Source organism: Furipterus horrens, unplaced genomic scaffold, assembly GCF_987537825.1.
Source record: "Furipterus horrens unplaced genomic scaffold, mFurHor1.1.pri manual_scaffold_4, whole genome shotgun sequence".
Taxonomy (NCBI): domain Eukaryota; kingdom Metazoa; phylum Chordata; class Mammalia; order Chiroptera; family Furipteridae; genus Furipterus; species Furipterus horrens.
Window position 1 is genome coordinate 66,094,170 of NW_028327174.1, and position 144,179 is coordinate 66,238,348.

General features: G+C 37.9%; 4 protein-coding genes and 1 pseudogene across 11 annotated transcripts in view; 3 read left to right on the forward strand and 2 right to left on the reverse strand.

Annotated features, from left to right (window-relative positions):
* Positions 1-20,078: 20,078 nt before the first annotated feature.
* On the forward strand, positions 20,079-59,775 carry NUP107 (nucleoporin 107). 2 transcript variants are annotated; one of them, XM_090275645.1, is made up of 28 exons: positions 20,079-20,168; positions 21,772-21,887; positions 22,370-22,456; positions 23,072-23,187; positions 25,319-25,463; positions 27,174-27,277; positions 29,276-29,403; positions 30,100-30,148; positions 37,424-37,495; positions 37,896-37,984; positions 39,900-39,978; positions 41,539-41,652; positions 44,163-44,253; positions 44,397-44,473; positions 46,261-46,320; positions 46,948-47,093; positions 47,890-47,938; positions 52,966-53,035; positions 53,344-53,462; positions 54,175-54,213; positions 54,496-54,646; positions 54,936-55,048; positions 55,512-55,614; positions 56,082-56,242; positions 57,027-57,152; positions 58,180-58,293; positions 58,955-59,122; positions 59,448-59,775. In XM_090275645.1, the coding sequence occupies exons 2-28, from the start codon at positions 21,812-21,814 to the stop codon at positions 59,553-59,555; spliced, it is 2,754 nt and encodes a 917-aa protein (XP_090131771.1). In that variant the 5' UTR covers positions 20,079-20,168; positions 21,772-21,811; the 3' UTR covers positions 59,556-59,775. The 2 variants fall into 2 exon arrangements, with proteins under 2 accessions (XP_090131771.1, XP_090131770.1); XM_090275644.1 differs by having other exon boundaries at positions 21,796-21,887.
* Positions 59,776-64,730: 4,955 nt separating this feature from the next.
* SLC35E3 (solute carrier family 35 member E3) lies at positions 64,731-93,163 on the forward strand. Of its 4 annotated transcripts, XM_090273580.1 has the most exons (5): positions 64,731-65,317; positions 66,147-66,257; positions 70,010-70,168; positions 74,643-74,725; positions 78,327-79,339. In XM_090273580.1, exons 1-5 carry the CDS (start codon positions 64,916-64,918, stop codon positions 78,511-78,513), a joined length of 942 nt encoding a protein of 313 aa, XP_090129706.1. In that variant the 5' UTR covers positions 64,731-64,915; the 3' UTR covers positions 78,514-79,339. The 4 variants fall into 4 exon arrangements, with proteins under 4 accessions (XP_090129706.1, XP_090129708.1, XP_090129709.1 ...); XM_090273582.1 differs by lacking the exons at positions 74,643-74,725; positions 78,327-79,339 and adding an exon at positions 92,750-93,163; XM_090273583.1 differs by lacking the exons at positions 74,643-74,725; positions 78,327-79,339 and adding an exon at positions 83,612-83,804.
* Positions 93,164-104,747: 11,584 nt separating this feature from the next.
* Positions 104,748-107,384, reverse strand: LOC150012124 (mutS protein homolog 5-like). The gene is given in 2 exon segments (XM_090275646.1): positions 104,748-106,171; positions 106,173-107,384. Coding segments are annotated over 2 exon segments (2,460 nt in total). The 5' UTR covers positions 107,343-107,384; the 3' UTR covers positions 104,748-104,881.
* A 19,111-nt stretch (positions 107,385-126,495) lies between these two features.
* MDM2 (MDM2 proto-oncogene) overlaps positions 126,496-144,179 on the forward strand; it is a 23,496-nt gene continuing 5,812 nt past the window's right edge. Inside the window, exons 1-8 of one of the 4 annotated variants that reach the window (XM_090273587.1) lie at positions 126,496-126,856; positions 127,645-127,729; positions 129,966-130,040; positions 130,362-130,495; positions 133,301-133,350; positions 135,931-135,998; positions 136,122-136,218; positions 137,221-137,381. In XM_090273587.1, the coding sequence (XP_090129713.1) occupies positions 127,649-127,729; positions 129,966-130,040; positions 130,362-130,495; positions 133,301-133,350; positions 135,931-135,998; positions 136,122-136,218; positions 137,221-137,381 (666 nt within the window). In that variant the 5' untranslated portion in view covers positions 126,496-126,856; positions 127,645-127,648. Of the gene's footprint in view, positions 126,857-127,326; positions 127,542-127,644; positions 127,730-129,965; positions 130,041-130,361; positions 130,496-131,883; positions 131,969-133,300; positions 133,351-135,930; positions 135,999-136,121; positions 136,219-137,220; positions 137,382-144,179 lie in introns of those variants that run through there. The other 3 variants (XM_090273585.1, XM_090273586.1, XM_090273588.1) reach the window with 3 other exon arrangements.
* Positions 143,142-143,608, reverse strand: LOC150012126 (large ribosomal subunit protein eL27 pseudogene; annotated as a pseudogene).

The following is a 144,179-nucleotide window of genomic DNA, read 5'->3' on the forward strand; positions in this document are numbered from 1 at the left end:
AGAGTTGAAAATACTTTTACACCTATGGATTTTTTTAAAATATAGAATGAAGTTATACTTAGAATATTATGATCATAAAATTTTTTTAATGAAGTGGACTCAAGTACTATTTTCTTTTTAGGTAACATCTGTTTTTATCTTATGTGTGCTATAACTCAGTTTTGGTGGTGGGGTGGGTTGATACTTGCAAACAAATCTTAACTCAAACTTTCTCGAAGTATTTGTCAGCCACTGATGCATATATCATCAATTAATTAGTGATACCATCTAATTTAGGGGTGTCTGGTAATCCCTCAATACATGCTGTCCTATCTGAATGGGATATTTAAAGGCTTTCATATAAGAAGGAAAAGTTCTTATTCCTTATATTTAACTCACAGAGTTCCATGTATTTAAAGGCTGCATGTATCTATTAAAAAATATTCTCTCAGTAGCCCCGCTTAACTAAGAGACTTATTTTGGCAGAACTGAACCCAAAAGATGTGGGATTGTGGAGCACTGAAGTTACTTTGGTTTACAATGTCCTGTTGCATTCATTTGACCCTCTGAGAGTGCCCTCATTAATTCAGATGTTTGTTGCCCACTAACTATGCACCAGTCTGAGTTCTAGGCTCTTAACTAGTAAATAATCAACAGATAAAATTTAAGTTTCTGTAGCAAGCATTGCTCTAGGTCTGAGGATACAGCAACAACTGAGATCAACTTAGGACCCTCCCTTCCTAGAATTTATACTCTTTTGTAGGGTTTCTCAGCCTAAACACTATATGGATGTTTTGTGCTGCCCTGTGCATTATAGGATTTTTGCAGCATCTGGTCTACATCCACTAGATGCCATTAATGCCACCCCCAGCCTCAAGCCATAATTATGTCCAGACATTGCCAAAAGACCTCCAGTTCTATTTAGGGTGGGTTGTGGGGGAGAACAAGTGTTGAAGGGCAAAACCACCCTGTCTAAGAACCACTGATCTGGTGGGAAATATATTAATTTACAGGTGAGTGTTAGGGGTACAAAATGGACAGTTCAGTATAGCAAATGGAAATGTAGGCTGTGGAACCCTGCGGTTTCTAATTCAGCTTTGCCACTTGCTAGTATGTGACTCTGGTTAGGTGCCGCCATTTCCTTATCTGTGGAATGGGAATGATAATGGCACCTACTTCATAGGAGTCTAAGAGAGTGAAATAAATGGAAGAACCATACTCTGGGTCAATATATTCCTGTTTTTAATTTTGTATTTTGCTGATAGAAATAGGGCTGCAGGTACACAGAAAGCACCATTGCCATACAAAATAGTAACTGCACCTTAGGAATGCAAATCATATGTAGAGGAATTAAGTGCTTAAATGGGAAAATGCTGAAGTAATTTAATCAGAAAAGCTCCTTTTCATGTCCCCAAGGATACTTGGAGAAACTTGAATTTTAGGAGAAAACCAGAAGGGTATTTCACTTAAGTTTTCTAAAAGTAAAAATCCTATTTTGACTTTCATGTTGACCCATCTTTTTTTCTTAAGTATGTAATGTTTACCACGTGGGTATAATGCATAGAAAGTTTTAAAACCTCCATTTGTGAAAGTAAGTTTTGCTTTGCCTTTTAATCATCTTGACTTCAGATGTGGGGCAACAAAAGAATCAAAACTCATCACTGCAGTCTGTTTTTAGTTTACCTCAATCTGTCTTCGGTGAGCTTAATCCCCTCTGTTCTGTCTCCTCTCTTATTTAATCTCGAAAATATAGGGAGGAGTTACAGTATTTTATAATTACTATTACTATGACCTTATCTTAGAAATCTTAAGTGTTTGCAGGTTTCTCTCTCTCAACCTATCATTGAGCCTTAGCAAGTTGTGATTTATAGGACTCATATTTAAAAAAAAAAAACCTAATTTGTTGGCAGTGCATCAGTACAGCTGGTATTTTACAAATGCATGAGGGAAGTGTATTAGGTTGAGAGTAGAACTAAACTTTGAGCCTTTGTTGGGATATTGATACTTGTCAAAATCAGAAACTAAACCTATTAATGAAACAACTAAGTTTGTAGGTTTGATACTTATCTTTGAAAGGTAGAAATAAAATACTGCTAAATAGCTCTGTTTTCTAAATGCTGGAGGTTTTTTTCAGATATTAAAAATACATATTTCATGTTGTACATATTTTGAACTTACTCTTATTTTTTTTAATCCTCACCTGAGGATATATTGATTGCTTTTAGAGAGAAACATAAATAGGTTGTTTCCTGTACCCGCCTCCCCCACCCCCACACTCACACACACCAGGGATCAAAACCACAATCTTTTTGGTGTATGGGATTGCAGTTCAACCAACTGAGCAACCAGGCCCGGCCTGAACTTGCTTCTTTAAAACATCCTTGTTAGTCGCCTCTGTATTACTGACCTTAAAAATTAAATGATTTTGCCCAAAATTAAGGATAGCTACCTGATTTTTGTATCTGAGAATCAACAGATGCACTCAATATTGCACATCTACCTTGTTTTATCATTTACAGCAATCATTAATTCTGATTTGGCCCTGACTGGTGTGGCTCTGTGAGTTGGGCATTATCCCACAAACACAGAAGGGTTGCTGGTTGGATTACCATCAGGACACGTTCCTGGCTTACCAGCCAGATCCTCGGTTTGGGGAGTGTGAGAGGCAACTGATATTTCTCTCACAAATCAATGTTTCTCTCCCTTTTTCTCCCTACATTCCCCTCTAAAAAATAAAATCTTTAAAATTAATAATTTCCGATTTGTCTGAAAGGATGTGGAGACAGTTTTTATTATTTTATGAATCTTGCTTAACCTGATTTTCTTTATGTAGTGATGTAAGTGAAATATTTACACAGATTCAACATTTGGGTCAAAATGCAGGGGTTTTTCTGAAAACTAACATCTTACAGGATATTCTTGTGAATAATATATTTACCTAAGTCAGAAGGTTTACAGCAGTTTTTAAACAGGCAGAGATCAAAGCCTTGAATGTTTTTGTCATCTGCCATTATTACCCATTCAGATTTCTGTTTGTAGTGTGATAGTGTATGTGCCCTGTGAGCACTAAGTTCAGAACAGGAAACTTACAGTCGTGTGCCGCATGATGTTGCCATAAACGATGGATGACACACATGGTCTGGGTGTGCAGTAGGCTATGCCATCTAGGTTTGTGTAAGTGCAGTCTATGGTGTTCACATAACAAACCGTGTAACAACACGTTTCCCAGAACAGAACCCCGATGTTAAGCTGCTGCTGACTTTATTGCCAAACTTGAATGCAACCTGCTCTGTTTGGGGGTAGAGGGAAGTAGCAGAGAGTAAATGATAAACCCAGTCCATCTTGGCAAGGTGCTCAACGTTATCAATGGTGGAAAAAACAAGTCAAAAAGTATCAAGTGAAAATCAAATGGCATATTCTGATAACATCATACTGTTATCCATAGCATGCAAGTGACTAAGTAAAAATTGTATTTTGCTTTAAAGTGTATGGATTATTTGATTTATATTTCTATTAGTTTTACTCAGATCAGTGTTAGATTCTCTGAGCAAATCAACCAGTGATGGAGAACTACGTGGAGGGCAGAAAAAAAAATTAGTATTTTTCCATACTGGAAATGAAGTGAGTAGTATGATTAAAGTAACATTTTGACAGCAGTATGAAAGATATTGCAAGGAAGAGTAATGGTAGAACTAGAGTTAACCCAGCCAGCTTGTAGGCTGCTTAGGTCTGGAAGCATGCATACGGTTGGAGCTGCAATGAGAAGGGAAGCCCACGAAATTTTTAAAAGGAATACCTGGTCAATTAGTTAATGGCTTAGATGCAGGGGCTGAAGGGGAGAGTAAAATATCTGATTTGATTAGCAAAACCAGAGGGCTGAGCCCCAATGATGATAAATTAAAGAAGTCAGCAAGAAATCTTTTTAGTGCATGATTGAAAGAATGTTTCGATTAAGACAGTTTAAGTGAACTATTTTCATGAGTATCTTCTGGGGAGAAGTTATTTTAACAGTTGGACCTTGAGGTCACTGACATACAGGAGACAACTGCAACCCTGAATGGGAGTGAAACTTTTTATAAGGATTAAGTATGGAGAAAGAAAAATAGGACAGCTTGGCCTAAGTGAGTTGGGGGTGGGTAGGTGAGGGCCATAGTACAGGGACTGCTAATACAAAGCCAAGAGCACACGAGGCAGCAGGTAGCCTATGGCCTGAGAAAACAGCATCTTGGATGGCAAGGAGCAAAATAATGTTCCCCTCTTCTGTGCTATCGGCCAGCCATAATTCATTCTCTAGACACATCATAATTTATATGTCTTTGTATATACTTCCTAGTGGAGAATTTGCTAATAATCTAAGGAGATAAAGATAGTCTTGGAAATACTGACCACTAATTAGTACCAGGTCTGTGGATGTCTGTGCATGGACTAGAAAGTGTTTCAGACCCAGTGTTGACAAACTTCAAATTCAGCTGCACCAAGGCCACAAGACATCTTTCAAATACATGTCATTGAAACATTTTCCCACATACCTTTCCAATAATGCAAACATTTTTGCTCCTCTCATTTTTCTTAATGGCACTTTGGTGTTTTACCCACAAAGATATGGTAGGGGGATTCTTACTAACTGGGTTCTCACGTTGATCTATTATTTTCTAAAAAGATATTTGTGTCCTAAACAGTATGTATTAGTTCCTAGGGCTACTATAACAAATAACCACAAACTTGGCAGCTTAAAACAAATATTCTCACAGTTTTGGAGGCCAAAAGTCCAAAACCAGTGTGGGCAAGGCCTCGCTCCCTCTAGCGGCTCTAGGAGAGAATCCATTCCTTGCTGCTGCTGTTACTGGCATCAGGCCACAGTCACTCCAAACTGCCTCCATCTTCATATCTTCGTATTTTCTCTCTCACGTTTAAGGACATCCGTGATGGCATTGAGGACCCCTCAGGGCAATCCAGAAATTTCTCAGGAGCCTTAACTGCATCTGCTAAGACCCTTTTTAAAACATAACATTCATGGGTTTGAGCATTAGAATGTGGGCATGTCTTTGGGAGATATAAGCCCACCACGGTGTTTCACTGATTTTGCAGTAACAAAGACTAGCATGGGTCTACTCTAGAATAACTCAAAACGTACTGAATTAAATCACACCTAGTGGGTTCCCTAAAGAGATTCCACCTAGGAAACCCCCAGAGTTAAGCTGCGCTTCAGGAATTCTTCTGGGGCAAGCTACAATCATAAAACTGAGGAGTCAACAGAGGTTCAGTCTGGGCTAGTTCCACAATCCCAGAATCAATAGTGTTCATGGAATGCTGTGTTAACCATTATCCCACTGAATTACCTGCCACTTGTGTTAGCATACATCTTGTCTACTGTAAATATTTTCTGTTTTGCAGTGCTGACAGATATTTCTCCCACTGAGTGATACAAATAGCAAACTATTTTCTTTGTTTTTCATTTTCAGACAGAGAAGGGTTTTTCCTCCACCTTTAAACAGTCATATGTGATTCATGTTAGAAGAAAATGAGTGCTGCTAAAACCAGGCAGTGTCATGATATAGATTTTATTCAACTTCATTGAATTGAATGTTTTATTTACTGTCTTTGTTATTTTAGAAATGGGAGTAATCAACAGACACAAGAATTAAATGTAAAAAATGCATTTGGTTAGAATGAAGTACATTGAACATTCAAACAAATTAAGAATTAATTCAACCCAATGAGTTTTGTTGTTTGTTTTTTTTTACATTTCTTAGCACACCCTGCATTAGGGGTGAGATTTCTGTCATTGGATCGTCTCCAAATAGGCCTTATTTATTAATTATGTGAAGCAATCATACAAGGAGATGGTAATCATCTGTGTGGTTTACATGTCTCAAACACATGTTCCCAGAAGTTGGTTCAGCCATCCGCTCCTAGGACTACTCTAGAAATAGTTTTCACCACTTCACTCATTCATTCCTTTGAATTTTCCGACTTCAATAAAATATGACTTCAATTGTACAAGATTTAACTGAAGATTATAGGGTACTTTATTAAATTAAGACAGTAATTCCTGGACTACATTTTGGATTCCTTGCAGAAACTGGACCAGCTGGTAATTAATATTTAACACCTGACTTTTAATTTTTTAGAAACAGAGTTACCACCATGATACCTACTACTTTCCACCAATGCTGTCATAGAGGATGTCCCTAAAGAAGGAAGTGGCACCCACTACCCATCTGCTCATCCTTCCACCTCAGATCTGTACAGCATATTCCTGTGATCAGGGTATTCTCCCCTCAGCAGGATGTGGCTAATACTGGATACAGAATTAATGATTTTGTTACCCTTGGCCCTCTGCCAAGTCTCTCATTCTCCGTTGGTAAATAGGACAGGTCTCAGAATGTCATCCCAACAGGATAGTTATGTAATTATTAATCTGTTATTACATAATAACAATCTGTGGTATCATTTCCATAGACTGCCTCTCTGCTCTCCTTTCTTGCTATTCTATCGAGAGAGAATCACAAAAGTCTAAGAAAGTTGTCACCCAGGTTCCCCAAAACAAATTAAAATGGGGAATGGTAAGAAAAGTAAGAAAAAACAGTAAATGGTAGCTTAATTCTTGGTTCTTCAGCATGATATATCTATGAAAAAGTCATTTCTAGATTGAAAAACTCAAAAGCTCTGATAATTATGAAATAATAATATTAGTCAACATTTCTTGGACCCTTTCTACTTTTTGCCATCCCATGCTCTAAGCACTTAGTGTTTGTCTTACTTAGCCCCCAAAACAATGCTATGAAATGGGGGCAATTAGTGTTCCCTAATAGTGCTGATAGATACATCAATCAATAAAATGAAATATTCATTATGAACACGAAAATGAAATTATTTTTGCTGATATAAGTGAATATTTCAAAACCTCAAAAAAATCTGTAAGAATCATTCAGGAACTTGGAAAGTGGCTGGTTACAAGATAAATAATTCAAATAGATTGCTTTTTCCTATATCCACAATAAGCACTTAGAAGTTGATACAGAGACTTCTGATCAAGATGGAGGAGTAGGTAGACATGCTTCACCTCCTTGCACAACCGCAGAAGGAATTACAACCATTTCTGAAGAACAAATAACCAGAACCATAAGAAAATCAAGCTATACCAAAGTTTGACAAACAAGAATTTAAAGAAGCCACATTCATCCAGATGGGTAAGAGGCATGGAGTCATGGAGATAGGGCGGAGAGGCAGTGTGGCTTGGACAAGCGGCAGCAGTAACTGAATGGACGGTCCCACATTCACATGTGGATAAAAATCAGGAGAGATACCCTGGGAGCGAACGATCCCAGCCCCAGCCCAGACCGCACAGCCCAGGGGTCCAGCACCGGGAAGACAAACCTCCATTACCTCTGACTGTAAAAAACAGTGGGGGTTGGGGTGGTGGGAGAAGCTGCCAGATTTTCACCACTTAAAGGGACTGCATGATCTTAGAACATATACAAACCCCAGGGCAGCAACAGGAAGGGCGCCAACACACATACAGGAAGTGGATGAAGGGACTGGAAATGGGGCCAGTGCGGGGCAAATCACCAGAAGCCAGGAAGCGGCATTGTCATCTCTCCAAGCCGCCTACCACAAACAGAACCAGAATGTATTGAAGCAAGTTGCCCTACCCTAGGAAATGCCTAAGGCTTTGCCCCACACAATGTAAGGTGCCTTTGCTGCATAGGCCTCCCTACTAAGACAGGGAGTAAAAGCAGCTCTACCTAATACATAGAGGCAAACGGGGGGGGGGGGGGGCTGCCATATTGAGAAAAAGAAAGATGGCCCAAATAAAAGAACAGAACAAAACCCCTGGTAAAGAACTAAATGAAACAGAGATAGACAACCTATCAGATGCAGAGTTCAAAACACTGGTGATAAAGCTGCTCAAAGAACTCATAGAGTATGGCAAAAACATGAAGAAATGAAGGCTACATTAAGTGAAATAAATAAAAATATACAGGGAACTAACAATAAAGGGGAAGAAGCCAGGGTTCAAACCAATAATTTGGAACATAACAAAGAGGTAAACATTCAACCAGAACAAAAAGAAGAAACAAGAATTTAAAAAAAAAAAAATGAGAGGTTTAGGAACCTCTGGGAAATCTCCAAATGTGCCAACATCAAAATCATAGGGATGCCAGAAGGATAAGAGGAAGAGGAAGAAATTGAAAACTTACTTGAAAAAATAATGCAGGAAAACTTCCCTAATTTGGTGAAGGAAATAGACATACAAGTCCAGGAAGCATGGAGAGTCCCAAACAAGTTGGACCCAAAGACACCCACTCCAAGACACATCATAACTAAAATGCCAAAGGTTAAAGATAAAGAGAGGATCTAAAAGCATCAAGAGAAAAGCAGAATTACCTACAAAGGAGTCCCCATAAGACTATCAGCTGATTTCTCAAAAGAAACTTTGCAGGCAAGAAGGGGCTGGCAAGAAGTATTCAAAGTGATGAAAAGTAAGGACCTAGAACTTAGATTACCCTGTCCAGCAAAGCTATTATTTAGAATGGAAGGGCAGATAAAGTTCTTCCCAGACAAGGTAAAGCTAAAGGAATTCATCATCACCAAGCCCTTATTATATGGAATGTTCAAGGGATGTATTTAAGTAAAAGAAGATAAAAATTAGAAACATTAAAATGACAACAAATTCATAACTATCAACAGCTAAATCTAAAAAAACAAAGTAAGCAAACAACCAGAATAGGAACAGAATAATAGATATGGAGGTCATTTCGAGGGTTATCAGCTGGGAGGGAGAAGGAAGAGAATGGGTATGGGGGAAGTGCAGGGATTAAGAAGCATAATTGGTAAGAACAAACTGACGGGGATGTTAAGGATAGTATAAAAAAGGGTGAGGCTAAAGAAGTTATAGTACAACCCATGGACATGAACCAAGGGTGGAGGGGGGGCATTGCTCAAAGGAAGGGGATTACTGGGAGGAGGGGGGCAAAGGGAGAAAAAGGGACAACTGTAACAGTTGTCAATAAAACATATTTAAAACAAGTTGATACAGGGAAAAATATTCGTGACAGACAAAAACTACCAGTGTCTCAAGGAATATAGCTAACAAGAAAGCTATTACAAAATCATGCATATAAGTTCTTTGGCTTCTCCATTTCCTGTACTATTCTTGACATTCCTTTGTCTATTTTGTACCAACTAATTATGCTTCTTAATCCCTGTGCTTTCCCCCCATTCTCTCCCTCCCCTCTCCCCCCCCCCCCCCCGATAACCTTCCAAGTGATCTCCATACCTATGATTCTGTTCCTGTTCTAGGTGTTTGCTTTGCTTTTTAGATTCAGTTGCTGAAAGTTGTGAGTTCGTTGCCATTTTAATGTTCATAATTTTGATTTTTTCCTTCTTCTTAAATATGTCCCTTAAACATTTCATGTAATAATGGCTTGGTGGTGATCAATTCATTTAGCTTTACCTTGTCTGGGAAGCACTTTATCTGCTCTTTCATTATGAATGATAACTTTGCTGGACAGCGTAATCTAGGTTGTAAGTCCTTGCTTTTCATCACTTTGAATACTTCTTGCCAGCCCCTTCTTGCCTGCAAAGTTTCTTTTGAAAAATCTGCTGGTCATCTTATGGGACCCCTTTTGTGGATAACTCTCTTCTCCTGCTGCTTTTAAGATTCTCTCTTAATCTTTAACTTTTGGCATTTTATTTATAATGTGCCTTGTAGTGGGTGTCTTTGGGTCCAACTTGTTTGGGACTCTCCGTGCTTCCTGGACTTATATGTAAAATGTGAGTGTAAACATACGGGAAGGAAATGTACAATTATAAAAATTACTGTGCTAGCAGTAGTAATATGGGTGATTTTGGAATTATTTTTCCCTAGCATTGTTATCTTTACATAAAAATAAATTCAACAAAGTTTTAAGTCATTAAATTTATATAATGTCATACTTGAATCAGAAAAGAAGAAATATTCATTCAAAAAGCCAGAAGAGTTTAGCATTTATTTATTTATTCATTTATTGTCCTCACCCAAGGACATTTTTTCATTGCTTGTAGAGAGAGGTAGGGAGAGAAAGAAACATCAATGTGAGAGAGAAATATCTATTGGTTGCCTCCCTTACGTTCCCAGACCAGTGATCAAACCTGCAACCTAGATATGTGCCCTGACCAGGAATCAAACCTAAACCCTTTTGGTTACAGGGCAATGCTCCAACCAACTGAGCCACACCAGGCAGGGCTAGCTTTCTTTTATTACCTGAAATTCAACCTTTTTACATATCTATAAAACTTCAGTTGATCTTGTGAAGCAGAAGGACTCCCCTAGGAAGGTAGGCAGTTTCCTAAAGATGAAGCTTAGTCATTCAAAAATTGCAAATAGGAAGCCAGGGTGGATTTTGAAGCACAGATTTACCTAATGCCCTTTTGCAGCACAGACTCAATCTTCCAAACAAGTTTCAAGGGCAATGTTTAAGACAGACATAGCTTTTTCTTGGCATATATTGCACTGCCAATACTTACATTTTGTAATTTTATGCTGTTAAATGCATTTCTATTTCTAGAACTTGCATAGCTTGCTCTTATATGTCAATATGTTTGTAGCTCAATATAAACATACTCAAAATATTTTAAAAGTGAGTTTCTGCTCTTGATTTATGAAATAAATATACTCCATTTTTAATCACTAAAATAACACCTTAAAATTTTCATTGTTGAAAAATAGATTCATAGCATCATGCATGCTGTAACCTCTCAAGGACACATTTTTATAGATTCTCTAGTAAGATATTTACTTATAGACAAGGGAAGTTGTACATATATGGTAATTATTCATTCAAATTTTAATTATTTGTTACATTGTATCTTAAAAGGTTATCATTTAGTCAGATAATAATGTGTCCTTGTTTTGACTCTGTTCTTTCCCCCTCCTTGCCCTCTTCCACTTCTCTCAACGTGCAAGTAGCACATGCCTCCCATCTCCAGTCAAACACTGAGGTCTGGACATGACCTGCACTAGGTGAAGTGGATTGAAGAGTGAATGTCTTCATCTGTGTTCTTAGCACCACAGAAGCCACCCCTCTGGATTCTTGTGCAAACCTCAGAAAAGAGGAGAAAACCCCCATTCTGTATGAGATAAATTTCCTGCCTTCAACCCACCAAACCACGCAGGATGAGGACTCAGTCAGAACTAAGACCACATTAAAATGTTTTAAAGTGACTTTTCTTACCCAACCAAATTTATGGGGTAAGGTTCATGCTAGCTATCTTCATAATAAAATCTAAACTGTATAAATTGTGCTATTGAGAGAAAACGGAGCAAAACAAGAGACTTAATAAATCATTTTTCAGAAACACAAATGTGTGTTTGATTTACAAAATTTCTATGCCAAGCAGAGAAGTATGTGAAAACAGAAGGTAAATGCACAAGCCACAATAATATTTTGTGGTTTAGCTGGAGAACATGTTGTATCAACAAGAAATAATGATTTTAGTTTTTCAATTACCTCCAAGATCATTTCCACTATTGATGAGGCCTGAGATGTCTATAAAGAGGAGTCATTGCAATTAATTTGTCTGGCAAACTTTTTGTCAGCAGATTCCCCACTACCTTGAAAATGTCAGTTACTACTCTATGCTAAGATACTAAAAGCACAAACCACAATGAAACTTATATTGAGCTAATTCTTACTGTTAGAATTCTATGAAGCAATGATATATTTATGATATCACATTAAAAATCTCCCAGACATCAATATTTAAATCACGACCCAGCAATAAAAAAGTAACTTGGAATTACAGTTCTGCATTTCAACATTTTATTTTCCTCTTCAAATTAATCACAATGTGAAAGAATTAAGAAGAGAGAGAAACTATAACATAAGTCATTTGAGGGTTCTTCCTGTTTTTAATATCCACAAGAATAAGATAAGAATAAGAAACATATTGAGGTGGCAGAGAGTCCTGTGAATTATCTGTATATGATAGAATATAAGATAAATGAAAATAAATTCAATCTGACTATACAAATGTAGATACTCTTTCTAGAATATTTTTTGAGAAATTGAATGCAGTTGTGCTGATTGAAAATAGCCTACTCATTCAAGAAAAGTTTACGCACCCACGAAGTGTCAAAAGGTAAAGGTGAATAAAATAGATATGGCTCATGCCTTCTTGAAGCTAAACAAAAGAGCAAACACATTGAATATTTACTACAGGTGGTGCATTACAATGTCAATCAATGTTTACTGAGTGATTATTATATACCAAACACTCTTTGACATTATTTTTATATATTAATTCATTTAATCATCACAATAAATTTATGAGGTAGGTACTATTATTTCTGTTATACAGAAGTAAAGAGGTAATTTGTCCAAGGCTCCACTGAGTAAGTGAGGGAGCCAAGGAGTTTTCTTGTTCTGTACCACCTTTCAAATTGCTACATAAATATTATTTAATTGCCAGTGCAAACTTTTTGAAGACTATAATCTTATCTCTATTTTGCAGAAGAGGGAATAAATGCAGAGAGGTGAAATAACTCATCCACTATGAACTGACCAATATCCTACCCACTGTGTCACGCTGTAGTGCTTTACTGAGAGGATAAATAAACAAGTGTCAACCAGCCTCCACATTTAACTTGACCCCATTTGACCGTGGAGTAAGGCATTTTTCTTCAAACCAGACACCACCACCACTACCACCACCACACCACACCCTCTCCTCTCCCCCAACCTCACAAAAAGTCTTATCTGAAAAGACAATGTGTTTAATCAACAGCTTCCCTCTATTATCATCACAACTACTTTCTCTCCTAGAATCATAGCAGTGTCTCATTGAGGCCTTCAATTAGCCTTCTTCCTATACATGAAGTCCAAATAGGACATCCCAACCTTGGAGGGCACACACAATTTACACTCCACACTTAAATATTCTATTCTTTTTCCTCCCCTGATTTGTACACTTCTTCTTCTTGAAATTTTACTTTTTTTTCTATCATTTTCTGCCTGATCTATCTGGATCAAACTCATATCTTGCAGATTCCCCCTAAAATATAAATAAAACTCAGTTTTTCTTCATGTTACTGATGTTTAACTACTTTGAAATATCACTGCTACTTAAGCATAAGAGTGTGTTAGAATGTTATTCTGATTACCAAGACCTAATACAATTTGAGCAAAAAACCAAATTAAATAAAAAATAATTTGGGGATTATTTTCTACTACATATGCCATATATGTGACTAAAACATATATATAGTTTATATGTAAGATATATAGTTATATATGTAAAACAGGGGGAAGGGATTGCTGAAGTGAAAAGGGCTACCAGGCAGAGGGAAGCAAAGGGGAAAAAATTGAGACAACTAACAGCATAATCAATTAAATATATTTAAAATGGCTAAAACGGTAAGTTTTATGTTATGTATATGTTACCACAATTTTAAAAAATAAATAAAAGAGCTGGTTGACATCAAGAGAGGGGAAAAAAATAAAACATTGCCTAAGCACTAATATCAATTTGCAAGATGTAATAGTTTTACCTCATAATAGGTATGAAGTAAGAATATTTTAAGACTATAATGGCCAAATTTTACTTGGTAACTACAGTAGTGATTTAAAATATTCATGTATTCCATGTTATGATCAATTATGTTTGAACAGGTAAGCTTATATTATTTTTTCATTAGTGAATTTCCTTTTTCCCCCAATCTGTATTTCCCAGGTCAATGCAGTGTCTGATTCTTCATAGACACAATTACTATTTGTGAAAAAGATGAATTCAGGATATATCCACTGAACTGCTTTATATGGAGAACAAAAGGAGAATTTGCAATCATATTTTTCTTTACCAACATCAAATATTAATTATTGTGAGCTCTTCATGTAAACAGGAAAAAAATAATTTGCTTTTATTGCAGCATCACAGAAAAAAGTGATTGAAATTGGTTCAATTCAATCCATGTTCTAATGCCTCCAACAGCATGTCTCAAGTTTAATGTTGTCAAATGAATGAATAATTATTATAGGTTAGAGTAAGATCATTTTGAACACGTATAACATGCCATGCATATTATAATGTCTGGCACTATTCTAAGGCTATACACATATTAACTAATTAAATCCTCATAACAGTCCTATGATCTTGTACTATTGTTACACCCAAAAAAGAAACTGAGGCACACCTTTGCACCCAAGGTCACATAGCTAGTAAGTGGTGGAGCCGGGATGTGACCTCAGGCAATTTAGCTTTCAAGTCTGAGCTTTGACCTCTTTACTCTTGATATTTTTATATTTAGTCCTCATAACTTCCCTAAGAGAATATCTCATTTATAGAGATGAGGTTTAGAACAGTTAATAGCTGAAAAACTGCAGAACTGAGGTTCAATCCTAGAAAGCCCAATTTTCAAGACTGAGCTCTTAACCTGCAGGCAATTGTCTCCTGAGCCAAGCCATGTTTTAAAACTACACATTGTAGTTGGTCCGTGGTTCAACCTAAAACTGGTATTTGTGTCCTATTCATGTTTTATTGTTATTTGCTATACTTTGGCATGTGGTTCAATTTAGTTAAGGTCCATGACCTGAAATAAATTACTTAATCTTTCTGCAATTCTGCTTCTTTAGATAAAAAGAATATTATGAAATTATAATAGCATGTTCACAGTGTTTTGAGCTCAAAGAAGAAAACTGCTCCCCAAATATTAAAAAAAAATCTCAAATCTGAACAAGTTGTTAAAATCTAAGTACTTCCTTTTGTTTTATATAAGCTGCAATGTATCCTACAACTATATTTAATATTCTTTTTTTTTTCAGATTTAATGTGTTTTATTGATTAAAATATTACATTTGTGCCAATTTCCCTTCCCTCTGCTCCCCTCCACCCGGTGGCCCCCCCCTCCCTCCAGTTGTCCCCCCCTTTTAGATTATGTCCATTAGTTGTGCATACAGTTCCTCCCAACCTCTCTCCGTCTATTCCATTCCCTCCTACCTTGATCCCCAATTCCTATATCATCTCCCTCCTTTTCCCCATTCCCCCTCCCTGTTGACCTCCCCCCAATATGCTTCCCGTACCCACGGTTCCTTTTCCACTCTCGTTGCCTATTTAGTTTGCCTTTGTTTCATCTCCTTAGCTTCTGTTTTTTAAACCAGTCCCTTTTACATCTCATATAACAGTGGTTTGGATCTAATGAACTCTTTCAGTTTTATTTTGTCCTGGAAACACTTTCTCTGTCCTTCTATTCTGAATGACAATTTCGCTGGATAGAGTATTCGTGGTTGTAGGTTTTGGATTTTCATTACTTTGAATATTTCTTGCCAGTCCCTTCTTGCCTGTAGGGTTTCCCTTGAGAAGTCTGCTGATAGTCTAATTGGGACCCCTTTGTACATAATTCTTTCCTTCTCTCTTGCTGCTTTTAAGATTCTCTCTTTATCTTTAATTTTTGACATTTTGATTATAATGTGTCTTGGAGTGGTTCTCCCTGGGTCCAGTCTCTTGGGAACTCTCCTTGCTTCCTGGACCTGCAAGTCTATTCCCTTCCCCAAGTCTGGGAAGTTCTCCTTTATTATATTTTCACTCAATTTTTCAAGTTCTAGTTCATCTTCCTCATTCTCTGGCAAACCAATGATTCTTATGTTGGGCCTTTTATAGCTGTCCCAGAGGTTTCTGATCCTCTCATTGTTGCTTCCCATTTCCTCTCGCTGCATTGGTTGACTGCTTGTTCCTTCTCCATATTCCAGTTTGTTGAAATGAACTCTGGATTTTTTTTCCTCACCATCTGTCTCGTATGCGGTTTTGTTCCTTTCGTTATGAAAGTTTTTCGCTTCTTTCTTATCTTTTTCCTGCTCTTTTGTGAATTCTGTAAGCCACCTGATAACAATGGCCCAGAACTGAGCCTCTGACAGGTTTCTTATCTGTTCATCTGTCAGGTTCTCTATCTGCTGCCTGGTGAGCTGTGTCACCAGGATTTCTATAGTTGTCTGCCACATTTTGACAGATGCGTTTTGTTTTCTTGGGCCGGCTGTCGGGGGCAGTGCCTGTGTACTCGTAATGACCCAGCGACCGGCGCCGTTTGGCGTCACAAGTCAGCGACCGGCGCCTGTCTGCGACCTATTTCGCAGCCCTGTGGTGCTTTCTTTGGGGGCGGGGGTCCAAAATGGATTCACACAGTTATTCAGCTAGGAGACCGGGATCCGTCCTCCCGCCCCCCTGGGCCTCACTGTTCAAGGCGATGCGGTGGCCGCTCTCCCCAGCGCTGGGGTCGCGCACTGCCAGGGGCTTGACTGCCGCTGGGATTTTTCGCCCCCCGCCGCTCTGCAAACAGCTTTGCCCTCTTTAACTCTTACCTGCCCGAATGGCACCGCTGGTTTATAACTTCATATGTTGGGCTTCCGTGTAGTTTTATTTTCTGGAATTTCTAGTTATCCTTTGTTTTGAAGTAGTTGTATTCCTCTCTAGTTGTAGAGGGAGACTTAGCGTGTCCGTCTAAGCCTCCATCTTGGCCGGATCTATATTTAATATTCTAACTTTCAGATATGGCAAAAAATATTTAAGCATCTACCTTAATTCACCAGATTCATATCTGACTCATTAGAATACCTAATGAATTTATTGACATATTTGCTTGCATTTCAATTGGGCCATGCTATGAAAATAAATCGCCTGAAATAAAACAAGGCACAGTGAACTAGACAATAACAACGAAGTCATCCAGTCTCACCAAAGACAACCACTATCAATATTTGGTATGATCTTCATTCAGATATTTTTTCAGAGTAGCTTTAAGATTCACAACAAAATTGAGCAGAAGGTACAGAGATGTCCCATATCCCTCCGCCCCGAACATGCAAAGCCTCCTCCCACAGAATGCTTGGGGAATTGTTGAATATAGCTAGAATATAGAATTTGAGGTGTGATAATGGCAAGATGGTGCCAGTGTCGAAAAGGCAAATTCGATTCTGAAGACTGAATCTTTTACTTTTACAATGCAACCCCCAAAAGTCTGGCTGAAAAGGCAAGAATGGAGAAAAGACAACAGCTAGAAAGGAATGCCAGGTGAAGAGATGCTTCCTTTGGAGTGGGGAGAGAGGTCAGGCAGATTTTGGAACTGCGGCAAACTGTGCCATCTGATGTGATTAAGTGAGAAATACTCAACAATACCTATTTAGTATCTCTGCACCCTGTCCCTCCAAATATTTTTTTTAATGAAAATATATTCCAAATTAAGGGATATTCTGCAAAAATTGGTTTGAATTCTTAGAAATAGTAACAGTTTTTTTAAATGTCTTGGGACTATTCTAAACTAAAGTAGAACAAAAAGACATGACAACAAAAAGCATAATCCTCTACTTGGATCCCGTATTGAAGGAAGGCTGTCCAAAAGGTCTCTATTGAGACAATTGGGAAAATTTGAATATGTATTCAGTCAATGTTAAATGTTCTGAATGTTAATTTTACTGTATTGGGTTGGCCAAGAAGTTAGTCCTTTTTTTCCCAGAAGATAGTTCCAGTGGCGCTTACTTGTCTTTAATTTCATTTGAAACAATTTTGTTAGATTGTATTGTGACGGCTGTCATATTAGCATGCATTTAAAAACAGACTTATCAAAATTGGTGAATTTTTGTGTAGCCATTTTAATATTGAAGATGGAAGGAAATGTGCAACTTTTTTGGCGTATTATGCTTTATTATTTCAAGAAAGGTAAAAAAGCGACTGAAATGAAAAAAGAAAAGATTTGTGTAGTGTATAGAGAAGGTGCTGTGACTGATTGAACGTGTCAAAAGTGGCTCGCAAAGGCCTGGTTAGTATGTCTCTGGCCTGGAAACCAAAAGGTCACAGGTTCGATTCCCAGTCAGGGCACATGCCTGGGTTGTGGGCCAGGTCCCCCGTTGGATGCATGTGAGAGGCAACAGATTGATGTTTCTCTCCCTCTTCCTCCCTTCCCCCTCTTTCTCTAAAAAAAAAAAGAAAAAGAAAAAGAAAAATATATTTTAAGTAGTTTGTGAAGTGTCATGTTGGAGATTTCTCACTGGATGATGCTCCGAAGTCCTATAGACCAATGGAAGTTGATAGCAATCAAATCAAGACATTGAGAGCAATCAATAGTATAACATGTGGGAGATAACCAAGATACTCAAAATATCCAAATCAATAAAGTTATTGGGGAAATTGATGTGTCTTTTATTTTACAGAAAAAACCATATGGACTTTTTGGCCAACCCGATATTAGGTAGAAGAATGTGTAGTCCTCAATTTAGGATATGCATTCTGAAGTACTTAGGGGTGAAGTGTCAAGATGTCTATAGCTAACTTTCAAATGGTTCAGGGAAAAAAAAAAGTATATTGATGCCTGTTGTACTATTTTTACAGCTTTTCTCTGGTTTTGAAATTTTTCAAAATAAAAAGTTGAGGAAGGGAGGAAAACAATGATGTTTGATTTCCTCAGCTGTTGGTGAGGGAGAGAAAATGGTGTTCCCTGACCACACAGTTCAGGTTTGAGGATTCTGAGGATGGCTGCTTACTTACTGGGCAGCTGTTCTTTCTTTCTTTATTTAAAGGTTTTATTTATTTACTTTTCAGAGGAGCAGAGGGAGGGAAACATCAATGCAGTGAGAGAGAAACATCAATGGGTTGCCTTGCCCACAATCCAGGCATGTGTCCTGATTGGGAATCAAACCAGTGACCTTTTGGTTTGCGGGAGGATGTCCAACCCACTGAGCCACACTAGTCAAGGCCTGAGCAACTGTTCTTTCCCAAGCCTTTTCTCTGTGAGCTCCTGATAGGCTTCTAGTAAAATCCTTGTCACTGAACCTAAAAAACCCCTACAAATAAAGCTAGAATATATACAATATGCACCACACAAGGCATTTATTCCAAGTACTTTTAAAGAAATCCAATGAATATATTTTGAAATATTGTAGGGTAGTGTAGTGTTTATATCTACTAATTGAATGTGTCAAAAATGAACCCCACGGGACTTCTTAGCAAGTGTTCTCTCTTTGCATATGAACTGTCATTGGGCTAACCCTTTGCCCAAAACTGCTCTTTCTTTTTATTGTGTGCCTTATGGCCAATCACTTCAAGTACATAAAACACATTGTAATTCAATTGCCAGAAAACGCATGGCAAGAATGTTAATCACTGGCTTACACTTTGAATAAACTTGCCATGGCACTGACAAAAATCATTAGGATCACAATTCACTTTCCATAGAGAACAAGTGCACTTTTGTACAGGAAACTTAGGAGATGGGAAGAATGAGAGAGCACCAGGGTAGGACTGGTGAAGTAGGTTATTAAAGGAGGAGAAAAATCATCATTTTGATGATGACTATGTGCAGTGTCCACTGACACATCTCGTTTTTAATCCTCACAAGAGCTTGAAGAGAAAGGCATTATCTCCATTCCACAGATGAGAAATCTGAAACGGCAGGGGATTTGAGCCTACAAGCAGACCAAAGCCACACGTTTTTTTTTGTTTTTTGTTTTTTTTTTCAAAACGGCATGTTGTCTCAGCGGGAATAAGGTATGAAGACGCCTTCCCAGGAACGAAGTTTCCCAGGATTAGAGCAGAATGTAAATGCCTACGACAAAACTTCGACTGATTCCTTCGAAGCCAAAATATACTACTTTTTGTCTATATGGCACTTTGAAATACAAGACAATACTTTCACCCTTTATGCTTTTTAAGGCAGGTGATCCTTTTCTCCTTAATAGGGAAACATACCAAGTAAGGAACAAATAGCCGTATGTAAAACAACTTCAACAACTGAAGGCTCTTTCTCGCATGGAATACCAGGAAATGACTTCACGTTTTTTCTCAACTACCCGTGCACATAAGTTTAGCAGTAGGATAACCCGGCGCCTGTACCACGCCCACAAATGCCAGTCAGGCAAAGTGGCGGCCGTTCATTTCGCTAAACCCTGTCAGGCCCCGCACCCTCCTCGGCTAGACCCCCGCCGTCCGGCTCTGGCACACCTTCGCGCCTGCGCAGATCGGACCTGCGACTGCAGGCGTAGGTTGTCCCTGCGCTAGTGGGAAAGTGTTTCTTACCCCCACCCCACTTCCTCTTTTCTCTACGCGTATTAACGAGAACTTCCGGGTCACAGGGTTTGCTTCCGGAGAGCGGGAAGGCTGAAGCGAGGCAATTAAACTGAAACCAAATTAGCAGGGTTCTCGGTGAAGGTTGTAGCCATGGACAGGTGAGTTCTGGTCGTGACTGCTGCGCTCGGACCCTTGTCTCTGCTACTTGTTGGCGGAACGAAGCAGGTGGAACCCGACTCCTAGAGGAAGCCAAGAGGGCCCGGGTGCTGATCCTAGGACTTTTCCAGGGCAGGGAGACTGCAGCTGATGGAAGAAAGACCGCTTGGGTGGGAGAGGGATGTGGAAAGATAATCTACGTTCCCACGGCGGCTCTGATCTTTCTTTTGAGCCTTTGTGGAACATTTTTCGCTCCTGTGGTGGGCGGGGTAGGAGGTGGCCCGGCATGTGAAATACTGAATGACCGGCCAGAGATCACAAAGGCTGTCGATAACGGAACTAGGAATCTCCTCTCATTCTGATTATAAGTTATAGCATCAGATAGTTATTGAATTGAGTCCTCTTATGATCCTGACGCTAAGCCAGCCGTCTGCGAAAAAGATGGGTTATTCAAGGCTCTTAGCCTCGGGGAATTCGTTGTGTAGCCGAGGAGACAGACAGGCAGTACAGGCAGTTTTGTTACTGCTCTGTGGGGCAAGAAATGAAGCGATTAAGTCTCCCTGTCACCCGAGGTATCAGGAAGACCTCAATGGAGGCAACTTTCTAGTCAGCCTTTGAATAATACGAGTAGCCAAGATTGTGTGCCTTAAACACTTTAAATATGTTATTAGATAATTTAATATTCGCAACAGTCCTGTGGGGATAGTTGCTATGATCCTCTTTTCATAGATAACACTGGGACTGAAAGAGTTTAAGGAACTTGGTCAAAGTTAGGAAGCTTATAAATAGAAGAACCAAGTTGCCAAACTGGATCTTTGTGTCTCCAGACTCTGGGAGGCTATTTGATGAGTAAGTGTTCAACGGGGCAAATGTTCTCTATAAAATATATGCAGAGGTGTATAGATATGAAAGTGCATGCTTTGTATAAGTAAACGGCCGCATGTATATGTTTGTATGGGGGTGATGTAGGTGAATATAAGGAACTGGTAAGCTGGGGTCAGATTGTAGAAACCACGGTAGGAAATTTGGCCTTGATTCTGTAAGTGGAGGAAAAGCACATTAGGTTCTTCTATGAAAATACAGGTCTCTCAATTCACACAATTTATTTTCTAGGCCTTGAGCTGAGAAGGACAGAGATGATCTGGAGCATTGTGACTACAATAGTGCTGAGACAGGAGATACCTTTAGTGCACTAGAATTCCTCTGTACTTAGCCTCCATCACACTATGGTTTGAAGTATTTTGGAGACTACAGAAAATCCCTTTAAGAGATAGCTACTTCAATTTTAGGGGATTCCTCAGTTAAACAGATGAAAAATTTAACTTCATGAAGCAGTTACCTAATACAGATTCCAAGTGTTGAAATAATTGCAAAGGAGAAAAATATACTGAGTGCCAGAAAGTCAAAGAAGTCTTTGTGCAGGTAAAATTTAAGGAGGACTTTGAGGGATAAGCAGGATTTGGAGCTAGAAGGGCATTATCAACAAAAAGAGCAAAGGTGTGACTACTGAAATGATGTATGCCTTGACTGACTCAGGGTCCTTTGCTCAAATCATGAGTATATTTATAAAGTTCTTTGTAAATGCTACATTCTTGTTTCACTCAGGTGAACTTGATTATGCTATTTTAGGAGTGACTTTGAAGAGATGTCATCTCCTGTGATCCGGGAGGCAGAGGTGACACGGACTGCACGGAAACAGAGTGCTCAAAAAAGAGTTTTAAGTATCCTTTGCATTTTAAGCATCATTATAAAAATTTCAGAATGTTTTGAATCAGGATTATAGAATTTTCTTTTTATGAGAGGTGTTAATAAAGTGCTGCAGAAATTAATCATTTTTTGACTCCTCAGATATGTTATTTGGTAAATATGCTGATATTCAATGAGATTAAGATTTATGTCTTCCTGAAAATAAGGATATTCCATTATTGTTAACTTTTATATTGTGGTTAGCTTTTGCTGAGATTAGATATCCATTTTTAATTTGAAATATGGCTAAGAATTCTTAGTTTAATGTGTAGTAATCTAAGACTGATATCTGAGATCTTAAGTGGTAGCAACTTACTCTTCATACAGAAGAAATGATAGACATAAAATGCCTTGTCCTTGAAATATATAGTCACATATTTTGTGTAGTGTAAATATAGTTAATTCTAATTTTAATGGTGTCTTTTCGATATGGAAAACTTTTCTTAACTTCCTACAGTTCGGGCATCCCAAGATGAAATTTTTGCTAATACCACACCAAGAAACCAGGTTACCCCTCGAACTCCTGGCTCATTTCGACCACCTTGTAAGATTTTTTTTGCTTTTAAAGCATTTAATAATAAGAGTAGTAGTAGCTAACACTTATAATACACATAATATATAATAGTTGGTTGCAATATCAATAATTAAGAACAAATAGAAATGATTGCAGTTGCTATTTGTTGAACTCTATACATAAATTATGAAGTAGGTATTATCTCTCTTTAACAAAACTGGAGAAGTTAATCAATGCTGATAACATAGCCAAGCAAGTATATAAGTAATGGAACCAAAATTCAAATAATGATCTGATTACCCAAAGCCCATGTGCTTTACACTATACTGCCTCCTTACTGTGTAATTTTATAAAATTAGAATATGAACAATCCGATAACTCATTAGTGTCCTTTTTTCTGCTCAATTATGTTATAATGAGAGCATCTCTATTTGCAGTGAAATTTTTCTTGATGGGCTTGGTAGTACCAAAATAAGTTAAAATCTTCATATCATGGAAATGTTAATATGTAAAGTATTTATTTGGTTATAATCAAAGTAATTGAAAACTGAAAATTATCTGTTCTTGTTGTTTGTTTGCTTGTTTGTTCTCTTTTCATGATCAGTGCTCATGCACTCTGGATTCTTCTTACTAACTTCTTTGTAGTTACTCCACCAAACCGAAGCTTACTCAGGCAACCAGATGTTTCCTGCATTCTTGGAACAGGAGGGAGGTCTCCCCGGATTACACAGTCTTCAGGGTTCTTGGGAAATCTGTCTATGGTATGTAGAAAAATAGGGCTGAAATTTTCTTCCTCTTATAAAAGTATGATGTGATGCTCTTTAGGAATCACTAGGGGATAGTATTTAAAATAGCAGAAGAAATATATACACTGTGATGTAGAATGACTTGACATTAGGTGTTTAAAATACTACAGAAAAAGAAAGAATTACATCTCACTGAGAAGAAGACAAAAGACGAGTTTTGTTGGAAAAGTAGAGTATTAGTAGGTACATTCAATTTCAAAACAAGATAAAAACGATTCTTCTATATTTGGCTCTACATATTTAAAAGGCACAAATTTTTACATTCATTTGAAATATTCTAAACTTGGTGTTTTCTGAAGAGTGGTTTTGTATGTTAAACCTCTCTTTGTTTTAGAAGGTTAATTCAATCTTTAAAATATTTATTATAGACTTGTGACTTTATAGAGCATAACAATGTTACAGTCATTGAACAATTTTACTCTGCTTATGAAACTGGTTTATTTTGGCAAGATCTATCTTGTCGTACTTAAAAAGATGAGTGAATTAACTGCCTCTGGGTTTAAGCAAAAGCTGACTTATTTACTGCTTCAGAACTGCAAGATGAATAGTAAAGTTGTTACTCTCTTAAAGACAATGGTAGAATAAGTGTATATTGATTATTATAAAACGTTTAGGAATTACTGTGTAGTCAAACGTATTTTCTTGATTTGCTTTGACAGTTTTAATAATTGGGTGTAAGAGATTGTCTTGGATATATACGGTGCCCTGAAGAAAGTAAAACTGCTACATTAATTTTATCATATCTGCCTACCAAGATTTTATCCTTATACTAAGTACCCAGAAGGGACTAACTATTAATTAGTCTCTAATAGCTGAAGTTTAGTTCTCTTCAGCCCATAGTTACTATCTTGTGAATATATAGCGTTCCGGCCAGCATCCATCTTTAGCATTTTTCCTTGGGAAACTGATTTAAAGATACATTTTCATTATTTCTCATGCCTGGGTTTTAAATAAAGGTCAATTAAAAAAAACTTTATTATGGATATTTAAAAATATGTTCAAAAACAGAATGTGCTCATTCTTCAGTTTCAACAGTTACCAATATATGGCTGATATTGTTTCATCTATTCCCACAGCATTTTCCCTGTATTACTTTACAGCTTTCAGATTTCATAACCATTTTATCCATAAATACTTCAGTACATACCTTTGAGGTGTAGGGAAGCTATCTGTAATGTAAGCACAATACAGGCCTCGTTTGATTGCACTTTGCAGATACTCAATTTTTTTTTACAAATTGAAGGCAAGTCTCTCCACCAGTGAAAAAATAACAACTCACTGAAAGCTCAGATGATGGTGAGCATTTTTAGCAATAAAATATTTTTTATTAGGGTATGTGCATTATTTTTTTAGACATAATGCTATTGCACACTTAATAGGCTACAGTATAGTGTAAACATAACTTTTATATATACTGGGAAACCCAAAACTTCATGTGACTCACTTTATGGCTCTGTTTGCTTTATTGCAGTAGTCTGGAATCAAACCCACAATATCTCTGTTAAACTTAGCACATTTAAATCACCCCATATACACAGAGGCTATAATCCCTTTATTATTTCACATATCCACTTTATTTTTATTATCTGTTTCGTTAAATGTTCACTTTTTCTCAGCTGTGTCAAATTTTTTAAGTCAGTTGGTTCAAATCAGGAACTAAACAGGGTCAATGTATTGTACTTGCTGGATATGTCTTTTAAGTTCCTCCCTCATCCTTTTAAAATTACCATTTGTTTGTTGAAGAAACTGGTCATTAGTCCAGTACAATTTCCCAAAAGTGAAAAATTGATGTGAAATTAGAGCAGTAGGACTTCATTATTTACCTATTAATATCAACTTAGTTATTATAAAATATGATCTTAATTGGCTTTTTTTTAAGTATGGAATAAGTTTAGGCAGTACAAAGAAGAAAACGATCAAAAAAAGCATCTTTTTCTCTTTTTTTTTTTTTAAACAAAATAGACCCTGTGGTTATCTCTTGAAAATGGAAAACATACAGAGGTTAAAAAAATATAACAGTATTAATGTCTTTATTCACTCAATGGTAATAGCTCCATTCCTTTTCTGTATCTTCCTTTTTTATAAGGTAACTAATCTGGATGACAGTAATTGGACAGCTGCTTTCTCAGCACAGCGTCCAGGGCTCTTCACAAACACAGAGTCCCACGGTATAACAGAGGACGTAACTCTCAGTGCTGTGATGTTGCGTGAGGATGATCCTGGAGAGGCTGGTAAGGTGGCTTTGAGCTTTGTTTGTAACCAAATAGGTTGTCACTTTACTAAAGTCAGGGAAACTATCTTCTCCTGTTCCCGAATGTCATCATTAATTTTTTTTTTGTTGTTAAGCTAATTAGCTATGGTAATAAGATAAGCCATTTGAGGTAGTAGCTCTAAAATTTAGAACTTCATCTTAGTTCTCAGTTGGAGCAGCATCTTGCCATTTTATCTTTCAGTGTAAATAGCAGCCTATTAGGTTTGTGGTGGACAAGTCTCTAATGTTTTTATTCTTTTCATATTTGTGCTGTTGAAAGAGCTTCTCTTTTTCTTTAGGTTTAGTTTTTATTTAACACTGTTGACTTGTGTTTATTTGGCCTGGATGCTAATGCTATTTTCAAATAGTAATGAGATCTTTCCATTTTTAGATTGGTTATTACCATTCCCTTTTCGGGAAAAAAAAATGTTGCTTTTAGTGTCTCTGTATCTACACATTACCGCATAAGTTCTTCATCATTTTATCATCATCATAAGCTAACATTGTGAGTGATACATATTTAGAGATTAACCCCTTATCAAGTATATCACTTAAAAATATTTTTTCCCAGGTATGGGGGGAGTAACGGAAAAAAATGGGACAACTTTTATAGAAAAACAATAAATAAATTAAATATTTTTTTTCTCATATTTCATAGGTTGCCTTTTCATTTTGTTAATTGTTTTTTTTTTTTTGCTGTGTAGAACTTTTTAGTTTGATATAGTCACTTGTTGATTTTTGCTTTTGTTGCTTATGCTTTTGATGCCATATCCAAAAAAATTATTACCAAGGCCAATGTCAAGAAGTTTTTCCCTATACTTTTTACTAGAAGTTTTAACATTTTCAGGTCTTATATTTAAATCTTTAATCCATTTTTAATCATTTGTAAAACTGGCGTAAAATAGGAGTTCAATTTCATTTTTCTACATGTGGATTACCAGTTTTTCCAGTACCTTTTATTGAAAAGACTGTTCTTTCCCCATTGAGTATCTTGGCTCCCTTGTCAAATATTAGTTGATTATATATGTGGGAGTTTATTTCTGGAGTCTCTGTTCTGTTCCATTGGTCTATATGTCTGTTTTTATGCCAGTACCTTACTGTTTTGATTACTGTAGCCTTGTAGAATAGTATGGAATCAGGAAGTGTAATGCCTCCAGTTTTGTTCTTTCTCAGGGTTGCTTTGGCTATCCTGAGTTTTAGCTTTGCAAGATGAAAAGAATTCTGTGGATTGATGGTGATGATGGTAGCACAACAGTGCCACTAAATTGTACATTTAAAAATGGTTACAATGGGAAGTTTTGTTTTGTGTATTTTACCCACAGTTATAACTGTTTAAAAAATATAGCAGTTCCTGGCTGTGTGGCTCAGTGGATTGAGCGTCGGCCTGTGAACCAGGTGTTGCTGGTTCGATTCCCAGTCAGGGCACATGACTAGGTTGCACATCAGGTCCCCAGTTGGGGGCGTGAATGAGAGGCAACCACACAGTGATGTTTCTCTCCCTCTCTTTCTCCTTTCCCCTCTCTCTAAAAATAAAATAAATAAACAAAAAAACAAACAAATAAGTTATTTTAAAAAATAAAATAAAAATATAGCAGTAAAAAAAGACTCATAGCTATGTTTTTAAGTTTTTAATTACCTAGAGGTATATCATTTAATATTTTTTATTCCTTTTCTTTTTAATGTGTTCTAGCATCCATGAGTATGTTTTCTGATTTCCTGCAGTCTTTTTTGAAGCACTCTTCAACTACAGTTTTTGACCTTATAGAAGAGTATGAAAACATTTGTAGTGTTCAGGTAAGTTAATTCACTCCATTGTTGGTTAAACATCAGTGTTGGGTTTTTTTGAACAGCATCAACCTGTGAGAATTTCTGAATGGTATGGGAAGGAGATATCATATGTATAATGGTTGGGAGGTCAGCCAGAATAGCTCTGCTTTTTACATACTGAGGGTTCATATAAGATTTATTTTGTGGACAAAAGGACTTTGCTGCTTTAAAAAAGGAAAATTTTAAATATACAAAGAACTCTTAAAACTCTCAACAGTAAGAAAATGAACAATTAAAAATGGAAAAACATGTTAATAGATGCCTCACCAGAATAAGATATACAGATGGCAAATAAGCATATGAAAAGATATTTAACATCAGAAGTTATTCGGGCATTTCAAATTAAAACAATGAGATGCATGCCACTGTACTATTGGAATGGCAAAAATCCAAAATGCTAATACCACCAAATGCTGTTAAGGATGTAGAGCAGCAGTAACTCTCGTTCATTGCTAGTGGGAATCCAAATGGTATGGCCACTTTGTAAGACAAGAGTGAACCCTTATGAACACTATGGACTTGGGGTGATAACGATGTATTGTGTAGGTTCATTGATTATAACGAATGTACTACACTGGGGTTGGATATTGATAGGAGGTGAGATTATGCATATGTGAGGGCAGAGAGTAATGAGAATTCTGTATTTTCCACTCAATTCTGTCGTGAACCTAAAACCAGTATAAATAAGTCCTTTAAAAGGAAAGGGGCTTCTAGAAACTTACATTCAAGGATAATGGAAATAATAGCCAAAAAGTGAAAAAAAAAAAAAAAATAAAAGCCAACATTTATTTTGAGCATTTAATATTATTTCAATGATCAGTTTCTGAATTATTCAATTATAAAAAGCAGTGACTTCATTAAATAACAGGAGGAATAATAACCACTTTAGCGACTCACTAGAGTTAGAATTCCAGTGGAGAATTTAATGTATGAATGGTAGTACAGATAACACTTCTAATAAAAACTGACCTTAAAACAGAAGTAACATTACTTTGTGTATTCTTTTCAAAGGGAGGTAAAACCTGTTGTGGTGGTGGTTCTTCATGTTCTGAATGAGAATAATCATGTTTCTTTATCCTCTTTGATAAGATAAGGAGGTACTATTCATAACCTTTGAAAAAGATTTTCTTTAACCTGAGTTCTTAAACTTCCTGATAAACAATTTTATGTGTTTCTGGGGAGAACATGCATACCTTTCACTAGATTTTCATGTGTACTTCAAGTCTCAAAAAGGTTAAGAACAGTTTTAGAACAAGGAGTGACTTACTTTGAAGTTTTGGCCAGAAATGGCATTGTTTTGGTCCCTAACGTAGGAAAATATTTTTCTTGATTTATTAATAGGTATAAATTTTTCAGACATAATTTGAAGATATTTTATTTTTAGTTTTCATTTCTACTGTGTAGGTTCATGTTACGATTTTTGTCAGGTATAGGTTAGATTTAGCTCATCTTACTGATATATATACAGAGAGAAAAAATGTACCCAAAGCTATTATTGTTGAGTCTAGGTTATATAATTTTACATATCTACTCACATAAACACACCTTACTTTAAGACCATTTCTAATGGGAATGTTATATTACATTCAGTTTAAAAAGACAATATATAGGACAAATTTATTATATAAATATAATATAGGGGTAGGCAAAAGTAGGGTTATATGTATGGAGAAAGACATGCAGGTTGGTTATTGGTTAAATTACCAGCCATCATTACCTAAAAGGTAAGTCATAAATAAGGATGAAGTAATAATAATAAGAATACAGATAACACAAATAAATAATACTATAATTAATAAGTGAATAATAATATCAGAGTAAACTGTGTTTCAACTACTCACAACTGTAAACCTACCTTTGCCCACCCCTGTACGTGTAATTAGTTTTAGCACAGTGTACTTGAAGAATACAGAGTTGCTACTCAAAATTACAGAAAACCTCCTTATGTCTGTGTTTATAATTCAGGTGAATATACTGAGTAAAATAGTGAACCGAGCAACACCTGGACTTCAAAAGTTTTCAAAAACAGCCAGCATGCTCTGGCTTCTTCAACAGGAAATGGTCACATGGAGGCTGCTGGCTTCTTTGTATAGGTAAAGTTGTGCAGAAGTCGTAAATGAAATAAACACAAGGTAACAAACCAACAGCAAATCAATTTAAATGTTAAGGTAGGATGTGTTTGGAAATAGGTTCTGCTGTTTTTGATGCTTATCATTTCTGATGCCTTAGTTGTTGGGGGTGAGTTAGGGAGGAGTGAGTTAGGAGGAGATTCTAATGCAGGTATTTACCTAAAATTGGATATGTATATATATTTAAGGAAAGTGCTAAAAATACTGCAATGTTTGGGAGAGGATTGATTTAAGAGAAAAACTGAAACAAGAATTTATGTAATGTAGAAGTTTAAAAGAAGTTTACCAAATTGTCCTTTCAGATGCTTAGTGGTTTGACTCATTCTGTTGCTTTCTCATCCTTATGATAAAATCTTCAAAGAAAATCATAAAATTTTATTTTTGCCATGTGGAAACATTATATTAAAAAGTTAGGTGTATGCATTAGCAGATAGCTGTTACAGACTATGTGTGTATTTTTTAAAAATATCAGTTTTGTTCAGATGTCAGTAACAGATTTGGAAGGCATTTATGGCGTGTATCTTGTTTTTAAAGCATGATGGCTAAGTTAATTAAAACTCATATTTTAGATTGTAGATTTGTGCATGCATATAGCTTAAAGGGTGATTTTATATGTTTACGTGAAATAAGGCTTTTCAATTTTGTGTTATTTTTCCTTAGAGACAGGATACAGTCTGCCTTAGAAGATGAAAATATATTTGCAGTTACTGTAAGTTTTATATTAATTTTTTGTCATAAATGCTTAAAAATTAAAAGATTTTAGTAGTAGAATTTGATTTTTGACCCTCTATCATGAAGTTTCTTCATTTTTAAAATTGTACAAGTAAATAAAAGATACAGTAAAAGATAAAATAATCAAATATTTATTGGTATTATAGAGTAAAAGGTAAAAGTCCACTTTCTCTCTCTTACTGTTCAGTCTAACCATTTGGTGCTGTATCCTACCAGGCATTTTGCTATGCATCTTTATACATACATATACACATAGTTTGCTTTTTTGTTGTTTTGGATTTGTGTTTTGTTTTTTTTTAAGATGAGGATGAGAATTTCACTGTGAAATGCTTGGTGAGACTTTGGAAAGAGCCACTGTAATGCTCTAGAGAGCTCTTTCTTTACACAGAGGACCCTCAAAAGGTGAAGAGTGGGATGCTTCACTGTCCTCTCTATGCAACATTGAAATTCTAGAAAATTTAAGGGGGTTGTTCCTCAGGCCATTGGCTATCTTCTCATTGCTTAGTTCTCCCTCTGGAGCCTTGATCTGCTCCCTCTTTGGGGTCATACTGTCTCCTCAACTTGACAGTCTTCTGTGTCTGTGTCTTTGGTAGAGCTGTCACACCTGTTATGTTGTAAGGGGCAGAGCCTTAGATATTCGTTGGTATGAGGTGACCCATTTCACCATATGGGGGCTGTATGTGGGGGAGGGGTCTGAGAGGGAACAACATTGCTTGCTCAGCACTCGCCCCTTTTCCAGGCACTTCACCTGCTTCTCATATATAACTGGTGCCCCTCTAGCTGTTGCCCTGGTGGTGGTTCCCAGAGAGGATGAGTTTGTGAGCGTTCTAGGACCGTGGGGAACCTCTGAACAGACTCTCTCCTGAGAGACTGGCAGTTTCTCCCGCTGCCCCAACCTCCACTGGTTTCACAGCCAGAAGCTGTGAGGCTTTATTTACCTGGCACTGAAACCGTGAGCTGCTCAGTCTGGCCCAGGGCTGGGATTGCTCTCTAGGTGTCTCTCCTGGCTTTTATGATGTGTGACTGCTCTTTCCACTGGCCAGCCGCAGCCACACTCTTGCCTCTGTCATACTGAGTCCTCTCCACCCTGGCTTCCTGTCTCCACCCATCCTGCCAATCTGGATGAGTATGACATCTTTATAGCTTTGTTTGTTGGACTTCCATGCAGTTTGATTTTCTGGTAGTTCTGGTTTTTTGTTTTGAGGTAGATGTTATCCTTCATATGGTTGTGGAAGGAAACAAAATGTGTCTACCTATGCCACCATCTTGACCGGAAGTCCCTAATTTCCTTTCTGTTACTTGTCTTTCAACTTTGTTTAAGGGGTCTTTGTAAAGCCAACATCTCCATATCTAACTGATCACATTTGTCATGTTTTCCTTTGTCATTTACTATCTTTTTTGTTAAGGAAGGCCTTTCTGAACTATTTAAAAAATATTCTGCTATGTTTTCTTCTAAATCTAAAGCTTATTGTCTTTTTATTTATTTAAAAACTTTTTTTTGTTACTCTTATTACAGTTGTCTCAATTTTTCCCTTTGCCCTCATCCTCCCAACCCACACCCCACTCCCACAGTCAATCCTCACACTGTTGTCCACATGTTTTTTGACTAGTCTCTTCCCCTTCTTTCCACCATTATCCCCCTCCCCTCTGGTCACTGTCAGTCTGTTCCATGTTTTTCTGCCTCTGGTTCTCTTTTGCTCGTTAGTTTATTTTTGTTCATTAGCTTCCTCTTATAGGTGAGATCATACTGTATTTGCCTTTTACCGACTGGCTTATTCTCCAATTCTGCCCACGCTGTTGCGAAAGGTAGGAGCTCTTTCTTTCTGCTGCGTAGTAGTCCATTGTGTAAATGTACCATAGTTTTTTTTGATACACTTGTTCAATGATGGGCACTTAGGCTGTTTCCAGCACTTGGCTCTTGTAAATAGGGGTGCATAAGTTCTTTTAAATTGGTGTTTCAGGATTCTTAGGGTATATTCCTAGCAGTGGAATCGCTGGGTCAAAAGGCAATTCTGTTTTGAGTTTTTTGAGAAAATTTTATACTGGCTGCACCAGTCTGCATTCCCACCAACAGTGAACTAGGTAGGGTTCCCTTTTCTCCACATCCTCACCAGCACTTGTTGTTTGTTGATTTATTAGTGATGGCCATTCTGACAGGTGATATAGGTGTGAGGTGATAACCTCATTGTAGTTTTAATTCGCATCTGTCTGATGGCTAGTAATGTTGTGCATCTTTTCATATGTCTATGGGCCATCTGTATGTCCTTCTTGGACAGGTGTCTACTCAAGTCCTTTGCCCATTTTTAATTGGATTGTTTGTCTTCCTGGTGTTGAGTCATATGACTTCTTTATATATTTCAGATATCAAACCCTTGTCCAGTCTATCATTGGCAAATATCTTCTCCCATATGGTTGGTTCCCTTTTCATTTTGATGATGGTTTCTTTAGCCGTGCGGAAGCTTTTAGATGCAGTCCCATTTGCTTACTTTTTCCTTTATGTCCCTTGCCCTAGGAGATATATTGGCAAAAATACTGCTACATGGGGTATCTGAAATTTTCCTGCCTATGTTTTTCTCTATGACTTTTATGGTGTCACGATTTACATTTAAGTTTTTCGTCCATTTTGAGTTTATTCTGGTGTATGGTTTAAGCTAGTGGTCTAGTTTCTTTTTTGTGTGCACCAGTCCAATTCTGCCATCACCATTTGTTGAAGAGACTGTTTTTACTCCATTGTATGCTCCTGTCCCTTTTGTCAAATATTAACTGACCATAGAGACCTGGGTTTATTTCTGGTCTCTCTATTCTGTTCCATTGATCTGTTTGTCTATTCTTAGGCCAGTACCAAACTGTTTTGATTAGAGTGGCCTTGCAGTATAGTTTGATATCAGGTATTGTGATCCCTCCTACTTTGGTCTTCTTTCTCAAGATTGCTGAGGCTATTTGGAGTCTTTCTTGGTTTCATATAAATTTTTGAAATATTTGTTCTAGATCTGTGAAATATGCCATTGGTATTTTAATAGGAATTGCATTGAATCTATAGATTGCTTTGGGTAATATGGACATTTTAATGATATTAATTCTTCCAGTCCATGAACATAGTATGTTTCCATTTATTTGTATCTTCCTCAATTTCCTTCTTAAGTGTTCTATAGTTTCCCTAGTATAGGTCTTTTACTTTCTTAGTTAAGTTTATTCCCAGGTACTTTATTTTTCTTGTTACTATAGTAAATGGGATTTTTTTCCTAGTTTCTCTTTCTGATTTCATTGTTGGTGTACAAAAATGCTCTCAATACTGAATATTGACTTTGTGCCCTGCTATTTTGCCAAATTCACTTATTAGGTTGAGTAATTTTTTGGTGAAGACAATAGGGTTTTCTGTGTACACTATCATGTCATCTGCAAATAATGACAGTTTCACTTCCTCCTTTCCAGTTTGGATACCTTTTATTTTATTTTTTTCTTGTCTGATTGCTGTGGCTAAGAACTTCCAGTACTATGTTGAATAAGAGTGATGAGAGCGGACAGTCTTGTCTTGTTCCTGAACTCAAGGGGAAAGCTTTTAGTTTTTGCCTGTTGAGATGATGTTGGCTGTAGGTTTCTCATATATGGCCTTTATCATGTTTAGATATGTTTCCTCTGTTCCCACTTTGCTGAGTGCTTTTATCATAAATGGGTGCTGGATCTTATCAAATGCTTTTTCTGCATCTGTTGATATGATAATATAGTTTTTATTCTTCACTTTGTTTATGTGGTGTGTTATGTTTGTTGATTTGTGAATATTGTACTATCCCTGTGATGAATCCCACTTGATCATGGTATATGATCTTTTTAATGTATTGCTGGATCCAGTTTGTCAATATTTTAAGGATTGTAGCATTTATGTTCATCAGCCATATTGGCCTGTAGTTTTTTCTTTGTTGTGTCTTTACCTGGTTTTAGAATTAGGATAATACTGGTTTCATAAAAAGAGTTTGGGAGCCTTCCCTCTTCTTGAATTTTTGGAATAGTGTGAGAAGGATAGGAGTTATTTCTTCTTTAAATGTTTAGTAAAATTTGCCTGTGAAGCCATTGTCCTGGGCTTTTGTAGCAGGGAGTTTTTTGATTACTGTTTCAATTTCACTAGTTGTTATTGTCTATTCAGACTTTCTGTTTCCTTTTTTTTTTTTTTTTTTTTAGTTACATACATTTTATTCATTCATTCATTGTTTTTATATTACGGTTGTCCCATTTTCCCCCTTTGCTCTGCCCTGCTCCTCCCACCTCCCCTCTCTCCCACTCTGCTTCTTCTTGATTCAGTTTTAGAAGCTTGTAATTTTTTAGAAATTTGTCCGTTTCACCCAGGTAGTTCAATTTCTTGGCATATAGTTGTTCATAGTAATATTTTACAATCCTTTGTATTGGTTGTAACTTCCCTTTTGTTTCTAATTTTATTTATTTGGGTCTTCTCTTTTGATGAGTCGAGTTAAAGATTTGTCAGTTTTGCTTATCTTTTCAAAGAACCATCTTCTAGATTCATTGATCTTTTGATTTTCTTTTTTTTTTCGTTTTTATGTCATTTAATTCTGCTCTTATCTTGATTATTTGCTCTGGGCTTTGTTTGTTGTTGTTCCTCTAGTTCTTTTAGATATAGGGTTAGGTTAAATCTTATTTTCTATATAATAAACTCTTGAATTCATTTGAGTAAGTTTGTCTATGAAGGAAGCAAGAGATTTAACTTTTTTCATATGGAAAGCCATTTAGCCCAACACCACTTATCAAATAAATATATCGTATTTATACATGGATGTTTTGTGTTTTATTGGTTGATTCATATGAAAGTCAGTACTACTCAACTGAGTCACTCTAGCTCAGAAGTTTTGATATCTTATAAGGTTAGTCTTCCTCCTCATCTTAAAAAGCATATTTGGCTATTTTTACATGCTTTTGTTTTGCAGATGAACTTTATAATTTCCATTTTTAAAAAGTTAGTTGAGATATTTATAGCATTAATATTGAATTTTTTAATTAATTTGAGGAGAAATGACATTTTTATGTTGAATTTTCCTGTTTATGATCATGGCATAGCTCTCCATTTATTTAGATCTTTTATAGTTTAATATAGATTTGTACTGTTTATAAGAGTGTAAATCCTATTGTGAGTGGACTATCTTTCCTATTGTATTTTATCATTAGTTATTACTCTCATATAAGTTAATGATTTATGTGTAAAGCTCACATTTGGCTATTTTTGGAGACTTATATTAGCTCTAGTAAGTTTTTCATTGATTTTATTGGGTTTTCTATATTGGTAGTAGTTTACAAATAGTTTCCCTTTATCTTTCTTTAGCTCTTTTTTTTTTTTTTTTTTTTTTTACTTCCTTATTCCATTGGCTAGGAGCACCCATACAATTGTATCAGTTAGTAGGCATTCTTTTCGTGTTCTTGACTTTTGTTATGAACGCTTTTGTTTTACTGCAGATTAAGGATTTTTTTCCCCTTCAAACTAGCTAAGTGTTGGGATGGATATTGAATGCAGTCACATAGTTCTTCTTCTCTTTATTTTTTTTAGCTTCTGTAGATATCTGCTTTAATTTATTACTGTAATAGTTTGCATTAACAGTTTTCCTTATGTTGAATTTTCCTCAAATGGAATAAACTCTTGAGTCATGATGCATTCCTAAATATAATACTAAATTTTCTTAACTAATATTTTATTTAGAACTTTTTCTAACATATTTTGTGTGTGTGTGTGTTACCCTTACCCAGTTTTGGTGTCTAGCTCTCCAGAACAAGTTCATAAATCTTCCATCATTTTTTCTGCTTTGTTCAAAGAATATCGAAATTATTTGTTCTTTGAAGTCTTGGTAAAAATACCCCTTTAAAACTATAAAGGCCAGATGCTCTTTTGGAATTTAATTACTTTATTTTCTAGTTACTAGAAGTAATTCATGTTTGAAGCAACTATAGTGAAAAAAGATATAAATAAGTATACATTTTTATAATAAATTCTTTCAGCCACACATCTGCTAATCTGCTTTTTCACCTAAAATATTTTTTACTATCTTTTCAATCTTCTATTTAAAAAAATTTTGGCTTTTCAGAAGCACTCTTTTAATTTTTTATTTCTTAAGGTTTAAAAAAAAAAACAACAACTTTTACTTTATTTTAATTTTTAAATTAAAATTATTGGGGTGACATTGGTTAATAAGATGCAATAATAGGTCGAGCATACATTTCTATGATATGTCAGCTGTATATTTCATTGTGTGCCCACCACCCAAAATCAAATCTTCCATCACCATGTATTAGATGCCCTTTACCTTTTATTATTCCCACCCCCCTTCCCCTGGTGAACACTACACTGTTGTCTGTGTCCATGAGTTTTATTAGTTTGTTTATTGCTTTCTCAATGTGCTAATTATTTATTCTGCAGATACTTAATATCATTCCAATCAAGTGATATGCGTGTCTAGGAAGATTAGTTAGTTATCTTATATTTGGCTATCTATTGTACTTAATGGTTTTAACAGTTCTCCACTAACTGTCTTGGTTTTCTGGTAGGCAATCCTATTATCTAAAAATAGTGATAACTTTGACTTTTTCCATACTACTTAGTTGGTGTTTATTTAATTTTGTTTGTTTGTTTTAGAGTTAAGTATGATACTTACTATGGGCTTTAACTAGATAGTCTACCATATTAGCAAAATATTCTATTTGTAATTTATGAAGATATCTTTACAAATGACATTTTGGCATCTATCCAGATGTTCCTGTGGTTTTTCTTATTGACTCTGTGAATAAAATGGATTAATTAATAGGTTCCATTACCATAGTACCCTTTTAATATACTGCTTAATATTACTTGCTAATATTTTTGTCAAATTGTCCTTAAGGTTGGTATTAAGAGCCTTGGAATATTAAGTTTTATCAGCTTTGCTGTATTGATCAAATAGATTTTAAAGCTTTCAATGTTAACTTTCTAATATGTCACATGTTTCATTTTTCCCTAAAACAATATCTCTGGGGAAAACATATTTTAAATTCCAAGTGTAGCCATAAAATGAAAATATCAAGTAAAAGCAGCCACACATTGATACAGCAGTTTGAAATTTATTTATAAAAATTTTCTTAGATGAATATACCAGTTTGCTTTGTGGTAAAATGTTTATGGGCGATTAAATATACTTATTTCAGATTTGCTTTTAACATTCTGTTGAAATAATATTCTTAGAGAATCCTTTTTCTTTCCTTCTCTTTATTTATATTTTAATAGGCTCTTAATGCTAGTGAAAAAGCAGTTGTGGAGGCGTTATTTCAGAGAGATTCACTTGTCCGACAAAGTCAGGTATGACTAGAATTTTTAAATATTCTTTTATGAAACACGGAAAGAAAAGGTGGGTAAATGATATAAAAGAACTGAAGTTGTTGTAATTTAAAATGTTTTTCTTATTTTTTTTTCTTTTTATTTGTAATTAAAAGGAATTAACCTTATTTTTGGTTTTCAAATAATAGCCCTAGTATTTCAGGGATAACTTGTTAAAAACTGTATTATTCCTATAGAAAACTTTATTCTTTTGCCATAATCTTTATATATCTTTAAAAAGTAAAAATAGAGTTTGGAAAAATTGTTGCTTGGTATTTTTATACCAGAAACATTTTTGGAATTAAGTGTAGGAGTACTGCAAATAAAATACAGATTTTATAGTTAATACTCTTTTTTTTTTTTTTTTTTTTAACTTTCCTAGCTGGTGGTAGATTGGTTAGAGAGCATTGCCAAAGATGAGATTGGAGATTTTTCTGATAATATTGAGTTTTATGCAAAATCAGTATATTGGTAAGTCATTAAACTTTTATTCTAAAACTTAAAGTTGGTTTTGTTTACTCATCTTTCAGTAAATACTCACTTCTTATTTCTTATTCAGGCTGTGAGCAAAACAGATAAAAACCCTGCCTTCATGAAATATATAATTGTTTAAGAGAGGATAAACAAATATGTATCCTGTTTGATATTAAAAGCTTTGAAAAAAAAACAGTTGCTAGATAGAGGATGATAATGAGTACAATTTTAAGTAGGAGAGGTGATCAGAGATGGTCTCTCTAAGGAAGTAACAGGTATTTAAGAATAAGAGGCTTTTAAGAAATAAAGGAGGCAAGCTATGCAGAAATATAAGGGACAGGTCTTTTGGTTAAGAACAGAGACTGCAAAGACCCTGAGAAGGTGAAGTATTTGTTCACAAGGAGGCTGTTGTGAACACAGCAAGGAAAAGTATGGTAGAAAATATGATTGAAGAGAGCCAGCTCCCACTGGACTTTTATAGGCAGGCAAAGATAAGGGTTTGGAACTTTATTCTAAATGTGATGGGAAACCTTGAGAACAAAAGAATGTGACATGGTTTGATTCAGGTTTTCAAATAATCACCTGCTATATTTTCTCAGTTATAATTTGATCAAGAAGACACTTGTTTAGACACTTGTGCATGTTTCTAGCTACTTTTGATTTTTTAAAAATATTTTCTTTTCCCCTTACTCTTCAATACTTTTAAATTACTGTAGGCCCTTAAAATCAGAATGCACCCCTAGGTTAAAGGGACAAATTTATTTTAAGACTTGAAGAAAAAGTTCAGATTGCCTTTGAATTCAGTAATATTATGTGTACAAAGTCTGCAAGTCAATTATATATTTTTTCTGCTTAACTAGGAAATTAGTGTCACTGAATGTTTATTAAAAATTAAGTCTTCAGCCCTGACTGGTGTGGCTTAGTGGGGTGGATATCATCCCACAGACTGAGAGGTTGCTAGTTTGCTCCAGTCAGGCATGTGCCTGGGTTACAGGTCAGGTGAGAGGCAACCAGTCAATGTATCTCTCGCACATTGATGTTTTCCTCCCTCTTTCTCCTTCCCTTATCCTCTATCTAGAAATAAATAAAATCTTTTTAAAAATTAAATCTTCAGTAGTTTTGATTTTTCTAAGTAAATGAATTTTCATTTTCAGGAAAAAAAAATTTTAGTTAAAATGCCCTGTTAAGACTTTTGCAAGTTTCTTATGAATACAAAATAGAGAACCCCAAAACAGACTCACACTTTATATGGCCATTTGGTTTTCAACAAAGCATTCAAAACAATTTAACGAGGAAAAGAATGTTATTTCAATAAACTGCAGAAAAATCTGGAAATCTATGTGGAAAAAAAGATTGATTTTGAACTCTTTTGCATCATACTCAGCAATTTTTTAAGCTGGATCCTAGTCCTAAATGTAAAAGCTAAAACCATAAAGCTTTCAGAGGAAAATATAGGAGGGCGTCTTTATGACTCTGGGATAGGCAAGTGTTTCTTTCTTAGGGCACAGAAAGCAGTAATCAGGGGAAAAAATTGATTTCACTTTATCAAAATTAACACCTTCTTGTTAAAAGACATCATTGAGAAAATGAATTGGTGGTGAGCTGCAGCATGGAAGAAGCAGAACCCACAGTTCATAAAGAGCTAGAACTCAGTAATAAAAAGATAAACCAATAAAAAGGGCAAAGATTTGAATAGATACCTCACAAAAGCATAGAAGTGGATGGCCAATAAGGACATGAAGATGTGTTCATTATTAGTCATCTGCGAAAATGTAAAATGCCCTTTTATACTTAGCATTTTTGCATGTTTTTTCTGAGTTTATACTTTTCTTTTTTACTTCGACATAATTATTTTTTTAAATAGACCTATTAAAATTACTCCTTTAAAAATAAATTGTACTTTTTCTTTCAGGGAAAATACTCTGCATACCTTGAAACAGCGGCAGCTGTCTTCTTATATCGGAAGTGTCCGTACTCTTGTCACTGAATTGGTAAGTGTTCTCTTTGAAATAAAAGTTGTCTTCAAAAGGAAGAGAGAAAAAACAAAAGAAAAACAAGGAAAGCTGTAAAGCTGTCTTCAAAGTTATGTGACTTTTTTAAAAGGCTTCTTGTTTTTGTTTCCTGAAGATTTACTTATACTGTTTAACTCCAAAACTACTAAGTTGTATTTGAATTTGATAGAATGTATTTGAACATATCTGTGACCTATGAATTATAAATTTTTAAAAAAGTTATAGAAAGTGTTCCTGATTTGCCAGCATTAAAAACAAATTAATTTTGGTCATATAGCAAGGTGTGACTTTTCAACTATTAGATGGTGACCTATGAATGCTCTTTTATAATATATAGAGAAAGCAGGGGGAAAAATAAAGCTTTGTGAATTAGATTGATGTTAAAACATTCTAGTATATGAGTAACAATGGATTTGAAAAGAACAGTAGTCTAATTATAGAAATAAAGGTGTAGAGTTTTGTAACAGGTGGTAGCATGTGAATTAAATATTCATGGTGAACAGTGATGGAAATAAGTAACAACTGAAAAAATTGCTAAAATTATATTCGGTAACAAAGGTGGTTTTTAATGAAAATTATTTGGAAACTACTGGAAGAGCTTGAAATAAATTGTAGCTAAACTACTCAGTAGCAGGCAACTGAAAGTCATTTCCTCTTATCTGGAAAGTGGTGGTTTCCTTCTTTTAGAGAGATCATGTTCCAAAATTGAATGGTTGTATCTGTCTGCAAAATATTTGTGAAAATACCCAAACCTGTTGTACATTCCATTTTATGGATTGATACTCACATTGCCATACACACTGACATTGGAATAAAAATTACTTCCTTTCTTAAGTCACATTAAAATAGCTTTTCATTTGAAATTCAACATGCAAATCATGTGTGCTCTTTGCTGAAAAGTAAGAACAGTATATTATCCCAGACATTTAAAAGCATATTTCTATCTGTGAAAGGTAGTACATAGAAATAACTGGGTTTTGTTTGTTTTGGAAAGGGTGTATTTGTTTATTAGAAATCTTTTTTAAAATAAAGAATTTTATTGGGAGTTGGTATGTTTTATCTAGCATCAATCCCATAATGGCCTCTCTTCTCACAGGTTCTCAGAAACTACCAACTAGCCTTTTCTAGTCACAGAATAGGTTGAGACTCCTTCATTTTCTTCTCTGCTCATTTTTCATCTAGGCCTAATTCTGTTTAGTATTAACTTGGCCACGTAGTTGCTATTATATCAGGGTAAAGATCAAGTCATCTTGAATTATGAGTAGCATTCTAGAGTTATCTGGCTGGGCTGGCTACTGGAGTTTCCACCTTCCCTGACCTAAGCATGCCCCTTTGTGGGCTAAAGGAGTTTGTTTTGAATGGGCAGCAGGCAGTTGTGTGGCTTTTGGGAGCACTTGTGACACTCCTTCCCATTCTTAATTAACTGAATTGTAAATGTATTTATTTCAGCAATATACTCAGAGATTTATCACTTTTTAATGATGTTTAAATATATGTGGGTACAAAGGACTTATAGTTGATGATTTTTTTTTTTTATAGGACCCTGATGCTCCCATAAGACAGAGAATGCCCCTTGATGATCTGGATAGAGAAGATGAAGTTAGATTACTCAAATACCTTTTCACTCTAATTCGTGCTGGAATGACAGAAGAGGTAAATATGTGCACCCTGCTTGTCCAGTTTTAAAAAGTTATCGACTCTTTAAGTTGAAAAAGATCTTTGTGACCCACCTAGTATGCCTTCTCAATGCAGTAATCTCTTTCATAGTGCACCAGGGTCTAACTGCTGTTTGAACATTTCCAGTGATAAGAAACACATTGCCTTAGAAGGCAGTGCACTCTAGTTTGCACAACTCTAATAGAAAAATTTTTTTAAGAAGTCAGACTTTGCCTCCCTGTATTGTACTGTGTACCCTAGGCATATTTCCATTACTTCTTGTTCCGATTTTTAAGAGTTGAGACTAAGGCGGACCCAAATTACTCTTGCGGGTGACACTATGCATTTGAAGACCACCATGGCCCTCAGACTTCTTCCTTTTAATCTCACCTCTTTAAAATGTAATCTCCTTTGTGGTAGTTAAGGTCTTGTATATACAGGCATACTTCAGAGAGATTGCGGGTTCCCTTCCAGAACACTGCAATTCAGCAAACGGTAATGTTTTTGCTGGTAGAGGGTCTTGCCTTCAATTGTAAAAAATACATCTGGGAAGCAGAATAAAGTGAAGCATAGTAAAATGAGGTATGCCTGCAGAATGTTTGGTATCTAATCAGGCAGCTGACTGGATGGTTTTGTTGACTTGAGATGAGGCAGTCTGATGCATAGGAGCTTCAAGCTGTGGATGTTATGCTGTACCTCTTCTGCAATACTCTTAGTGATGTTCTTTTAGAATTAATTCAAAGTGTTGTCTGTTCAGTGTTTTAAAAACCATTAGCATGTAGTAAGTAATTTCTTATAGTAGTAAGTTTTAGGTTATTAAGTATCATTCCTATTTTTTAATTAAGAAAAGAAGTTGATAACATATATTAATTTACTCAGAAAATATTTCAGTCCCAGCCACTCTGCTAGATGATGTGCAAGATACTAGGAATTGCAGTGGCAAAGAAGGATGTACCTTTTTAAAACAGAAAACAAAAAATGATCTCATACCTGAAGGCATGAAAAACAAGAACTTTCCAGGTCCCATTACCTTTACATTACCACAGAGAATGGGTTTTTGTATTTACTTAAAGCTCTTTTTGTTTTATAATTCTTTTTAACATAATTGTAATCATAGTATACATTCAGGGTTGGGTTTTTTTTTTTTTAACATCTTTATTGAGATATTTACATAGCATTACAATTCACTTCATTTAAAGTACAGCCATCCCTCAGTACTTGTTGGCCCAGAACTTGTCAAACCCTGTACTTATCACATTTTGATGAGAAAAAAGTGTTTCAGTGCTCGGCACTTGTTCGGGACTCTTTGCACTTGGTAGAATTGTATCAGTCACAATGCCACCCTGCAAGAGAAAGTGCTTCATTGTTAAGGCACTTGTCACAGGTTCCAGAACTAATTAATGATGAGTACTGAGGTACTACTGTATATACTTCAATGATTTTGGTCTATTATTAATTTTTTCTTATTGCAGTGAAATATATATGTCAAAATTGGTCATTTTAACTATTTTTAGGTGTGTATTTCAGTGGCATTAATTACATTCACAACAATGTGAAACCATTGTCTCTATAGCCAAAACTTCATCATCCCAAATAGAACTTCCGATTTCCCTCCTCCCCCAGCACGTGGTAACCTCTAATCCACTTTTTATCTCTATGAATTTGTCTCATTTAAATATTTCACATAAGTGGGATCATTCAATATTTGTCCTTTTTTGTTTGGCTTATTTCACTTAGAATGTTTTCAAGATTCTACATTTAGTTTTTATCCTCTTTTTATATAGCATATCAAAACATTTTTCATGTTTCTACATAGCTTTCATAATATATTTATTTCATAATTTTTTAAAGCCATCAATGCAAAATGCTCTTTGAGATAGTCTGTACCTGGTTGTATGTATTAGGTTTTCTAGGTTCAAGAAACCACTCAGGTTACTTACAAGAAGGGAATTGATTGGCTCATGGAACAGGGAAGTATACAGGGTTAAATCTGGCTTTAAGCGGGATCCAGGGACTCAGAAGACATCATTGGATACTGTCTCTCCCAAACTCTTGGTTCTGCCTTCTCTGACTTCATTCCCAAGAAGCCACTCCTTGCTTCTGTAATGGCCACCAGCAGTTTACGTCTTCCTGCCAGCTAGGAAGCCCAGCAGAAGGATTGTATCTCTTTCTCAGTATCTTCAGCAAGAGCCCTGGGGGTGATTCTTGTTAGATCACATGACTAACCCTAGAGTTCAGACATGGCATTAGGCCTGCTCAAACCATATGAACTAAGATTGGGGAAGAGATGGCTCCTGAGGAGATGATGGAACAACCTACATCTGTCTATCTTACTGGCATAGTAACCTCATTTGGCCACTTTTAACATAAAGAAATACTGTCAATATAGTGAATGAGCAATAGCACCCTGTCATTTGAGAAACTAACAATGTTTTTATAATACTTCTACATAAATATTCCAGCACTGCCCTAGTTACATGACTAATTGTTCTTTCTTGTTTCTGAAGGCACAGCGGCTCTGTAAACGTTGTGGTCAGGCATGGAGAGCTGCAACACTTGAAGGCTGGAAGCTCTATCATGACCCTAATGTTAATGGAGGTATATGAGTAGATTTTATTCTGAGAGTTGGGGACGTATTTAGCTCTAAATGCTAGTCGTTGTGAAGTATACTTTTGTGTTTAGAAATCAACCAAATATCTCATTTTAAACTATATATTTTATTTCTTTTAACTGTTTTATAGGAACAGAATTAGAGCCTGTTGAAGGAAATCCATATAGATGCATTTGGAAAATAAGTTGTTGGAGAATGGCAGAAGATGTAAGATATAATAAAATATTTACTGATATTGATTTTTAATTAATTGAAGGCCTGCTGAAGGTGCTGTGAAACATTCAGAGTAGTGTAAGACTAAAATTCCTGCTTTCAAAGACCTTGCAATCAGATTGAGGAATAGGAATTGGCAGACTTAACTACTTATCAGAATTATTCAGGCACTTAAGTAGTAAGAATTAAACACTGATATAAGGCAAAAATATAAAGGAGGTACCAATAAATTCTGAGAATAAGCATTGGGCTAAAACTGGTTCCCAGGAAAGAGAATTAAATTGAACTTTTAAAATTTAGCAGGATTTGGGCAATTGGGCGTGAAAATAAGGAATTCCCATAGGTTATGTTGCGACTTGTGCATTCCTAAAAATCGCTACAGCGAAAACCCACAGGACTTCTGGGGGAAAAGGAGTTTAGAGCACCATATTCAAAAATCATCAGTGATATGTAAAATGATAAAAACTTAATAATAGCAATAGAAGTTTCACACTGTTAAATGCTTAGGAAATATGTGAATGTGGCACTTTACCTTGAAAGGGACCTGAGCTTTGCTTGTAGAATTGGGTGCCAGAGGGTTCCAGCTTATGAGTTGTTATGAAGTGGTAAAAGGAGGTTATCTGAAATCAAATACAAAATTGTAACACTTGATGTGTATTCATTTAGTTTATGACATACCTGATGTACTGAGGTAGCTGGTAGGTGTTTGAGGTGTGTTACTTTTGTATATTTCTAAGTGGCCAATTCAGCTAGGTGTAGTTTTTCTGCATTCATTTAGTGTTTCTTGAGGGTGAAATTGTGCATAAGCAAGTGGGATATTTGCATTATGTTCATATTGTTCCTTGACATATCAATTGCATTGAAACAAATTCATATTTTCAAAATAAGCATTGTAACAGAACTGACTGTAATGCCAAAGATGATTGAAAGAAGTAAATTAAGAACAGGCAGTGGTGGTCCTCAAGTGCTGCTCTAAGGGATGAGAGTTGTTTTTTCTTTTAAATTTTTTTTATAGATAGTGGTAAACCATTTAAACCTGGAGGGCACATGACATCAGTGTTTTAAGATTAGCATGGCAGTGGAAAATAGGCTTAAAATTGAATGGACTCAAGGTCAAGAAACTAGTTAGGAGCCTGTCAGAATCATTTAGACACTAAGTAATTAAGGAGCTGTCCTAGAATAATATTGAGAGTAGAAAGGAAGGGAGCAAGAGCAGTCAGGACAAGTAATCAGAGAGAGAAGGCAGAGGAGGACTCAGATAGTGAGAGTGTCTGAAGTTACTTGTGTAGATGATAAGAAAACTGAAAGTGCCATTTATAGATTCTGAAGTAAAAGGGAATCATTGAATGGATATAATTAATTCTACTTAGGAATTTGATGCAAACTGATGCTTGACATGTTCCAAGTGCTTTGTTTTGATATTTTTAGGTCAGTATTAGTTAATATTAAGAAGCTTTCTACCTGAAAAAACTTGTATAAATTCTATCTGGAATAAAATTTGACTTTTATAAATAAAGGATCCATTACACTTCAATATGCTTTCACCTTGTATTTGAAATTCAGGTATTTGACTTTTCCTAAAGATTTCAGCATGGACTATTATCATCAAATTAAGGGATCCTTTCTTCTTATTACCCCACTAGATCTTTCGCTAAATTTAGAAACTATCAAATAAATAAGTTTAGTTTAGCAGACATTACAAAATTTCAGATTATGGAAAAATGTTGACGTAGTAAGAAAAATAATTTTCCAAATTTATTTATATATTTATTGTATTTCAGGAGCTTTTTAATAGATATGAGAGAGCAATTTATGCTGCTTTAAGTGGGAATCTCAAACAGGTATGTGATCTATTTTAATTATTCATTTTTCCCCTCCTGAACAAAATCAGATACATAACATATATTCTAATAATTGTATATAATACATTTTATAAACTTAAGCTACTTTTTAAGAATAGCAATGGTAGATAATCATAAAATAGAGTAGTGACTTGAGCTGCTTAATATGATGTATCCCATATACCAAATGATGTTTTAATACATGAAATCAGACTTTAGTTTCTAAGAATTGTGAATTTAATTACAACCTACATTTATTGATGACTAGTATGCATAGCTTTATGCAGAAGTATACCACTGAGGCACAGTAACTGTTTAGATAGTCTTAACAGCTATTTACAGCTACTTTGAGGTTTGTTATATTAATTAGTTAAAACCCCATAATAGATCAGCCTGGAAAATTGATGTTACTATGAACTCAGTATGGAAAGAAATCTTAATAGTCCAAACTTAGAAGATGCGGCTTGGCAGGGAGTGGGTCAATTATTTGATATGATATTTTACATTATCATCCACAATATTTTGTGATTCTTATGACTTTATAGTCCATATCAATGGATGTAACTGCTTTTACTTTCTTTTTTGTTGACTATGTTTACATGTTTCTGTTTTGGAATGGGGGAAAAGCTTCTTCCTGTCTGTGACACCTGGGAAGACACAATCTGGGCCTACTTTCGAGTGATGGTGGACAGTCTGGTAGAACAGGAGATCCGGACATCAGTAATAACTCTAGATGAAACTGAAGAACTTCCTAGAGAATATTTGGAAGCAAAGTGAGTTTGTTGGTTTGTTTTAGTTATGGTGATTTTTAGTATACAAGGTCTGCTGGGAAAAGTCCAGCCATTGTTAATAAATGAAAAGAGTTTTCACGACATTGATGTAACCTGGCAGCCAAGGAGAGTGGACTGGAATGCGCATGTATAAACAATGATAACTTCACTGTACTAGTCAGTGGGGGCGGTAGATGCTGTTGAGTGAGCATGTGTACTGTGTGGCTGTGGCATTCAAAATGACTGAGCAAGTAGAGCAATGAATCTGCATAAAATTTTGCGTTAAGCTTGAACATTGCTCCATGGAAACTGTTGGGATGATTCAGAAGGCCACAGCTAAGGGCAACTGGTGATTGGCAGCTTCATCACTACCATGCGCCCGCTCATGCATCACATTTCATGCAGTTTTTTGGCAAAATATAAAATCACCCAGGTGACACAGCCCCACTTCAGCCCAGATTTGGCACCCTGTGACTTCTGGCTTTTCCCAAAACTAAAATCACCTTTGAAGGGGAAGAAATTTCAGATCATCGGTGAGATTCAAAAAAACACAACAGGGCAGCTGATGGCGATTGGGAGAACTGTGTGAGGTCCCAAGATGCCTACCTTGAAAGGGACTGAGGCGTCATTGTCCTGTTGTACAGTATTTCTTGTATCTTCTTGAATTAATGTCTCTCTTTTTTTTATTACATGGCTGAATACCTTCTGGACAGACTTTTTACTCTATAAAGTTTTATTTTGTATCCCTTGTTCATGTTATTAATATTATTTTATCCGTTTCCTGTTCTTTCTTTTGAAGTTGGACCTTGGAAAAAGTTTTTGAAGAACTTCAAGCTACTGATAAAAAGGTAAATATTAATATGAATATTTTAGTATAACTGAAATAGGAAACAATAAACATTATGTTGTTGTGCTCTGGAGCTCGGAGGCAAAAAAATATGTGAAACCTTGTTATCTTCTTCCTTCTTTTCTTCACCTATATCCAAATGAGAGACATCGGTTTCTTTGGTTTACAATTGGTCTCACCTAAATATATGGTATGCATGTAAACTAAGTTATCCCTTTCCTTTTGAAAAATAAAAACACATAATGGAAAATGAGATTTTAAAAAATATTTCAAATAATCTAATATTTTTTAAAGTAATATTCTTTAAAATTTTTCAAGTGACCAAAGTAATAGCATATGTCCCTGAAACACAGTAATCCAATAATCAAACCTTTATAATTTCCTCTCAACACCTTATGGTTATTCTCATTCCCCTGAGATGGTAAAGCAAATTGAAAACTATCCTTCCATATCTTTCTCCATACTCATAAATATGTAGAAATAATGTAGATATTCCATTGTAGGATTTTGGGTTTTGTTGTTATTCTCATACTAATATACATTACTTTACAACTTTAATTTTTTTAAATTTAATGATACTCCAAGTTAGTGGATATAGAGTTAACAACCTAAGTTATTCTTTTTAATAGGCACATAATGTTCTGTAGAATGATGTATAGTTTTTAAATTATCTCAGTCTTGGGGATATTTAGGTTGTTTCTAGTGCTATAATGAACATTTTTCATTCATATGTATATTTATAGTCTTATCTACAAGTCCTTTTCCTTTAGGATAGGCTTCCTGAAAGTTGCTGGGTAAAAGGGTATATGTATATTAAATTAATTAACTGCTTATAGCAATTAATTTATACTCCCACAAGAGATGTATTTATTTTAATATATTTTATTGATTATACTATTAGAGTTGTCCCAATTTTCCCCCTTTGCCCCCCTCCATCCAGTACTCCCCATTCCATTTGGTAATCCCCCCCTTACTTCATGTCCATGGGTCATGCATATAACCTTTTTGGCTACTCTATTTCCTATACTGTTCTTAACATCTCCCTGTCTATTCTGTACCTTCCAATTTGTACTTCTTAATCCCTGTACCCTTTCCCCCATTTTCCTCCTTTCCCCACAGCTAACAACCCTCCAAAATATCTTCATATCTATGATTCTGTTTCTGTTCTGTTTGTTTGTTTAGTTTGTTTTTTAGATTCAATTGTTGATAGTTGTAAATTTATTGCCATATTAATGTTCATAGTTTTTATTTTTCTTAAATATGTCACTAACATTTCATATAATAAGGGCTTGGTGATGATAAACTCCTTTAGCATTACTTCCTCTGGGGAGCACTTTATCTGCCCTTCTATTCTAAATGATAGCTTTGCTGGATAGAGTAATCTAGGTTCTAAGTCCTTGCTTTTTAGCACTTTGAGTTCTTGCCAGTCCCTTCTTGCCTACAAAGCTTCTTTTGAGAAATCAGCTGATAGTCTTATAGGCACCCCTTTGTAGGTAAATCTGCTTTTCTCTTCTTTTAAGATTCTCTCTTTATCTTGAACCTTTGGCATTTTAATTATGATGTGTCTTAATGTGGTCCTCTTTGTGTCCATCTTGTTTGGGACTCGCTGTGTTTCCTGGACTTGTATGTCTATTTCCTTTACCAAATTAGGGAAGTTTTCTTTCATTCTTTTTTCAAGTAAGTTTTCAATTTATGCTCTTTCTCTTTTTCCAACACTCCTATAATTCGACTATTGATACATTTGAAGTTGTCCTAAAGGCTCCCTAGCCTATCCTTGTGTTTTTGGATTCTCTTTTCTTCTTGCTGTTCTGATGGAATGTTTTTTTCTTCCTTATGTTCAAAATCAAACAAAATCTTTGATTTGACTCTGAGTTTCATCTACTCCACTGTTGGTTTCCAGTAAATTTTCCTTTATTTCACTAAGTATAACCTTCATTTCTGCCTGGGTCTTTTTTATGCTATTGATGTACTCCATTAGTTCCTTGAGCATTCTAATAACCAGTGTTTGGAACTCTGCATTTGATAGATTGCTTATATCCATTTTGTTTAGTCCTTTTCCTGGAGTTTTGTTCTGTTCTTTTATTTGGGCCATGTTTCTTTTCTTTTTTTTTTTTTTTTTAAATTTATTTGTTTGTTTATTTTTAGAGAGAGGGGAAAGGAGAAAGAGAGGGAGAGAAATATCACTGTGTGGTTGCCTCTCACTCGTGCCCCCAACTGGGGACCTGACGTGCAACCTAGTCATGTGCCCTGACTGGGAATCAAACCAGCGACACTTGGCTCACAGGGCGACGCTCAATCCACTGAGCCACAGCAGCCAGGGCTGGGCCATGTTTCTTTTTCTCCTCAATATGGCAGCCACCCTGTGTTTGTTTCTACGTATTAAGTAGAGCTGCTTTGACTCTGTGTCTTAATAGCATGGCCTATTGTAGAAAAGTGTACTAGTAAGATGGATGGGGTGGAGCCATAGGTAATCACCAGGGCGGGGGACCTGTGTGAACCAGGCTGATGGAGTCTCCGATATGGTGTAGCCGTTCTGTGGCTCTGTGTTGGGGAGGGCTGAGAAAAGGGACAATGCCTCTGCCTGGCCTCGGGAGTTTTGTCTGGGAGGTAGCTGTACCCTTGCCCTGATGCCAGATACTTCATCTTCTCCCCGTATGCCACTGGTGGCCTTCCAGCAGCTGCCCTGGTGCTGGAGCCCAGAGGGAGTGAGTCTGTGTAAGTCCTAAGTCCATCAAGGACCTTTAAGAGGAGACACATGAGAATCTCACAGTTTCTTCCATAGCCCCATCGCCCACTGGTTTTTACAGCCAGAAGGTATGGGGACTTTTCTTCCTGGCACTGGAGCCCTTGGCTAGGTGGTCTGGTGTGGGGCTGGGATCCCATGCTCCCAAGGTATCCCTCCCAATTTTTATCCGCCACCTGTCACTGTGGGACCACTCCTCCCGTGCCTCACAGGTCACTGCATCTCCACCCCTCCTACCAGCCTGGATGAATGTGACTTCTATAATTCTTTGGTTGTTGGACTTCCATACAACTTGATTTTCTGATGATTCTGGGTGATAGTTATTTTTGTAGTAATTTTTGCTTTTTGCTGTGGTTGTGCAAGGAGGTGAGCTGTATTTGCCTATGCCACCATTTTACCAGAAGTCCCCACAAGTAATTTATTAATGTGGTCATTTCTTTGCATTCTCACTGATCCTGAATATCACTCTTTCTGATTTTTGCCATCCATCAGAGTAAATGGAAAATAGGAGCGCATTGTTCTAGTCACATTTGTCTATGTATTCATAAGGCTGAGCAAGTTTTCCTATATTTATTCACATAGGAATTTCCTGTTCAGATCTTTTACCCATTTTTCTGTTGAGTTTCATCTTTTCCTTATTGTTTAATGAGCTCTTTGTATAATAAGGAAATTAATGCTTTTTCTGTCAAGGGTTTATTGCCAGTTTATTATTTTGGAGTTCCAGTTAATGAAAATAAAACAACAAAGTCAAGGAATAGGTAATTAGAAAGGAGGGAACATTTTCATATGATAAAAGTGTAATCTAGAGCCTCAAACTCAGTAAGTTGCTAGAATTAATTGGATAAGAATTTTTTAACCTGAATTCAAGAAAAAAATACAGAAAATCATAGCCTTTCTGTACTTGTTATGACTAGTTAGAAAAAGTTATAGCCCTACCCAAAAGTCCCATTTAAATTATTGACTAAGAAACATAGGAATAAAAATTAACCAAACGTTTGAGAGCTTTCATAAAGAAAACATGAATAAATAGATATACCACATTCTTAGATGGGAAGACTCAATGTAAATGTTGTTCATTCCAAAATTAACAGAGAAATCTAGTGCTTCAAGGGATTATTTCTAGACAGAAAATTTCCCAATAGATGAATAAGTAAAAATGGCAAGAAAATTTGGAAAAGAACAATAGTTATGGGATTGTTGTCTTCACAATAAAACTTAATATGGAGACACAGTAAAACAGTATGGAATTGGCACAGGAATAAATAATCAGTGAAGTTCTAAAGTTCATGTGAGATCCAAGTATAGATGAGAACTTAACAGATGACAGAGGTGACCTTTCATGTTAGAGGGGAAGGGGTGTTTATTTAGAACCATGGTGTAAGCATAACTGACTTTCCATCCAGAACAAAAGCAAAGCTAGATCCCTATCTCGTGCCATGTATTAAGATAAATTCAGATGAAGGAAAGGTTCAAATTTAAAAAGAATAAATGCTGAAGGAATATTTAGAAAACCAAATAGAAATTTTAAATATTCATAGACAAAAAAATAAACTATTTGCTGCAAGAAATCCAGGTGCCGGTTACTTATGTTTTTTTCTACTTTGTGCCTAATCACTGTTTTGATGGCTTTTTATTACTCTTGGTGCCATGTGCAGAAAAGAATACTAAAAGGATGCTTTTGAGAACTGCTGTTTATGTTGATAGAAATCTTTATAATTTATTTTGCTTAGGTCACAAGTGCCCTTCCTTTCTGGGTTTCTGGTCCACTGTAGAGTGACTAGGAAAACAGTAGTAAAATATAAATAATTAAAGTTTAGACCTGGTTGGTGTGGCTCAGTGGATTGTGCACCAGCCTGCGAACCAAAGGAGGGCCGGTTTGATTCCCAGTCAGGGCACATGCCTGGGGTGTGGGCCAGGTCCCCAGTTAGGGGTGTGCGAGAGGCAACCACACATCGATGTTTTTCTCCCTCCTTTCACCTCTCTCTAAAAATAAATAAAATTTTCTAAAATTTTTAAAGTTTAATAACATTCACAGAGATTGAATTGTTTTATCCCAGTTCTCTGCTTTCAAAGATACTATTCGGTCCTGGATTTGTAAGTCTTACGTATATTCCAAAGGCAGTATCCTTCCCATATTTTATTCTGTTTTGATTTCCTAAGATCTTTTATTTTCAAATTTTTCTTTATTTGTGCTTCCTCAAAAGTTTGATATTTTTAGTTTAACAATGAGTACATACTCTACAATGGCCACTAGAAGTTTTATGGGAAATGTAAAATTTTTTCAGAGAGTTCTGGAAGAGAATCAAGAACATTATCATATAGTTCAAAAATTCCTTATCCTGGGAGACATTGATGGTAAGATTATAATTTTATTTTACTTTGTATGAGTTCCTTGTTTTCTTAAAGTAATTTTGTAAAAAGTTGTCAGTGCAATGCACCATCACATCTTTTCATCTTTATAAATATTAACCTATTTGAACACAACTGTTTACTTAATTGTTGTATGATAAAGTTTGAATTTCATTTAGCTTTTATGTGATGGTTATTAACAATGAGATAGTGACATAACATTTCAGGGATGTGGTAAACGTTCTTGGTAATGTTTATTTATCTCCTTTTGATTTTTATTCTTGTTATTAAATCTTTGCTTTGATGGCTTGTAGGTTTGATGGATGAGTTTAGCAAATGGCTTTCCAAAAGCAGACATAATCTACCTGGACACCTCCTCCGCTTCATGACTCATCTCATTTTGTTCTTTCGCACACTGGGACTACAGACCAAAGTAAATAACAATGAACCAATTACTATTCTCTGCAAGGCTGATGCTTTATACTTATCATCAGGAAAACACTGCTTTTTTTGTTGATTTCTAGAAGTCATGATAGGATATAGAAGTCTTTTATACAGTCTCATGTAGTCACTCAGTGATAACTCACTGTGAGTGACCTGTTAGGGTTCTAATCTGTGGCTGCAGAGTGCTCATGTTCATCTGGCTTCTGGTAAATTCGTAACTTTAATCCTTATTAGTACCCAACTCTGAATCAACCAGCTAAGTTAACCAGACTAAGTACAGTGTGAGATTTTAGACATTTGTTTTCTTTTTCTTTTTTCCCTAAGTGATTAATAACAGTTTGGTTAGAGTACATATAAAGAAGGCAGAATGATACAGTAGTTAAAAGCTTAGTTTTTAGAGTAAGAGTCTAGGTTCACAGCCTTACCCAACAACTTCTAGTTTTGTAATTCTGGGTAAATAAAACCTCCATAGGTCTTAGTTTCTTCCTCTGTAAAATGTGAACAATAATAGTAACTACCCACAAAGAATATGGTACCATTAAATCAGGTAATACATGAATTTTGCTGTGTACTTAGCCTATCATATAGTTATTGCTCAGTGTCATTAAATAATTTAAGAGCAGAATTTTTATTAGATACAGTGCTGGTACATACAATCAGTTGTGTTTATAATTGAATTATATCTTTTTTTTTCTATGAAGGAAGAAGTTTCCATTGAGATTTTAAAGACATACATACAGGTAAAGTTTAAGTGTTCACAGTTTGATTCTTGTTTTTTTTTACTATTTAAATGAAAAAGAATCATAATATTTTAATACCCAATTACAGAAAATTCATCAGAGATCTTTTAATTATCATAAATTTATTTTTTTAGACTTTAAAATTATTCTGTCTAGCAGCACAAATTTGTATGAATTTCTCCTAAATATGTTTGAAATTTTGATATGAACTGTTTAAAAAGTACCACTGATCCTAGAACTTGCTTTATTATTGACATACTTTGATCTTTTTCTGTTTTTTAGCTTTTAGTAAATGAGAAACATACAAATCTTGTAGCATTTTATACCTGTCATTTACCTCAAGAACTAGCGGTTGCCCAATATGCATTATTTTTGGAAGGTGTTACAGAATTTGAACAGCGTCATCATTGCCTAGAGCTGGCTAAAGAAGCAGGTGAAAATGATTGAGAACTTAATCTTTCGGGCTTTAGTAAAATTTATCCTTCTAGTTTTAAATCTTGTTTCTCTTGAGAGAATTTTAGTGAAATTCTGTTTTAGGAATAAAATATACTGTCACTCATATATAAAATATCTTTTAATTTAGACATTTTTAAAACAATGTCTTTCATATTTTATACTTTTTAAAAATTATTATTCCTAATATACCAAACTATTGTGACTTTTTAGAGAATGTTAGTGTGAACGATTAATTCTTGCTTTTGTCTCTTCAAAAAATTTTTTAGATTTGGATATTGCTACTATAACAAAAACTGTAGTTGAGAATATTCGAAAGAGAGATGATGGTGAATTCAGTCATCATGACCTGGCCCCAGCGCTAGATACTGGCACTACTGAGGTAATATGACGGAGAAGGGGAAGTGTTGGGCTTTGGTGACTTCTACCTTAAAATACTCTGGCTTCTTTTTTTTAAGAATCTTCCTTTGTTAGCCAAACCTTTTAAATTATAAAAATTGGGAACAAACTTAGGGTCTTATATAAGGGTCTTATATAATACAATAGTATTAAGTTAAAGGAAGCTTCTTTCATAGAATAAAACCTGAGCATTGTATTTTTACTCATCAAATTATTCTAGATACTTGGTCAATGACTAACTCTTATGTGGCTTACTTATTCCTATTTTCAGAAAGGAATGAAAGTTTTATCCAGGAAAGAAAAAAATTTTACAGTAGCATTTAAAGGAATCAATGATTAAATTGGCGTGACATAGAATATATAATTCTAGATTCACAGTCCAGTAAGTTTTTCTGTAATTTAATAGAAAGCTATTAATTTTTTTTCATTTTCAATTAAATGAATAGGAGGACCGTTTAAAAATTGATGTAATTGACTGGTTGGTATTTGACCCAGCACAGAGGGCGGAAGCATTAAAGCAAGGCAACGCGATAATGAGAAAATTCTTGGGTATGCTGTATTTTTATATTTTTTCTTAAAGTTTTTGTTCTAATTCATATATCCTTGAACTTTGTCTTTTTTTGTTTGTTTTTCTAACCCTTCCAAAAGGGAAGGTGCAAAACAACCACTCCAATATCAAACCTGGTGACATGAAATACAATATATTTACAGTGAATTTTCGTGTCCTACTTAATTTTGCATATAATTTCAAGGCTTTGAAAAATGTAATCCTTTTTTTAAGCCACAGAAGTGTGTAAAAATAACTGCATTTAGTGAATCTTTTTGTGACTATTTTATTGAAATAAGGAAAAAGCCCAGCCATCAGATAGAAAGATCACCCAGACCTTTAACAGAAATATGTGGGACCTGAAATGGTTACAGCTCACTGTAAAAGTTGCACACCAGTGATTAGACTCCATTAGAAACCATTACACAGAAATATACATATATTGAAGATTTTTATATCTTTTTCACAGCATCAAAAAAGCATGAAGCTGCAAAAGAAGTATTTGTGAAAATTCCTCAGGATTCTATAGCAGAAATCTATAATCAGTGGGAAGAACAAGGAATGGAAAGTCCACTTCCTCCTGAAGATGATAATGCTATCAGAGAACACTTGTGCATTAGAGCTTATTTGGTGAGTTTGTAAAGAAAACAACAAATGTTTCTGACTTCATGATGACTTTTCTGATTCACTCTCAGACTCTGAACTGTTTCCAAAAGTGGTGATTGGCTCATTATCTTATCTCACATGTGACTGTGCTACTGACTTATCCACTCCAGACACTGAAATCAGACCTGGTCTTCATTAGCTGAGCCTCTAATTAATGGTAGCCAAGAGCATCTCACATGGCTGACAGTGTATGTGATGTCTGAATCTTATGTTTTCTTAAGATTATCTTTGAATGCTTGTCTCAACTTTAATACTTCTGCTTTTGGCAATAACTGAGAAAAGCAGTATAGTCTCTATTTGCTGTGACTAAAATAACAACATACTCATTCAAAATCCATTCAACAAATAGTGAAATGATTACAGTGGGCTAGATTCTAGGGCTAAATCTGTAGATGGCTTTCTGTCCTTGCCTTCTAGGAACTAATAGACCAGTCAAAAAAAAAAAAAAAAAAAAGACAAGTAAAAATGTGTACAACACAGAGTGATAACATGACAGAGTGATAAATGTGAAGATACACATCTGCAGGGAAGTAGGTACCAGGAAACACAATAGCATGAACCTTGCTGGTGTTTGTCCCTTGACAAAACATTTATTCACAATGACTTTTTTTGCATAAAAGCTAAATATTAAAGTTATTTCTTGATGCTGCAAAATTATTTCTAAGAACTAAATTTTAAAAACCGTTGAACATATGTGAAAAGTTTTATTTATTTATTTTGTATTTTTCTAATTTATTTTATATATTAGGAAGCCCATGAAACCTTTAATGAGTGGTTTAAGCATATGAATTCAGCTCCACAAAAACCTAGTTTGATACCTCAACCAACGTTTACTGAGAAAGTGGCTCACGAACACAAAGAAAAGAAATATGAAGTAAGTTGAATATAGATGAAACATGTCTATTGCATCTTAATACATGCCATATATATAAAGAGGTCATTTTTCAGCAATTCTTTTCCTATTATAACAGATGATCTTGCTGTTAATGTTCTACTTTGGGAGAAAAAGATTTCTGTTAAGTTATTTTTCTATAGATAATTAATCAGACCTGAAACATACCTTCAGATGATAGTAGTATTCATTTACAAAGTTACTATTTTAATGTTTTATTTAACTTTAATCTGTTGATGTTTATATTTATTTTGGCTGACTGAATGTCAACACTTTAGAACAGCAATTTTCAACTGGTGTGCTCCAAGAGTTTTTAAACATGCAATACCTGACTATTTAGTCAGGGGCGCTGACCTCTTTTCCCTTAGGTTGCCAAGTAAAACAATGACAACAGCCTACATAACAGTAGCCATCAGTGTGACTGCCTTGTCTTGAACCATAAATGTATAGGTCATATAGTAGTGTTGTACCTTGTTGGTCATGTCACATAATAAGGTTGCATTTGATTGGTTAATTCTTGGTACCAGAAATCCTTATATACAAGTATAGCCACCTGATTTTTTTTTAAGTCACTTTGGATCAAAAGTGATAGGCAATTTCTTTTTGTGTGTGTGTGTGAACAGTCAAGATTATACCTATGTGTCAGATCAGTGGAAAATATTTTTTTTGGTGTGCTGCAGAATTTTAGTAATTAGTTTATGTGTGCCATGAGACGAAAAAGGGTAAAAATTGATGCCTTTTTTTTCTTTTAAGCTGGCTTGCTTTGTTTGTTTTTCCTCACCAAAGGACATGCTTATTGATTTTTAGAAAGAGGGAAAGGAACGGAGAGACAGAAACATCGATTTAAGGGAGAAACATGTATCAGTTGCTTCTCATACGCATCCCCACCAAACCCACAACCTAGATATGTGCCCCGACCAGGAACTGAAACTTCAACCTTTCTGACTGTACAAATACATTATTTAGTGGTTTTTGTCCATGATATATCTACCTTATGTTTGTTTTGCAGATGGATTATGGTATTTGGAAAGGGCATTTGGATGCCCTAACTGCTGATGTGAAGGAGAAAATGTATAATGTCTTATTGTTTGTTGATGGAGGCTGGATGGTAGATGTTAGAGAGGTAAGCTGTATGTGTTGTGTATACCTAAAAGAAAAGAAAAAAATAAGAAAAATCCATCCTTTGGTTTTGTTTTAACTCTGAATATGAGCGTCTATAGTTCTTATATAACTTTTGTACTTACAATTGAACATTCCATAGTTTAAGCATAAAGTGGAAATACTAACCAGGAATGGGAATATTCTACTTGAGTAAACTATTTCTTCAGATTTACTATGTTCACTCAGAATACTAAAATTAATTTTTTTTTAAATTATGGACCTGAATTTTTAAAAAATTATAAATGTATTCAACTCAGTTTAAAAGATACAAAAATAAGTCTTAGTATGAATAAGACATATGTAAAGCAGTGGCTCTCACCTCTGAACACTCCATTTAAATTACCTGGGAAGCTTTTAAAAAACACTGGGTTCTATCCCCAGAGTGTATAGTTTTAATTAGTCTAAGATAGGGCTGGGCTTTTTTTTTTTTTAATTGCCCAGAAAGCTTCATTGTGTAGGCTGGTTTGAGAACCAGTTACAAAAGTACTAAATGCCATAAGAAACACACAAATTAAGTATTCTGCAAGTTCAGGAAATAGAAAGGTACCTAGAAGAGATGTGGTCAGGATGCTTGAATGGTAGTCATTTTAACAATTTGATAATCACTTGATGTCTCTCTGTAGGATGCTGAAGAAGACCCTGAAAGAATACATCAAATGGATTTACTGAGAAAGCTTTGTCTGCCAATGTTGTGTTTTCTGCTTCACACCATATTGCATAGTACTAGTCAGTATCAGGAATGCCTGCAGTTAGCAGACATGGTATCCTCTGAGCGTCACAAACTGTATCTGGTAAGTTCTAGAGCATTTACACTTTTAAATTTTAGTGATTTAATAAGCCCTGTTTAGATTTCTCAAAGTAATAGGACCATTTTAATGATTGTGCTTTTGTTTTTCTAGAAAATACATATATACTTCCTAAGCAGTTAGAAGTATATAGACTGGCTCAGAGAAATAGCTTTGAAACTCGTAACCATGCTAACATACTGGCCTCTGGCTACATAAATATTAAAAAGGAATTTTTTCTTGTATTAAGCTAATCAGGTTGATTAAGTGATTATCAGTTCTTATTCTTCTTTGTTCTCTTTCTTAACTTTTTTCTCTTTTTAAAAATCAGGTATTTTCTAAGGAAGAACTAAGGAAATTGCTACAGAAGTTAAGAGAATCTTCTCTGATGCTCCTAGACCAGGGACTTGATCCGTTAGGGTATGAAATTCAGTCATAAATTATCTACTCTTTGTAAACTCACTAATTTCCATGGTAAATGGAGTTCTTTGTAAAATATACATATTTGTAATTACTGGGTTTTTCTTTTGAATCATCATGGGGGAAAATGTTTTTAAATTTTAGACATTTGGATTTTGTACTTTTCAGAATATTATTGCTGATACTGAAATTTCAGTGTATTATATCAGTATTTCCCTGTGTTTATTAATAAAATTATATAAATATTAAAATTTTCTTTTCCTACAAATTCCAGGCTTGTTTCTCTGTTGTGTTCTAAGAAATTAAAATTCTTATTATCCTACTTTTTTCCTGTGATCATAAGTACTCTGTATCTTAAAATTATGAAGACAATGGAAAGTAGATTTAAGCCAAGTATGTAATTTCTCATCATAAAATTTAGTATTTTTAAATATTAGAGCTAAGAAGATGAATATAAGCAGAATGTTTTCTAAAATAATATTAAGCTATTATTTTCTTTATTTTGAAGACATTTCTAGTTTAACTCTCATTCAGCATACCTGCTATTAAAATGGAGCACGTAAAGACATAGTGTAGTGTCTGGAACACAGTAAACTCTGAAGACAAAATGAGTAAAATCTAACGCAACCCTTCTAGTAGGGGAAATACTAGAAGGACTATGTATTGTAAATGCCATTAGAAAATACAAGCAATCTGGGAAGGAAGAAACTACTTACAGCTAAAAGGTCTCTGAGGAAGTGGCATTTGGGCTGCAGTTTGAATAATGCACTAAATTTGCAAAGGCGAAGATGAAGCACAAGAAGGGTGAGGCACTACAGATTAGGAATCAGTATGAGCAAGGCCAAGAAAGAGTACTGCATGTTTATGAATCAACAAATATACCACATTAACTAGAGTGCAGGATTTATAAATGGGAAAAAACGAAGAGAGAACGTGAATCTAATAGGAAACGTGGTCTAGGTTAGTAGCGACCCAAACTAGCTAATCATCTGAATCTCCTGAGGAGTTTGTTAAATATATATTATATTTATAGATGCCATCTCTAGAGATGTTATACTCAGAAGGCCTGGAATGGGGTCATAGAATTTGTATTTTTAAATAAAATAAGCTATGAATGATATCTAAATAGCTAAGTTTGAGCCATTCTGGCTTAAATCAGAAATGGGTATTAGTACTCCTCCTGTACCTGAGGCAGACAGCAGTAGTTGATCATAATGCGGTCTTCTTGGCATCATCTAGGAAGAGGAGTAGAGACAGTGGACTCTGCCCTGTTTTTATTCTAGCTAAAGTAATACAAAGGTGAAATATTTACTTATGAAAACATTTTTAGCCCTGGGTGATGTGGCTCAGTTGATTGAGTGCCGGCCTGTGAACCAAAGGGTTACTGGTTCTTTTCCTAGTCAGGGCACATTCCTGGGTTGCGGGCTAGGTCCCCACCTGGGGGCCCATAAGAGGCAACCACACATTGATGTTTCTGTCCCTCTCTTTCTCCCGTCCCCTCTCTCTAAAAACAAATAAATACAATCTTAAAAAAAAAAAAATCTTTTAATTTTTATCTCTTTCTATGTATCCATTTTAAAATGAGGTAGAGCCATATGAACAGATAAAAGTATATCTAACAAAACATGTACAGGATTTGTATGTTGAAAACTACAAAATACTGATGAAAGAAACCAAAGAAGAGTAAAATAAATGGAGAGACACACCACGTTCATTAACTGGAAGACTTAACATGGTAAAGATGTCCCTTCTCAAATTGATATTCATGTTTAACACTATTCCTATCACTGCTACAGCAAAAAAAATAGACCATATATTAGTTGGGATGATTGAATTAATATTAATTTCCTTAGGTGTAATAACAGTATTGTGGCTAGGTAGGAGAGTGTCCTTATCTTAGGAGATGCCTGCTGCAATATTTAGAAATGAAAGGTCATGAAGTTTATACTTTATTTCTAAATGGTTTAGCTTTAAAATAAAGGTCTACAAAGATAAAGCAAGGACGGCAAAATGTTAACTAGTCAATCTATATGGAAAGGGCACAAGAGTGTTTTATTAATACTAGTCTCTCAACTTTTCTATAGATTAAATTTTTTTCAAAATAAAATATTTGGGTGGAGTTTGATAAATTGTGGCAGAACAACAGAATATCTATATGGAAAATAACCCCCACTTTATACCATATACTGTCGATAGGAGAATGGCTAAACAAATTGTGGTATGTTCATACAAACCAATACTATTCAGCAGTATAAAAAGGAAAGAATTGATCTCAACAAAAGAATTTACACATATAAAGAGTCCATACTCAGAGATCTATTTATATAAAGTTCTAGAACTATGTGGTGAAAAATATTTGAACAGTGGCTTCCTCTTTGGAGACAGGTGAGATTTTCTAGGGAATTTTGTGTGGTGATAGAAATGTTATATATTTTAACAGGTGTGGGTTACATAGGTGCATCCATTTGCCAAAAATTGTACAGTTTTTGATTTATAAATTTACCTTTTAAAAATTGAATGGAAGGGTGGGGAGTGGGTATACATGAAACAAGAATGGCAGTTGATGAAACCAAGTGAAGTGTGCAAGAGGGTTTACCATACTGTTTTAACTTTGCATAAGCTTGCGTTTTTTCCATAATAGGAAGGAAACAGGCTAGGGAGCCAGAGAAATTTGGGTTTGAATCTTACTCTCATCCCATTTTAGCTGCAAGATAACACCCATGAACCTCTAGTTTCAACATGTGCAAATAAGACTAAGATAATAATTACATTTCAGGAAGAGTAAGGGTTAGGGCTCCTGTGCTTTGTTGAAGGAGGTAAAGAAAGCTACTTCACCAACTAAATCAGCAGGGCAGGTACAGGTGTTGGAACAGTGGGAAACTGGATTAATGTCAAAGATGGGGTCAGATTGAGGGAAGCCTTGAATGACAGGAAGGGGGCGGGTGAGGAGGGGAATGTGGAGAAACATTAATTTGTTGTTCCACTTATTTCTGCATTCTTTGGTTGCTTCTCATATGTGCCCTGACTGGGGATTGAACCCGCAACTTTGGCATATCAGGACGATGCTCTAACCAACTGAGCTACCCAGGACTTTAACTTTTCTTTTTTTTTTTTGACATCAAGTTATATATATTGTTAATAGATAACTTAGAAACATACAATAAAATTACATTAAGAACAGGACAAATAAGTGGACTTTTAAATGTATTATTATTTTTAGCCTGATGACATGGAGGACTTTGCAGGGAAACACACTGGTTCTTATAAACTAGCATTTATTTGGGGCATGAGAAGGGCATGGAACTTGTTTGAATGTGTCAGAATGGGTTAATTGGAAAGTTTTAACTTCTAACCCAAATTTGAGTTCATATTTTAACTATTTTCAAATATAAGAAAAATAGAGGAATCGTAAAAATATTAACTTATCCTTGGTAGGATTATCAGTCCAAACCTATAATCAAAAGGAGACAATGAAGATAGGCTAATTAAAGCCTGAGCTCTTAATTGGGGAGCAGGTGAGGGTAAACATGATAAAGTTTTGATCAGGTAGGATTCTGTGGATCCAAACTGGAAAGGAGGATGGCAATATAAATATACAATGGAAAAGGCACACAGTACAGAACGATGGTAGAGTTTGGTGGCATAACAGGAAGAAAAGTATCAGAAAGACCATGTTAGGAAAGCTAGACTTTAGGCTTTGCCTACTAAATTTACTCATTCTCAAATGTTAGTTTGAGTCGTTTCTTGGGAAACTTGACCACCTCTCCCTCCCCAAGTTTATATCAGGTTCTCTTATTATACATTCCTAAGACCATATTTTGTTAATTCAGAACATTTATTTGTAATGGCTTATAAATGTTTAGTCTTCTCTCACTAAGTTTCATGAGAGGGTCTGGATTGGTTTTACTCTCCATTACCTACCAAGTGCCAAATGCAGTGCCTTGCACAAAGCAGGTGCTCAGTATTTAGAGAGGAAATTAAAACTCTCAGACTACTTAGTAATTAAGGACAATGAGAATATCACACTATCCTGAGGACCGTGGGCAAAGCTATTTTCAGGGGGAAACTCACAGCTTTAAATCCTTTAAATAAACTGAACATTCTATTCAAGAAATTAGGGGGGAAAGTCAGAATAAAAAAAGTAATGACTCAAAACAAAATCGATAGACAATCTTTGAAAAGCCCCATAAAAAAAGCAAATTACTGGTAAGGCTAATTAAGGGACAAAGACAGCCAAAATGCATAATATTTAGAATGAATAAAATGGTATAACAACAGATGAAATTGTTATGGAGCATTTGTGAGCAAAGAGGACACGAGGCAATTTAGAAATAAATTTATGGCGTTTATTTACCTGGCCAGGGACGGGTCTTCCCACCTTCAGAAGCAGAAGATGGGAGAGCTGCCCCGCCTTACATACTAAAAGGTTTTTAAAGGCAAAAGAGCTATACTCATGTCCTTGGGGTAGCCAGATAACAACAAAAAAACTACACAGGCGTGAGAAACTACATATACACACACTTTCTAATTTAGAAGGGGCTTCAGCTGATAAACACTTAGCGCACCTGGGGTTGAGATAACAGCCAGGGTCAGCTAGCAAAGGGGGCTCAAGGTTGCTAGGATACGTGAGCAAAAAATAACCTGCCACTGGGGTAAAACGCAAAAATGGCAAAGAGTAAAAAATGACCCATTACAGAAATAAATTTAAAATATCATAGAATACAACTCTAACCAAGTATATTAGAATATTTAAGTAAAATGGACACTTCTAGAATAAAGGCTATTGATTAAAAAAGAAAAGCTGAATAGTTTACTAACCATGAGTATATAAAAGTTCATCATACTGTCTACTCTTGTATGTTTGGAGGACTAAAATTGCTCAGTACCCGTCTCATACGTAAAATTGACCCACAATGTTTGCACACTCCACTCCATCAGAGTATGAGAGCAGCAGTCTACTAGGTCGAGTAACACAGGAAATGTCAAACATCAAGAAAAAGGTTCCAGATGGGCCCAGCTAAGGCCGGCGTCAGGCGACTAATGGGAAAGAGAGGATCGAGGAAGCAGCTTGCCGCAGCTAGAGCCCAATGCGCCTGCGCAGGATAAAGGCTGCTCCGGACCAGCTGGGGGCGGAACCGCGGGCGCCCCGAGTCACGTGGCAGGGGCGGGGCGTACAGTACGTGGTGCCGCGTCGTCACGGGCTCAATGGGCGGTGGCAGAGCATGTGTACGCTGCTGTTGCTCCCCTGGGACCCTCTCCGGCGCCAGAAGCTGAAGCCAGCGGCTGCGCGGACACCGCAGCGGAGGAGGAGGGCAAGGGCAGCCAGAGGCAGGTCGGGCGTCCCTCTCGGGAGGTGAAGGGCCCCGGCTTCGTGGGGTCATGGCATCGCTGGCGGACCGAGTGCGGGGCAATGGGCGCATCGCCGCCGGGCTCCTGCTCAACCTGCTGGTGTCCATTTGCATCGTATTCCTCAACAAGTGGATCTATGTGCACCATGGCTTTCCCAACATGAGCCTGACCCTGGTGCACTTTGTGGTCACCTGGCTGGGCTTGTACCTCTGCCAGAAGCTGAACATCTTTGCGCCCAAAAGTCTGCCGCCTTCCAAGCTCCTCCTCCTGGCTCTCAGCTTCTGTGGCTTCGTGGTCTTCACCAACCTTTCTCTGCAGAACAACACCATAGGCACGTATCAGCTGGCCAAGGCCATGACCACGCCTGTCATTATAGTTATCCAGACCCTCTGCTACAAGAAAACCTTTTCTATCAAAATACAGCTCACGCTGGTGAGTAGCTTCAGTTTCGCAAGGCTCACCTCCTGGACTATTTCACCGGGAAATTTGAATGTTTAACCTTGCTCCATGCTCTTTCCCTTCATCTTAAACCCCACACATGTGTCATCGGGGAGCATGTGAATTTAAGACTTACTTGAGGGAGATGGAAAAAAGCCATTTTGACACTCCGTTGGGCTCTTAGCCCAAAAGTGTACTTGTGTGTTTTTAATAACTACTGTTTGTTGCATATCCTTAAATGCTGCGATCCGTAAGAAAGGAAAGCTGTGTTGGGTGGTGCAATTCAATGCATCGAATAATCTGCAAAATCTCAAACTGAAAACAGCCCACCTCCCCCAGGGGAACCAAACTGTGTGATAAATGTTAAAGGTTTAGAATAAGATATGTTTCAGACTATGTCAGCAGCAACATTCTGCAGAGGTGTCTGCATCTTTAAATATAAGGAAATGGACTAAAGTCATTTTAGCAGTTAATAACTTACAATATTAAAGATCCTAATGTTTTTGCTGTATGTATGTTTGTGTCGTTTAGCCACTAGTTTTGGGATTCTTTTACTCCTATGTCCAGGTATGTGATAGTCATTTCTTGTAAAGTGCAATGCATTATGTTACACAAAATTTTGAATAGAATTAAATGTGAACATGATGAGAACCATCATATTTAACTTTGAGGAAACAGGGTCAATAGTGTTTTCAAATAGAAAAAAAGAAAAATGTATAAAAGTTCACTGTTTCCCAGTGATTTTTTTAAATTATCCATGTAAGACACCATGAATGGCATACTCTTGAATTTAATCTGAACATTTACTTCTTTTTCTTTACAGATTCCTATAACTTTAGGTGTAATCCTAAATTCTTATTACGATGTGAAGTTTAATTTCCTTGGAATGGTGTTTGCTGCTCTTGGTGTTTTAGTTACATCTCTTTATCAAGTGGTTGGTAATTTTTTTTCCTTTATGTGCCTTTTTAGCAGATTTCATAAATTTTGAAGCTGTATCCCAAGGTTTAGAAAACACAGTATAGAGACAATAAACTCTTAGGAAGAAAACATAATTGCCTAAATTGTCTGATTCAAGGTGAAGAGAAGAAAGGAGACAGAAACTTGATGCTCACCAAGTACCTCCCTACCTGTTTGTAAGTGTATGATACCCATGCTTAACGGTCTGATTTTGGGGCCAGGCTATATGATTTTCTGGGAAATCTTTACAAAATGAGCAGTAAGACTTTTTACTTGAGGACTGAGTTCATTGGTTATATTTGTCATTTACTTTTTAATTATAACATTGTTGTGAAAGAGTACACTTTCAAAAATTTGAGTGGAAAAGGAAAATGACAGATTTATAAATCTTTGCCTTAAAAATATTCTGCTCTTACTACTTATATATTGGCTTTGAATAATTTGTCTATATCAATATTTTATAGCAATGGGTATTTCACTTTTTGTACTACCACAGTGCCTTGCCTCAGTAGCAGGTATTCATTAAAATTTGTTCATGGATCCACTTAGCTTCATTACCATAAAACCTGAACAAGTATAATTTTTGTATTTTATATAGTGGGGAAAAGTAACTTGGTAGGGTACAGTGAAACACTATTTTCTCTATACTGAAAACCTTGGACTGAAAATTCTGGGTGTGCCTGCATGGAGAAATTAGAGTCAAAATATGTAACCAATTTTACTTTATTTGCAGACATCCACTAGTTATAAACTAAGACCTTCTTGTTGAGTGTTAGAAGTTTAATAATACAGCCTTGCATCTTAAACTTCATAATACTGATCATTTTAGAAAGAGTGTTATGTGAAAATTCTGAGGTTGAATACATATTTTGGTGTCAGAGAAGCAGTCTAAAAAAGACACCAGTGGCATGAAAGGATGGAGCACCCACGCAGTTTTGTCACTTGGCTCCCAGATACTGTCTTTTGCTGCAGAAAATAGTCAGAGGAAGCTCAGATTTATGCTTCAGGAAAATTATATTTGGGTGTATTTCAGTGAGTTTAAATTTTTTTACTAGATACAGTAAATGAACATACTTTTTTTTCTAAATGAACTTTTTTATTTGCCCAGTATGGATTAAATACTTATTAAACATAGCAAGAAATTTTATTTGTTGAACATTAGACTTTTTGTATTCATCATATACAATTTAAATTCAGAGTACTCACTCTTTATGCCAGTATGGACACTTTTGTTCACACAAGTCTTAACATTGCTATAGATTAGAGTAAAAGGACTCTATATCTACAAGTAGATATTTGATATGATATTGATCAATGAATGATTGTACTCTAACAAATGGAGAGTTCTCCATGATTAGCAAAGTAATGTTACAAAATAGGTATATTCAACAAAAATTCATTTTAAAGAAAGTTGTATTTTCCCATTGTATACCGGTATAATTTCTGAGTTATTTCTGCTGGGGCATTAAAAGGAGTTAAAAGATTGATAAAGTATTAGATTTAGTTGTAGAAAGAGTGTGGATGCATTCATCCCCTCAGCAGACATTTCTTCTGATTTATGCTCAGGCTTGAGGATACAAAGATGAAAAGCATCTACCATCCAGTATTGTAGAAACACATGTAGACAGCTAATAAGTAGGATAGCTCAGGGTATAAGGAGAGTTGTGTGGTGCACCAGGGAGGAAGTGGCATTCTACCAGAGGGTGATGAGATAAGTAACTGAAAAAGTTAACCATTTAAATTGAAGGACACACATGAATTTGCCTAGCAAAGAAATATAGGAGAGGTCTTTCTTTGCATTGATGTGTGGAGCATTTTTGGAGAACTTGATTTGTTTGGTGAGACTATAGTGGCATTGTGGAAGGACAAGGCTTTGGGATGGGTGAGACCAGATGGCAGAGTCTTAAATGTCATGCTGAGGAAGTGTGCTCTTCATCCTGCAGGCACCAGGAAAAGAGTGTAGACTCTGGTGGCCATGAAGAGTGAACCAGAGAGGAAAGAAAGGGTGACAGGCAGAGCAGTCAGGAAGCTCTCTGTGGTTCCAGGGGAAAACAGGAAGGTGCTCTCCAGGGACAGGGCTAGTGAAGTAGGTACAGAAAAACACTCCGGAAGCCTTTTAGAGAAAGAATTAGTGGGATTCGACTGAATGGGAGAGTGAGAAAAGTAAGGAGTCTGATCCTTGAAGGGGATTATATCAATTATTGGAGCAACACAGGACGAATTAATTTGGGGGAGGAAGTAATGAGCTTGATTTTGAACAAGTCCCTGCAGATTCTCTCAGTGAAGATGGCTAGTAAACTATTGAAGATGTGAGCTTAAGGATGCTCAAGGAAAGAGGTCAGAGCTGTAGATGTTAGTGGATAGTAAAAGAAATCAGTTACAAAAATTAAAAGAGGAAGGCCAGATATCTACCTTAAAAATAGTAAGTGGAGGAAAAGGTGAGTGAGGAAACAGTGCAAATCAGAAGTCAAGTTATCCCAAGAGAGATTTATGGATTCTGCAGAGAGCTCTAGCAGGAGGTGGGTGGAGGGGACTCCTTCAGTTGTGGCTGTTGGAGGTGATAATGCCCTTTGGGGGAGCAGTTTCCTTAGAGGGGTGGTGGGCAGAAGCCAGGCTGCACTGCTGGCGGGGAAAGTGGTGGCCCTGACTTACCACGATTCCAGGTGGTTCTGTGTCAGAGACACGCAGCTGCCTGGTGAGGCCGCTAAAGGGACAGAAGAGCAGGCCTACTCCCTGCATTCGTTTTACTCCCCACGGTGCCCCAAGGAGCCAGCGGCAGAAGAATCAATTCTTTGTCCTTCATATTCACAGAAGACCCTTAGTTAAGGCTGGCAGAGATATGTCAGATTTCCTGCTCTTCTATTTTTGTCTTGGTGAATTTCTATAGACTTAGAGTATATGTAACAGGATAGCCAGACCTACAGGAAAGAGAATTATGTAGGAGCAGTTACTCAAAGGCCTGGCTGTTTTTGCCAGATTTTATTCAAACCCTCCTATCCAGCCTTCTTTGAACAGTCCTATTTGTGAAATATTTTCAGGGCTCATGGGATTTGAGGCTTTGAGGTGTTGGTTCTACTAAATGATGCAGTTGTTTAGGATTTGTAATCATCTAATTTTCTGAGGTGTATTGGTGGGAGATTACCCACAGGAAAGTCATCCATAAAGCAGGAAAATTCCTTTTACCATAGACTAGGGTTTTTAAAGTGAATAAAAAGACCTCACATACCTTTCTAGCCACATACATTGGCAGCCACCTGGGATAATTGAGGTTCCTGTCAGCCTGTAATTAGTGTGCCCTGCCCCTAGTCCTTTGGGGGGTGCCATTTTTAGAAAGAAATGAAGTCTGACACTGCATCTGTATTCCTCCCAATGATCAAATTTTCCACTCCTGCCATATTTTCATGAGGTCTCAGGCTTGTGGACTCCTGTATGCATGGACTTTCTCCATTTACTAAGACCAGGAAGGAAGAATGGATTTTTTTCCCTCCTTTATAATTCAGAAGACAATACATGATCAGATACTGAATTTATAAAACTCCTTTCACCCAAGGTGCTTAAAGAACATTTGTATATATTATTGATATTTGAAATCTTTTAGAATAACTAGGTATTTCCTCCTCCCCAACCCTGAGCCCCACATTCCCATCTTTGTGGCTAGAGTTGCATCTTTCCTGTAGTAAGTAGCGCTATTTTTTTCCTGCCTAACTGGTTTTATCTCCTAATTTCTAGTGGGTAGGAGCCAAACAACATGAATTGCAAGTTAACTCAATGCAGCTGCTATACTACCAGGCTCCGATGTCATCTGCCATGTTGCTGGTCGCCGTGCCTGTCTTTGAGCCCCTGTTTGGAGAAGGGGGACTGTTAGGTCCCTGGCCAGTTTCTGCTTTGGTGAGTTCTAATTGTTTCAGTGTCTAAGAAACAAGATAATATTAATCCCTCAATTATTAATGCAATTTTAATTTGCAGAGCACTATTTCACTTTTAATATTCATAATTACCCTTTAAGGGAGGCAAGGTAAAGATTTTCTTTTTTTTTTTTTAGATGAAGAAACTGAGGCACAGAAATGTTAAGGGACTTGCCTAGGGTTAGAGAGGTAGCGGCAAAACCAGGCCTAAACTTCAGGTCTGCTGATGCCTGGTTACTGTTCTGACCACTCCAAGCTATAGCCCACAGATAATTTGGATATTTATTTTTATTTTATTTTATTTTTACAGTGAAAATACAGGATTACAAATTTGTTTTGTTTTGGGGTTTGTTTTCTTCTTCCTTTTTAAAAATTATTTATTTGCTTTTTTGTTTATTTATTTTATTTTTAGAGAGAGGGGAAAGGAGAAAGAGAGAGAGAGAAACATCACTGTGTGGGTTGCCTTTCACTTGTGTCCCCAACTGGGGACCTGACGTGCAACCTAGTCATGTGCCCTGATTGGGAATCGAACCAGTGACACTGGGTTCGCAGGCCGACACTCAATCCGCTGAGCCACACCAGCCAGGGTTTTCTTCCTTCTTTTTAATGAAGTCCCATTAACATTCCTTGTAATACTGGTTTGGTGGTAATGAGTTCCTTTAGCTTTTTCTTATCTGGGAAGCTCTTTATTTCTCCTTCAATTCTAAATGATAGCCTTGAGAGAGAGAGTAGTCTTGGTTGTAAGTCCTTGTTTTTCATCACTTTGAATATTTGGTGCCAACCACTTCTGATCTAAAATGTTTCTGTTGAGAAAGCAGCAGTCTTACAGTAGCTCCCTTGTAGGTAACTAACTGTCTCTCTTGGTGCTTGATTTTTGTTTTAATAATATAAATAGTACATGGTCATTGCGTAGATTTTGAACATACATAAAAATATAAAGAAAATGAAGGCCTTCTAGAATCCTGCCAAACTAAGATAACCACCTTTACCATTTTTGTGACCATTTCATGGATCTCTTTTTCAGATATACAAGTACATGCATGCATGTGTATTTGTATGTGTGTATTATAATTTTACTTACATGGAACATTATGGTATATGCTGTTTTCATCATGGATTCCTTTTCCCTAGCTCTCCAACCCATACACATTTCCACATCTCTTTACCCCATCCTTACCTTTTAAAGTGAGTCATGTCAACATTTTAGTGTTTGTTCTTCCATATTTTCTCCATGGTATACATGACCAAATATCAGCATACACAACACACACATGTACATACACATGAATATATACATAAGGTAAATATTTGTTTCTATTACAAAAATGGGATCATATCACATGATTTTCTTTATCTGGCTTTTCTCACTTCATATCTCATGAAAGTCTCTATATTATTCTTTTCAATGCCTGTACAATAGTTCCAGTTCTTGACCACTATGACCAGTGTTACAATAAATATTCTGTACATGTGTTCTTATGAACTGGTACTTTTTTCTGTGAAGTAGAATCCTAAGAGTGGAATTGCCAGATCAAAGGGATATGTACTTTGGGGATTAAGATACAAAGTATAATCCCCAATGTAACAAAGTATAATCCCTAACATAGGGAAGGCATGTCTGCTTCCCTTAACTTTAACCTTTGGGTAGTCAATAAGAATGTCTTTTTTTGTTGCTGGTGTTAACTTATCAAAATTACATAGCTCTTAAGCTATTCTAGGCGCTATTCTAAGCACTTTGCAAATGTTAACTTACTTAATCCTGATAACATTATTGGTTGGATACATACTATTGTTCTTCCTGTATTTACTGATGAGGAAACTGAGTTAAGTAATTAACTCAGGATCCCACAGCTACCAAGCAGAGCTAGAGTTCGAATCCATGCATTCTGGCCACAAAGTCCATATTCTTGCACGCCACTGTGCAGCCTGTGAGCAGATTGATAGTTGTTTCATATTCGCATGCCTTGACATAAACCCTTTTTTCCAAATTAGAAATCATTGGGCCCAACTGTCAGGTGATAGTTCCTCTTAATTTTACAAAAATTCTATTGACCTTAGTTAACTGATCTTCAAACCATTGCAGTTTAGACACCTTAAATTAGAAAGGGAGAAGTTTTTTGTTAAAGGCCCTCTGACAGATTTGAAAAAGTGGTGAGCAGCAGAAAGGTCAATAAAAAAAAAAAGTCAAAGAAACTCTAAAGCCATTTCAATAAAGGAGTCACTTTCCTTCTTTAATATCCCTAGGGGGCATCAAGTCTCAAAGTAGAGTTTGTAATTGTATTTGTAATGCTAAATCATCAAGAAATAGGTATGTAACATTCTATGAACTTAACAATGATTTATTTGTAGAAACAGCTTTTAAAATTTTTTAAATTTTTCTTTTATTTTTTATTTGAAAGAGAGGAAGGGAGGGAGAAAGAGAGGGAAAGAAACATCAATTGGTTGCCTCCTGCATATGCCCCAAACAGGCACTGAACCCACAACCCAGACATGTGCCCTGACCAGGAATAGAACCGGTGGGTGGCCTTTCCCTTTGCAGGATGATGCTCAACTGACTGAGCCACACTGGCCAGGGCTAGAAACAGTTTTTAAAAATCTTTAAGGAGCAAGTTTCTTTTAATTGAAAATTTAATGGGCCTGACTTTTATAAAATAAATGACATATTACTCTTTTTACCTAAATAGGACACAAATCCAACTTCTCTAGTCCTCTTACGACTGCACTGATCTAAAAACTGATAAAACCCACATGAGACAGAAAGAATCTTGAAATACGACTTTTTTAATCTCTTTGGAATTTAAACTTCTTATTCAAATCATAACTAATATTTTATGTAATCTCTTATTTTAGAAATAGAAAATGACTTTATAACTTTTAAAATAATATTGTGAGGTAGGTTTGAACAGAATGTTGTATGTGTATACAGTGGTTCAGCCCCCTTTGTCCCCCTGTCCTCAGCCAAGTAGTCTTATTCACTATCCGATGTACACACTCTTAGGCATAAGACCTGGGTTCCGGGAATTTTGCTATAGTTTTAGCAAACCCCAATAAATCTTCCCTCTTCTCCCCCAAGTAGCTGCGGACACCAGTGAAGGCTTGTGTCCTTCAAAGATATTTTATCCTGCTGGCAAGAATTTAGTAACTTTTCTGTTTTAGTAACTTCTCTGTTCTCAGAGCCAGCTCCCCCAGAGCCATCTGTAGAAAGCCCTTCTACTCCCTCCTCCCTGATCCCCTTTTGAATTCCCTGCCTTACTTTTGTTCGGGGCTGACACATCTTTGGTCTCAGCCCCTCCTCTTGCAGCTGGCCAAATAAACCTTTTAAACTCATGGCCTGTTCTCTTGTTATTTCTCCTCTCACTCTCGCCAGACCTAACGCACACCTTACATTTTCATGCCTTCATGCTTTGGCCCATAGTGTTCCCTCTGCTCGGAATCCCACCCCCTCTTTTTTCTTTAATGTTTACAGTTGAAGTCCAAAGACTTTTCTTACTATCCCAGCCCAAAATGAGGTGTCCTGCCTAGAGATTCACATAGAACTTATTGTTTGTTTGCCTGTAAATGAAGGAATTCATTTTCTTTTATTGCAGGAGCCAGAACTCTTGCATTGTACTCTCCCTTCCATGTGGTGAAGAGGTAACATAACACTGAGTTAAGAGCAGGAACTCCAGAACCAGAATGCTTGGTTTTAATCTCAGCCCTGCCACTTCCTGGCTGTGTGATCTGGGGCAAATTACTTTACTTCATGTGCTCTATTTTCTCATCTATAAAAAGGGATATTTTACTACCTCATGGTGTTTGTGAGGATTAAATAAAGTAATATATGTAAAGCGTTTAAAACAATTATTGGCACATAATAAGTACTACATCAGTGTAAGCTATAACTTATCATGACTTTGATTTTGTCCATAAGTAGTATCTGAGCTCTTTGAGGACAATATCATACTGTGTTTCTCACAGGGCATGGCCTACTTTTGTAAATATCCAGTGACTACATATTGATTTAATTTAAATAAGAATAAATATGGGCAATTCAATAGAAGAAAGATCTGGAAGGATATATGCTAAAGTATTAATAGTGGTGGGTGGCTGAGATTATAAGAAGTTCTTATATTCTTTTTGCTTCTCTTTTATTTTTCTATAATGAACATGTATTACTTTTATTTAAAAAGTAATTTTTCTTCAGATAAATAAGAAAAGTGAATCTGCAAATTCACATTCAGAGGCAGGATATTATTGGGGAATTTTTCTTTGAGTCCTGTAGACAAAATTACATTTCAGAATATTATTCATTCTGCTCTTTTACTCTCAATTTTTATTGTCTTTCAAATTGATTCTTTTAAAAATCTTGTTCCTAATGGTTGATATTTGAGTTTTTAGAAATGCCTAATGAAATGTATTTTTACTTGATGATTATAATGATTGAAGCTGCATTAATGATTCTTTTGGTTTACTTGTAGCTTATGGTGCTGCTATCTGGAGTAATAGCTTTCATGGTGAACTTGTCAATTTATTGGATCATTGGGAACACTTCACCAGTTACGTATCCTTTTCCTAATGACTTACAAATACATAGTTTTTTCTATTTTCTAAAACTCCATCACATTAATTTCCTTGAGTCATGTAATTACTATTACATGCCCTAAATTACCATAAGTAGAGTGAGTTATTTTTAATCTTTAATCATCTCATTCCACTCTAGAGTCTATGGAAATTTAAAGAAATATGAACTGGGAAAATGAATTAACTTTTTATATAATGAAGATTTTTAAATTTTTTAAAGTCATAGATGGTCAATTTCCTTATGAGAATTAACATACAGAACCATTCTTTGCACTTAGTGGGGTTAAATAAATATTTGTGGAGTGAATAATGGGATGGATGCTTGGGTTGTCAATCAGTTCTCAGTTATCTATAGTAATAGAGGTGGTTTCCTCATAGCAAAAGATAATCAGACCTCTGAAATTGAACTAAGTGACCTTTGAATTTTAGGGTATATTTCTGTACCTAGGTGGATATGGATGTGCCTGTTTTTCTCAGTATTACTTCACAAAATGAAGTCATACTTTGAAGGTCTAATCAAACTCAACTGCCTCTTCTTAATATTCTGCTTGTCATTCTGCTTCTCTTCTCATTTCACTTTGCTCTATTCCTAGGCAAATGCAGAGAATGGATTTCTTCAAATCAGAGAGGTAGTTCAGCAGTGTTATGTCAGAGGGTACTGATTTATATAAATGAGTGAACACTGATGTTATCAAAGTAAAAAAGCAGCATATTTGCCAACTGTCAAGAAATAACAACAATGATAATAATAATAATTTTTTTAAAGAATAACACAGTAAATATTTATTTTGTGCCAAGTACTTTTTGAATCATGTTGTGTGTATTAGGCATTTAATTCTCACAGCAGCTCTGTGAGGTAAACTTTATTATTTTATTTTGCAGAGGAGGAAATGGAGGTGCAGAGAGTTTAAATAACTAAAGGTCCTGCAGCTGAGAGGGGTTGTATCCATATTTCAAACCATGCAGTCTGGTCCCAAAATTTCTGCATTGTGCTGCCAAGTCAGCGCATCCAAGTGTGTGCCCTTATTAACATTTACCCATTCAACAAACATTTATTGAACATCCACTATAAACTGTTCATTGACTTAATATTTACATATTGGATACCTACTATATGTCAGGCACTGGAGATATAGTGAAATAGACAAGAATCTTTGCTCTCACAGGCTTAAACAGACTATAAACAAAAACAAAAAGAAATAGAAAATATATGTATTAGTGTTAGATAGTGTTAATTGCCAAAGAGAAAAATTAAATTGGAGAAAAGAATATGAAATGTTGGGAACAGAGTTGAAATTTTAGGGAGAGAAGGCAGGAAGGCCTCTCTCTAAGAAGGGGACTTTTGAGTAAAGACCTGAAGAAAAAGAGGTTGCTCCTTGCAGATCGGGATGAGTAGCATTCCAGGCAAGGGAACAGCCAGTTAGAGACCCTAAGGAACAACAAGGCAGCCTGTGTGGTTGGAGCAGGAGCACAGAGGGTGGGGTATAGTGGCCTATGAGGGGTGACAGGGAGCCCGGTGGAGCGGAGCTGTTACAGAAGGATGATTACCCTGAGAGAGAAGTGAAACCACTGGAGTTTTGAGCAGAGAAATGGTATGATTTTACTTACGTTCTAATAGGGTCACTCCTGTCTACTGTGTTAAGAATAGACTAAAGCATGGTTTCCCAAATCAGTGCTATTGACCTTAATGGCTAGACAATTCTTTGTTGCAGGGGCCTGTCCTGGAGCTTGTAGGATGTTAAGCAGCATCCTTGGCTTCTGCCCACAAGATACCAGTAGCTCTCCTTTTCCCCAGTTATGAGAACCAAAAATGTGTCCAGACCTTGCCCAGGTGCCAAAATCAGTCCTGGTTGAGAACCACTGAACTAAATGAGGCAAGGCATGAGGGAAACCGTCAAGAGGCCATCATAATATTCTAATTTAGAAACAACGGTGATTTGGTGCCAGGATGGTAGCAGTGGACACAGTGAGAAGTGATTGGATCCCGGATACGTTTTCAGGTAGAGCCAACAGGTTTTGCTGACAAATTGAATGTGGAGAACACAAGAGAAAATGAGGTTGACTCCATGGTTTTGGCCTGAGCATGTGGTAGAATGGAGGTGCCATCGGCTGGGGTGGGACAGCGGTGAGGCTGTGGTTTGGGGATGCGGAGGAAGACCATGGGCTCGGTTTTGGGTGAACAAGTCTGAGAGCTCAGGGTCTCAGCTGGGGAGGGTCGAGAGAGAGTGAGTGCTGTGTAGATGTTTAAATTGGTGAGACTGGTTGAGTTGGCTGAGCAAACAAGTAGAAGAAAAGATGCCCCAAAATTGAGCCCTGAGCCATTCAGGGTTCAAGAGAGCTGAGAGGAGCCAGGTGGGAGAGGCAGGAAGGGAGCAATCAGGCAGAAAGGCAGGAGAGTGGTGTGGAAACCAGGTGAGGGGGATGCCACTCACAGGTCAGGTCCAGGAAGACTGCTCATCAGCAGCGGGGGGTTTCAGATGGTGGGGGCGCTGGCGGTTTTGGCAAGAGCTTTCAGAGGATTGAAGTGAAAGTTGAACTGGAACATAGTGGAAAACTAGAGAGGAATTGTACATATCAAGTTTAGACTGTTCCTTTTTTCAACTGACAAAAGGATTCACTCTAGAATTTCTTCACATTTGCCTTCCGTCTGGTATAAATATCTTTAACCCAGCATGAGCTACCTAAAAGAGGCTGAGGAGTAAAGAAATGCCGAAGTGTTAGAGCCAGTGCACTTGAAGATAGCTCATAATTGAAAATGAAACATATTTGATTTTGGTTCTAAGGAACATCCTTGGGAAGATTCTCTGTCTCCAGGAAGTCACCTCTATTGGGTCAGGCAAGCTCAGGTACCCCAGTGACACCGCCTGCGCTCTCCTGCCCGGAAGACACTTCCAGGCTGGGAGACCTCTAGGCCCTCCCTCTCATCAGTTATGAAGTGGGGGAAATAATACCTATGATGTCGGGTTGTTATGAGTGTTTGAGAGAATATATATCAAGCACCTCGCAGATATCTATTATACATAAATAGTGCTATTGATAACTATTATTAGAGCTAATACACATGGTGCTTAGTGCCTGGCATATCATTGCTGCACAATATTACTTTCTTCCCCTTCCCCTATTTCCCTCGTAAATTTAAGCATCCTGGATGTGCTTACCTTCAGTCAGCTCTCTGGTGCCCTAAACCTCTCACTTCGCTTGCCAAGGAAAGTTATTATGAGAAATGGCACTCTAAAGCAGAATCATGAATTGCTGTACAAAATATCTTCTCTGTACCTTGCTCTGAACCCCTTTCCAGACCTTATATCTCTTTTTTGGAATCGTCAATAGGGATAGTTGAAGCAGCTTCCTGTCAGTTATTAATTGCTAAAACTTACTTGTAGAAACTAGGGTTGACCCAGCACTTCACTGAAGTTTCTGCTGTTCTTTACACTTGGGGAGGAAAGAGCTGCCATTCAGTCTATGTGTCATGCAATTCTTTCCAGCCCCAGGAAGCTGTTGCTGTGTGTGTGTGTGTGTGTGTGTGTGTGTAAATATAACACCAGCTTGTTATTCCTTTTTATCCTTATCCAAAACCTCAGCTATAACATGTTTGGACACTTCAAGTTCTGCATTACTCTGTTTGGCGGCTATGTTTTATTTAAGGATCCACTGTCAGTTAATCAGGGTCTCGGCATGTTATGTACATTATTTGGCATTCTTGCCTATACCCATTTTAAACTCAGTGAACAAGAAGGAAGTAAGAGTAAACTGGTACAACGTCCTTAATTGTTTGTGTGTGTGTGTGTGTGTGTGTGTGTGTGTAAAACAGAAAGTCACCCCAAGATTACAAAATGTGAAATGTGCAAGTTGTTTCAAAGAAGGAAAAAAATTACATTGCAAAATTCATTGAATGGTGGTTTACAAGAAGTAAGACAAAGGAAATTTTATTTATAAATATGACTTTTATTTAGAGTACCTTTTTTCAAAAACAATTCATGCTTCTTTTCAAAGATGATGATTGTATGAAGTATCTAGGATGGTTCAGTTATGCCAAATGAAGTACATGAAATTAAAGTTCTGTAATAGTGACAAAGGATTTTGTATCACTGAACTACAAACGTGTCAAGGTTTTAAGAGTTCAGACTTTTCCAAAGAAGGACGCATAAGACTCCTCTGCCTACTTGTAGTTGGTCTACAATGTGAACTCTATTATAATTTCAGCCAGTGTTCCAGTCAAATTTAAATCTAGCATTTCTATTTTAGTTGGTTTGGGATAACTTCCTGCTTATTTCATTTATTAAAGTGCAATATAACTTACAGGAAACAAAGTGTAGTACAGAAGACCATAAAACAAAATCCAATTCCAAGAGTAACATTCTTCTAGTGTCAGAAGTTATACGTTATGCAGCTGTGACTGGTGTAGCTCAGTTGGTTGGGCGACATCCTGCAAACTGAAAGTCTGCAGGTTTGACTCCCAGTCAGGGTGCATGCCTGGGTTGCAGCTAGGTCCCCAGCTGGGGGTGTGCCTGAAGTAGCTGAAAGATGTTTCCCACATCAATGTTTCTGTCCCTTTCTTTCTCCCTCCTTTCTCCTCTCTCTCTGAAAAAAAATAAATAAATAAAATATTTTTTAAAAGTTAACTATGGCTGGTATGACTCAGTGGACTGAGCACTGGCTTGAGTTTCAAAAGGTTGCTGGTTTCATTCTGAGTCAGGGCACACTCCTGGGTTGCAGGCCAGGTCCACTGTTGAGGGTGTGCGAGAGGCAACCAATCAATGTTTCTCTCCCTCTCTTTCTCCCCCTCTTCCTCTCTCTCTAAAAATAAATAAAAATAAAAATTTTTTAAACTTTTCTTTAAAAAAGTGTTACACATTATCCAAAACACTAGTTTTGTTTTGTTTTGCTTTGTTTTGAGTTCTCAGTGATTTCTAGAAACTACATTTAGTTAAAGAACAAAATAACTCCACATCAAATGGCCCAAAGAAGAGACTATAGATGAAATGAGGTTTCTTATTATTTTGGTAACTGTCCTGGTGTCTTTGAACCCAGGTTGGTAATTTCTTAATTCCACCTCTCTGCTATTACTAACTACTGCCCAACCCTGGCTCCATCTGAGGCAACCATGGAGCTTTCTTTGGCACTGAGGATTTGGAGTGAACTGTGTCCAGCCTTCCTAAGGTGGCTGAGGAAAATTATTACACAACAAGTCAGGGCAAGTGCTATCCAAACACTAAGCAGAAACTTTATGAAAATGTTAGGAAAGATTTGAAAGAGAAGTAGGAAAATGGTCAGTAATTAACTAGTTCTATGAATTTTTAAAGGAGTAATTTTTTAAAATTAGTCCCACCTAAGGAAATACATAGTGCCATGTATTTAATTGTAAAATTTATTTCTCCCTTCCAACATCTTGACGTTAGAGCATCAAAAGCAGTTGTTGATAACCTCTCACAATAAATTAACTGAGACAGATAAACCCTCTTGTAATAAATAATTCTTTTTCTAAATATTATTTTTAAACATTAAATGAGAAAACAACTCTTAGGAGGATGAAGAGCCATATGGATTTTTTAGGATTTTTTTTCGTGACCTGTTTGAAATGAAAGCCTCAAGGAAAATCTATTTTGACAGAATTGTGATGTATCAGTCAATCTGTTGTGTGATTAGTATGTGTGATTTTCTGTTTGTGTTTTAAATATTCATTGGTTTGTCTCAATTTCTGAAAATATATTTTGTTGTGCTAAGAAGTACAAAACAATTTGTCTCACAGATGGGCCTCAGGCATTGTTTATCTACTAGCATTCTCTGTGTATATCTAAATTAACATATAATTATTTCCACAAAGCTGGAGAAAAGTATTTCAGTGCAGTGAGAATTATGTGACTTCTGTGCACTCACAGCTGAGTTCATTTGTGCCATGTACAGATGCTCATTAAGTACAACCTGGGAGGGGTGGTTATGATAAATGGTGGTGGAGGGTTATAATAAATAACTGATGTCAATAGGAATGCAGTGAGAAAGTTGGAGCAAGGTAGAGTGGGATACATATATATGTATATATAAGTGGATAAAATATATACTACTGGAACTGGAGGCTGGTAAACATATTTGTTTCTGAAGACAACTTGCCATTGAAAAGGAAGTTTCTGGAGAAAAACGTACCAGATGACCAGGACCAGCCATGGAGACAAACTGGAAACACAGTGCCTGGAGGAACACACATTATCAGCTGTTAGAAGTGTTAACTGCACTTGTTTTTTATCCTATGTTAAATGACTGCACTTCAGTTTTTACCTACTACAAATAAAGAGGACCTGATGTTTTTACTTGCGTATTGTGTATTAGAACCAGTGTGTCTGTGCAGTATGAACGCTGGCCTGTCCAGCTCCCAAATATGCGGAATCCAATGAAACAAAATCCTCTCCTCCCTTTTAAAATAACAGAAAGAAGAAACCTCTCTGAAATGAACCAAGCTTCCTTCTGTTTCATTTTTTAGAATACTTTTTAAACATTGTTATGTTTTAACTCATTAGTCACCTTTTTAAAACATTTAAGAGCAGCAACATTAATCAAGCACTCCACATTGACTCCATTAGTCAGTAGTTGATGGGTGAAGGAATATGCAGAATGGCTGAAGGTGAAAGTCTGATGAAAAGAATAGGGATCAGCTTTACTAGACACATTTTGTTTTGCATTTCTGTTTCCAAAGTTTAACTGGATTCTATTTGCTAACATTAGGAATACGATAACTTCATTGACTCAACAAAGGCTCATTGTATGTGTATTATGTGCCAGGCACTGTGCAAAGACAGTCCTGTGTTTCCAAGCAACATCTGTCTAGCAGAAAAGAGAGACAATTAAATAAAAACAAAGTGAGCTTATTATGCTAAAAGGAACATGGTTATCTGGAGCACATAACCAAATACTCTGGCCCAGGACTGGCTGTCAGTGAGGTGTCCATGAGGATAGGATGGTTGAGCAGGAATCTGTTGAAATCAGAAGTCAGCTAAGCAAAGGGAGGGGACTGCATTTCTGGTAAAAGGGAGTAACACATACAAAGGCCCATTGGAGGAATTATGAGTGAATAACTGCAAAAAGGGTGGAGTATGGGGGTGTACGTGGCATGAGCCTGGAAAGGCAAGCTGGCCTCAGGCCATAGACTATCTTGGAGGCTATGTTAGAAGCGGAGTAAGAGCTAGAGGGTGTGTTGTGAGCAATGTCACAGTCAACCCCATTGTTTTTTAAACAAGTGGAGAAGCAGAGAGATCCCAGATCAGCTGGGAAATGACTGCAGTAAGATGTGATAGCTTGGAAATCTGGTGGTGAGACCATAGAAGTGGGTGGGTTGAAGAGAATGTAATAGATGGACCCCACAGGACTTGAGAAAAATTGGAAATGAAGGGCGCAGGAGATGGGGTGAAGTCAGTGATCACGTGTCTGATTTGCACAGCTTGATAAAGAATGATGCCATTCTCCGGGGAAACACAAGGGCGGAGGAAGATGAGTTCATACATAGCCATCTTGATTTTGAAACATAAAATTGTTAACCAAATAAGCTCACAGCTCTAGGAGTTAGGAGATAAAACTTGGGGAGCTACTGGAATATTTCCAATGAGGATGGAAACAAACCAGGGTGAGCTTGGTCTAAAGCAAAAAGACAGTCTATTGTGCAACTGAACCTTGAGGAACTCCAGCATATACCGGTAGAGGAAGATAATTCAGCAAAGCAAACTGAAAAGGAAGAGAAGGGTAGGAGGAAAATGAGGAGGACGATACAATGGGAATGAGAGTGGACAAATGTGATAATACTGCCCAGAGACATGGACAGAAAAATAGCCATTGTATTGACAGTTTATTGTTGACCTTAGTAAGGCTTTGTCAGTGGAGTGATGGAGACAAAAAGTAGATTGGAGTGAGCTGAGTTGTCTGTGTGTGGGAGGTAGGCTATGGAATCCAAGAGTATAGACAATATTGTTGCTAATGCAATGTGCAGTGTTACAATCAATATTGAATCTTGTTTGACATGAACTGGGTGCTTTTTGTGTGTGTCTGAGACTTATAATGGTAATTTATTATTACAGAATTAAAATTGTAAAGCACCAAATATCCTGTGTACCCCTAGAAACAGTGCAGATGCTTCTGTAACAGGGATGATATTTTGCTTTAATAAGTTTTATTTTTGGCTCCTGGGCTCCCAAATATATTCTCGTTGTATAGGTTGCTATTAATAAAATCGGCAGTTACTTTCGCCAACTGCAGATACTTTGGAAAAACAAATTTTGCAAGCCCACTAAGGGCTGATCCACTCATGCACTTTCTTGTTTCTCGCATTGCTAAGGTTAAGAAGAGAAAGAAACCTGCCAAGAAAAAGGTCAGTCTCAGTCTGGGAACTAGTGTTGTGCAGCAGTACGGGCTTGTCCTGGACATCAGGACTGTGGCTTCCGGTCCAGACTCTGCTATTTACTAGGATAGCCTTGGCATTAGGCGAGTCACTTGACTTATTTCTCAGTTTCATCTATAAAATGGGAACTTGGATCCTGATGAGTTCTAAGGGGCCTTCCAGCTATAAAGTCCCCTGGTTCTGTTTTCTCAGACTAAGTTTATAATTTCTCATTTGTTTATATTGAGAGCAGATTTAATTAAATAAGTGAGACAATTTATTTGACTCATAAGAATTGTTTTCTTCTTCAGGAGTGTTTCTGAATTATGGATTCTGTTTTCATGTGTGCTTCTTTACTCATGGGTTGTTTTTAGAAAGTATCAAGTTGGCCAAAAAGTCAGTTCAGTTTTTTCCATAAAATAAAAGACACATTTTTCATTTTCACCAATAACTTTATTGATTTGGATATTTTGAGTATGTCAGCTCTCTCCTGCTATTGTCTTCTAGTGGATAGAGGCCCAGGATGCTGCTGAACATCTTCCAATGCATAAGACAGCCCCACAACAAAGAATTATTTGGTCAAAATGTCAATAGTACCAAGAAACTTCGCAAACCACTTTCAACACGTTTGAGCAGTCACAACACCTTCTCCATACCTTTTTTGTTGTGTTTTTACCTTTCTTGAAATAATAAAACATAGTATGCCAAAAATGTTGCGTATTTTCTTCCATCTTCAGTCTTAAAATGGCTACACAAAAATTCACCGATATTGATAAAGTGTTTTTTGTTAATGCACGCTGATATGACATCTGTCACAATACAATCTAACAAAATTGTTTCAAATGAAGTTAAAGACAGCTAAGCACTACTAGAGCCCGCATATGGAAAAAAAACTAAATGAACTTTTTGGCCAACCCAAAATATACAAAACATGAAATGTGACTTATTTTCATGTTCGTTGTATCGGAAGACATGATTTGATTCATTTGGCTTACAAAAGCTGCTTCACATGTCGTATGGAATTATTGGGAGGTAAATTATTGCCAATTCAACTAATTATATTTTTTGCTGTGCTGTTTTTAATTTGGAAAACAGCCCATCACCCAAACCATAGTAATTCACATTTTTCTCCTTAACTAAAATTATCTCATAAATACTATGTATGCCACAAGAACAAGCATGAATATGTATTTAACCAGCCAGAGCTATGCATATTTAAGAACTTTATTTCTTAAGAGAAGTTTTAGATTCATAGGCAGTTCTAAATTTAAAAATTTTTGTTACTCATGAGACTCGTTTTTTTTTTTTTTTAATCAAATGACCTGTATCAACCAAATGTCATCATTTTCCTTTTCCTGTTTGTTCTTACGCTCCCCAAAATGTCAGTTTCCTGTTTTCTCAATTCCCCTTTACCTAAAATTACAGCTGGCTGTTTGGTGCAGGAGAGTGATGGGGTGGACCCCTAACCCAGAAAGTGGGAGGAGCAAAACAAACTAGCCTTTTGAGGAGATCTGGAATCTCTATTACTGGGGTTGACTACAGGAATGATCAGATGCTCCATGTCTTTCTGTGCCTGGACTTTAGAAGAAGACTAACCTCTTGGGACTGGAGTTCTTAGAGAATTATGCAGTGACTCATTGGGTATATTTGTTAGACTCAGCATGTTCTACATAAGTTACCAAAAGTTACACAGAGAAAAAAGGGAAGATAATTGGTTTCCTATTCTTTGTTCACCTTCACTCTAGAGACTGGAAATACTAAATTCTTTCTACCATGTTGCTTTGTTGTTAGGGTTAATCATAAGAGATCTCACCAATAAAACATAATTGGGAGTTGCTGAGGATTTCTGAGCAAGCCTTTGCTTTCCTGATAAATAGAATGAATGTGGTTGGTACTTCCTATTCCTGCCCAGTCCCTGTAGGTGTGGGTGTGTGGACCTGTGCTAACTGGTGAAGGAGAGAAGAGAACCTGATCCCCAAGTGCTGAGCTGTTAAACAATGCCACCCAGTGCCTATTTCCAGGCTTCTTGTTCTAGATGAAAAGCAAACCCTCATTTGTTTAAGCCACTTTTAATTGCTACTTACAACTGAAAGCACATCAGTGAGCTTTTTTTTTCTTTTTTTTTTTTTTTAAATTTATTTCTAGAGAGAGGGGAAGGAAGGGAGAAAGAGAGGGACAGAAACATCAATGTGTTGCTTCCACAGACCTGGCCTGCTACCCAGGCGTGTGCCCTGACCGTGAACCAAACCAGCAACCTTTTGGTTCACAAGCCAGCGCTCAATCCACTGAGCCACGAGCCAGGGCCCAGTGAGCATTTGAGGGTACAGAGGGGCAAGAAGGGAGGACTTGCTCTGTTACATTTTAAAACCCAGGAAGCAACATGTAAATGTAACTGGATAAAACAAAAACACGATTAGTCTGACCCAGGCATCCTTGCACCAAACCCCAGAGGGTGAGAGGGATGGGAGAGAAGTGGTTTGGTGGACATGGGAACTCAAAATTAAGTCTGAACCTTGAAATAATGCTGGCTTGGGGTGAGTGAACCAATCCATCCAGAAGCAGACTTTCCAACCAAGGTGGGGATGGCCTACCTGACCCTCCATCATCCTTTTTATGGCTCCCTGATTTTGGTCATTCCCAATTACCCAATACTCCCCTTCCCCCAGCCACAACCTTATACCTATTTGGCCACTACCTACCTCATCGCCCGTACTCCAATTCTGCTTCAAGTTGAGTCTGTAGATGAAGAAAACATTATCAGAAATGGATGCAGGGTCATACCTAGCTTGGAACTTGGCATCAATATGAAGGTTCTACAGATATTCAATAAGGGGAACTAGAAAAAACTCATTCTAATAATGCTCCAGGATGTCCATAGAACTGTAGGGGAAAAGAGCTTCACTAGAGGGCCCCCCAGTGCAAGCAAACAGGACAATGGACATGGTTGAGAACCTGTGTGCTGGGAGCAAATATCTGCTTTTTAGCATGAAATGGTTGCCATGGAGAATGCAGCCAAATGCAGGACCATTCTGAAATCAAAGAACATGAGAACATCCAATACCTACACTCAAATAGCATTCTTTAGAGGGATGTTAAGCCTGTGAATCTTACTTTCAAAAAAGCTCAGCGCTGTCCTGAAACTCAGGCATTTTACCAAGGAAACGATGAACTACAAATTCTGTCCTCTCCCTGCTCCTACTGCACCGTGTGGGTTTTAATTATGACAGGGCCTGTCCTCATGGGTTCTCGAAGGTCATCATGTTTATCACCATTCTAACCTGTCTTCAGCTTCACCTTCTTTCTTGGTGTGAAGATGCACATCCAAGTGGGACAGTCTGAATTTGCCTACCCGAAGGGGCTCGAGGAATCAGAGGAAGTCAAGTGCTCCTCTGGAACTATTAGAAATGGGGTTCATTCAATGAATGACCATCACAAGTTGATGAACCACTCCTGGGTCATGTAGTTGATAACAGTCCTTTAGAGCAGTGCCACTGAAGGCAGCAGCCAGTGCCGGTCTGTGAACAGTTTGTTACCTGTTGAAACAAGGCCAAGTACATAAATTGAGAGTAAGCACTGAGGAACTTTTATAGCAGTTTGACATTGCTGTGACAGCTAAGCAAGTGACTTAGTGTTTTACAAAAGTATTACTGGAATGGGTTGAAATTTTTTTAAATGGTCTCCAAACAGTTGGTGGACTGCCTCAACCCATGTGGGGAGAATAAAAATGGAATGGCCAGAGTTTTGGCCACAAGGTAAGTTGATTAAAGCTTTGCAGTTGACTCATCCTGTCTCTCTTGGTCACCTGGGTTAAGGCAGGTCTTATGTTAAGAGCTCTGAGGTCTCAGACCTCCTCAGCCCATTAGAGTCTTGGAGTTTAGGGGAGGGATACGAGGAGTGTGAAGCAGTAAGATTGGGGCATCTCATCTACAGCCAGTTAATCTGATGGCCTACTCAACATCCGCCCTAGGAAGTCTAGTAGGTACCTCAAACTGAAATGCCCCACCCCCACCCCCACTCCTCCCATAACGTTATCTTATCATTTGCTCCAATGAAATATCTTGGATCATTATTGACATTTTTCTTCTCACCTTATCCAATCTGTCAGGCTAGCTGGCTCTACCTTCCAAACATATCCAGAGTCCAGTCCCTCCATATCGTTTCTGCTGCTGTTGCAGTGGCGGCCTAAAGGAGCTTTTCTCTTTTCTCCTTCCCCACAGTTTCCTCTCAGAATAGTCCTGCCATGTCACCCTTCTGGTCAAAACCTGGTAATGGTGCCCCCACGTTACTCAAAAAGCGAAATCATCACAGTGACCTGATGTTCATGGAGGTATATGACCTCTTCTCCCTTCACCCTTTATTTCCTCCTCTGCCCATGCCACTTGGCTTTCAAACATGCACATTCCAGTGTCAGCCTGCGAGCCAAGTGTCTCTGGTTCGATTCCCAGTCAGGGCACATGACTAGGTTGCACGTCAGGTCCCCAATTGGGGGCGCGAGTGAGAGGCAACCACACAGAAATGAATGAATGAATGAATGGATGAATGAATGAATGAATGAATAAAACATGCACATTCCAGCATGCTTCTACTTTGGGGGGCAGGGGTTCTCAAGTTCTGCCTGGAAGGTTCTTCCCCATTGTCCAGTCTTTCCTCAAAACCTCCCATTGTCAGCGAGCCCTACCCTGATCTCGCCCTTACTCCCAACACTCGGAACCTCTTCACCCTCCCCTGCTTTTCCTTTTTTCCATAGAATTTGTAAGCTTATATTGCACCGTTTTAAGGTACTCATATATTTATTGTTTACTGTCCATCTTCCCCTGCCAGGAATGTAGGGATATGTTTTATTCATCGATAGATGCAAAGCCAGGCACTTGATAAATATTGATGAATGAATCCATCTCCCTACAGCAGTTCTTATTCATTCCCTTAAAGAACCCCCTGAACCTTTACTGTTGCCATAGAAGAAGGAAAGCAGAGGGAGAAGGAGGAGTAAAAGAGCTGTTATTAAAATTCAGGATTAAGCCCTAACCAGTGTGGCTCAGTTGGCTGGGCATTGTCCTGCAAAGCAAAGGGTCGCTAGTTCAATTCCCAGTCAGGGTTGCGGGTTTGGTCCCAGGTTGGGGCATGTACAAGAGGCAACTGATTGATGTTTCTCTCCCTCTCTTTATCCTTCCCTTCCCCTCTCTCTAAAAACATAAATAAAATAAAAACACAAAATTTTAAAAAATTCAGGGTTGAATTTATCCACTAAAAACTGGAAGTCTGGCCTGGCAGCTCAGTTGGTAAGAGTATCATTGTGCTAGGCCAAGGTTGTGGGTTCCATCCTTGGTCAGGGCACATACAAGAAGCAGCCAATAATGCATAAATAAATGGAACAGCAAATCAATGTTTCTCTCTCTTTCTCTATCCCTTTCTCTCTCTCTCTTAAGTCAATAAATGAAAAATTTCAATAAAATAAAAACTGGAAGTTTTGTATTCCAGCATCAGCCTCTCACTTGCCCTGTCTTTTATTCCTCCTGTCTTTCGTCCTTCCATTCTCAGTGAGCCAGAAACACAGAGGTGGCAGTGGAAGGATCAGAACTCATCTGCTGACAGACTTCTGGACATCACATAGGCAAAGTAGGATGGGCGCATGAGCGGCTAAATCTGTTTCTCCATTTTAAAAATGTACATTTGTACTAGGAGTTACTGGTCTTTTTTTGTTTTTTGTTTTTGTTTTCCATCAGAGCAGGAGTTTGGAACAAGGAATCTTTGCAATTCTTTGACAGAAAGTTGGAAAGTAAGAAAAAAGCAAAGAAAAATTTTAGCAGACAAAAAACATAAGATGGCACAGTTATATTTAAATATATCAATTATCATAACTATATTATATTCATATTAAACTAGCATATTTAAAGACAAAAAGACTTTATAGATAAACAAAATCTAACTATGTGTTTTGTAGGAGACTTTCCTTAGGAGAGAAGAAAAAAGAAACCTAAGGTAGTAATATCAAATCAGAGAAACTAGAATTAAAGGTAAAAAGTATTAAGAGGATCAAAGAAGGTCTTTTCTTAAAGGACAATTTACCAAGAACTTAAACAATCATGAATAACATAAAAAGCTAATAAAATTAAAAGGAAAATGAGATTTTAAACACACCTCCATCAGAAATTGATAGAGCAAGCAGGCTGAAGGTTAGTGAGCTTGCCTAATAAGGTGTATCTAGGATCCTGCAACTCGACAGAGAATCCACATGCATTTCAAGTACTTGTGGAACATTGACAACAGCAAAGAAAAACAGATGATATAAATAGTTGGTAGGTCTAAGCGAAGAGTTTGTTTTCTGTACACCTATAAAAATTATAAAAGTTGTTTAAGCCGTCTTTTATTGTTTTAAGATATTTAATATGTATTGAGAATGTACTAGAATATTGAATGATTACATTTCAAGGTACAGGTATTGAACCTGGTGATCTTGTGGCTTCAAGGAGACTTTGGAAGTTACTACAGGTGAGATTAAAAGTGTAGGGTCTGGATCTTGCCTCAAGATATGTGGCTGAAACCAAAATGAGCATGATATAAGCAGGAGAACAGATGAGGAGGAGGGAAATGAAGAAGCTATATGAAAAACTCAGGAAACTTAAAAGAACAAATAAATGTGATTGATAAATACAATTGACTTGAATAACATGGGTTTGAACTGTGCAGGTCCACCTATCCATGGATTTCTTTTTCAATAAATACTGTAAATATATTTTCTCTTCCTCATGATTTTTTTAAATAATATTTTCTTTTCTCTAGCTTATGTTATTGTAAAAATATGGTATATAATACACATAACATACAAAATATGTTAATCAACTGTTTTTGTTACTGGTAAGGCTTCTAGTCAACAGTAGGCACTGAAAGGGGACCAAACTTTTGCCACCCCAGAATATGACTTTTGGAAAATTGATTCTAGCCTATTTATTAAGAACCAAATGCCATTGGCATTTTGATAGGGATTGCCCTGAGTCTATAGGTTTCTTTTTAACAATATTAATTTTTACTATCTATGACCACAGTACATGCTTCCATTTATTTGTATCTTCTTCAGTTTTTTTCCTTCAATGTCTTATGGTTTTCCAAGTGCAAGTCTTTGAACACCTTAGTTAAATTTATTCCTTGGTATTTTAGTTATTTTTATGCAATAGTAAATGGAATTATTGTCTTAATTTCTCTTTCTAACAGTTCATTATTGGTGTACAAAAATGCGACCAATTTCTGAATATTAATTTTGTATCCTGCTACTTTACTGAGTTCATTTATTAGTTCTAATAAGGTTTTTTTTTTTTTTTTGGTGTGTGTGTGTGGCATTTTTAGGGCTGTCTCTATTTAGTATTATTTCTAATGCAGGACATCTGGTTATCCTAGATCAGTTCCTCCTTTTATTTAAATTAGTCCTATAATTTTTGTTTTACAATATCAATACATAATTCCTAAAGTCACTCCTTTTATTAAAACAAAAATTTCTGTATGCTATTCTGAGAGCCTTGCTTCTTTTTTAATTTGGAGAATTTTTTCCATCAGACCTAAGATTGAAAGAGTGCAGTTTGCTGCCCTCAGCCTGTGAAAGGGAGGCTTGTCTTCTCCAGTGTCTACCTCCTAGACAGAGCGTTGATTCAGAGGAGACATATCTGGACTTGAGGCTAACCCAGAATGAATGCATATTCATAAAACAGAGGGGAGAAAGCAGGAAAGTCTTGTTTAAACTGTGCTTACAGTGAACATCTTTGGGGAAGAAAAATTCAGGTTGGGTTTAATAACAGCATTATTTTTAATAGTAAAAGATTTGTGATTACAATATAAACTTAAGTCACTTTGGGGATGAATACAACAATATATGTGACAGGGGTGAAAAATTAATTACCATTCTCAGGTCCTGGGCGGGTAGCTAAGTTGATTAGAGTGTTGTCCTGATACGCCAAGGTTGGAGGTTCAATCCCCAGTCAGGGCACATATAAGCATCAACCATTTAATGCATAAATAAGTAGAACAATAAAAGCAATCTCTCTCTCTCTCTCTCTAAAATCAATCAATACATTTTTTAAAAAGGAAAATTAATTACCATTCTCATTGTAAATTTGACAAAGTATTTGTAATCTGTGATGTTGCCACTTTCCAAACACTGCTGTTCTCATGCTGAAAATTCTCTGGATGAGCAAGGATTTTCTATTAAAGGGAAAAAGCAAGATCCTTAAAATATTAGTATAAGTAGTGAAGGGACCAAAATCCTACCACTATGAAGCTGCTTTTCCAGATATTGATTTTAAGCAGTTTATTAGGAAACAAAGACTCAGGAAGAACCTTTGAAACCCGCCCCCCTTTCTTACCCAAAAGATTCAGACAAGTCTAATACCCCTGGTAATTACGTAGCTTGATTTCTTAGCCTTAAGAGGCAATTAAAATCTAATCAGGTGTCAATGTAAGAAACGTTCACACCTGTAGATAATTTGAGTTTATTTAAGCCAAACCTATGACAATTGCTGGGAAGCAAAATCTAAACAAATTGAGAAAATATTCCCCCCACAAAAGGCCATTTTACCACTTATTATATACATCAGAATCAAAGGGGAAGCTATAAAGGCATTACATAAAATTCACTGGTGACAGATTAGGGAGGTGGGAGAAAGCAAAATAGGGGCAATCTCTGGGATTGGATAAAAAGTAAAAGGGATAGACACATACTTATTTTACATATGTAGGTATAGGATAGTTAACAGTTGACAATTAACATGATAATAATAACAGTGGGGGATTTGTGCTTTGAGTGGGGGGAATATAGCAATATAGAGAATTGCTTTGACCTTTCAAAGGCATGCTATCAGGTAGGTTATCTTAGATGCAAAAAGAAAACAGGCTCAGTTAAGGTGAAGATTGACCTTTGTTACAGAAAAATACTGCCCTAGGTCATGACTACCCTCCTTGAACTGCTTTTAGTTAGAAAGTTTTAATTCAGCCCATCCTATGTAGATAGTTTAGGTCTCTGAGTTTGTAAGCCTTTCCTGAGCTTGTCAGGTTTAGTATGTGGCCCTTTTTTTCCCACAAGCCTGGATTGTGGGCCAGGTCCCCTTTTGGGGGTGGGCAAGAGGCAACTACACATTGATGTATCTCTCCCTCCTTTCCCCTTTCTCTGAAAATAAACAAAATCTTAAAAAAATAAAAATAAAAAAGGAAACTAAACTTAATACAATAAATAACTAATCTTGATTTGACTATTTTTTATAAAAATAAAAGTGATTTTAGGAGAGTCTAGTTATTGTCTTTAAAGTTTTATTTTTCACCTGTAAACTGGACTGGATCCTGAATTTTTCTAGTTTCCTTAAATATTTGGCCACAACCTTCTGAACTAACGTTTCTTTTTTCTCCCATTCTTTGACTTGAAATTATTGAGAACCAAAACTTTTTTCCCCCAAGCGTTATAATTGCAAATTTCAGCTAAAGGGCATGACACAAAGGACAGGACATATACTTGAGAAATCTCCACAACAGCTCACACTTAAACAATCCCGATGACGGATGCTGTGTAAGCCACAGAGTTTACCTGAGCACCTGATGACCTCACCACGCATTCCAACTGCAGACCCAGAGAATTTATCATATCATCATTGTCTGCCTTCATTCCAGCAAAAGAAGCTTGGGGCCTTACTTCAGGGAATCTTCTCAACTGACAGCCCTCCAGCCTCAGAAACTGGTTCATCATTTGCTCTGATCATTAACCTTTCTTGATGTTTTTTCTTCTGTTTTCATAAACAAACCCCTTATTGCTTGCTTACAGAATATAGACTGCACTTTGGGAACCCATCTGTATCATAGCCTCCCGAAATGAGACTCAACAATTTAATGGAACTGACTTTATTCTTAGGACTGAATGATTGAATCAAGGAAATATGGAGCAATCTCCCAACTTACCTTCTGGAATGTGAAACTTTATTATTTCAAAAAGTTTCAAAGATGGAACTGAAGGGACAAAAGTTCTGTCACCCTGAATCTGCTTTTTGGAATATTGATATTAAGTGTATTAAGAAACAGGACTCAGAAAGAACCGCTTTCTTACTGAAGAGATGCATACAGTGAAACCTGCATCAGAAAGGAGATTTTAGGATGCTACCTTAGCCTAATTTGAATTAAATATGGTAAATGGACAGCTTCAGATGGGTATGTTAACCAGATAACCTCTGTCCCCTTGTTTCTGAGTCACCTAGCAAGAATTTTTCTGTCACATGTGTTCCTCTCTTACTCAACTGCCTGTAAATCTCCCATTCTCAGTTCTGAAATCTATAACCCAGTTTCCCCTTTACTCCTTTGTCCAAAATGTCTTATATATCCTGTTTTGCCTCACTGTTTTTGGAATTTTCATGGATTTATCATGTCTATGTGAATTCCCCATTTGTATGTATTAAACTTTGATTTTATCCTGTTAATCTGTTTCTGTTAATTTGGTTGGTAGCCCTGCCTAGATGAACTTGGAAGGTGGGAGGAAAAGTATTAATATTTTTTTAGCCCCCACAGTAGAATCTCATTTTGTTGAATAAATCCATTATAGTTACACTCATAAGAGGATTGTTTTCCCATTTTGGCTTATGGCTCATAACCACTCTGCTTCGCTAATAATAAAAATACTGCTTTGCAGATATAAAAAGAAAATTAATGCATTTCCTAAGTGGTTTCCTTTTGATCTTTCTCCTTCTAGCCCCTAGTTTCAAATATTCAGCAAACCTCCATTCTGACCTTTACTCTTTTTTTATTTTCTCAGAAGCTTCTTGAGAGCAGAAACTTGTCTGTCTTGCCTGCCAGCAGCAGGTAAGACAGTGTCAGGCACTTATCGATGCTTCGTTTCACTCTCAGCTCTAAGCTGGTAATTCTCAAAACCACATATTTAGTTCTGTGTTCCTGTCCATAGTTCATTATTGTTCTTACAAGTAAAAATGGTGTCCCATGAAAAACGCCACTTACTCCAGCTCACAGCACAATTAGGGGAGACTTTTTTCTTGAGATGACCACTGTACATACTTTGGTGTGCAACAGAGTGCTTTATGTGTACTTCCCATTATATTGTTACCAGACAGGGGCCTGGCCCTGAGCAGATCTGCCTAGGACCAGCTGCAGAGTGTGGGTGCTTGACATCCTATAGAAAAGATTTCACAACATCAGTCCAGCTGACTTGTAAGGGTACATTTATTAAAGCTGGGGCCAGTGAAACAAGAAAGGGCCTAGCATAGAAGAAGCAACAGGGGAGCCTACGCTAGGCTGCCTTGACTCACTGGGAAGTCAGAGAAAAGGGGGCTTTGGGGACAGGTTCAGGGGATTAGCCTGGACAAGCTGGCAGATGCCCATGGCCTTAGAATTTAGAAGATGCCTGTGAAGAAAGAAGTGGGGGAAGAAGGAAAAAAAGGGAATGTCACAGACTGAAACCCAGAGGGAGAGTGCACACGCGCTCCTGCACATGCCTGCTGCATCTTTGTCTTGAGGCTTTTATCTCTTTCTTGCATGTGGGAGCCTTAGGGGAGGTCTCACGGGAAGGTTTTAATACAATATTCTTCAATTCTCCAGGTGTGCCCTTTCAGGATCATGGCCTCCTCCTATTGGTCAGTGACAAGGCAAGGTGTTTTTAGTCATTGCAATTGGTTCTGGTGTTGCCCATCTGGGCCTGGAGCTGAAATACAACTGACGCCTAGATGCTATCTCCAAGGAGAGGGGTGAGGTTCTTTTTAACAACTTTTGACCCTTGCCAGGCACTCAGGGCCTTTGGTCCTTCCACCCTGGTGACCATCTGCACCTGGCTGTAAATTGCTCGGCCATTGTGTTCAGCTAGGTGTCTCCGTTTCCCTATTCCACTTGCCAAGGAATTTTCCTACTTCTCACTATCCTGTCTCAATATCATACAGAATACTAACAAGTTCAGAGAAGGAAAACTCTGACTCCAAAAAACCTCCGCTGCCTTGCGGCATACCTCTTCAGGGGAAAGGCTAAGGGAGTAAACCCCGACAGAAAATCCGGAGCCGGAGTCCCTAAGGCGGTTTGACGTTGTAGTCAACACCGGCAACTCCTGCGGCGCACCTGAAGCCAAGCTGTATTGACTCCGTCTTTCCCTTGGACCCTTCAGCTGCGAAGAGAGGGGGGTCTGCTGCATGGGCAACAGCAGACCCTCCATATCACCCTGCCCAGGCTCTGTAGCTTCAGTTTCACTGGAGAGGACACTCCAGCGTCATCACAAGATGTCGATTCAACACGGGAGGAGACAGATACCGTGTCACTCCCGAGTCGGACTGCACAGCCATTCTCGGCAGTGCAGATAGACTCTTAAGAAGCTACACCATCGTCTCTCGAGACGGACGGCTGCCGACGACGACTAACAAGTTGTAAAATGAATAATTTGAATAATTTTGGCTGTGTTTTCAAGGACATTCTTAAGGGAAACTTGTTTTTTTTGTCTTTTTTTTACTGTGAGCATTTGATGATGAAGAAAATACAATGATTGCTAGTACAGCCAGTGCCACAGCCTTGATTCATGCCAAGGTGCCAACCATTCTACCCACCATCAGTGCAAATATCCACAAGGTGAAAAAAGCAAATAAAGTCTTTGTATTATTATGAAAGTAATTTAGACTTTGCAAGAGACTTACAGGGGTTCATAGACCACACCTTGAGAATCTCTGCCCTAGGCTTTCAGGAGGTCATGGGAAACAAGACAACCATGACCCTGGCCCAGGTGGTGCTCCAGTCCCAGTGATGGTAGACAATCAACAAGTCGTCGTCGGCAGCCGTCCGTCTCGAGAGACGATGGTGCAGCTTCTTAAGAGTCTATCTGCACTGCCGAGAATGGCTGTGCAGTCCGACTCGGGAGTGACACGGTATCTGTCTCCTCCCGTGTTGAATCGACATCTTGCGATGACGCTGAAGCTACAGAGCCTGGGCAGGGTGATATGGAGGGTCTGCTGTTGCCCATGCAGCAGACCCCCCCTCTCTTCGCAGCTGAAGGGTCCAAGGGAAAGACGGAGTCAATACAGCTTGGCTTCAGGTGCGCCGCAGGAGTTGCCGGTGTTGACTACAACGTCAAACCGCCTTAGGGACTCCGGCTCCGGATTTTCTGTCGGGGTTTACTCCCTTAGCCTTTCCCCTGAAGAGGTATGCCACAAGGCAGCGGAGGTTTTTTGGAGTCAGAGTTTTCCTTCTCTGATGTGCCCTGACTGGAAGATCGAACCAGCGACACTTAGCTCGCAGGCCGACGCTCAATCCACTGAGCTAAACCAGCCAGGGCTCAACTGGAGAGTATACGCTACGTGAAATAAGCGATTCAATGAAAGACAAATACCATCTCACCCATCAGAGGAACCTAATTAGCAAAAACAAACGAATGAGCACAGCAGAACCAGAGACATGAAAACGTGGAACAGTCAGAGGGGAGAGGGGAGGGGGATAATGGTGGAAAGAAGGGGAGGGGACTTGTCAAAGAACACATGTGAATGACGCACAGACAGGGACAACAGGGTGGGGATTGACTGTGGAGCAGAGGTGGGCTCCGCACAGGAGGGCAAAGGGGGGAAAATTGGGACAACTGTAATAGGATAACAGAACATTTTTTGAAAGGGAAAAAAAACCCACTAAGAGGAATTCAGGTAACATGTTAAAGGAGTAACAAAATAGAGAAAACGCAAAGAAAAGTACATCTTTGTTTACTCATAAACATTAAGCCAGCTCCTAAAGTTTAACTTCTAGGTAAACAACACTCCCCCGGTTTTATGATGCACTACTACTAAACAAAATCTTCATTGGAATAACAAGTTCTTCTCTATGAAATTTCCCATGTAAGTGAAACTAAATTTCTCCCTAGAGACAGTTCCTTTCCCAGAATGGCCTAAGCTCCATAACCTACTGCCTAGAACACAAAGAGACTAATCAAACCTTATCAGCTTACAATACTCAAAATTTGACTTTCATGAGAAAAGTTCATAAATTTATATTTGCAAATGTAATTAATATCACTAAAATCAGAGGTTATGGCTTATGTTCACTAAAACTTAGATTACTTAACGGTCTTATTGAAACTATTTTCTTATAGGACATTTGCCATAAAACTATATATTCCAAGAAAGATATCATCCAAAGAAGCAACACATTCCATTGTACAATTTTATGGGTTTTAAAAATGTTGTTGGTAGCAACTTGAAATGCTTTTGTCTAAAAAAATAAACAGACAAATAGGTATTCAAAGATGATTCTGTGTGACAGAACTTCTCAGTAATTGAATAAATAAAAGATCAAACTATCTCATCAATAATTTCTAAACCGAAAGCAGGACCCAGAGATTGAACTCATGACCAAAGCATCACGACCTTCCTCTAAACAAACTTTGGACAAATCAAAAGAATTAGAAGCTACTGATTATACCACAAATTATTACTCTATTGACTTTGTCATTAAAAAAAATCAGCCACCATGGCCAGGTGGGCCCCCGTTGTACTAATGCAAAGTGGGAAGAACACGCCCTCCCATCACGGGAGGGAAGTTGTAACCTGCCATAGCATCACCTAGATTCAGCACAGGTAGGTTCCAGGTTTGAAATACAGTGCAGCTACAAGTGTGTCTAAACACAGGGATGATGCTAAGACTTGCAACAATAATGGCTGTGACGCAGCCAGAAATGGCCCCAGTGGTCTGACAGAAGGTGGAAAGAGACATGTCTCATGACATACCTGTATTCTCCATGGTGGTGGCTGTTGCAAGTGTCGGAGATCTTGTACGCCAGGTGGACTGCAGGTGCACTGGTGGCAAGCGTGAACACTCATGCCTGTGATCATGGGGAAGGTGTTATACTCTGCAATGAGGTTGTGGATGTTCCTCCTCCTGCAGCAGCCATGCTGTGGCCAGATGGATCCCCAGTTAAGAAAAGAGGTGGTGACTTTAGCCAAGGGAATGTTGCCACTGGGTGGTATGTGGTCAGAATTAGGAAGGGCAAGGACAGGGGGCAGTGGTTTTCCTATGGAGCAGGAGTGGTGTCCATAGGCTCCTCGGGGTCCATGGCAGGGATTTGGTGAACTGCCATGGATCTTACACTGCCACCTGGAGATGATACGACTGTGGTGGCATAGTACGGAGGAGTCGTGTCCATTTCGGTGTCATCATCCTGTAAAGCGGGCCGAGAGGTCAAACGTGTAGATGCTCTGGCAGTGATTTTAACAGGGGCCTGCCCCATTTGAGTGGCCAGGGGAAGGGTTCCTGCAGGCACCGAGGCAGGTGGAGGCAGAGAAGCAGCAGGCTGAGTGACCTGGGTCTTGTCCCCCGCAGTCTTTTTCCTTGGACCCTCAGATCTTTCCATGGTGTGCAGCTTTGGGTCCATGGCAAGGCAAGGAAGTTTAGCAGGCGGGGGCAGCTCACCTCGATCCCACCGCAGTGGTGGCAGTGGAAGCAAGAGCAGCCCAGACTGCTTTCTTTTGCGGGGCCTCCTGCTGGCAGAGGCCGGGGGAGAATTGCTGCTGGATTGCTTCTCCTTCCCTACACATACTGAATCTGGAGCTCTGGGCAGATGCCCACTGCTGTGGGGGCTGTCCCCATGATCCTGCCCTTTTTCCTCTACCTGGCTGGTCTTGTGTGCCGGGCCTTTTGGGGACTCTTCCCGGACCTTCCCCACCACCTCCTTTGGGAAAGGAAGTGGGACGATTATAGAGGGTCCCGGCTCCTCAGCCTTGACTGCCTGCTCAGGTGGTGAGCGCAGGCCAGAAGATCTGCGACCTGAATGACGAATAGGGCCCGGTCTCAAGCTTCCAGACCTCCCGGATGTACAAGCAGGAAGCACAGGCTTCTGCGGGGGGTCCTTCCATTTCACCAACCGGTGGACTTCCCTAGGGAAGCGCACAGTCTGTGCGAGAGGACACCGCCCTCTCGGGACAAGGCCGAAGGCCGATGGACCAGCAGCATGACAGAAATGAAATAGTGGGTGGAAACGGCTGACAGCAGGGTGGTCCCAGCCAGGTGGGCCATAATCACGGGTGCCAGGGTGATGGCCACCAGGCAAGGGATGGTGGCCGCGGCGGAGGCGGCAGAAGAACAAGCGAATCCGAGAAAGGAAATTGCCCATGTAGGGGCAGTTGTGCGCCAAACGAACTCAAATAAGAGTGGAAACAGGGAGAGTCTCTCCTTTGCTTCCTCCTCCTCTGGGGTTCTAGCACGCACTGAACTGACTTCAGCCAGGACCTTCTGATGTCTCCATGGAAACATCAATGGACCTTGAGAGGTCACAGAGGAAGGGGCGGGGCCTCCCTGAATGGCCAATCCCATCATGACCTTCTAGCACCTGGGACCTGCATCTCTGTGTAGCAAGTGTTTGGCACCTGCCTTGCCCTCCATGAGGCCTTTGTCCCATACCACTGAGGCCCCACCTGCCTGACATCACCGTGTCTGGCCACTGGCTCTGTGGGAGCTTTGGCGCCTGCCCCACTGTTGTCCCAGGGGCCAGGTCCTGCTCAAAGTCAGTACGGGAGCCACCCGGCTCCTTCCTGGACATGGCCCACCTCCTCAAGGGACCTTTTCAGCTTCTCTTGGAAGCCCGAGGCAGGTGCACTTTCTCCATGTCTGCCCTGGCCACCAGCCTCACCAGTCAGCTGTGAAACACTGTGAGGTGGAGTGGACACAAAGCCCTAACCAACAGGCTGCTGCACCTGGAGACATCCCAGAAAAGAGCTGGCAGCTAGCAAGTAGATTTATCAACAAGTAGATAAATAAATAAGGTGATTTCAGAGGTGATGAATTCTATGAAGAGAATAAACAAGCGCAGTGATAGGTAACCAGGGATGGAGGAAGGGCTGCTTTTGAGGAGGCCCTCTGAGGTGGTGACATTTGAGAGGTGAGATCAGTGATGAAAGGTTATCTACCATCAGGAGCCTGCGGGAGAGATTTCTGGAAACATGATTCAGAAAAGCCTAAAGCTCTGAGGCAGGAACTGGTATTTGGAGGAAAGGGGACAGTCGAGTCTGGATAAGGGCAGTATTGTTTATGGCCCTTAAGATTTCTTTGGGGATCCCATGTTATTACCCTGAAAAACGATAACAGTTTATGTATTAACTTGTTTAATTTGAGCAACAATCTTGTTATTATCCTTAATTTTACACATGAGGAAACTGAGACATGCAGAGAATAGGAAAGTTGGTGTCAGAGCTATAACACCAGGAAGTTTGGCCACAGAAACTATATTCATAATATTTAGAGACTCTTTTTTTTGAGATAACAATCACTCAATAGATTAAAAACTTTCTTGTTAGTGCATATAAAAGCTTTGTGTGTGTGTGTGTGTGTGTGTGTGTGTGTACTATATATAATTTATCCTTTTTTACTTTGGGTCTGAGAATCTGGGAGTGCTATCACTTGGGGAGGAGCCATACTTCAGTGGAAAGGAGTTTCTCTGAATAATTCTGCTGAAGAGTTCTCAACTTGAGCAGTCACCCGTGCATTCGATGCTCATGAAGCTTTTGTCTTACTCTAAATAAAATATAAACAAAGAGCAATGACCTGTGAAGCTAAATATTCTACTATTACAAGTTCCTCTGTATAGATTGAGTTATGTTTCTAACTTTTGTGGTGGTTTGATGAAAGGTTAAAAGATACGGGGTGGAACAAAAATAGGTTTACAGTTGTGAGTACATCAAACAGTTTATTCTTATATTATTATTTATTAATTATTATATTATTTTCCATACGAACAACTATAAATCTAGTTTTGCCTTACCCTGTATAATGCCCTACTGTAACAGGGTGGGTCTGACCAGATCAATGAGGAGCAGAGGACAGGACCCCAGAATCAGCACAAGAGCTAGTACTCCCACACACACAGAAGGGAGGGATTTGCAAGAATCACAGAAGGCAGCCCAGGATTGAAACTGGAGCTCAGGTTTGATAGGTTTCCATGCCCCAGGTCACCTATAAAGAAAGCCAGTGTGGCTGCGTGAACCAGTGTGTGTTGCCCCAGCAGCTGAGTAGCTCGTGACACAGGCTGCACAGACGCCCCACCCAGGACGGAGACATTTGTGCCTCTGTGCATGCCTGAGAAGCTCCTGCCCGCTTCTGGAAAATGGCAGCTGGAAGGGAGGCAAAGACACTGTGGGGGTGAGAAACATGGCAGACGCAGCCCACATAGCCCATGTTGGTTAAAAAGCTGGATGCTGGGTCATGCATGGGTTTCTGGGACAGGACTTTAAAAGCGAAGAGTGCACAGAAACCCGGCCCTTTTTCTCTTTCTTCCCCACATGGGCCCAGTCAGGGGTCAGACGCCAGAGCATCCCCGGGTCAGTGGGCCCTGGAAACCGTGTGGCCGGGTCCTTGCCCCGCGCTCCTCCTGCACAGAAATCAGCAGCAGCGTGCTATGCTCTGTGGCCCTGCCAGGCCAGGGGCTCACAGACTGAGAGATACCTGGAGCCAAACCGCAACCGGGAACCTACAAGCTGCCTGGATGAAAATGCCAGAGCCACCTGCATTTCCTACAGGACAGTACTTTTAAATGAAAGAGAAAGGATTCCAGGTTCATCTTTGAACTGGTCTGGCCTGGCAGAGGATGGCAGGGTTATTTGTCTTTGGGTGTTTTAAGGGAAGCGGGGCTCTGAGGCAGAAACCTGCCATTATTTCAAAACTGTATAGCCTTTAAATAAACAGCCCCTTTCCTTTCCTTTTTGCCTGTTGGCAGCTGGCTGCAGAACTCCAAGTGACCGTATGGTAACACTACTGCCAACTCTACGCAGAGAGGCAGAAGGCTGTAATTCCCTCTCTAGGGGCAAACCTCACCTGAGACCCTGAAGGTAAGAGGATCTAACTGTCAGCTTTGGTAGGAAAGTGCAACCTGCCTCCAAACAAGGACAATGAGACCACCCTTGTCATATCACTTTTTATTATTATTGACTTATGAGAGAGAGAAAGAGAGAAATATCAGTTTGCTGTTCCACCCATCCAAGCACTTGTTGGTCAACTCCTGTATGTGGTCAACCAGAGATTGAACCTACAACCCTGGTGGATTGGGTCAACACTCCAACCAACTGAGCTACCCAGCCAGGGCCTTTGTCACATTCTTGAGTGCCAATCACTGGCGCTGGGTGAAGTATCAAACCTAGATCAGAAAGTTATCACTTGAGCCCTGGTCGGGTAACTTGGTTGGAGCATCATCCTGATACTCAAAGGTTGCGGGTTTGATTCCCATCAGGGCACATGCAGGAATCAACCAATGGATGCATGAACAGGTGGACCACCAAACTAATGTTTCTCTCTCTTTTTCTCTGTATAAAATCAATTTTAAAAATTAAAAAAAAATCTTTAAAAAATGTTATCACTTGAGGTCTGTCTTACTTCCTGGCTGTAGGCGCTCTGTCATCTGGGTTGCAACAGATCTGCATTCCTTACTGAGAACTAACCTCAGTCCAGGGTTTCGCCATCTGTACCTTAGCCCTGGGAGTAAACCGTTGCTTCTGCTCACCCAGGAACTCTGCTCTTCGCTTCTGGAAAGTATGTGGGGTTACACATTTAACTCATTACAACTCAGGCAGAGAAAAACATAATAAATTAATTTTGCCTACAATTATTCCTGAGGCTGAACCTGGAGTTTAAGAGGAAAACTAATTATATGTGCAATATTATTTAAATCTGGTTGGATCTGATCATGTAAACAGTCAACTTAAACAGTGTCTGCTAGCATCGGTAGCTAGTTAGTTATAAATAAAAGAAAGAAGCTAATGGAATCAGACATTAAGCCCAATAAACTAGGGCGCTGAATCAAACAGTAAGATCAGAAATTAAGCCTCATTCACTAGGAAGTCACAGCATTTATAAGCTCCCTGAAATAGACAAAAAAATCTCCCCAGGGAACAGCCAGTACAGAACTGGTATTCTCTGTGGTGTCATTCCCTGTGGTATCATAATAATATATCTGTAACTTGCTTTTTCACCCAGCTGGACCTACTGCATTCTTTTCACTGCCTCATACAACTGCATACACAGTTTGAATGTATACTTTCTTAGCCATTCTTCTATTTATGGTCCAGTGTTTCCAATTTTTCCCTATGAGGAGCTCTGCAATGTATATACTAATACATGTTTTCTTGTGCACAAGTGATGGTGTTTTTTAAAACAGACACTGATGTCTGGAATTGCTGGATCACAGACTACATGTAATTTTCTTTTACTCAATATTGCCAAATTGCCCTTCAACGTGGCTGTATTGACTTTATATTCTATTAGCAGTATGTGCGTGTTTTCTCATTCCCATATTTTATTAATATGTTTAATGTTTGCCAACATAATGGTTGAAAATTATCTCAGTGTTCTAAATATTATCAGTTTTTCTTGATAATTGGCGAGGATCAGCTATCACATGTTCATTAAGCAGTTGTATTTATTTTCCTATAGTAACTTGTCCTATTACTTTCCCATCTTACAGATAAACACCAGACAAACTTTTTGGTCAACCTTATACCTATTAACCATGATGCTAAGCTTTGGGGAACACAATAATAACTTAAGAAATTTAAAGACCATAGTTCTTGTATTTAACCAGAGTGGAACATAGAAAGGGTTGCAATCGCAAGTATTTGGAAGTTCTAAGCAACAGATCTAAAATGGAGGGAAAACCAAGCTATCTGTGCTCAGAAATAAAGAGACCAGCCAGCAGTCATTAACTGGAGAGGTCCATGACCTCCAGGGTTTCACGTACCCAACTGAGATTCAGCTGTCGAGTACAAAGTAAAAACCCCAGGCCTTTCCAGGAGATTAGGGAATCACAAAGACCATTGAACCAAGACTACTGGACATTTAGGTGATTTCCAGTCTTTTGCTATTATCCATAGTTCTGTGATAAACTTCCCTGGACAAAACGCTTATGTTCATCTAAACTTTCTTAAGATCATCTCCTTTCTACAAGTGGATTCTCTAAATCAAAGAAAAGGTATGCCAATTTATAGTGCTACAATCAGTGTAAAAGTTACTTCTTTTTCCATGCCCTTGGCTATGTTAAATTTGGAAAGATATGAATTTATAGGTCTCCATGAAAAATAAAACAAAATGCCTGATAATTTTATAGGTTAAAAATTTCCATTTCAGGGTTATTTTAATCACTTAGAAAATTTTGTAGGTAATTTTCTAGAGAAAGGAATTCGCTTTGCATTATCGTGGTGGCTACGGGGTCCAAGTAGAAAGTGTTCTACAGTGCTTCAGCTGGTGGGCTTAGGAAGAGATGTGACAGAAGGAGAAAAGGGTGGCAGAAAAGGTTAAGGAAAAAAGGTAAAATTCTTAAGAAATGAAGACAAAAGAACAAGAGGAAGGAAAACGGAGGAGTGAGAGGGCCCAGACTCCTGCTCTCACGTGCTCTGCCCGTGCCTGTTCATTTCTTGTGCAGTTGCCCTGGCTGATGGTTTCAATTCAAATGTTTAGCAACTGCAGCTTCCTTAATCGTCAGAGGAGGAAATGGAAGAGCAAGCACAATTATAGGCTGAGAAGTAGTTATTGGGGCCAAAATGAGAAATCAGCACAGAATGTTTTGTTTTTGAGGGAAAATCATGTGTTGTAACTTGCTAATTTACCTGGATCTTGAGGCTCTGACCCAGAGAGGTTAGTCACCCTCCCTTTTTTTTTTTTTTTTTTTTTCTCTCTAAAACAAACTTTATTCCTAATATGAAACAAAATTTCCAGGGAAACTGAGAACTCTGGGTCTGAAGACGATAATGAAACAAAGAGGGCGTGGCAGCCCACTGGGGCTTGGGGAAGTGGAGGAGGGCTGAGGAAGGTCTCTTAGAGGATGGTGGTGGCTGCAGGCAGCACTTCCTGGCTCATGAATATCTCCAGGTCCTGGTTGGGATCTTCCAAATCCAGTTTTAGAAATTTATCTACTAATGCCTGGCAATTTTCCATTTGCTTCTCCTTTAGCAACTCCTTCAAAGGTTTGATGGGTTTTCCACTGCGGATCAAGTCTGAGACCTCCTTGCCACGAGCAATGAGCTTGTCAGGAAGCCTGGCCTGGGCAGCCGTGTGGGAGGCATGGCTGGCATTGGCAACACCTTCACAAACCCGATAAAAGAAGACAAGGTCATCCCCATCCTCACAGGTCTCCATGGTCAAATACTGTACAAAGGGCCCCTGTGGCAGCAGCTGTAGCTGAATGAGACTCAGAAAGTTGGTGGCCACAAAGATGTGTGGACACGTGGGTCCGAGTGACAGCCAGAGTCGGAGCACAGCAGCCAGAAGTGCAAGCCCATCTACCGTGTTGGTTCCCTTTCCAAATTCATCAATAAGGACCAGAGACTGCTCCGTGGCATTGTTCACTGCTTTTGCCACCTGGTTGAGGTCGATCATGAAAGTGGAGAGCCCAAGGGAGATGGATTCACAGCTATGAATTCGGGTGAAGATGGCGTCTACTGCCCCAATTTCGGCTTCCTCTGCTGGCACAAAACTGCCCACCAGGGCCATGAATGTGATCAGGCCTACCTGTTTGAGGTATATGCTCTTCCCTGAGGAGTTGGGTCCAGTGATGACTTTGACCCTCCCTTTGTCCCCACCACATTCTGTAGAGTTGTGCACAAAGGTTCGAGCACAGAGTTCCATCAGAGGATGTCTGCCATTCTGGATTCGTACCCCAAGGAGTTGTGGGGAGTAATGGGGCCTTGAATAGCCATAGTCCCGGGCAGCACTGGCAAGAGCCAGCAGGACGTCTAGGCGGGAGGCAAGGTCCAACACCCGGGTCAAGACAGCTGCCCGTGCCAGCACCTGACACTGCAGCTGGTACATCAGCAGGGTCTCCTGATCTCGGATATCACAGTGCAGGTCCCCCAGCAGTGCATCCAGCACCTTGGTTCGAGCACTGCGATAGTGCAACTTCTCCTCTGAGAGAAACATGAAGTCCAGTCCCTCGATCTCAAAGTCGCTGGCCTCCACCATGGAAGGCAGGCGGGGAATAGAAAGAAGGAAGCCTATCAGAGGGATATAGATGACACTGCATGAAGGAATACGGGAGTCCAGATTCTCCAGCTCTTTCCAAGCAACCTCAGTGAGGAAACTGGGAAGTCCCACCAGTCTTCGTTTTTTTCTCATCAATTTCAGGATCTATGTTGGGAAGGACTGTGAAGCGATTTGCAGCAAGACTTCCCTCAAAGTCCACCACTTTGCCAATGAGGCTGGTAATGTGGTGCAAGTCATCAGAGAACTCTTGGGCGATGTCCCGAAAGAGCTGGATGGACTGGGGCAGGGAGCGACAGGCATCCCTCAGGCCCAGGGCACTGTACACAGTCTTGTAGAGAATCTGCCAGTCGCTGACCTTCGTATGGGACAACTTCATGCGTTTCAGAATCAGAGGCACATTCTTGATGTGACCCAGCAACTGATGCAGCATCTGAGCGATGTCCAGATTCTGGGGTAGCAGGAAAAACTGAATGACATCCAGACGAGAATTTAGTTCCTCTAGGTCATGAGTTGGACGTGTGAACCACAGCCTGAGCAGCTTCTCTCCCCCCTTACAGCGGCATCTGTTCAGGATTCCAAAGAGGCTGAGCCCCTCCTTCAGTCCACTGGCCACTTTGTACACTGAAGGGTGAGACTCACTCTTAAATATCTGCAGAACACTGTAAGTATCTTGATCTATGCTCACCAAATGGGTCAACACAAATTTCTTAAAGCCCAGGATGGGGATGCTGATGTTATAATCTTCCAGTTCAACCCCGATTCTTCTTCGACCCAGGAACTTGAGCAGACCTCCAAGTGCTCGAATCGTGAGAAGACAGTCAAAGGGAATAATGGAGGAGAGGAAGATAATTTTCTCAGTGGTGGACATGGAGTCTGGAATGAAAGTGTAATTTCCAGAAAGGAGGCGCTGTTTGCTTATCTCCAAACCAAAATCCACAGTTGGCAAAAATATGATTTCAGGTTTCTTAGGCTCTCTGTGTTCCTGGGAAGCAAGCTTCCCCAGAAACTGAGTCATATTCTCATCCTGTTTCGCACTCGTAACAATAGACCGGGGATTGATTTCATCCAGAACTCTCTGGAGAAGCTGGAGGTTCTCCTGGTCTGGAGCATCTGGCATGAAGTGGATGGTGGAGTCACTAGTGTCATAGTAGGCGATGCCCAAGTGGCCTAAATTCCACAGGACACACAGATGGATCTCCGTTGGCTCCTCCACGTCGTCCTCCTCCGCCTCCCCGGGGCCTGCCCTGGGTCCTGGTCCCAGCAGTGTCCCGCCGGCGGTCGCTCCCACCGAGGCCATGGCCTGGGAGGCTCTCGACAAGCGCGAGACGCGCCACGAGCCTGCGGGAAGAGCCGTCACCCTCCCTTTTAAAAGGTTCCCTCCCTAGTTTGCTAACTGGTGGTTGTCTTATTAAATACAACAGGAACTTTAAGCCTCTCTGAAAAATCTAAAAACGAATGCAAATTCTAATAAGTCGCATTCCTGTAGGTTAAAATGTTAATTGACTACTTATTTTCCTTCTTTCTGCCTCATAGGATGGTTCCCATTTAAGGGAAGTCACTGGCTAAAATTAATTTAAATACTTCCAGAAGCTTTGGTTTTAACATAACAGAAGTTTCTCTAGAAATAAGTTTAAGATTTAGAAAGCCAATAACAGCAATGGCTCCTTCTAAAGACCAGGATACGGCACAATCTGACTATGGTTTTGTTTCCAAACTTAGAGGCTGTAGCCCATTTTAAAACTCTTGGTAAAGGCTTAATGATTTCTCCTGTCACCTCTCCCGAGAAAGTGTCCTCATCATGTGTGAGTTATTTAAAGATGTAAATCCAAATATACCACATTAAACATAGGAACAAAAATTAATAGAATAATTTTTTTTTTAAAGTACTGTCTAATTTTACAAGTAGGGCTGGGGCAATTGGCAAGTTGGTCAAAGGGTATGAACTTGCAGTTAGAAGGTGAATAAGTTCTGGAGATCTAATGCACAACATAGTGATTATAACCAACCATACTGTATGCTATACTCTCAAGTTGCTAAGAGACTTGATATTCAATGTTCTCACCACAAAAAATGAAATGATAATTATGTGAGGTGATGGCTAACTAACACTGTGGTGGTAATCATATTGCAATATATAAATGTATTAAATCCACACATTGGACACCTTAAACTTACACAATGTTATATGTCAATTATATCTGAATAAAAATGAAAAATAAAAGTAAGTAAAAAAAATAAATACAGGAAAAACCAATGGATAGTTATTTAATATATAATTATATAATTTATTTGATTTGTGACATATTTTCTAAATCAGTGAATATTTAAAAACACGTAGAGAAAGAAAAGACATGTGGAGGGATCGAGCAAAAAGGAAAAAGGACTCATGGACATGAACAGTGTGGTGACTGGGCAGGGGAGGTGAGAAAGGGGGTATAAGGGGAATAAATGATAATGGAAAAAAAATACAATTGAAAATAAATTAAAAAATAAATAAACAGAAATAGAAAAAAATGTCTTTCTAAAAATTTAGTAAAGCCAATATCACTTAAATGGTGGAAATAAATCATTTAAAATTTAAACACCAATTTTAAAAAACAAACTAAAGTCTTTATCACAATTATAAATAAGTAAGTAAATAAAAGTGTAGGTGTTATTTTCAGTACACTGGAATCTAGAACTTTGCCTACCAGAGGTGAAAACAGTCATTTAGCTCAATATGGAAGGATAAATCCTGTGCCACCAGTCACATTGGCAGTTACTTGAAATACCACTGCAGCCCTCTCAGACAGGTATCAACCAATATATTTTAAGCAGGAATATGGCTGTGATCCTTAATTCATATCTTTAACAAATATTTATGGGCACAATGCAAGACAATCGAAAGACAACCTGGTCAAAGCAAACTTCTCCTGTTTTTAGAGTTTATAATGCGGTAAAGTATTTTCAGAAGGACATACAATTTGCATTTGTTCAGAAGGTAAAGAACTGGGTTCTTAAAAGAGAGACTAATGGGGTCGTGTGGACATGGCTGTAGACAGAGACTCCATGGGCTCTGCATGAGAGGGAGTTGTCCACGCAGAGGGCGGGGTGAGCTTGGCAGGCAGATGGAGACCCTGAGAGAGATACTGTCAGTAATGATAACTCAGTTACTAAGAGAGCCTCAGCGTTTTTGGTTCAGTTAGAGGTACATTAATACTTTGTTCATGAGTGTGTCATTGCATAAAAGTTTAGTATTTTGCATAGGGCTGTGTTCTCTGAACTTTAGATTGAGGGCTCTGTGGTGAAAGGAAATGTCTTCCATTTCTTTTCACTTTTCTGGTTTTAGTGCAGTGTGCTGCATGCAGAGGACTTTAAAGGCATGCTATCAACTGAATACAGTATTCCCTCACTTATTGCGGGTATTACATTCTAGACACCCCCTCACCCCCGCGATAGGTGAAAATCCGCAAAGTAGGAACCTTACATTTATTTTAGTATTTATATATATTTTAAGGCTTTATAAACCCTTCCCATACACTTATAAATTGTTCCCAGTCACTTATTAACCTTTCCAGCTCCCTTATTAACCTTTTCCACACTTTTATAAATTTACTACTTATGTTCTTAAACATATTGTACACTCTTAAACCTACATAACTTTAACAACATACTTATACAGTACCGCAAAATCCCACGATATAGCGAAAAATCCGTGATGAATAATTAAATATAATATTTTTTTAAATCCTGCAATACAGAGAGGCCGCGATAAGTGAACCGGGATATAGAGAGGGACTACTGTATTCCTTTGACTGTACTTAGAGGGGAAAGTCCCCCTGATTAGATGATTTCACCCAGGGGTTTTGTATTTCTAACATGTAACTGAGTACCTGTAATAATTAGTGCTCAGTAAATATTTGTAGAACAGTAAATAAAATACCAAGTGAATGAATACATTTTTCACTACACTCATATGTCCATTTCCATGTGTCCAGTTAAGCCACTCATTTAAGCATTCAAACATTTAGCAAATAATCATTGAAAACATGCTGCATGCCAGGCATTGCGCCTGTGCTGGCGGTACAACAGTGAGCAGAAACAGCCAAGACCTAGCCCTTGTGGAGCTTACGGTATAGTCTCTACCAAGCATTACAAAAGTCAGAAGTAGAAAATTGATTAAGCATGTACTATATTCACTTTATTGTAAGGAAAGAAAGGACACAGGGTGGGGAACTGAATGAAGCTGAAATTATGCCACAACTCAGCACGTATCACCAATAGTCACTCCAATGCCGGGATCCAGTAGAGCTTCTGCTGCTGCTGGGGTTCTATTCCCAAAGCAGTGGCCATCTTTGGGGCTGCCAGAAAAATTCTTTGCACCCCTGCCATTTTCTTCAGGGACCATTGATTTGCAGGAGACTCTAGCAACCCTTCCACACCAAAGGAGGGTAGAGTGCTACCCAACCACACTTATCTCTTCTGCCAGTTAAGTAGCTTAGCAACTTCCCTACAAGATATGATTGTCATAGCACAGAAAGAGTGTCTACTTGGCGCTAGCAAAGCCAAACACTAAACACCAAGAATTACAAATGAGAAAGATTGGCTATTTTATTATGAATGGCACTGCCCAGGAGAAAAGGATCCAGGGTTCATGGAGGGTTTTTAACAAACTATAGATATGATTCTTGGAAGTATAGTCTTCATGGAGGGTTTTTAAGTGTACAGATGAAACATGTATGGAATGTGGAAGCACCGGTGGAGCAAGTTTTAATCGAAAGACCTTGGAGCTTGGCATTTATGTTAAGTGGTGTCAACACAGGATCTTTCTGGACAACTGGACCTCCTACTTCTGAAAGGGTTTGGTGATCAAGGTCTGGTTATATCCTGTTTCTTTGGTTCCATGTGGTGGGTGGAGGAGCAAAACTTTAGTTCCCAGCTGCCTGAGATAAAAGTTCTCTCCCCTGCACATGCTTTGGCTGCATGACTTGCAGTTTTGATCTGTTGTCTCCAAAAAGCAGCTCGGTATCTAATTAAACAAGAGAGGACCTTTCTGAGTTGGTTCTGAGGTTACATGATTACAAGTGTCAGATTCGATTAGGGGGTATGGGAGATTATAAACTCTTTATTCCTCCAAAAGGTGACCTATATTGCTCCTGGTCCTCCCTTAAAACATTCAGTGGTAAGAGCTATCAAATCAGTTGAATCCATATTAACCTTGTGGGAATAAGATCACGAATTTGGCCTTATTTGAACTTAATCTTGAAGAATGAAGAAACTCTTTTCAACAGGACAATATCCCCAAATAAATTCCTGGAATACTTGGTAACCTGATTCCCTGTCAGGACACATTCCCGGGTTGTGGGCCAGATCCTCAGCTGATGGTATGCAAGAAGCAACCTATCAATGTTTCTCTCCCTCTTTCTCCTTTCCTCTTTCCCTATAAATAAGTAAATAAAATCTTAAAAAAAAATAAAAGAATGAAAGGATGTAAAGTGACATCTGAAAAAAAAAGAAGAAATATGTCATGTTCTTGTCTGATGAAGAATCCAGATTGAAAAAATGTCAAATTAATCTATTAATCCAATGCAATTTGAGTAAAAATCCCAATAGAGTTACTTTTTATGTATTAGACAAACTAATTCTAAAAGTGACATCCAAAAAGAACAAAAACAATGCTTCACACAGTAAGGAGATCTTTTTCTTTTAGATATTGAAATTAACTATAAAGTTTAATGTCCCATGGCCCAGCCAGCGAATGTAGCCTACTGTACTGTTTATGGATTTAAAGATTTATAGTCCATGTATAAAAACATGGACTCAATGGATATACAACAAGTTGATTATTACGGTTGCCTCAAGAGAAGGAAGGGACTGAGATTAAGAATGAGAACAAGGAAATTTCAACATTTTTTACTGAAATATAATTGACATAAAAATTATATTAGTTTGTCCTGGTCAGTATGGCTCAGTTAGCTGGAGTGTAGTCCCGTAACTGAAGGGTCACTGGTTTGATTCCCAGTCAGGGCACATGCCCTGGTTTCATGTCCATCCCCTGTGCAGGCAGCCCATCCATGTTCCTCTCTCTCTCTCTCCCCCTCCCTCCCTTCCCATCTAACCTGAATGAGAATAAAATAAATATTTATAAAGACATTATATTAGAATTGGGTATACAATAATTATTCGAGAACTACTATAAATGACCCATGGACATGGACAACTGAATGGGAATTGACTGTGGGAGGAGGGGTGGACAGGGTGGGGAGAAGCAATGGGGGAAAAAGTGGGGCAACTGTAATAGAAAAACAATAAATAAATCAAAATAAAAAAGTTATTTGATATTTGTATATATTGTAAAATGATCACCACAATAAGTCTTGTTATCATCCCTCACCATTCATATCTACAGAATTTCTTTTCTTGTGAGAAATTCTAGGATTTACTTTCTTAACAACTTTCAAATATATAATACAATATTATTAACTATAGTTGCCGTGCTTTATATCCTCATGACTTATTTATTTTATAATTGGAATTTGTACCTTTTGACCATCATCATCTCCTTTCTCCACTCCACCACTACATACATGTTTGGCTAGCACCAATCAGTTCTCTATGAGCTCAGTTTCTATGAGCTTGGTTTTTTCCTCTCTTTTTTCTTTTTTCAAGAGTCTACACACAACTGAAATCATATGGTATTTGCCTTTCTCTGGCTGGCTTATTTCAATTAACATAATGCCCTCAAGGTCCATCCATGTCATAAATGGCAAGATTTCATTCTTTTTCATGGCTGAATAATTTCCACTGTGTGTGTATGTGTGTGTATATACATATATCACATTATCTTTACCATTTATCTGTTGATGGACACTTAGGCTGTTTCCATAACTTGGCTCTTGTAAATAATGCTTCAATGAACATGGAGGTGCATTTATCTATTTGAGTCAGAGTGGGATTGCTGGGTTATATAGTAGTTCTATTTTTAATTTTTTTGAGGAACCTCCATACTGTTTTCTATAGTAGCTGCACCAATTTGTATTTCTAACAGAGTATGAGGGTTCCCTTTTCTCCACATCCTCGCCAACACTTTTTTCTTGTCTTTTTAAAAACAGATTTTATTTATTTTTAGAGAAAGGGGAAGGGAGAGAGAAAGAGAGGGAGAGAAACGTCTATTTGCAAGAGAAACATTGATCGATTGCCTCTTGCATGCCCCCACCTGGGGACCCAGCCACAACCCTGGCATGTGCCTTGACCAAGAATTGAACCAGCAACCCTTCACTTCACAGACTGGTGCTCAATCCACTGAACCACACCAGCCAGGACTATTTTTTTTTTTTTTTTTTGTCTTTTTGATAATCGTCGTCGTCGTCGGCAGCCGTCCGTCTCAAGAGACGATGGCGTAGCTTCTTGAGATAATAGCCATTCTAATAATGATATATCATTATGATTTTAATTTGCATTCCCCTGTTGATTAGGAATGATGAACATCTTTCTGTATGTCTTACATGTAAACTTTAAAAAATATTTTCTATTTCAAAAATATATCTGAAAAAGAAATGATGAATGTGAATTCTATGCAGTGGTTACATTGGATATGAATTGTTCTGTTAACACTTCTTCATATTTTAAATTTGTTGAAATAAACAAAAATTGGTTAATTCTAAAAATAGAAAAAAAGTACATCTGAAACTGGTGTGGGATTGTATTGAATGTAAACTGTGGTTGAAAAAATAAAATAAAATAAAATAATTGGAAACAAAAAGCCCGTGTTTATATTCACCATTTGCTGGGATTTTGTTTTTTAAATAACATTATTCATCTCTAGATGTTTGGAATTTGAACTACCTCTGTAATTTTAGATGATGTCATAAATATTGTGAACCTTTCAGTACACCGAACATTCTAAACACTTTCTGAGATAAATCATGTTTGTTTTTACCATTCTTTAAAAATTGTCATTAATAAATATAAATATGATGTGACCTTTGGACCAACATAAAATTTTATGGTGGATATATTGGCAGAGTTTAGGTTCCATAGGATATAAAGATGCTCAAGGTATCACCATCTCTTGGAACAAAGGAGGGTGTTAACCATACTGCTAAAAATCAAGCAGAAATTTGTCCCATAAAAACCTTGAGTAAGCACAAGGGCAGAGTGACATGGGATGACTGGAATGCAGGGGAGCAACAGCAACTGGTCTGTATCTTTTTCTCGATGTTAAAGTCACAAATGATAAGAACTGTTTTTAGAGTGAACAAATCCAGTGTGTTTTTTAATTTTTTCTTTTACTTCCAGCAGTATTCAGTATCATAACTTGACTCTTCTGATTTTTGAGACACCACTATATGGCTCTGTGTTGGTTGGTCTTCTGGTCATGCCTCTCTTCTTTACTGTTCCTACCCCAGTCCAGTCTCTTCTCACCACTGAGGAACTTATTAGTTATTAAGAGTTGAGCCAATCATCATGGCGAAAGCTCTGTCTCCAGCCTGAGCATCAGAGCCACTTTTTCTAGCACTGATTTTTAAGTACTCCAGACTTTTTGTCAGCAGTATCATCATTCTGTTTGGGTGGAAATTAGAGTCAACCTGCCCTGGCCCGGTTCCTCAGTTGGTTGGATGGAGTGTCATTCAGTACACCAAAGGGTTGTGGGTTCGATCCTAAGTTGTGGGGCATATGGGAGGCAACCGATCAATGTTTCTTTCTCTTTTTCTCTCTCCCCTCCTCTCTCTCTAAAATCAATAAATGTATCTTTGGGTGAGGATTTTAAAAAATAAAAAATTGTCATCTTGTTAGGTTTTATGACCACAAAGAGTATAGTATCTTGTTCACCTATTGGGACCCAGGGTAGTGCTTGATACACATGGGAAATTTTCTTTCTTTCTTTTTTTAAATTGAATTTATTGGGGTAATATTGGTTAATAAAATTTTCAATACTGTTAAAAAATTTTTACTTTCACGAGTAGAAGTTTGTTTATTTTGTTTTTAAGAAAGAATTTATAAGGCCATTGCTAGCAAAAAAAGAAGACTGGTCTTGGAGCTTGGAGTCTAAACGATTAACAGTATGGCTGGGTAGAAAACACAACATGTCTCATCCCGGAGGAGTTTTGCAGAAATTTTTTACACATCAGGTAGCCTGGAGAAAGCCTTTCTTAAAGAATTTACATTAGTTATAAGCAAAAATATGGGGGGAAGGTGAATTGGGGCTAGTTCTGGGGTTGGGGTAGCAGAGTTTGTAAAACTCCTGTGTAAACAAGAAGCAGAGGCTTCTGGGGTTCTATGGCGCCTGGCTATTCTTGCTTTTAAGACAGTCTTAAAAATAGCCCCTGGAGGTTAATTTAATAATTCAAACATATATTAAAGAGTGTGAGGAATCTTCTGTTGGTTTTACATACAGTTGTTAACTCCTTTTGTCTCTTCCTCCCACCCTTTGGCCTGCTGTAATTTAATTAAGCACATCTCAGAATTTTCTCTTTGTCAATATGAATTCCTTCAGAGATAGAATACTCTTGCCTTATCCATCTCTTTCCCCAGCACTCTGAATATGGTTCTGTTATTGGTGGAAGAGAAATTCTTTTTTTTTTTTAATATTGTTGTTCTATTACAGTAGTCCCATGTTTCCCCTATTGCTCTCCCCCACCCTCCCACCTCCCCCCTCTCCCACAGTCAATCTCCACCCTATTGTCTGTATCCATGGGTCATTTACATTAGTACCTTGACTAGACCTTTCCCCTTCTTACCCCTCCTCTCCCTCCCCCTTCCCCTCTGATTATTGTTAGTTTGTTCTTTGTTTCCATGCCTCTGGTTCTATTTTGCTCATTTGTTTTGTTCATTAGGTTCCTGTATTAGGTGAGATTATATGGTATTTTTCATTCGCTGCCTGGCTTATTTCACTAAGCATAATACCCTCCAGTTCCATCTATGTTGTTGCAAAAGGCAGGAGTTCCTTCTTTCTTTCTGCTGCATAGTATTCCATTGTGTAAATGCACCACAGTTTTTTGATCCACTCATTTACTGATGGGCACTTAGGCTTTTTCCAGCACTTGGTTATTGTAAATAGTGCTGCTATGAACGTAGGGTTACATAGGTTCTTCTGAATTTGTGTTTCAAGATTCTTTAGGTATAATCCTAGCAGTGGAATCACAGGATCAAAAGGCAGTTCCAGTTTTAGTTTTTTGAGGAAATTCCATACTGCTTTTCACGGTGGCTTCACCAGTCTGCATTCCCACCAACAGTGTACTAGGGTTCCCGTTTCTCCCCACCCTTGCTAACACTTGTTGTTTGTCGATTTGTTAATGATGGCCATTCTGACCGGTGTGAGGTAGTATTTCATTGTGGTTTTAATTTGCATCTCTCTGATGGCTAGTGATGTTGAGCACTCTTTCATATGTCTATGGGCCCTCTATGTATCCTCCTTGGAGAAATGTCTGTTCAGATCCTCTGCCAATTTTTTAGTTGGATTGTCTGTCTTCTTGGTGTTGATCCATATAAATTCTTTATATATTTTGGAGATCAAACCCTTGTCCGAGGTATCATTGGCAAATATGTTTTCCCATACAATTGGCTCCCTTTTCATCTTGCTGTTTTCTTTAGTGGAGCAGAAACTTTTAGTTTGATGTAGTCCCACTGATTTATTCTTTCCTTTATTTCCCTTGCCCTGGGGGATATATAGGCAAAAATATTGCTGCATGCGATATCTGAGATTTTACTGCCTATATTTTCCTCTAGGGCTTCTATGGTGTCATAGCTTATATTTAAGTCTTTTATCCATCTTGAGTTTATTTTGGTATACGGTGTAAGTTGGTGGTCTAGTTTCATTTTTTTTCACCTCCCTGTCCGGTTCTCCCAACACCATTTGTTGAAGAGGCTATTTTCACTTCATTTTATGCTCCTTCCCTTTGTCAAATATTACTTGACCATAGAGACCTGAGTTTATTTCTGGGCTCTCTATTCTGTTCCACTGATCTATATGTCTGTTCTTATGCCAGTACCATACTGTTTTGATTACTGTAGCCTTGTAATATAGTTTTATACCAAGTATTGTGATTCTTCCTACTATGTTCTTCTTCCTCAAGATTGCTGAGGCTATTCAGGGTCATTTTTGATTCCATATACATTTTTTGAAGTATTTGTTCTAGGTCTGTAAAATATGTCATTGGTATTTTAATAGCGATTGCATCGAATCTATAAATTGCTTTGGGTAGTATGGACATTTTAATGATGTTGATTCTTCCCATCCATGAACATGGTATATGCTTCCATTTATTCCTTAATTTCTTTCTTCAGTGTCATGTAGTTCTCTGAGTACAGGTCTTTTATCTCCTCGGTTAAGTTTATTCCTAGGTACTTTATTTTTCTTGTTGCTATAGTAAATGCGATTTTATTCCTAGTTTCTATCTCTGATATTTCATTGTTAGTGTACAGAAATGCCTTCAGTTTCTGAATGTTGGCTTTGTACCCTGCTATTTTGCCAAATTCACTTATTAAGTCATGTAGTTTTTTTGGAGTCTGTAGGATTTTCTATGTACACTATCATGTCATCTGCAAATAATGACATTTTACTTCCTCTTTTCCAATTTGGATGCCTTTTATTTCTTTTTTCTTGTCTGAATGCTGTGGCTAGAACTTCCAAGACTATGTTGAACAGAAGTGGAGAGAGTGGACATCCTTGTCTTGTTCCTGATCTCAGGGGGAATGCTTTCAGTTTTTGTCCACCGAGTGTGATGTTGGCTTCAGGTTTCTCATATATGGCCTTTATTATGTTGAGGTATGCTCCCTCTATTCCCATTTTGCTAAGTGTTTTCATCATAAATGGGTGTTATACTTTATCAAATGCTTTTTCTGCATCTATTGATATGATCATGTGATTTTTATCTTCCATTTTGTTTATGTGGGGTATTACATTTATTGATTTGCGAATATTAAAACATCCTTGCATCCTTGGGATGAATCCCACTTGATTGTGGTGTATGATCTTCTTAATGAGTTGCTGGATCCAGTTTGCCAATATTTTGTTGAGGATTTTAACATCTGTGTTAATCAGTGATATTAGTCTGTAGTTTTCTTTCTTTGTTGTGACTTGACATGGTTTTGGAATCAGGATAATACTGGCCTCATAGAAAGAGTTTAGGAGTCTTCCCTCCTCTTGGATTTTTTGGAATAGTTTGAGAAGGGTAGGAGTTAGTTCTTCCCTAACTGTTTTGTAAGATTTGCCTGTGAAGCCAACCAGTCCAGGGCTTTTGTGTGCCAGAAGTCTTTTGATTACTGCTTCAATTTCATTAGTGGTTATCGGTCTGTTCAGGTTTTCTGCTTCTTCTTGATTCAGTTTTGGAAGATTACATGTTTCCAGAAATTTGTCCGTTTCACCCAGGTTGCCAAATTTCTTGTCATATAGTTGTTTGTAGTAATTTCTCACAATGCTTTGTATTTCTGTGGTATTGGTTGTGATTTCTCCTCTCTCATTTTTGATTTTATTTATTGGGTCTTCTCTCTTTTTTCCTTGATGAGTCTGGTTAAAGGCTTGTCAATTTTGTTTATCTTTTCAAAGAACCAGCTCCTGGTTTTATTGACCCTTTTGAATTGCTCTTTTAGTCTCTATGTCATTTAATTCTGTCTAATCTTGATTATTTCCTTCCTTGTACTTGCTCTGAGCTTTGTTTGTTGTTGTTCCTCTAGTTCTTGTAGATGTAGGGTTAAGTTTTTTATTTGAGATTCTTTTATCCTTTTATCCTGTATTGCTATGAACTTACTTCTCAGGACTGCCTTCACTGTGTCCCATAGGTTTAGGGCTGTTGTGTTTTTATTTTCATTTGTTTCCAGAAACTTTTTTATTTCTTCCTTGATGTCATTGTTCATCATTTATTATTTATTACCATGTTATTCAGTCTCCATGAATTTGAGTGTTGTTGAGTTTTTTCCTTGAGGTTGGTTTCTAGTTTCAAGCCATTGTGACCTGAGAAGGTGCTTGATATAATTTTAGTTTTCTTGAATTTGTACGGTCTTGTTTTGTGTCTTAGCATGTGGCCTGTCTCTGAAAATGTTCTGTGTGCATTTGAAAAGAATATATATTTTGCTTCTTTAGGATGAAAGGTCCTGTATATATCAATTAAGTCCATTTGAACTGGAATATTGTTCAGTGTCACAATATCCTTGGTGTTTCTTTGCTTGGAAGATCTGTCCATTGTTGACAATGGGGTGTTAAAGTCTCCTTCTATGAGTGTGTTGTTGTCAATATCCTTCTTGAAGTCCTCCAAGATTTCCTTATATATTTGTTTGCTCTTATGTTGGATGCATATATGTTTACAAGAGTTATATCTTCTTGATGGATTGTTCCCTTAAGTATTATGAAATGTCCTTGTCTCTTTTTATGGCCTTTGTTATGAAATCTGTTTTGTCTCATATAACTATTGCTATTCCAGCTTTTTTTTTTTTTTATGTCCATTTGCTTGAAATATTTTTCCAACACTTAACTTTCAGTCTGTATAGATCTTTTGTTCTGAGGTGGTTCTCTTGTAGACAGCATATATGTGGGTCACTCTTTCTAACCCATTCAGCTACCCTATGTCTTTTGATTGGTGCATTTAATCCATTTACATTTAAGGTTGTTACTGATAGGTACTTAATCATTTTCATTTTTCCCCTTTGTACTTGTGTTCCTCTCTGTCTGCCTCTGTTTCTTCATCTTCTTAAAGCGGACCCTTTAGAATCTCTTGCAATGCTGGTTTGGTGGAGACATATTCTTTTAGCCTTCTTTTGTCTAGGAAACTCCTTATTTCACTTTCCATTTTGAATGAGAGCCTTGCTGGGTAGAGTAGTCTTGGCTGCAGGCCTTTGTTTTTCACTGCTTGGAATATTTTTTTGCCATTTCCTTCTGGCTTTTAGTGTTTCTGTTGAGAAATCTGATGACTGCCTTATTGGAGCTTCCTTGTATGCTATTAGTTGTTTCTCTCTTGCTGCTTTTAGGATTCTCTCTTTGTCTTTGAGTTTTGCCATTTTAATTATGATGTGTCTTGGAGTGGGCCTGTTGAGGTTCAGCTTCATTGGGACCCTCTGTGCTTCCTGGACTTGTATGACTTTTTCTCTCATCAAGTTAAGGAAGTTTTCTGTCATCACTTTTTCAAACAGGTTTTATATCCCTTGTTCCTCTTCTTCTCCTTCTGGTATTCCTATGATACAGATATTATTGTATTTCATGTTGTTCTGCAGCTCTCTTAAAACCTCTTCATTCTTTTTCAGTCTTTTTTTGTTTTGTTACACATTGTGGGAATTTTTTTCTACATTGTCCTCCAGCTCAGTTATCTGATCTTCTGCTTCATCTAGCCTGCTTTTGATACTTTCTGCCATGTTCTTCAATTCAGAAATTGTATTCTTCATTTCCTCCTGGCTCTTATTGATAGTTTCTATGTCCTTTTTCATGCTGGTAAAGTTCTCAGTAAGTTCCTTGTAGCTTCCCTGGAGTTCTTTGTAGTTTTCTTTGAGCTCACTGAGCTCATTGAGTTTCCCTATAGTCATTATTTTGAATTCCATGTCTGATAATTTGCTTACCTCTATTTCATTTAGCACTCTTTCTGGGGATTCCTCCTTTCCTTTTGAAGGGGGTTGTCTCCCCATTTTTTGTGACTCCACTTGTTTGTTTCTGCTTCTTAGATTTATATGCTTTGGCTTCCTGCTTTCATGGTGTGACCTTCTGTGGTAGGAGACCTGTGAAATTCAGTGGTGCAGTATTCTTGATCTCCTGAACTTAATGCTCTTGGGATGCCCTTTATGCCATTTATTCTGGCTGTCTCGTTGTACTTGGGCTTTGGTTGTTTTTGTGCTGCTCTTTGGTGGGTCCTTCTCTCCAGCTAGCTGACTGAGAGTCACTCCTCCCACCAAATCTTGTATACTGTTGTAGAGGTGCACTTTCTTTACTTTCTGGATCTGCTCCTGGTGGCGTCAGATCATGTCCCACTCTGGGCCTGGGCAGCCTGTTGGAGAGTACCAGGGATCTAATGCCTTTGTCTGTCTCCTTTAGTTGTTAATCTATTTAATCTGTGATCAGCTGTCAGGTTTAGGCACCAAGGGCGGGGCACATTAATTTCTGCAGATGGGGCTATTGCTTCCACTCAGGTTGACACCACTTGGAGGGGATTGGTCTGCCTGCAGTATGGAGAATGAGTCAGCAGTGGGACCAAGTCAGCTACTTCCTTCCTTCCTTCCATTGAGCAAAGGAGAGTGTCACGTGACTTGAATGCCCATAGAACAACTTCCCCAGGCAAGCAATAAACATGAACCAGTGAGTGGGAAGTTCCGGCTGCCTCACTGTTTTCCTTCAGCCAGGCTGTCTAATCATAGCTTCAGGGGCCTGGACATCCATGCTGGCTCCAAGGCCTGGAGCTGACATCTCAGAGCCACTGGCAGGGGAAACAGGCTTCCCACCAGGCACTACCATAAGGGTCTCAGGGACTCCTGCACTCTGACCTCTTCATCCCCTGCCCACCCTCCCAATGCTGCTTTCCAGGCTTCTGTCTACTGGATCTCAGTGGCCAGGAACTGGCCTGGTTATATCCAGCCAGCCTTGGCCCACTATCCACATGGTGTTAGGTGAGGATGAAGGTGCGTCGTCAAGTGTTCACTGTTTCTGGTGCAGTGGCTTATGCGCATTTGCCTGTGGGAAGAAGAACAACCAAGATGACTTTTTCTTGCATCAAAAAAGTCTTAACTAAAAAAAAAGAAAAAAAAAAGAGGAAGAAGCCACCACCCAAAATTCTCCTTAAGCATCTCTGGTCTACTCTGTTCTTCTGATGGAGCCCAGGGTAAATAGGTGCCAATATATTTTTGTACATGATCCCTTTAAGAGCTCTTGTCCCCAGCCATTTCTCTCAGGCCAGCAAAAAAACATGCGGCTTTTCGGTTTTCACAGCTGGATGCTATTTTACTTTCCACTCTGTTGCTGTAGGCTGGGAAGACTGGCTGGGGGTTTAAACCCCACCCTTCTCAGCTGGAACCCCTGGCTGCTGAGCTGTTTCTCAGTCCCTTCAGCTGCCACCCATGAGAGCCCAGCCAGCCCTTCCGTGTCTCTGCACTTCCTACCAGTATGGTGTGATGAAGCGGCCTTTTCTGTCTGTCTGTGATTATAAGGCTCCTTTCCAGCTAGTGTTCAGTTGGTTATTCCAGATGATTTCTCCACAATCAAGTTGTAATTCCAAATTGGTTCTGGGAGGAGGTTAGTGTAGCTTCCACTTACTTCTCCACCATCTTGGATCTCGGAAGAGGAATTCTTATGGTATTGCGAGGAAAAGAATCTCCTGACACCTGCATGGGAGGGTGGAACTCCATCGTAAACTTTATTGATGATGTAAAATTAAGGGAGTTCCCCTCCTGACTTCCCAATGCTCCATCTCTGTCTATCTCTCCAAAGAAAAGGTTCAATCTTGTCCTCAGTAGGGAGTACAGGAGTGCAGGCCAGCCTAGCATCTGGCTAGATTAGGCTGTGTTTCCAGCTGCAGTCCATTGCTGTGGAGTCCACATGGCCATGGAGAAAAGAGGCAAGTGTACCGTGTGAGTGCGGATCATTGGGTGAGAAAGAGAAGAAAGAGAGCTTAGACCTTTTGGAGCCTGCAGGCCACTGCCAAGTGGTCTCAGTTGCCATTCAGGTAGCTTGTCGCTGCCTTCTCTGGTAGCAGAGTCTGTGTGGCTGCTAGCCACGCAGCTGCTAAGGCCACATGTCCATGGAGAGATAACATGTGAGCACATGGGGTGAGTGCAGGTTCATGAGAAATAGAGTATTTCTTTGTTCCCCTAGGATTGTATATTTCAGTCTTGGAAGAGACCAGAAGCTTTTTCAAAACAATCAATCAATTTTCCAAGCTCCATGGGCTTTGGATGGATTTACACCCCTCAGTTAGACTGACAGGCTTCTATGGTCCAGCACTTCCCCCTGCGCCCCCACCCCCCGACAATCTGGTACTGGAGTGGGGAAGGGAAGAGTATTAATTTCCTGGAATATGAAGCTGTAGCTTCCTAGTGGAGCAAACAGGCATATGCTCCCCAGTTTATTAAGTTCAATGTCTAAGTCCCTTTGCTCCCCTTTTTAAATTAACAATTAGTTAAATACATTTGATAGCATTTCCACTAGAAACGGACTAATCCTATCAATTCTGCTCTTTGTTTCTGCTCTCAAGAATTGTTCCTGTGAACAGAGTTATTTTTGAAACACTAGGCTCATGAGAAGAGGGAAAGTTGGTCCAGAGGAGGCTAGCCACATATTCAGAGATTGAATCTGTTCATGGTGGTCCTGTTAAAAAACACAACTTGAAGCAATGCATCTTTTTATATCTTCCTAGTCTGTCTACTGCCTCTTCTGCCCAAGCCTCAATTGCCTTGCTTCAAATTTAAAGGAGCCTCCAAGATCTTAAAAGTTTTTTCTTTCTTTTTTTTGTGAGAGAGAGAGAGAGATATATTGTTTCACTTATTTATGTATTCATTGGTTGATTCTTTTTTAAAAATGTATTATATTGATTATGTTGTTACAGTAGTCCCAATTTTTTTCTCCTTTGCTCCCCTCTGCCCAGTACCCCCCTTTCCTTCAGCAATCCTACCCCCGTTAGTTCATGTCCATGGGTTGTGCATATAAGTTCTTTGGCTTCACCCTTTCCTATGTTATTCTTAACTTCCCCCTGTCTATTATGTACCAACCAATTATGCTTCTTAGTCCCTGCACCATTTCCCCATTTCTCTCTGTTCCCCCTCCCAGATGATAACCCTCCAAATGATTCCCATACTTAGGATTCTGTTCCTATTCTGGTTTGCTTAGTTGGATTTTGTTTTTATTTATTAGATTCAGTTGTTGATAGTTATGAGTTTGTTGTCAATTTAATTTTCATAATTTTGATCTTCTTTTTCTTAAGTAAGTCCTTTTGACATTTCATATAATAATAGCTTGGTGATGATGAGCTCCTTTAGCTTTATCTTGTCTGGGAAGCACTTTATCTGCCCTTCCTTTCTAAATGGCAGCTTTGCTGGATAGAGTAATAAAGCAACGAGGCTTTATTTTCCTTGGCGCTGGGACCGTGAGCTGTGTGGTCTGGTCTGGTGCTGGGAGCGTACCCCAGCTGTCCCTCCCACCTTTTAAAATGTGCGACTGCACTTTCTGCTGTTCTGCCACTGCCTCAGCTGCTGCTGTCACCACAGTGCATCCTCTCTGCCCTGTCTCCGTCCCTCCTATCCGTCTGGATGGTTATTTCTTCTTTATATCTTTGTTTGTTGAACTTCCATGCAGCTCGGTTTTCTGGAACTTCTGCTTGTCTCTAGTTTTGAGGTAGTTGTATTCCTTCTTAGTTGTGGAGGGAGATGCAGCATGTCTGTCTATGCCTCCATCTTGGCCGGAAGTCCCATTGGTTGATTCTTGTATGTGCCCTGACCAGGGATTGAACCCACAACCTTGGCATAGCGGGGTCAGTGCTATAACCAAATGAGCTACCTGGCAAGGGTCAAAACATTTTTCTTGACTTTTGTAAGTCAGATTGATTTGTTGTTTCACAAACAACTCTTTACATTTCACTTCTGGACTTTATTATTATTTTTTTTAATTTTATTTATTTTTAGAGGGAGCAGAGGGAGGGAGAGAAACATCAATGTGTGATTGCCTCTCAAGCACCCCCAAATGGGACTTGGCCTGCAACCCAGGCATGTGCCCTGAATGGTAATTGAACTGGCAACCTTTTGGTTCATAGGCCGGCACTCAATCTACTGAGCCACACCAGCCAGGGCTGGACTTCTTATGCTGGAATATTATCCTCTAAGTCTTACCATCTTTTAGGCACAAAATACTCTGATCCTTTGAGGCTTTTGTGAATTACCTGGGTATTTGCTAAGCAATTCTATCTTTGAACTCTTACAGCACATACCTGTTCCTTTCCTTGGCATTAACAAATGCCAGCTTTTATATTTTTATGCTTAGTTTTCTTCATCTCTTGTAATTTTCTTTTATCCTGTGTCAAGCACATGCTCTCACAACCAGAAACATTATATTTGTTGTGGTAAAGGTGAGAATTTTAAAATTTTAAAAGATTTTATTTATAGCTCTGGTTGCTTTGGCTCAGTGGATTGAGTGTCGGCCTGCAAGCCAAGTGTCACTGGTTCGATTTCCAGTTAGGGCACATGACTAGGTTGCACGTCAGGTCCCCAGTTGGGGGTGCAAGTGAGAGGCAACCACACAGTGATATTTCTCTCCCTCTCTTTCTCCTTTCCCCTCTCTCTAAAAATAAAACAAACAAACAAAAAAATATATTATTTAAGAAAAGATTTTATTTATTTACAGAGAGAGAAGGGAGCAAGGGAAAAAAACTTTATGCAGGAGAAGAACATTGCTCAACTGCCTCTCACACGCCTCCAACCAGGGATCTGACCCCCAACCCAGGCATGTGCCCTGACTGGGGATTGAACCCACAACCTTTTTGTTCACTGGCCAGTACTCAATCCACTGAGCCACACCAGTCAGGACTAATTTTTTAATACAAGTTTTAAAAATAACTTTTATTTTTCAATTACAGTTGAATACAATATTATTTTAGTTTCAGGTGTATAACACAGTGATTAGGAATTTATATTATAACTTACAAAGTGATCACCTGGTAAGTTTAATACCCATCTGACACCATACAGTTATTATATCATTGACTACATTCCATATGCTGTACTTTATATCCCTGTGACTATTTTTATAATTGGTAATTTGTATTAATCCTTTTCACCCTTTTCCAGCTCTCCCCAATCTGGGGACCATCAATTTGTTCTTTGTATGTTTGTTTTATTTTTATTAGTTTTTAAAAGCCAAACCAAATCATCCTTGAATAATGTCAATTGTGACCAATATGTTTAAGAAATATTCCTTCTTAGTAGGCTAGAATATGGAAGAAAAGAAAGATATAAAACAACCCTTGTTCATGAGGACCTACTTGCTTCTGGCCAAAGAAGTCGCTGGTCTTTGCCAATGACTGAGCTTTCTAGGTTGAGCCAACTCATTTATATAAAACGAATAAATGCGTACATTATAGGAACCAAACCAAACATTCTAGAAGCATAAAGTGAAGAGTAACCGCTCTTATGCCAGAAGTCTTCTATTTCTGTAACTAGAATATTTGTATGTATCCGCGTACAAGCCTATATTGTTTTATTTTTACTCGTACTTAAAAAAAAAAGTCTCGAAATAAACTCATTTGTATAAAACTCCAGCGGCCGGCGGCGTGGCCTAAATATATCGCACAGCTGTTACTTTTGGTTTCTTTTTTTGGTAGCGGCACTTAGATACGCATTTGTCTGCTGTTTCTACAGCGGTTGGGAGGTGTAAACACAAGAAATATAAAAAAATAGCTCAACGGAAAAAGAAGTCCCTAGCGTCCCAGGCCAAACCAGGCGGCAGTGGGCAGGGCCAAGCCTCCAGGGGGAAGTTGCAGATGGAGCGAGTTGGTCTGCGCGCCAAGCACCCATCCCCTTCCCGCCGCGGTCTCGGGCCCAGAGCCCACGCACCAAGATCCCAAGCCGCCCGTTTCGCGGAGGCGGCCTGGCCCTGCGTCCTGCCGCAGTTGGCGGAGGCGGAGGCGGAGGCGATGGGTCCCTGACGTGCGCGCACACAGAGGCCCGGATAGGCCGCCACTTCCGGCGCGGTCCCCTCTGGCGGGTAGGGGTCGCTATTTGGGTGCCCCTTGTCCTGCTGGGTTTTTCTTTGGGCATGTGCGGGCCTGTGTTTCTAGAAGGAAAATGGAGCAAGAAGCCGAGCTTGAGGGGTGGTTCTAAACCCTCTGACCGAGGTCCTGCTGCTTCCTACGTCAGGAGCCTCCTTCTCCGGACATAGTAAGTTCAAAGGCTCCAGTAGCCTGGGCCCGCGAGTAGAATAGTCGCGGAAACCTTGGGTGGAGGGCTGCCACGCATCCGTGAAAGGAACTAGGCAGACTTGGGGGAACCGCCACCGCACTCCATGCGCGGAATATCGTGTTTGGTGAGAAGGTTTCGGCCGGGAAGCGTGTGGGCAGTTTTGGGTTGGCGCTGTGACGTGGGTTTCCCAGCTCTCTGTCGTTTCCAGCCTCTTGCCTGCACTCATTCTGTATCATTTCGTGCGGAGAGGTGGAGAACACAAGGGTTTGTGGAGGTTTTGTTGAAAGGAGGCGAGCTTGTCGCCAAGGTTTCAGGCCCACGCTCCCCGCGGGCGAGGGTTGTGCGGGCGTCTCAGTAAAGGTCACGTGTGCGGGGGATGCTGCGGTGCCCCCTGCCGCCTACAAGCCGGGGGCTGGAATAATGACAGGTGCCTGTTTTGTAGCCATTCTGAAGCGGGCGCCCAGTGTGGGCGAGATTGGGCTGGTTCTCTGGGCAGGTTGACTCAGCTTTTCCTCTTGGGCTGGTCAAGTTCGGACACGTTCTGAGTCTGCAGAAAAGGAGCTAAGCCCTGACTTGTCTCCAGCTGGGGTATTTAAACTATGACTTTTGCCAGCTGCATTCACTGTGGTCTCAGTAGTACAGCACTCATTCACTAGTGATCCAGGTAAGGACTCTCTTGCTAATGGCTTTAGTTTTAGTAAACGCGATATTATTTAAAGATACTGTTTTAAGTTTTTATCGTGTTTTATTTTTTTCTCTATTCTTAGACAAATGTGCAATACCAGTATGTCTGTGTCTACTGATGGTGCTGTAAGCACCTCACAGATTTCAGCTTCGGAACAAGAGACTCTGGTTGGTATTTTGTCTCAAAGCGTAACTTAAAAAATATATATTTATGAGGTAATCAACTAAATTCCGTGGAGACCTCCCCACCTGCCCTATCATAGCGTGACTCTTTAGGTGAAATTGTATGTACATAGCTTAAATTCTGCTACTCAGGTATAACCGTGTGCAGGCAAAGTTAACTGTCAGAAACAGTATTTTCTTAGCTTTACCACACTGGATTTAAAAGTGAGTTCCATTACATTCTGAAGCATGGATGCTGAAGTTTATTGTGTGTGACAGTTTTTTCTGTTTTGACTTGTTAGTATTTAACTTTTTAAATGGTTCCTAATTAATTCATGCTTGTAGAGTTTATGCATTAGAGAAATGTAGAAAGTAAAAACTGAAAAATTCTAGTCTTTTGACCATGTCCGTTAGATTTTTAAATATATATATCCATATGTATATACACATGTGAATTTTAGTGTTGTTGTCCTGTTTTAGTAAAACTAGAGGTACATCTATGCCAAATAAAATTACAGAATTTTTTTTATTAAAAAATTTATTTTAAAGGTTTTATTTATTTAGTTTTAGAGAGCGGGGAAGGAATGGAGAAAGAGGGAGAGAAACATATATCACCCGGGGGCCCATAAGAGGCAACTCAGGCATGTGCCTTGACTGGGACTCGAACCAACAACCTGTCTGTTCGCAGGCCGGTGCTCAATCCACTGAGCCATACCAGCCAGAGCTACAGAATTGTTTTTAATGGTCACATAGTATTTCATAACATGTATCTTGTAAAAAATTTATGCCTTTACTAAGTTTTAATTGCCGTTATTGTTATTACAAATAATGCTGCTTTGTACAAGTATCCTAACATGTTGTTTGAATATTTCTCTAAGAACGATTTTTATAGGAGAACTCAGGGGTCTTAAACTATATACATAATTTGATTGCTACTGATAACTTGCTAGCTCACCAAAAGATTGTAATAGTGTGGGACTAAAAAATATATTAATACTTTTCCTCCTACTTTCTAAGTTCTTCTGGCTCGCCTAATAAATTAATAGACAGATAAACAGGAGAAAATCAAAGTTTTAATGCATGGGCATTGGGAAGTCCCATAAGCATGATAATTCCAAACACTGAGGCAACATTGGATATAGGGGAAAAGAGGGGAATGGGATATTAGTTTTCAGAAGTGAGAATGGGCAGTGTACAGGTAGTGGAGGAAGAGTAGAACACACTTTACTTTGAAGGAAAATTCTTGCTAGGCAACTCAGAAACAATGAGATATGGAACATCTAGCTATCAGGTCCCTGCCTGAAACCCTCTTATTTACCATAGTTCATTCAAATTACGCTGAGGCAACATCCTATGATCTCCTTCCTGAAGCAGGTTTTTCTGTCTGAATCTCTTGGGTAGGAAAGGGGGGGAGGGTCAAAAGTTCTTTGAGTCTTTTGTTTCTTAGTAAAGAGCTTAAAATCAGTATCCCAAAAAGCAGCTTCAGGGTAGCAGATCTTTGGTCCCCTTCAGTCTAGTTGGCTGGCACTTGGAATACAGGTCATATGTTTTTCTCTTTTTAGCAATACCTGTCACTGTGTGGTGCATGGTAGAAGATCAGTACATGTTTGTCAAATAAATAATTAAAATGGAGACCAACTAAGAGGCAGCATGATATAGTAGGAAGAAAATGGTGGCTTGTAATTGAGGAACATCAATTGCAGTCTTGGATCTGCTCTTAATTATCTTGTCACCTTGGTTTGGTTATTTAAATTGTCCATCCTTCAGGAACCTAACCTGTAGAGGGAAAAGATTGCTAAAAGGCACCACACTAAAGCTTTATTTATTTTTCCTGGATTTTGTAATTTAATTTACAGTGAGCTCATTGGAGTATTCTATTTCTGTCTGAGTGTGTAAGGTAGTAAGCAAATAACAAATAACTGGAGGAAAAAATAATTTTCAGTGCATTGGCATGGACACTGTTTTTGATGGCAACTGGTGGTAATACTTGAGATGTCTGTTTGCATAATAATTAGGTCCCAGCATTTTTTTTTTTCCAAACTCCCTAGGCAGTCTATGGTATTCAGTTTATATAGTCTGTTATATTTAGTGAAAACATTATAACTTACGTTCTTGAAGTATAACCTTGTGAGATTGTTAAATCTAGTGTCTGCTACCTTTATTGAGGTTATGGACATGTTTGCAATGGGGCTTATAGTTCTGTGATAATTTTGGAAGTATAATAGCAACTCTTTTTTTATAGGTTAGACCAAAGCCTTTGCTTTTGAAGTTGTTAAAATCTGTTGGTGCACAAAAAGATACTTACACTATGAAAGAGGTAAGTTGAACTAAGAGTTAATGAGATAATTAGTGTCTTACTAGCATTTTGCTGCCTTTTCCATTCCTAAGGTGTAGTATCTAAGTATCTGGGCAGGGTTAAGTTCTGAAAAAATACATTTTAACTAAATCAGAAGCTATGTCTCTGCTTCCATCAAATTAAAAGGAAAAGATTTAAAAGCAGCTTTTAAAGGGTTGTTATTCTAGATGGTTATGAATGTTGTTGCTGGTTGTTTAAACCTCTTCAGATAAATAATATTGAATGTGTTTGAAATTAACATTTAATTTTCTTTAATGCTCAGAAATCATATTTCTATTTCAGGTTATATTTTATCTTGGCCAGTATATTATGAATAAAAGGTTATATGATGAGAAGCAACAGCATATTGTGTATTGTTCAAATGATCTTCTAGGGGATTTGTTTGGAGTGCCAAGTTTCTCTGTGAAAGAACACAGGTAAAGTCTTCACTTTAGTCCATTATAAAAAGTGAGCTGAGGAAACCTTTCAGCTCACCACCACCCTCATTCCCTTTGGTCAAAGAAAAATTGTTACATATAAAAGATGCTAAAATTTAATTTCTTAGCAATACAGCATATTGTTTGAGAATCTGAGTTCTAAAATCTTAAAAACCTGGGTTTCAGACCTAGCTCAGTCATTTGTTAGCTGTATGACTATGTAAATTGACTCAATCCACTCTAAACCTTAGTTTCCCCCTTTTGTAAAGTAGAAATAATATAAATATTTCATACAGAGGTCATGAAAAGACTATAAAAAGCATTAATGTTTGGCACATAGAAAGTATTCACATATTAGTTATAGTTACTGAATATTAAAAAATATTGCAGTCACTTCCAAAAATCTTTATTCAGTTTTGTGATGAAGGCTTAGATTTGAGCTTTAGTTACTTTGGAAATCCTTTTCTTGTATATCATTATGGTACTTAATCAGCTGAATTTAATTTATGTAACATTTTGAGAATTATTCTATTGGGAACTGAGGACTTTTCTGGAATTATTCTGTGAACTGAAGACTTTTTGGTCATTTATACCTTACATTTGAAATCCTTGTCCCATTTAGTTTATCACAGTCTGTATGGGTCCTTAGCATGCATGTGTTTCTTTCTTTCTTTTAGATTTTATTTATTTATTTATTTATTTACTTATTTAGAGGGTAAGGGAGGGAAACATCAATATGTGGTTGCCTCTCATGCGCCCCCAGCTGGGCAACCTAGGCATATGCCCTTACTGGGAATCTACCTGGCGACCCTTTGGTTCACAGGCCGGCGCTCAATCCACTGAGCCACACCAGCCAGGGCAGCATGTACTGTATTTCTTAATAAATAGGGTGAATACTTTTCACTTGAAAGAATTAACTAGATTCTACTGGTATTTAATGCTCAATAGTAATAAAGCTAAAAGGATGGTAATGAAATGAGACATCTATAACTTTAAAACAAATTCATTAATATAAGCTTAATACAAATTTATTATTAAACATTAAGAAAGCATACAAAACTAAGAACAAGGATAAATGACTATAGTTTGTCATTTAAAGTTCTTTTTACCTCTCAGTTTTATATTATGTGCAGATGGGTGTTTTGACCTAGTCGTGAACATAATATATTTAATTTTGTCCTGCTTTTTTTTATATCTTTATTTAAAAAAATTTTTTTTATTCTCACCTGAGGACATTTTTTCATTGCTTCTAGAAAGAGAGGAAGGGAGAGAGAGAAAAACATCAATGTGAGAAAGAAACATTGATTAAGCATTGATTGGTTGCCTTCCTCATTTGTCCAGACCAGGGATCAAACCTACAATCTGGGTATGTGCTCTGACACAGAATTGAACCCGCAGCCTTTTGGTTACGGACAGTGCTCCAACCAACTGAGCTACACTGGCCAGGACTCATTCTGCTTCTTAATTTAACATGTAAGCATCTTTTCCAATGACAACCACTTCTGTTTAATATTTATTTATATTATTTTATGCTTGACCTTGGGCTACAAGCTTTAATTTTATAAATTTAAGGAGTAACTAGCCCTGGCTGGGTAGCTCAGTTGGTTAGAGCATTGTCCCGATATGCCAGGGTTGTGGGTTTGATCCCCAGTCAGGGCACATACAAGAATCAACCAATGAATACTTAAATAAGTGGAACAAGTCGATGTTTTTTTCTCTTAATCTCTTTCTTCTCTTACTTTCCCTCTTCCTCTTTCCCTTTCTCTCCCACTTTTCCCTCTTTTTCCCCCTCCTTTGTCCTCTCTCTAAAATCAATAAATAAAAATAAAATAACTACCAGTGATTTTGCACCATTTTGAGTATTGAGTTTTCTGATAATGTTTTGAGATGTAATTTATGATATTAACATTGTCTTTGACTTGAATTTTTATATGTTGAGAGGTTACACACTAGGGAGAAAAGGATATGAATAGGAATAGTGATTTTTGTGAGTTTATGAAGCTGTATCATAAGTCCCAAAGGTAAAAAGAAATGATTGGGTTTGTAACTTTCCCCTTAACCTTGAGAATTAGAAATGATAACTTGTGACCAGTAAACATTCTCTGAAATCATCAGTTAAAAAACATACTATGATATCAATGAACAGTGCAAAAAGTGAATTGTCTTCCTATTAGGATATAAGTTCTCTGAGAGCAGAGATTTGGTTGTATTCTTTTTCCCGAGTTTCTAGAACAGAGATTGGTACATAGTAGGTTCTCAGTCTGTATTTATGAAATGAATAAATACTGCTTTATCTTTAATAATAATTTTAAGATCAAGATAGAAAATCCACTAGATGACTAGTCCAAGGTTAATGAAAGTCAAAATAATAATCAAGTTCTTGTAGTGGGTTTTCTATAACACTATTTTTTTAGGTAGCCTATTTCTAAGCACAGAGCTTAAAAATTTCTGTTTGAATATAAGTACATATATTAACCTGCCTTCTGCATTCATATCCATTCTCTGGGGTTTTTTGGTAAAGTCCAAACAAGGCATATTTTAGGAAAGAGATGTAAAATCTTCAGCTAGAGAGACCTTAGTGATTGTAAAAAGTAGCTATATATAATCGTTATACAACTAATTATCGTGCTCTTTAAAGATTTAGATGATTGATATAATTTGAAAGCAGTGATTTAAAATTCGGTTTAAAAAAATTTAGTTTGTGTGCACAAATTCATATGATAATGCATTTAAAACTCTGGTTAAGTCCAGTTTAATACACTTTTATTTTAAAATGTACATTTCTTCTTTTTTTCTCCCTACAAGGAAAATATATACAATGATCTACAGAAACTTGGTAGTAGTCAATCAGCAGGGTAAGTTAATTTTTGATAACCATAGACATATACCATAAAAATATTTTAAGGACATTTTATGTATGTACATTCATTTTACATTTGTGATTCTCTTTAAAAGTTGCTTTATTTATATGTTTACTTTTAATATAAATTTAACAGGAAGAAATACATATGAACTAAACATAATACTAAGGTTCTAATGCACATTTACCATATGTAAGCTTAGATGTCCTGTTTCATCAGTTTAAGCCTTGGGATATTAGGGTTAGAATTTGTTTTGAAAGGTAGGTTGTTTCAAAAGCTCCTGTTTAATAGAGATATAATCAAACCTGAAATGTATTGAAAGGTTTGGGTATTTGAAAGGTATGACCATTTGAAAGGATGGGTGTTTTTTGTTTTTGTTTTTTGACTTTTACAAAAGACAAAGCTTTGTTTACCAATTTGTTAAAGTAAGGGGCATTTTACTTTCCTGCCTTTAGACTTGTTCTATTTGGTTATTTTGGGGTCACTTATCCCTTTAACAATCTGACAAAAGCACTGGGTTCTCATTCCAGAAAGATATACGTGTATAGTGGTAAATGTTTAACAGCCCACTCTCCAGGGGAAAAGGCCTTATTTGTAGTAGTTGCTGATTTCCATGGTATAAATACTTTCACCATGGCCATTTTCAGGCTACAAACATACAGACTTGGGAAGAGATGTGCAAAGTCTGCGTTTGAGTGATACTAGGAGCTACAGATTTCTTATAGCCCATCCTGGAAAGTCAGTTAAGAACTATCCTTAGAAGCTTGTTTACTTCCCAGAATGAACTGACTACTCCTTTTTGCTTCCACTATTCTGTTTTTAAATTTTGTTATATTGCTTTGTTATAATTATTTATATTTCTCTCTCCTATATCCTCTTTACATCTGCATTTTGCATCACACACACACAGTACCGTGTTTTATTAATGTGGTGTTTAGTAAATGTGTTGAATATTTATTCTTCCAAAGTTAGGATTTAAGATCCAGAAAAGGGCATCACTGTCTATCTTATCCCGGAATAGAGGTGATTATTAGTCTGGTGACTTTAGTGTTTTACAAAGCTCTTTATGAAATCAAATGAAGGTAGATAAACAACTGTAGTATTTGTAGTAGTATTTTTAGTTTTCTGAAGTATTATCTCTGATGTGTTCATTTAAATAAACCTTGGTAGAATTTTGAAAAGAACAAAAAAAATAAACCTTGGTCAATTACTAGGAAAATTATATGAATGAGATGGTTACTTGCAGATTATTATGTTTTTTTTCCATTCTGAGTTTGTTTTGTTTCAGTTTAGTAGCATTAACTTCAGAACTCATTGTGTTCTAAACCTTGTCACGCCTAGTGTTTCCTTTTTATTACATCTGTTTTGTAGTACTATTACATTAAAACAAATACAACCTTTGTATATGTACAACTTAAAATAAATGTAATACCTTATTTGTAATAGAAGAAATAAACTATTATGATAATGTATAAAATTTCAAATAGTTAATGCTCAGGCTTGACTTCCTTGTAAGGTGGAAATGTCTTGGAGGGAGCAGTAAAGCGCATTTGATTATGATCTTTGGTAATTTCTGTATCTGAAACTTTGACTTTTTGAGTTCTATGTCTACGTATCCAATTAAAAACTAAACTCACCTACTCTCCAAATATGTAAGTCTTCTGCGGTTTCTGTTTTGGGTAGAATCTTGGAATCTGTAGCTCCTTTTTCCCTTGCCTTGTATATCAGTCTCCCTAGTTTTCACCTTTTCAATTTCTCTGAAATTGATCTTTTTCCATCCCTTAGTTAAGGTTTTAATACTTCTTATTTGTATTATTGCAGTTACTAATGTTTTTTCTGCCTCTGCTCCCTTTTTGTTCTCTTTTGTGGGAATGATTTATCACTCCCGTACTTAAAAAATCCATTTAGTAAGGAGTTCCTTATTCCTCTCTGGATAAAATAACTTGCTTGTACACTAGCAGGTCAGTTTTATCTCTTGGAGTAAATCTTTTTAATGGGGTGTGGTTGCAGCAGTGCTGTAGGGAAGATTCCAAAGGAACATCTGGAAAGAATGCATTGAAGTGGGATTGCCTGCCTGAGTTGAGTGCTCCTTGCTGTTCACATCCTCGTGCTGTCCAGTAAGACACACAGGATCCTCTGTGGTCCTGCTTATGTTCCAGTAATGTGCCCCTGTAATTCCCTGCTGCAGCACTGATAGTGGATGTTTTGTTTAACACGGTGTTCCCTCGGTCTGGAACGGCTTTTCCTAGTCCTACTTCTACATCTTCAATGAAACCTTTCCTGATTCCTTGTTCCTCAGACGCTGCCCTGTCCCTACCAAATAATCATTGCTCTTCTTCACCACTGATTTACTTTATACTTCTATTGTGTTTATTATACTTTATAATTATTTTTATGCATTTCTGTCTTAAAATTGAATTATCTTTCTTACAGCTCCAGAATCTAGCACGGGGATGGCACTTGGGACGCATGTTTAATGTTTGTTGAAAGGTTAAATTGTGTAAGCAGTTTGTCCTGGACTATATTGAGTATCCCTTTCTTAGTTTGTGCTTCTTTGTTTTTATTTTCTATCAGGAACATCAGATTCAGGCACATCTGGGAGTGAAAACAGGTGTCCCCTCGAAGGTGGGAGTGATCAAAAGGTAATCTTGAAATTAACTTATTCTAGTGTGATTCTTGAAAATTGGGAAGGTTATTAAAATTGGGAATTAACTTTCTAGTGTTAGCAGTTAAGTTTGTGGGTCTTTTTTCTCTTTAATGCTTAGGACTCTGTGCAGGAGCTGCAGGAAGAGAAACCTTCATCCTCAGATTTGGTTTCTAGACCATCTACCTCATCTAGAAGGAGAACAATCAGTGAGACAGGTATATATGAATATTTAGTTGTCATTTTCAGACAGCCCTTTAGTGTTCATTTTCTAATGAAATTAGTACAGTTAGTGCACCTGTTAATGAAATTGTTGTGCTTTTTTGGTTTAGATGAATGAATGTTTGAGTTTCATTTTTAATTTTTATGTGATTTATTTGGTTTAAGAATTGCTTTCTTAGCAACATTTTTCTGGTTGACTAACTACAGCAGGCACGGTTTACTGTGCCCCTGGATTTTGTAGTTATCCAGCTCTCTATTCAAGATAACAGGACACAGATATAAACTATTTTACTCATTAGTCACCTTAGCAGTTAAAATGTTTACTTGTTTCTAATAAGTGATAAAACATCAATGAGTTTTAAAACGGTAAATAGCGTTTTAGAAATAAAGGTGAGATAAAGAAAATAGCTGAGCATTTTTGCAGAGAAGTTAGTGGGGGAGGAATCTGTTGTCTAATCAAAAGTCATTAAAACTATATGAATCAGGTAAAAGACAATGAAATAGAATAAGAAAACCTACCCTAGAATCTTGTACATGAGAGTAATAAGGGCAGGGACTGTCTTATTAAATACTTGGGACTGCAACAAAACGTTAGTTATTTGGGGGGAACAAAATCAATTTATATTTATAACTTATGCCAAAGTGAGTTCCAGATGTACCTTCTACGTATATAAAACAATTTTGTTTTCTTTTTTCAGAGAAAAAATTTTGTATCTTAAGGGTCGATTTGTGACAGAAATCCTAGATTGTTTGTTTAATACAAGCTGTGGGTAGATTAAATTGTGACTTAATGGAGATGATGTTCTGAAAGAAGCTTAAAGGCTTTAAAATAGTATTCTGCTATTACTCTGGACAAAGCCAATGAGAAAGTGTTGACTTTTGAAACAGTTTAAGTTCTTTGGATCTAAATTTTAGTACAAGTAACTACTCATGACAGCTCAGTTTCTAACTAAATCTGTGTAGCAATTTAATTAACTTGTTTTTCCTTACATATCCAGAAGAAAACTCAGATGAATTACTTGGTGAACGTCAGAGGAAGCGCCACAAATCTGATAGTATTTCCTTCTCCTTTGATGAAAGTCTTGCTCTGTGTGTAATAAGGGAGATACGTTGTGAAAGAAGCAGTAGCAGTGAGTCAGCAGGAACTCCATCAAATTCGGTAATCTTCTCGTTTACATAAAGCATGACTTATTTTAACAAGACTTATTTTTTAAGTCTAATAGGCATTCAGATAGAATGCACATCTATGATACGTGATTGCTGCTATACACAGTGATAAAATAATTTTTTCTAATCTTTTAAAAAATATTTTTACGTGAGTTTATTTAAGTCAAACTGGTGACATGAGAGGGAGCAAGATATCAAATGCTTCTGGTAAATTTTTCTTTAATTGTATTTTATTGATTATGCTATTACAGTTCCAATTTTCCCCCTCTGCCCCCCTCCACCTGGTACCCCCTTCCCTCCAGCAGTCCCACCCCCCTTAGTTCATGTCCATAGGTTGTGCATGTAAATTATTTGGCTTCTCTATTTCCTATACTGTTTTTAATGTCCCCCTGTTTATATTGTACCTATCAGTTATGCTTCTTGATCCCTGCACCTTTCCCCCCTTTCTCACCCTCCCTCTTCCCACTGGCAACCCTTCATATGATCTCCATATCTATGGTTGTGTTCCTGTTCTAATTGTTTGCTTAGATTTTTTTTTTTTTTTTGTATATTCATTTGTTGATAGTTATGAGTTTGTTGCCATTTTACTGTTCATTGTTTTGATTTTCTACTTTTTCTTAAATGTGTCCCTTTAACATTTCATATAATAAAGGCTTGGTGATGATGAACTCCTTTAGCTTTAGCTTTAGCTTTTGCTTGTCTGGGAAGCACTTTATCTGCCCTTTCATTCTAAATGATAGCTTTGCTGGATAGAGTAATATTGGTTGGAGGTCCTTGCTTTATATAATTCTTGTCAGTCTTTCTTGCCTACAAAGTTTCTTTTAAGAAATCAGCTGATAGTCTTATGGGAGGTCCATTGTATGTAACCTTTCTCTTGCTGCTTTTATGGTTCTCTCTTTATCTTTCACCTTCGGCATTTTAATTATGATGTGTCTTGGTGTGGTCCTCTTTGGGTCCAACTTGTTTGGGACTCTGTGTTTCCTGGATTTGTATGTCTATTGCCTTTGCCAAATTAGGGAGGTTTTCTTGCATTATTTTTTCAAGTAAGTTTTCAATTTCTTGCTCTTCCTGTTCTTCTTTTGGCATCCTTATGATTCAATGTTAGCACTTTTAGAGATATCCAGAGTCTTCTTACACAGTTCTTTTTCTTTTCTTTTTTTTTTTTTAATTCTTGTTTCTTCATGCTGTTCTGGCTGAATGCTTATTTCTTTCTTAGGTTCCAAATTGTTGATCTGAATCTGGCTTCCTTCCCTTCACTATTGGTTCTCTGTAGGTTTTTCTTTATTTCACTTAGTGTAACCTTCATTTCTTCTTTTATGTTGTTGCTGTGCTAAATGAGTTCTTTGAGCATTCTGATCACCAGTGTTTTGAACTCTGCATCTGATAGGTTGGTTATCTCCATTTCATTTAGTTCTTTTTATTGGGTTTTGTTCTGTTCTTTCATTTGGGCCATATTTCTTTGCCTCCTCAATTTGGCAGCCTCCCTGTGTTTGTTTCTATGTATTAGGTAGAGCTGCTTTGACGCTCTGAATTAGTGCACCTATTAAGTGTATTGGGCAGAGACTTAAGTATTTGCCAGGGTGAGTCAACGCCCTTTACTGCTTCACTGTGCTCTGTTGGGGAAGGAGTTGGAGAGGGGGGACAGTGCCAGTGCCTGACTTCTGGGGGTATGCCTGGCACTTGCCCTGTTTCCAGTCACTTTACCCACTTCCTGTATGCAATTGGCGCCCTTGTAGCTGTTATCCTGGTGTTGAATCCCAAAGTGGGTGGGTTTGTATACATTTTAAGACCATGCAAGCCCTTTAAGCGAAGTTTCCTGAAAATCCAGTAGGTTCTTCTGCCACCCTAACCCCGACTGGTTTTTATAGGCTGAAGTTATGAGCCATTCTCTTTCTAGCGCTGGAACCTTGGGCTACGCAGTCTTGCCTGGGGCTGGGATTGCTTGCTCCTCAGGTATCTCTCCTGATTTTTATCCACTGCACATGAATGTGGGACCACCCATTCCACCACCACCACCTCACTGCTGCCACACCTCATCCTCTCCGCCACCCCCACCCCCCCCATCTGGATGAATATGGCTTCTTTAAATCCTTGGTTGTCAGACTTCAATACAATTTGATTTTCTAGCAGTTCTGAGTGTTTTTTGTTTTGAGATTAGTTGTGATTCTTCTTGTGGTTGCTCAGGGAGGCGAACTGTGTCTACCTATGCCTCCGTTTTGACCAGAAGCCCCTGTTGGTTGCTGGTAAGTTTTTTTTCAAATAAACTAATGTAGATCTTCCCCACCCTAACCTAGGTTTGGTGAGAATGGTGTAAGATAGTGGAGTTGCATTGGGGTGTGTTGGTAAAATTAGTACCAATATTAATAGTTATTAATGTCACTTTATATATTGGAGATTTTTCTTTTTTTGAGGTTTAATGTTAAAGTTTATTGGGGTTTAAATAAATGGCTGTGCTCAGGTTACCGATGTCTCATTTCTGTCTGTCCTGCTATGGAAAAAGTCCAACCTTGTCTTCATCAGGCTCAGAACAAAGGCCAGTGTCCAAAAATTCTGTGCCATTATTCAGTCCAGTATAGCCTCTGTTCCCATCCAGCTAGCTAGTCTGGTCATGGTTGTGCTTCAGCTGCTGTTGTGTTGCTGTGCCTGGGCTTGCTTTTGGGGCCTGCACTTGGTGTCTGCATGGCTACTATGGAGAGAGAACGTGTGACCAAATGGGGCAAGTGTGTATTGGACAGAGAGAGAGATCTTTGTTAAGCTTGGATTATATTATCTCAGGCTTGGGAAGTCCCAGCTCCCCTTTCAAACTAACCAGTTTTTCAATCTTTCACTGCTTGTGTTGGCTCCTCTCCCTAACCAGTCCATTCCCTAGGTCTTCAGGGTTCTATGTCCCTTATCCAGTCCAATCCAATTCCCAGACTAGGCTCTGGCTCTTTTAGCCACCACCTAAGTTCCTACTGTGCATGCCGTATGAAGCCCCTCCCCCTGTGCCAGCTTGGCCTCCACGGGGCACTAACCCAGCAGAGAAATTTCTCCTCCTATTTTTATTCTTCTTTCCATAATGACAGCAATAATCCTTCCTGCCTGTTTTGGGGATTAGATCCAGAGGGCAGAGGCATTTTGGAGAATTTTGTGGGCCACTGCACTAGTAGTAAATTCAAATAAATTGAAGTATAGTCTAAGAATGCAGAAGTTTTTGTTTTTTGTTTTTTAAATAAGAGAACAAAAATGAAAATTTGATTCAGTTAGATATTTTAGGATTTTAAAGCAAATTTGTCTTGACATTTAGAATAAAAACATTTTAAAAATATTTTATTTATTTTTGAAGAGAGGGGAAGGGAGGGAGAAAGGGAGAGAAACATCCATCTGTGGTTGCCTTTCGTGTGACCCCAACTGGGGACCTGGTCTGCAACCCAAGCATGTGCCCTGACTGGGAATTGAACTGGCAATCCTTTGGGTCAGAGGCCAGTGCTTGATACACTGAGCCATACCAGCCAGGGCCTAAAAATATTTTTTTTACTATAGGTATCAGCAGATAAGTTGGCAGAGTCTGAGCCTCATATTTGCCGTATGTAGGCCTAGATATCAGGAAGGTCTGTTTACTAATGCTGTGAAATATGTTATATTTTTGCATGGGTGACAAATATCAGCACTTTTGATTGATAAAAACTGAAAGTATTAGCCAGGAATAGTATTAGTCTTAAGAAGTTTTGTAGAGAAGTTTTTGCTAACAAGGTTACTTGACAAATGGAATTTTTTTTTCTTGTCATTAAGTATTGGTCTTTAAAATGTTATTAAAATTAGAACATTTATTTATGATATGGGAGTGCCCTCATGGTCATTATTCTGGATCTGAGGGATCATTTTTTAGTTCTCTAGATGTAAGAGACTGAACCAATTGTGATAGTAATCCTATTCTTTGTGTGTATTCTTGCTGCTTGCATTATCTTTGTTTTTCTCTTCCAAAGCAGTGATTTTATGGATACTGATATGAACTCTCCAGTTAGTATTTACTAGAGCTGTTACTTATGTAGGCCACTAGATGGCATGGGGAGAGCAAGTTGATTCAGTAGATATTTGTGTCTTCTATGCCAGGTTCTGTTTGACACGGGAATATAGTAGTAGTCAAGGTAGATGAGGTCCCTGCCCTCATGGGGAGGTAGAACACCAACAGTTTAACAGATAATTAAAGCATGTAGTGAATGCGGTGAAAAAAAAAAACAAAAAAAAAAACAGGTTCTTAAAAGTAAATATGTGTGATCTGAAAATCTAATGAAAGAAAACCTGATGTATACAAACATCATGTTTGGATAATTTTATTCCTTACAATCTCCCATTAAAAAAATTCAAAAACTTTTTTAGAATTATAGCTAAATTATATTTAAAGTCCTTGTTCTTGTTTTTCTCCTGGAACCACCGCCTTGTTATCAAAGCCCTCCTGTACAGGGAATTCTTCTTCTTCTTTTTTTTCTTTGTTACTCCTATCTTAAAAATCCCTCTCTATTAGAAATCTTGCTTTTTAGGCGAAGTCCCTAGTTGTGAAAGCTTTTGGTAGGGAAATTAAAAAAAAAAATTGCTTCGTATAAGAACGTTTCAGTCATCATTTGGTGTCGTCATTCACCAAGTTGTAAATGGAACTAAAGGAAAATATGTTTTCCTTTCATCTTTTCTTTTCAGTTTAATAAATTTGTGGAACCAAGGCTACATATTCTAGACTCTGTACCAGGCAGTTTACATGATTTTTTTATCATCTCAGCAGCCTCAAACTTCATTTATAGATGGGAAAACTAAGACTTGAGTAACTTATGATCTCATAACAAATAACTGTCACAATTGAAATTCAGGTTAAAACCAGGGATTTCTGACTTAAAAATTTAAGATCTTTCCAGATAAGCCTGTCTGACGCTTTTTAAACTTTAAATATTTGAAGTTTCTGGGTCATTCTTTTTTGAACATGAGCTGGCACTTTTAATACTGCTTTCTTCATATACCTTAGAACCGGGGTGGGCAAACTTTCTGTGAACAGCGAGGTACTAATTATTTGGGGCTTTGTAGGCCATATCATCTCTGTTGCAACTATACAACTCTTAACTGCTCTAAGGCAAAAGCAGCCATAGATGACAGGTAAGCAAATAGGCATCGTTGCGATCATAAAGCCTTATTTATAAAAATAGATGGGTGGTGGGCCAGTTTGCTGACCCTTGCCAAAGAGGATGCTTTCTGAGATCTAATTTTTCTTGTGATTTACTGCCTTATTCTAAACTTAGTGTACTAAAGACTAGTAAATTGAAATATCCAGTTTGTTAGGTTACTTTATTAAAAGTGTTGTAGCTTGACTACGAAATTTAACCTGATTGTTAATAGAACCCTTGTCAGGAATTAGAACTGCAGCTTGATGAATGCCGCTTTTACCACTGCTTCCTTAACCTCACTGTAAAAAACAAAACAAAAACAAAAACTATTTTGACTTTAGTAGTTTTAAAATTATATACTTTGTTTTTAAAAATGGTGGAAATGTATTAGAAATTATTTAATTCAAACTCCTTTCATAGATGAAGTAGCTGTGGCCTTTATAGGTTAAATATGTCCAAGGTTTAATAGCTATTTAGTAGCAAATTTAGAATAAGAATGTATGTATCCTGATTCTTAGATTTAACGGACTTTGTCAGTTGTAGCCTTCTGCTTTGCAGTATGTACCCTTCCCCACTGACACAAACACTATGACTGAAGATTTTATTAGGTTCTTATACTTTTTTTAAAAAGTTTCTAATGACCGAAACAAAAAAATATCTAAAACCACAGCTTCCCATTTGTTCTTGCTGGTCTTGTACCTCTCTTTGGACTTGATGTAGGCCTCCCATAAGGCTTCATGTTTCAGAGCAGGGTCTCTAAAAACATCGTCATTGATGACAGTTTTGTCCAAAGGGATATTCACAGAGTACCTGTGGGCATGAGGTGATTGTAGTTATAAACTTTCGCAAAAGACTAGGTCTTTGACTTCTTGGTAGTTTTCTTTTCACCTGTGGCAGCTGTCATTTTGTGGGGATAGCGGTCAATTCCAGCCACCAGGAGCATGGCTATGGGGCGATCTGAGTTGCTGTCATTAGTGTTCATTATGTTGACCATTTTGCATCTAGAGTAGCATCTGGCAGGACCAGTGCCACCTTCCTGGGTTTCATAAACTTGCCCATTTCTACAGTAACCACTCAGGTCTACCGCAGAAAAGAGGTTCTTATGCTATTAATTAGAGACCTAAAATGATGAATCACATGAGCAGACACACAATATTTTTTCTGAAAATTTTTTGAAATAGTTTTCAAAAAATTATTTCTGAAACCTCTTCCAAAGAAATTCTCAAAGTTCATTATAAAACATAAATCTCATAATTACTGCTTTGTACAACTATTAACAGTCTACCAATCTGAAGATACAAAGATGATTAAGACATGGTCTTAACTCTTAAAGTGTGTATAATTCAGAAAAGAAACAAGTCTGCATAATTATGTTTTGCATAATTCATATGGGGAAATATAATGAATCATATATAAGTAATAAAGATAATAAATGATTCAGGGAGCTCTTTTAGTTATGATTTGACAGACACTTTGGCAAGAATGGGTGAGTAGGTAAAAAACTCATTATTGCAGTTAGAGAAAATGGAAGTTGAAGTTCCATGTTTGGTTTAGGAAACAATGTAGATCTGACGTAGTTAATAGTTTTGAGGGGGAGGGAATGTCTTGTTGGAGATAAGTTGGAAATGTTAATATAGTCAAACTGTATTGTACCTCAAATA

Coding starts and splice junctions, on each gene's coding strand:
- NUP107 (XM_090275644.1), top strand. Junction 54,647..54,935: donor AGAGCTGGCTAAAGAAGCAG/GTGAAAATGATT, acceptor AAAATTTTTTAG/ATTTGGATATTGCTACTATA. Junction 57,153..58,179: donor ACAAAGAAAAGAAATATGAA/GTAAGTTGAATA, acceptor TTTGTTTTGCAG/ATGGATTATGGTATTTGGAA.
- SLC35E3 (XM_090273580.1), top strand. CDS start 64,916: ATGGCATCGCTGGCGGACCGAGTGCGGGGCAATGGGCGCATCGCCGCC. Junction 65,318..66,146: donor TCAAAATACAGCTCACGCTG/GTGAGTAGCTTC, acceptor TTTTCTTTACAG/ATTCCTATAACTTTAGGTGT. Junction 70,169..74,642: donor CCTGGCCAGTTTCTGCTTTG/GTGAGTTCTAAT, acceptor GTTTACTTGTAG/CTTATGGTGCTGCTATCTGG.